We start from the raw sequence: 142867 nt of genomic DNA, 5'->3' as shown, positions 1-142867 counted from the left end.
TAGAATCTTAAATCTTGAGCGCTGCCTTCGCGCTGACCCCCCGTTAATCTCCTTCGAGTTAACCTCTGTGCTGCCGAGTCGCCCGCCGCTGCTGCAGCAGCTTCTAAGTGCTAGAGCTTGTAGCTTCAGCCCCCTCCAGCATATTAAAGTCTCGGGTCTATGTATGAGTGTATATTTGTCTTTTACTCTTTGCTTTCCTATAATTAGTTTCTAATTAGGGATAAAGAGGGAAGTGGGGAAAGCAGTGGGCCCTTGCGTGTGGCCCCGGCGCTGCATGCTGCATAATAATCTCTTAGTTTGCATGAGAAAGAAGTCTGAACGGGTGTGAATCATTAGGCTGATACTTAGCCATTTGTGGAAAGACATTTGGTGTTTATATATATATATATATATATAAATTCAGTGGTTATGAGCTGAATCCCACTGCAAATGTTTAAAATGTGAAATTATCTATTGTAAACTGGCTAAATGTTGTTTTTTGTAGATTTTCAAATGCATTTTTAAGTTCTTTAAATTACAAAGAATAGTCAAATGAGCAACTCTGTGCAGTAATGGTTGCATGTCTGTTTTCCTCGCTGCTCAGCAGGTATCCACAGTGCTGATTTGTAATCATTTTCAGAATGCGCTTGAGCTGATTTCCATACAGCCTGCTGATGCCGTCTCGGCTCCAGATGACTTTTTTTATAAGAAAAGCAAAAAAGAAACACAGAGGGAGGAATATTGGAAAAGGCTGAGGACCCTTTTCCCTTTAGAGTGGCCAGGCTAAATGCCGCTGCAATGAAAGGCTAAAATTCTGCACCTGTGGTTGTGTGAAAGAAAGAAAAGAAGTGGCCATAAAGGACTAATCTCTTTTTAATTAACATGTCCTGGAAAAAAAAAATTGCAGCTAAACTCGTAAATCCTCCTTGCTTTGTGAACATTTATTACAGTAGATTAAACCTGTTCACTGAAGAAAGAGGCACCTTAATATGCTTGAATTTGAAACGTGAACGATTTTATTTCAGTTTAATTTTAGCACCTGCTGCCGATTTGCTTTATTTCATTGACTTTTGTTGTTGCCTGCTTGCAGCTTTGTGATGAGTTTTTGGTTTGTGTTGCTTTCAGCCAAGCCCATCAGTCTGGTGGAGCGGTGCTGGTGTCGCACCACACTCAACACCGTTTCTCAGCGCTCCATCAAGGAGCTCAAGTTTCTCCACACCCCCAACTGCCCCTTCCAAGTCATGTAAGTAAATGATACGGAGCGCTTATCTCTGAGAAATGTCTTTCTAATTGTCTGATATTCTCACTAATTTGTACAGATTTCTATGTATTAATGCGTATTTGTCTGTCTGCTGACTTAAGCTTCAGGTAATCTGGTGGAAGTATAGAGTCAAACCATTTATGGATGGAGTTGAAATTGTTTTCTTTTCTCTGTGAAGAACTGTTAAAGCAGCTTATGCATTTAAGTAATAAATCATTCTAGAGGATTTTGATGCTTTAGTTTCATGCTGAGTCTCAAGAAAGGTGTAAAATATTCATCCAGCTTGGCACACGTCTGAGTTCTGGCCCATACAAAGTGTCTCAGTAGGATGTCAGAGTTTCATGGATTTGCATTATTTCTTATATTGAAAATATTATTTAAACCAGACGCACAACAATGTTCACTAAAGTTCAAGAAATTCAATTAAAGTTTTCCATGAAGGCAACGTTAAAGGCCAGCTTGTGCAATATACGCTACCGTCAGTCATATTTATCGTGGAAACCTTATTTTTGGACTTAGCAATGAGCCTCCTGCAGGCTATGCAAGGCATTGCAAGAAAATTTAAGATGGAAATAAATATAACTTCTCACCTAAATTTTATGGCCAATTTAAATCCAGATTATTAGTCAAAATGTCACATAGCTATTACTAGCTATTACTGTGTAATAGTATTACTAGCTATTACACAGCAATCCATTATTATTATCATTATTATTGTTCAGTGAAGCTAATAATAAAGTGTGGTAAAGTATCACAAAATGATGAGGCTGCTTCTCCTGTCCACCCCCAACAAACTTGGGCTTTAATTTTTAAGCCAATGCTAAAGTCGCAACAGTATAAACCCATCAGTGTAGGTAATAGGGTTTGCGAAGCGGTTTTTGTGTGTTTTCACTGTTTTTGATCCACATGTGTTGACGTGTGGGGTAAATGTGAGGCCTGGTGTTGATATCCTGTGGTAAAGTATCACAAAATGATGAGATTTAAAACAACACAATCCACTCAGACAAACTTGGGCCAATTTTTAAGGGACCATTTATGTTTGTAAAGGAAGCAATCATCAGGGGTCAAAGAGATTACCTTTGTATTACTGCTGACCCCTTGTGTCCCTTATCCTCTCTTTTTTTGTTATTTATTTCCCTCCTGAAACTGCTCAGCAACAATGATTGATGAAATGTCACCGGCCTGGGACGTATTAACTAGAAAGTCTCATCACTTCCTGGCTAGAGAAGAGTGGACAGCAGTCTGAAAGGCTTTGGGGATTCTGCCAAAAAAAGAGGGAGGAGGGGTTAAAAATAAATAAAAAATGAGGGATGACCAAATGGCAAAATGTCACAGAGGACAAGCTGGCCAGAGACGTCTCAAACCCACCGTCCAGGGTATCTCTATTGGACCAGATGTAGGAAAGCTGGAAACACTACACCTCCAAAAAACTAGAAAGTCCTCCCCCATGTTTCCCCCCATGTGCCATCATCCTCACGGACCTCAGCATGCTGTTGATATAGACATCCCTGAGGAAAAGCAAACAGAGATCCTGCATGTTGGATTGAGGGATTTGAGACTGATGCTCGGACTGACGCTCCTGGAGGGCACTGTAGGCGAAGGGGCAACGCGTTCCTCCTGCTAGTGTGTGTGTGTGTGTGTGTGTGGGTGTGGCGGCATCTGAACGGGTTGAAGGGATTGCAGGGTCGCAGTCTGGGGAATGGGTTGAATTTACAGTTGTGGGACAAGAGAGACGGAGGGAGGAGAAGAGAGGTGCTGCACCTCCGAGCTGTTAGCTCACACACACACACACACACAACCTTTTGGCACTGCGGTGTGAAATCAGCCACATGTTTTAAGAGGAGGTGAAACCTTACAGCCTGATGCCCCCCCATTGATGTCCACCCAGCGACCCAGAAGTCCAGAGGATAATTACTTACTTACACTTATTTAGCAACCCAGAACAGGGATTAGAACGTAAAACGCAGAAAAACAACTAAGTTTTAGCCTCCTATTCTTCCAAACCAGAAAAGGAATTAGACCAGCGGATACTAACTTGTACATCCCTGAATATGAGTATCTCGTTTATTTACTTTGGATCAAGATTATTAGCTTTTTCTTCTTTTGCTCTTTCTTTTGGTCTGTTATTTTGTTTGTATTTCCTTTTAAATGCTGTAAAGCACTTTGCAGTGCCTCGTTGCTGAAAATGTGCTAGATAAATAAAATTACTTTACCTCTACCAGTCAGATCTGAAACTCAACCGGACAAGAAAACTAATCCCTTCACCACCTTTTCACAGACAGACCAGCAACAGCAAGAAATTAGGATGAATAAACATAGAACTTAATTCCTTAAACTAAGTAATCTATGAGCAAAAGTGTCTCTGCATTAGTTTATTGTATATTAGAGCTTTTTGCTGTAAAAGTATTCAAGGAATAAAATTACAAAAGAAAGAAACCTCAAGTTACTAACTCCCCCCAAAACCTTAATTATTTCTCATCAAAATGGGAACGATAAGAGAAAGCGTTCCGGGAAGGCTGTGAGTAAATTCTCGTGAATCAGCAGACAAAAGTTTTAATGTTTAAAAAAACTTGCATTGTGAAATTCAAGGGCGGATGAAAGTGCACATTTAATTTACCTCCATGTTTGGAGCAAGATGGTGAGAAAAATGATTTTAAAAAACAAACTGTAGAGCTCCTGAAATAAGACGTTAGTGTGATATTTTGTTCCTTACACGACAGTCGTGTTGCGAAACAGTTTTCTGTTTTTATCTGCTTAAATTAACTTTAATGGTTACAGAAGAGATGCCTTCTATGCATCTAAATGAACAATTGTCAAAGCTGAAATTCATTGACAATAACATCCTGAGGAAACTGGAAGTACCGCAAGTGAAAACATGCATTAGAAAAGCTTCTCTACGACATCATATTTGATGGAAGGAGGAAACTAAATTTAAAAAAACAAAACAAAACAGAATCTGTTTGTCTGCCGGTGACAAAACGACGTCAACAAAATAAAAAGGGGCAACTTGCTTACAGTAAAACACGGCGGAGATCCGATTGTGTTTGACTGCGGGTCGGCTTTGATGCTTCGGTTATTGGAGGAAGTAAGGGGTTTAACAGATAACACAAAAGCATCTCTGCGTATTTTTGTGAACTTGGGTTCATAGTTAAATTGTTCCACAGACCGCCGGCGGTGAAAGCAGCAGATAAAAGAGCCTGGAAATGTGATTAAAGAGGAGGAGATGGAAGGTTTTAAACCTGGCCAGCAATGGTTCCCACTATAAATCCCAGTAGAAACTTTGGAGGCAAACTGAGATCTAACATTACAAGAAGACTTGTGTTTTGTTCTTTTTCCCTAAAGTACCTGAACTCACCACAGAAATGTGAGACATAAAAGTGTGCGAGAAGCATTTTGATGTCGTGAGGAATTGTGTATTAATGCCAAATTATGCAAACAAATGAGTCAACAGTTTGAGTTTTTGTGTCTGTTTCTCTATAAATGTTTAGTCGGTAAATATCAGAACTGTAGAAATGAACTTAAACGAGTTTAATTTGATTACATTTCAAGGGAATGTGTGCTTGAGCCGTATTCCTCTTATTAAATCAAATAATCTGGATTCAAGCCAGCAAAAATCAGAACGTCTACAAGTTGCAATATTTCATGCTAGAAATTCACGCCACGCCAAAACAGAAGAAAGTTTTAAATGAAACCGAGGCGATCCGTAGAAGATGTTTGATGCGCTTTGCAGAGACATCTTTACGTAGAGAGTTCAGTGTCATCACTGATGTGAGCGGAAACAGAAAGCTGCCATTTTTCTCCCTCGGCCCCAAACATACAGAAACCTGCTGTAATAATGTAATCCGTCGCGTTTAAACGGGCTGCAGGATGTGCCGAGATTCTTCAAAGACGAGGTGTTCTGGAGCAAAACCACGGGAGACATATTTATGGCACCTCACGTGCAATTTAGGATTAAAATCCCTTCGATTTATTCAGCTAAACTTGAACCCTGGACGGATCAGCTTTTAATCAGCTGATAAGGGAAGTTCTGTTTCCTGGTTCTTTGAATGAAACACTGATAAGGTTTAATTTAGTATTTCCCTTTCAACATCTTAGAACAACCAGTAATCCTATTTTTACAGGGGAGGTTTGAAGAATGATCAATCAACTGACAAGGCTCACTTCATCCTTCATTAAGGCTTTGTTTGTCACAGTTTCAGGTGTTTTAAAGTAGATATGGGCATGTTTATGCTTCTCACACGAACAAAGAAGCAGATTTCTGGAGCATTTTCCAGATTTTTGAAGAGCCTAAAATAAGTTTGCCTCAACAAAAATGACGTGTAACCAAGACAAATTGGTCTCACCACAACGGGAAAGTTTCCAGACTATCAGAGCAACTTCAGAACAGCAGAAATAATCAGTAATAAAACGTTTCTGTTGCATTTAATTCGGGTTGCTAGTGGGTTAAAATAGTTTGAGGGTTTGTTTGTTTTTTTTTAATTCTTGTAAAATTTTCTTTAGTTTACTCAAACTAAACATCTGACAACACAAATGTTTAATGGAACCATCGCCAAGATAAATTAATTTTAAGACTCATTAGGGTTTCCGTTACTCATCATATCTGTTTCATTTCAACAAGATCTAACTGAAGGTTTTGGTGACACACCCAGCAGAAAACATAAAGCGAGCGTCTTGAATTGATAAACCAGCCACGATTTCCTTTTTTTTTGTAAAGCTTTGATTAAACTAATCTTTTGTAGACACTACCTCTGTGCAGGACGGGGGTGGGAGGAGAAGTCCTGCAGCATAAATATCCCTCCATGATGTCCTTGAAGCTGATTTATGATACGCATGCTTGGATGAGACTCAACAACTTCCTCTCTATCTCTTTGTGTAAACTTATGTTTTAGCAGAGAAGCTGGAGAAGTAAATGTTCATCTGTGTGTCGAATGGTAATAATCACAGACAAATGGTATGTAATTTAGATTTTTTATTTTTTTTTTCTTCCGCAGTGCTAAACTGAAGAACAACCGGGAGGTTTGCATCAACCCCGAGACCAAGTGGTTGCAAGGATACCTGAAGAACGCCATCAACAAGTAAGAACAGAACAAACTCTGCTGTTGACGAATGATCCCTCACAAAGGAAGAAACTCTGCTCACACGAGTTTAGATGTCGCAGGAAAAGAAATAAACTTTTCCACATTCCCGCTCACAATTACTCTCTGAAACTGTTTACGTGCAGCAGACGGAGAAATAATTGCCACTAATTTATGAATAGACTTAAATCTTCCACTGCGATTCGTGCGCCTTTGTTTCCACAAACCTGCTAAACATTTAATCCAAAGTTCGCACAAGATGTGAACTTGAAAGCAGATGTTAAGTATTTACATTTGTCCTGCAAATTCCCACATTTATGTCTTCGCCAAGTGCGTGTTATCAGAAGCGCAGGAAATGCATCTTTGAAATGAGTGACAAAAAAAAAACCCGACTAAACCTCAAGTTATTGTCAAATTTCTGTTTTCTAAAACATTATAAAGCATTTCCAAAGGAATTCCCAACCAGCAAACAAAGGCAAATATGAAAGCTTTGAAATATATTATCATAACTTGAAATTCTTTTTGATCATAGATCACCATTTAAATTTAAACAAACAATTAATTGAAAACAAAAAGCATATTTACACTATCACAAAACCTTACCGAGTATTTTTGATCTAGTTTGTAGGTCAAATATGTTAGTACACCTGAAATAAGACACAACTCACTTGCAAGTAATGTTTATCAAAATATAGGATCCTGTTTTTAGTCATTAATTTCTTATAACTAATGAAAAGATAACTATATATATATATATATCATTACAACATTGGAATAATGTCTTGTTCTCAGTAAAATAATCTGCTAGTGGACCTAGTACTTTTTAAAATCAATATTAGACAATTATTGACTTTAAACAAGCTCTGGTATTTTGCTGAAAAGTTACTTGGAAGCTAGTTTTGTCTTATTTCAAGTGTGCTAAGAAAATACTTGTTAAGGTTTTGTGTTTTCACAGTGTGTGAAATTATATAACGGAGCTAAATAGCAGTTGTCGTTCCCAGAGGTCAGCATCTTCCTTCAGATGTAGCGAATCAGAAATGTCATTTGTTAAATTCGACTTAAGAATGGCAACGTCATCCCAGCTAGCCACATTCGGTTTCCACGGTAACCAGAAGCTGTATGTGGCTATTGGTGACGGCAGCTTCTACTGTCTCCGTTTCTGGTTCACGTTTTCCGGTTAAGCAGCAATCAGAATGTCTTCCTGCTTCTACGTCCTGCTGAATAAAAAGAGATCGTCTGCACACTGCCGTAACGTCACGAAACACTAACCCTTTTCACGCCTCTGCTCATCTCCCCAGGGTGAAAAAGTCCAAGAGACGCAACACCAAGAAAGTCTAAACTCCTGAGAAAGGGGCATGGAGCGCGCTGCCTCCGAATCTGAACTCCCCTCCCCCAGGTCAAACCTCTGTACCTCCCTGACACTGCTTTGGATGTATGCAAACACAACACGCTGTACGCTACCTACCTGTCCACCTCTGTGGACCGCTTGCAGAAGCAGCGCTTCACCTCCAAACCTGCACTGACCGCACCGCCGCCATTCCCCCTCCCCCCCCAAACCCCAACCCAACCGGGCGAGGAGTCGTCTTCTGAAATCCATCCGAGCTCCAGATGCAGTGATGAAACTTTGAAACAGCAGGGTGCAAACAGAAAGTGTCTCTGAGCGTGGATCAATTGAACTAAACGTGAATAGTCAGGGTTGTTTCGTTTTTTGTTTTGTTTTTTCTTACACGCCTGTAAAGAGAAACCTCAGGCTCTCCAGCTCACACAAAAGCTTTGTGACTTCACAACATCGTAACCTCTTGAACACTAACAATGTCTCCAAGAGGACGCTCACGCACTGACGCATCAGTTGCGCTTTGGTGAAATGAAGAAGTGCTTAATTTGCGGACACCAAAGGGAACTCATGCGAGGCAAAACATGTCTCCTCTTCTACTAAAACACACCACGCTTCAACCTCAACAAAGATTCCCAGGTCTCCATCTCCTCCCACTTCTCCTGTCTCCGAAATCCCCTGCATGTTCTCCATCACCACGTCCTATGAATTTCCTCTCTGGCCTCCATCTTCTCCTCCTTCGACACAGAATGTGGGATTTCCAGACATGACAGCTGAACTCCGCGGCTGATGATCAGCGGCGAGCCTGGCGTCCATGTTTGACGGAGAGCTCAACAGCCGGCCTCGCTTCATTTAGAGGAATCCTCCACTGTGTCGACACCAGCACCGGCCTCATGGTGCTGTATGTTCACAATTTATACGACTGGTTCATCGTTGTGTATTGTCGTTTTTTATTCTTTTATGTAAGAGGGAACATCTACTAACAAATGGGAGATAGGATAAAGTCTTACGCATTTACTGATAACGGGACGTTTGCCAGACGAAGTTGAAGCCATGCAAGGGAAAGAACGGATTTTTGTTGAAACAATTTAGCAATAGAAAACACATTTTCGAGTGCGTGGTGCTCTACGATCACAAGTTTAGAGTTTTATACCAACACCATTCCTTTCTTAGGAATCAAAAGCTAATAAATGGTCAAAATTAGTTGGGTCATGAATGTCACAGAGGGAACGTTAAGGTTGGCAAAAGGGAAGTTTTGGTTTATCCACTTTTTTATATATATATATATATTTGAGCCACTTTATTATCAGATGTGTCCTTTAGCGTATTTTTATTCTTTTTATATGTGGAATCTTACTAATTGTTTTTTATCATAAGTAGGTGAAAGCTACTAAATGAAGGTGGATTTTTCAGTATTAATCTTCTTTACCACAAATAAAGAGAATGTAATCCTGTATGCAAAGAAACACAACACCATCACTGTTTGACTGCTCATGTTAAATGTATTTTTTTTATTTTTATCTCTCTTAATGTTTCTTTACCAGTCAAAATGAGATGCTAACGTGTCAGAGCTGCTAAAGCTGACATATTTTTTCTTAAAGAAGGCTTTTGAAATTGCTTTGGAGCGCAAAGCTTCCTGAGCTCGAGTCAAACCAACTGAACAATTTTATTTCATTTTTTTTCTTTTATTGTTTTACTTTAGTCGATGTGTGACGCGTCACCAGCCGATGGGCCGCGACAGAACCAAAATGTCAGCTTAGATCAGAGCGACCAGCGTGTGCTTTCAATCTGCCAGCAGCTGAAAAGCCTTTCCTCACTTTTACTCAAACCTGCTCATTCAGAACCAGGTGGTTGTGATCATTTTTATGTTCTCGTGTTTCATTTTGTGCTGGTTTGTTTTGTTCTGTTGCTGTCTGTGATTTTCTTAGCAGTTCGGAGAAAACGGTGCAATAATCCTGTAATTAATCTCTCGTAAATGGACTAGAGCTGTTAATCCTGTGTGATTAAACTAAATTATATGAACGTATTTCTCAGAAAACAAAGTGTTTCAGTAAGGTATTCAAAGATAAATGGGGGGTTTTTTGGGGGGTTTTTTTTGTAGTTCATTACCAAACTGCTCCAACCATTGAAATTAGTAAATTGGTAAATAGCAACATTTTGTAACTTCTGATGTTTTCTCATGTTCAGTCTGTGGACTTGGAGAATGTACTGGGTCACCAGCACTGAAACTATGAATCTAGGGAAATCAAACACGGTGATAATGAGTTTCAGCAAAATGCCTCTGTGAGAAAATGTAACCTGATCAGCAAAAAGCCATTTTAAACGACGCTTTTTTCTCTTTCTTTCACTTTTAACATTTTTTAACATCTTTTAAGTTGGTTTGCCAAAACTGGCGTTCAGCTTAACTCTGAATGCTCTCTACTGTTGTATTTTTAAATCAATCAAAATGAGTTTTACTTCGGAGCCCAAGACAATGTGAAAATGTTTTTTCTCGTGGCAGCTTCTGACTTATTCCTTTGTAATGTTTTAGAAGATTACTTCCTGTTTTTTCACAGCTTGTAAGCCAAGAGGCTGTAACTTTATTTTTGTTGTTTTTATTTTTATATCTATGCCCATTTTTCAATAAAGCATAATAAGATAAAAAATAAGTGGACTACCTGTGTTTCATCCATCCCAGACGACTTTGGTTTGAATTTCTTGCTTATTTAAAGGTTAGTTTTTGTGACTTAACTAGAATCATTTCTCCTTTTATGGCAATTTGTTGAAGAAATCATACAGCTATGTAAAAGTGTTCATAATTGTTTAATCAAATTTTCTTGCACCATAACCTGTAATATCACTGTATTTAATTGGCCTTTTGTGGCTCTGATCTGGAAGAAAAAGAATAAGGGACAGAAATAATGGCACTTTTTTTTTATTATCCCCCTTTTAATTTGACACCCTTAAATGAAATCGGTCTTCTTCCACCATAAGTCAAATAATTAACAATAATGGCTGTTAATAACTAGGAACCGTGGCGCCCTCAGAAATGTTCACAGAGTGTAAAAACACATTAACCAATTTTATTTATTTGTTTATTTATTTGGGTTGCATGATTTTTCAGTGTAAACACAACAAAAAGATTTGTCTCGTGGCTCAGCTGAGCCCCACAGCTTCCAGTTTGACTTTATTTGAACCCGCAGGTAAAATGCTGCACTTTTACCTTCAGTTTATGATCGCATGTTGCAGCTCAAACATAGCATAATGGATGTATTAAATAAATGTAAAAATACCTGTTGGCGTCTAAATGCAATTCCTGTGAAATTCACTTTTAAGAGTGAAAAGCATGTTTTTATAAATAAAAGTCGAACAACCACATCCATGCACTTCCTGCCTCCACTGACTGTTTTTTTTTTGTTTTTTTTTTTTACTGTTTCCTAGCAACAAGGATTGGCGTTACTTACCCTTTGGCTCAACTTGTCTCCTCTATCGTACATAATGTGATGAGAGCTAACATGCTAGCATTGATTCTTTGTCAATTCAAAAATATATACAGTACAGACCAAAGGTTTGGACACACCTTCTCATTGAATTCAATTAGAAAGTGTGTCCAAACTTTTGGTCTGTACTGTATATTTTTAAAAATGTGCCCTGAGAGCAGCTTGATGCGGTTCTGGATTCTTTCTCTTACAATCAGGAGCTGTCACTCGGAATTACTCACTTTGATAAAAGCAAAAGTCAGGCAGCGGGACAAACTGAACGACAAACCATTCAACAAAGGAAAAATAAAAACTCTTGAGGCCCCGCTTCCTGCAACACAAAAACAAGCTCTGATTTTTTTAAAAAGCTAAAGCCAGCCAAAACTTGAAAAGGCCTTGCTACGAAGAATCACCTCCTGAAGGCTGAGTGAATAATTCATGAGGTACTGTCACTTTACATTATCCACCACAGGAACGAAACTTGTTTAACAATCACTTTTCCGCTAAAGAGTCAAGGAGTAAAAGGCAGACGTAAACCCAGCCTGAAATTTTAACACCGGAGGTTTCCGCGGCGTTCTTGTGTGCGCTCGTCCGCAGCACCGGGGAGCCCGAGCGGCTTCATGATGCTGTCACTTCCAATGACGGGGAACCAAGTGGAGCGGCTTAATTTTACGGCACCGCTTTCTCCTCTGACCTGTGTGCGGATGCGTACGAGGAACCAGAGACACGATCTGGACGTGGACCAAGTGCCTTACGGGGTCAGCGTTGCATGGTTTAGACCTTTGGGCTTCAGAAACGATTTCTTCTGTGCCATGCTTACTCAGCTGAGATCCAGACGTGCCGGAGGCGGCCGACGAGTAAGAAGTGTTTATTAAAATGTAGTTTCAGGGAGACATCCGAAGCGTTTTTACAACCTATAAAGGAAAGAAAGAAAGAAAGTCAAACCAAACACAGTAAGGCCTAGGGTAGGAGAATGAAATATGTTTCAATAAAGCTAAATTAAGTATTAGCGGGCAGTTGGGACATGCAAAATATTTCCAGAGGGCTTATTAGAGTCTGAATGGGAGGTATGCTGTCCAACCAAAAGCAATAAAGGCAACTGTTGATGAGGAGACATACCAACAGAGTCGCAGTGGAAAGTGGACCTCACAGTAGGCTGGAGAGGAACAGCTGTACTCCAGAAAACTACTCTGTTTTATTTTGTTTTGGGGTTTTTTGTGTCATTTCTTTGGTTTCATTTGGATTTCCTTTCAAGAGGTTAATTGTGCCTCTTGTCTCTCTCTCTCCTGCAGCCCTGTGTGATGTAGCTTTCATCCCACCTTCTGTTGCTATCACACGTTCAGCTAATTTGCTTCAAACAAGCTAACGGGACCCATTTTGGTCCACATACCGGAGGATAATCTAGGATGGATCTGTGGGCTGTACAAAACATGTTCATTAGCTATTTTGCACAAAATCATTCTTACAAAATGAGACTTTAGTCAGCTCAGTTCTGACCATGTTGATCTCCTTTCTGAATGAGTCGTTTTAGGGCCTCTTGTCACTTTAAATCCAAATAAGCTGCCCAACTCATTTACACTTGCAGGTGAGAAAAGCCCAAATATAAGAAAGCTCTATGGGACCTGTGCTGTTTTTTTTTCTTCCCCTGACTCTGCATTTGTGGTTTTATTCCATGCAGAAAGCTGCCTGGATTCAGAGTTATTACTGTAAGACAGATGCTCCCCGTGGGTTTTTATTCCTTCAGGTTACATTTCCCCCCCTCCTAAATATGATCGAATGGCATTTCCCACCCACCCCCAAAGTCTGTGATTTTCTGCGATGCAGATAGAAATAATAAAAAAAAAAAAAAACAGCACAGTCGTTCAAAGTTTTTCTCCAGCAGAAATTTTCATTTCTGGGCGCTCACTTCATGTAATAAATTACACATAAACACAACAATCGTTTTATTGTATTCTGCTAGATGATAGACGGTGTGGAGTTTTGTGCCATGGGATTTTGCTGCTTCTTCCTCTTCTCTACAATATTTTATATTTTGTGGATATGTGTGGGATTTCACATGGATCATCTTTGCTCTCTTCTTGATCTCTTTTCCCCCTCTGTCTGTTCTCTGGTTTGCTTCATTTTGTCCTCTTGTTCCATGTCGCCTGTTAGGTTTCCATTTGCCAGATCTTTTTTCGTTTGTAATACTTATTATGGCTTTGTTTTCCAAATCAGCTGTACTCCTGTTTGTTTCCAGAGGAAGGGCTATTTTATTTTTTGCCTTGATTCGTCTCTCAGAGACTTTGAGTGTTATCACACCCGACAGTCCAGTTCAATCGGGGGGGGCAAATTTCAACATCACCAATAAACAACAAATGTTTTTAAAAAGTTAGAATTATGTCATTATGAACTAATTTGGTCCGACTTGAAGTAGATGACCTATTTGTTATTTTGCTATATTGCACAATATTTACAGCAAAAACATTTTCTGTCGCCCGCCACCAAAGTTACTACAGAATTATTTATCATTTTTGCTAAAGTAAAATATCCACCTTTGTTTCGGTTTCAAGCTTGAATCTGAAATGAATGCATTTTTAAGCAATAACCTTTTCAAACATTCTTTTTACATGCTAATACAGAGTTTTCCATTCAACTTTGGGCCAAGTTGTAAAAGTGTCGTTCAATAAACACAAAATAAGAGAGGTGGAGGAAACGGCAGCCTTCAGCTAAATTCACTTTAAACCGAGAACATAACCACACAGGACAGCAAATTGCCCAGCTGATTTGAGCCTTGAGGTTGTGTGTAATCCTGTGATTTAAGGCTCTCATCTTTGAACAACCTAAAACCCGGCCTGCTTAATGGGAAACATGCTGGCTGCTGGTCCACATGGAGGTGTGTGGGTGTGCTGATGTGTGTCTGTCTTTTGTCTTAGTGGACAGCCAAGGGAAATGAAACTATGTGTGTTTTTGATTCCTGCCACTAACGGAACAAACCTGCATAAACATGACCGAGCAATTAACCGTCTGCAGATGCAGACAAACTCTACAATGAAGGCGAAAGCATGCGAAGGCGCGTCACTGAGGAGGTTTGCAATCATATTTTTGTTTTGGTTTTTTTTGGCCCATTCATACTCGTGTTTCCTTAAAAATAACAACTTTATCTTATAGACTTAACATATTTAAAGAGTGCCTTCTCTGTGTGGTTAGAAAGAACAAACTGCAGATAGATAAAAATCTTTGGAAATAAATAAATATGTAAATAATTACTGTGGATAACACCGGTATCGACATCGATATTGGTCATTTTTTTTATCATATCGGGGTCCGATCAGTTCATCTTGTCGTTTCTGTTTGTGTTTCTGGAGGCAGAGAGAAAAGGGTCGGCCATGACAGCGATAGTGATGCAGCAGAGGATTATGGGTGTTAAACCGGGGCAGAGAAACAATGTAGTTGGTGCGGTCGCTTTCACACAGTGTCAAAAGTCTAGGGTAATACATATAATATCACTAAATATTGATAAGTACTGCCACTGCAGCAGAATTCATATCACACATCAATATTGGCTCAAATTTTCAATCAGTGCTTCACTAATATTTGCTCTTCAATAACTTAGAAAAAAAAAATCTAAAGTCAGCTTGTTGGGGGGGAAAAAGACACAACATTAATAGCCCTCTCTGTTATTTACCGCAGCGTCTTCATTCTCCTCGGTCAATTTAATAAATAAAACGTCACTTTGCTCAGACTTTCCTTTTTGAGTGTTTGCGTCCAGGTGACCTACAGGATCTTCAGCACTTTGTCACATAAGGAAAGAAAACATTCATTTTTCTTTTGAAACTTTCTTGCATAATTTGTTCTATCTACAAGATCTGAACTAAACAAAATCCTCTCTTAGTGACAAGAAATTCAGGCAAAAATATTTACATTTCTTTGTAAGCAATGATTTATAATTCTATAGTAATTTTGGTAAGGAGCAGCAGAAAATAGTTTTTACATAGAATCTATTGTCATAAGAAGGATGAGGCAATTTGCAATTTCTAATGTCACACAAACTCCACATAACCCTCAATAATTCAGCGTCAAATTGACAGAAATTAGCTCCTGGGCCCTTTGGAATGTTGCTAAATCGATCACAACTGAGGCTTTCAGTGTTTCTGCAACCTAACATTAGAAAAAAGTAAATTAAATAAAATACATTGGCAAACATGTTGATTGTAGTTTCCGTTTGCAGACATCATTCATGTCTGACTCGGGGGGACAAAGCAGATCAGCAGAAGAAAAGAGACCAGAAAGACGGATATCATTACTTGTTTGCAAATACGAGCTCTGAAAAGAAAAAGTAAATGCTTTTTTTCCCCCCCCATTCGTGATCCATTTTGGAAGACATCCTGAACAAAAAAAGGTTTACAAGGATCCCTGTTTAAAGAGTAATTCCTCTGTGATGCAGGACCAGGCAGCCTGTGTCTCTGTTGCCTGGTTATCACAGACCTCTGCAGGCATTCAGCAGACCAGCACCACCTACTTACAGGAGAGCTGACGACTCTGCTACTTCCTCTTGTCAGACAGATGAAACCTGCAAGAAGTTGATATTGAGACAATATCATTACAAATTGAGCATTTCAGATGTAATCTAAAAGGTTGTGTAAACTGTGAGGTGACAATGAAAACACATTTGTTATGTTTGGTTTCATATTTTTTCTTACTCTCATCTTGCTTAGGCACAAATCTGTGGTAAAGACTTGGTGCATTTACTCATTTATTGCTTTCAAGGAGCCATACTTTGAAAGGATTTTCATCAATCATTATTATCTGGGCTTCAGAAGGTCTTTCAAATGTCTTTTTTTTATCTGCTGTTTGACTCAGCTTCAGTTCAGAAACTGGTCATTTCGAGGGGAAACATTTAACTCCAACCGATGAATCATTCACTCAGCACAGCAGCAGTTCATTTGTCGACAGCGGTTTTCTTTTTTCAATGCTTATAGAAGCAGCTGATTGTTAATCACCGCTGCAGAAATGGATGAGGTCCTGTAGCAAAATCAGTTTACTGACTGATTCATTTGCCCAGAGAAGCTGATTTTTTATATCAGCTGAAGTCTGCAGCTTCCCTTGTCTCTTCAGCTGACGAAAATTATGGAAAACCCCTGGAAGTTTTTGCAAAGAACATTAAACACACATTTTGCTCAGTGGACACGTCCTGTTGCTCCAATTGTTCCTCTACAACAGGGGTCTCAAACTCAATTTACCCAGGGGGCCGCTGGAGGTAGAGTCTGGGTGAGGCTGGGCCGCATCGGGTTTTCCACAAGAAAAGCTCTTACAAAAACATTCCAATGTTATCAAATGTCTTTATTTTTATTTTTTAAACACAAAATAAGATGAAAAAATAAATAAATAAACAATTCATAAGAAAAAAATTTAATCAGTAATAAATAAATAAAATATAATAATAACACAGCAGCTATAGAAGACTAGATAAATGTAATTATAATAATTCAGATTCAAATGGCTGTATTAACAGTTCTTTAACCTTTAACTTTCTGAACATGAATGGAACATTGAACATAAACTGTTATGAATATAACAGTTTATAAACTGTTTCTTCTGCCTACTTCTTACTGCTAGAGGTCTGGCAGGGCTTCCTCTCGCATAGCCGAGCCACATTTGGCTTAAGGGAGGAGGCAGTTGAGACCCTAAGTAGAGCTTGAAGATGCTCGTCAGTAAGTCTGGACCTGTACTTGGACTTATTGAAGTTCAAGGTAGAGAAGAGCTTTTCGCACAAGTATGTGCTCCCAAAAAGACACATGGTCCGCTTGAACATTCGGGAAAGCTCAGGGAAGCTGGGTGGCAATTCTCTCAAAAATTGCCCAAGCTTGTCTGTTTTTCCACTCACCTCCCTGAACTTGGCTTTGAGTTCAGAGTGGCACTGCGGGTCAATGAGCTCCATTTGAAGCACTGTGATTGGTAAGTTAGTTCAGCTCCGCACACAACACTGAAAAGTGCCAATCATATCAAACTTGCGGGCCACACTAACATTAAACTTTCATATTAAGTTGGGGGCCACAAACTATCATCCCGAGGGCCGCAGTTGGCCCACGGGCCGCGAGTTTGAGACCCCTGCGCTACAACAACTCAATCAACCGTTTTAATGTTAGACTGTCATATTGAAAACATTTTGTGCAATTCTTTCGGCAGCAAATCCAGAGAAAGTTTTCTTTGAAGCCTAACGGCCGATAGAAAGCAGAGTTTGGACGAATCTGCCAGCGTTTTCCTGAACGCACATCACAAGTCGCTACCGAGGTTCTGCTTTTTCTCATCTTCCTCTCTCTGTTTACCATTACTCCCTGTGTACCGTTAAATTTTCCATCCGCGGTGTCGTCTGTTGAATTTTCTCACACATCTGAAAGACTTTTAGGTCACAGAGACAAGAGCTTTATTTGTTTGTTTTGCCACCTTTGGTTCTTTAGGAGGTTCTTCATCACTTTGATGCTGACGAGCTGCTAAGATTTTGTCTGTGCCAACAATTGATCGATTCCCCAACGACCGCTCTTCCTTTCTCTAAAGTGCAATTTGAAAAGCCTGTCAATATTTCCATGGCATTCAAAAGTAAATATGCTCTATTTAGCTCTACTCTAAACAAACCATAAGATGTTTAGCAGTGAATCGATGTGGCTGGAAGCCAAGGTAAACGAAAGTTAATGTTTCCAACTGTGTCAGTCCCTATAAAACCAGCAATCTGAGCAGGTTAATGACAAGCCTGATTACTCACACGCCCTCCACAGTTGTGACCCTGTGCGGATTACAAACAAGCAGGCGAACGTTTTGCTTTCAGATCGGTGATTGGAGTGAGACGTCAGGCTATATTGGACTGGACTTCCTGGACCGACCCAGGAGAGGTTAGATTTTTCTCATAGCCGTTCTGAACTTGCTCTGTCGGGGTGGGAGTGAAGGAGGGGAGGCCAAAGTGAAGTCTCCGTATGTGTTTCATAAGCCTCTGTCTCTGAAGACCTCATTTTGCAGGTGTGATGTTAAATACACAGTGTGGACGCCGCAGGAAGTGACCAGATGTAAGCTCATGTAACCCAAATCCCCGGCGGTGACCGGTGCCAGGCGGCCGACAAATCCCAGTTATTTAATCACGTCAAATTAATGGGGCACGCGTGCCTGACTCTCAGCACAAGATGCAGCGCTGAATGCTTTCATGCTGTATACCTTGTAAAGCCATTTCCTTACCTTACAAGCGCAAACTTCAAAGTATTTAAATGAGATTTTACACTTATTATTAAGTATAAGAATGTATTCACCCCAACAGTAGGTAACATAGCAAGTATGAAGACAAAGTTTTGGTCAGATGAGTCCAAAAGGGAAACGTTTGTCCAAAACAGCCAAAATGATGATTTATATTGATCATCATAATAAACACATTGTCTCCTCTGTGAAAGCTGGTGGTGGCAGAATGATGCTGCGGGATATTTCACTTGAGCAGGATCAGAGAGGAAGATTAGAGTTGATGGACAGAGCTGAATTCAGGTCAGTTCTGGAAGAAAACCTGAGATTAGGCCAGAGATTCCCCGTCCAGCCAGAGCAACAATGGATCGGTTTAGATCCAAGCATGACCATGTGTTCAAAAGACCTAGTCAAAGTCTAGACGTGAATCCATCTGGGAATTTGTGGCAAGACTTAAAGCTGGGGTATGCAACCTTTCTTGAAAAGAAATACGCTTTTCAAATATTTGACAGTATAATATGAGACAGATAATTTGTAAAAAATAATAATAATAAATCAGTTTCTTCTGGCTTCTCCCATTGCTCCTAATGTGAGCTACAGAAGTACACAGGCTCTTAGCGCTGTCAATCGTGCTTGTGCACGCGCTGCTCACACTTCCTGTCTTTCGCCCTGCTATGCTACAGCTTCTTCCCATCAGCAGAGCCTGGCGAGAATGCTAAGGCTAGTTAGCATGGCCATGCATGACGGAAGGTAAATGATTCTCTTGGAATGGTGAGTCGTTTCTCCACAATAGACCCTTTTCACTTGACGTCAGACAACGGCCGCTATGCAGTGTATCTTTAGTTCCAGTTTGTGGACTCTAAAGCATCTGCCACAAGTACGATTTGAAGATATATCACCATTTGCAAACAAATTTTCTTCATCAACATAATCTAAACTGGACAAATTCTTCTCTGAATGATACCTGTTTGACTGTGAAGGTATGTGTTGAGTTTTTTTGTAGCTGTTAGTTGATATACTTAGATAGCACTAGTAATTTGTAAGGTCACTAAGTGGGTTTGCCAAGATCTCAGAGATACCGTCAACAGTAACAGCAACGTGTTACTTAGTCAACCGATTGTGCAGCTTTTGTCATCGTTCTTTTGTCAGCTGATTTTAACAAGATATTTAGAGATACAGGCTTGTTAACTGTGATGTCATCGGTTCAAATCCCCTTGGCTGCCTGAGAGTGTGAATGGAAACCATAACATTCTCAGTTTCACCATCTACATTGCTCCTAGTTCCCATCTGTTCCAGCCCAGCTGGTCTGTGGACAGCGTGTTTGTTGTGAACGCAGCTGCTTGGTGTGCGATAAGGCAACGGCATCAAAGGGAAGGTTGTCAGGGCTTGAAATCCCTTGTTTTTTTTATGTTGTCACAATCAACCTTGGTGATACATAAAGCAAAGATCCAATTCAGTAAAGATTTATCTTCAGATTGAGACCACTTTTATGGATTTTACTGGCCCTGGTCACTTTTATACAAAAGTTTAAAACAGCCATTATAGGTTTTATACACACTTGTAAAAATTTTCCTGTCACTTTCAACACTGGATGGAAAAAATTAAATAAGGTGGAGAGTTTTTTTGGGGGTTTTCTTGTTAATTTATTTAGGAATTTTCTGATTTGTGGTTGCCAGTCACAAAAGCCAAGAATAAAAAAAGCTTCAGATCCTGCAACTCAATCCCAAACACCATCCAGATATTTCTGCAACGATGGTGTTTCCTCACCAGTAATGTCGGGGAAAACATTTCACATAAAATGTCTGGGAAAAGGTCCGGTATCGCAGAAATCCTTTGCCATCACATAATAACTTTAACGGCTTTCCTGTGCTGTAGCTACATGTGATAAATGCCAAACGAAACGGAAACACAATGGCTCTTTCAGTTCTAACCGAGCAAAGAGTAACACAATCTAGAAGTCATGACCCACATCTGAATTACATGCAGCTGGATTGACGATATACTTAGGTGGCCTGTCCACAAACTTTAAAGGCCAAGAATCTTTAGCGATTTGACATTTTGATAGCTTACAAACTTCAGTTTTCATTTCTGGCGCCCTCAAATTATAATTTATTTTTCTTTGCTGTAGTCTTTTTTTTTTCTTTTAAATTGGTTTAATATTTCTCCAAATTCCCTTTAGAAATCTGAATCCTGCAATTTGATCCCAACGCTGACAGGACGCTGGTGTAATGTCGGCTTTTTACATTCGTTACTACAGGAAGACGTGTGCAGATCTCCGTGCACACACACTGAATCACAACAAAATCAAATGCAGGTGATTTGGGCTCCACTTGCGTGTGACCTCAAAATTATTCAAACCCCTGACATTTTTAGATGTGCTTTTATTCCCACTCAACCAGTAAGTTTGTATTTGATGGGAACTGAGGCAGGCGGCTCTTCAAAGGCAACAAAACCACATAAACACGTATCAAATAGTAACTTAAATTAGCTTTTGATTACTGTTTTCAAGTCGAATCACATAAAGTTAAATTTATTTCAATTTAAAGATCAGTTTAGTGCAACTTAAATAACTTTATAATAATTTTCCTTTAGCTCATTTTGACTGACCAGGGTTGCAGATACAGCTTCACTGCCTTCACTCTAAACGTATTACTGAATAAAAAACAACAATCAATTCCTTTGAAAGTGGATAATCTAGATAATATACTTCCAGGATGCACAAAAACACAAAATGTGTCATCTCATGTATTGTGCCATGCAAACAGCAAACCTTCCTGTGCAATTCTAGCCGTAAATAAGTACATTTAAGATTGAAGGGATTAAAGGATTTTCACATCAGTTTATCAGACTGGTGATAATTTGATTATGCCAACAAAAAGCTAATAATATCATGTCGTCCTCTTCTTGAAGTATAATATTCTAGGCATCCCATACAGCTCTAGATCACTTTAACTAAATATCTGATGTAGACTTTTCACTTTGCAGCAACAACACACAGGCGCACAACCTTTCATGGCAACCAAAGCCGGCTTTGAATTGAAAGACATTTTTGTCCAAAAGCCATCAGCCATGAGAAAAATTCTCAACTCTCAAAAGTAAATAGCACAAATCACACAGGAGCTCTTTTATTTATTTATTTTTAAGCCAGTGGACAGATTGTGTTGAGAACTCACCATGTTTGAGTTTGAAGGCATGGGCAATAAAACGCTGCGTTGAGAATAAGCTGAGCTGTAACTCCCTCCTGCGGTGAGACAGTTCACAAGGTCTGACGGAGACGGACGGGTGACACGAGGGGTCGGAGGTTGGGGAACTACCCTGGGTGGCATGGTTTGGCTTTCCTTTTGCGAAGCTGTCTCTTGGGAAGAATGAGTCGAGCAAAAGAATAGCCAAGGAGATTGAAACATGTGTGCGTCCATCTTTAAACGATCCCAGTGCGACTTCAAACTTTCCCCGACGTTTTGCTGCTGAACATCGGTGCGTTCTGGAAACGAGCTGCTGGGAAATCTGCCGGCACTCCTCCAAATGTGCACGTCGAGTCCCAATAACCATTCACACGTAAATGGTTTTTAGTTTGTTCTTTCATGTAACAAATCAAAATCAAATCCAAATTATTGCAATTACACTGACAATGTAATAGACAGTGTAATTGTCAATTATGTCTATGATAATAGTGTTCACTTTTAAGCAATATATACAATACTGAGCAATCAAAAAATACCTTAAGAAAAAAATTATAATGAAGCATTCTCTCAGGCATGAAAGACTAAATTAATTTGAACATTTTAAATAACGTAAAAATCTTATATTCTAAAATGGAAAAGTAAATACAATTAAGCATTACAACAGACTTACAACAATAGCCATTACAGTTGAAGGTGCACGTTGAATGAAGAAGTGTGAATATATGACTAAACTATGTGTCCTGTGGACATTTTACTCCCAGGTTTGGTGGAACAGACTTTGGGTTCCTAGTCTCCCTGGAGGAACTGGTTCAGTTTTCCACCTTGCCTCATATGGAAGCAGGAGTCTTGCGTCTGGCCAAAAGGGTCTGGAATGACCTGCTGGCTGTAGTCGACCTTCCAGATGAAGGTGAAGACAAAAGACGGTGTGAGGCTTTGGTCACAGAGTGGTCATCCCAAGCTGCTGTGTTTGGAAATCAGGGTCGCTGTCCTGATCCTTATGGTCAGTACAGGCAGGTTTCCCTCAGTGTATTATAAGCCTGGCGGGCCACCAGGCTTTACTTGTGCCCCCACCAGGTTGAGCATTGTTCATTTATTAGATGTTTTTTAATGATTGCCTTTTTTTTTTTTTTTTTTTTTAAAGACTTTATAGTTGGTGTTTAGGCATTAACCTCCCAGTTTTCCAAAAATGCATAACTATCAAATGATATTTTCAAATTTCCTGTCAAGTTTAAACATTTTTAAAATCAAAAACATGGCAACGGGCTGGATGACTGCCGTAACGTCCTGAGCACCGGGCTTAGCAAGTTTTCAGGGGGAAACCCTGACAGGGGATTATTTCCAAGGAGAAAAGAAGTCGCAGTCGTGTGCTTTTACAATTTCTAATGTTTTCTTTGTGTGAATAAAAATTTTACTTATTTTAATTATTTTTTCTACATTCCAGACCCTTTTGGCCAGACGCAAGACTCCTGCTTCCAGAATGTACGCTTCCATATGTGGTCACACTGAAATGCAACGAGGTGGCTGTTGCATTCAACGCTTCCTCTCCACCACAGAAGGCGTCATCTCTCTGCGTCTCTGACAGACACACCAGGATGGTTGGCTGGGGACAGGAAGTGGTGAGCACCTGAAAAATCAGGCCTGGAAACATTACTCCAACACTCGCTGCATCTGCTCCTAGTGATAGATAAAAATAATTGTTGAAGCTCAATGCACTACACAAAAACAAATGTAAATATAATTTATGCCCAGATTTTGACCATAGAAAGGGTAAAACATGGCCACCTAAAAAAAAATGGTATGCACAGGAACAGTTGGATCCAGATATTTACACACACCACGTAAAAAAAATAAAAACATCTTGCTCTCTGTATATATACAAATATATATATATATTTACATTTTTGTTTGCATTTCTCTTTTGGCTCGCGTTTGATGCATTTTCTTCCCCCCTCCAGGGGGTCTTTTGTGGGCTCTAGTGTCCTTATTTGAAGGTAGGCTGACAGGAAGGGGGAAGGAGAGGGGGGCAAGACATGCGGCAAACGTCGGCCGGGTCCGGGATCGAACCCGCAACCGCTGCGTCGAGGACTGAGGGCATCCAAATGTGGGTCGCGCTACCCCCTATGCTACCACAGCACGCCCTGCGTTTGATGCGTTTTAATTATAGTTGTACCCTTTTGGTTTGTATTTGTTTTGCTGATTGTTCGCTTCTATTTTCTGTTATTGCAGCATTTTGTTGTTGTTGTTTGCACCCATTTGGTTGTCATTTCTGATTGCAATCCTCTTCAGTTTTGCTGCGCCGTTCGCACCTGTGGGCCACCGTCAAATGGAAACTTCTTAAAGACGTCGATCTCATTTGGAACGTGCCCAGCGTGCCGCATGCGGTCTTACTGCGAATCGGTGTACGTGTGCAAACACAAACTCAGACGTGTCCGATGGTGTCCTTAACAATACAGGTACACAACAAAGACCTCTGCAGAGAACACCAAACATAAACAGAAAACTTATCAAACCATCTCCCCAGATAGCAAACAGACAAGCGGGGGAGGGCGCCTGCAGGCGGGGTGAAGCGGGTGTACGGGGATTTTTCTACAGGCCACAGGAGGCCACTAAACCGTACTGTTGGTGTTTTCCCCTACTGCCTTGGGCCTCGTCCAGTCTTCAATAGGTGGTCTGTCATTTGTAAACAGCTGCTGTGATCATAAGCCTGTTTCGGTGGCGCATTGGAGAAAGCTCTCTGATGAATTCAAGGGAGGTAGCCGATCAGGTTGGGACAAGAGAATGGAGATGTGTATCTAGATGCTAAATGGGATTATAGGTCACTGCTGAGACTGTTAGGGAACAATGCAGCCTTTGTTTCAGCAAAAATAGCGACTTTATGTCAGAAAGAGACGAGATCAATGCAATATCCTGAAAATGTTACAGAAGAAATGTAGAAGAAATGTAAAAATACCTTTGTGTGACTGGAATGTTTTTCACAAAAAAAAAAACACTGTTGTATTGCACTTTAGCAGCTCAAGACACGATGCATGTAAAAAGTCAGTTGTTTTAACAAGTAAGTGTTTAGTACTGCACTTTGTTATCAGGAAAACATGATGTGAACTCTATGGGAGTGTTTATACTGGCCCAATGTTAATCTGGAGTCTTAAAACTCCTCTTGTGTTGATGATTTAATGTTTGAGCTGGGAGACGTCTTTTTGTTTAATTTCACTGTTTTTGGAATAAACAAAACTCTTCGCACATAATAGCGCCGATTTCAAGTATGTCCGCTCCGCTTCGGTTCAGCCTCACTGTAAAAATCCACACATGACCAAAGTACCATAAATAATAAACAGAAAATGTGGAAAACAACCGATAAATATGTCAATTTTCTTTTCATCACAGAAGCATAATCAGTAAATGACTTTAAACAAGGAACTGAATCCTACAAAAAGAAATAAATTTTTATTACAAAACTCTAGTTCTTCCAAAACCTTATTAGGTTTCTTGGCTTCATAAACTCTTGGAAATACCAGGACATTTTCAGAAAAAAATGGATTGCCATTTTTTTTCTGTAGGACAATGATCAAAAACATATGGCCAAATCCACATAGAAATAATTTCCCAGAGACAAAATACAATTTATTTTATTGACAACTGCCCTCAGATCAAATCGCAGTTGGTTGTCTTTTATTATTATTATTATTATTATTATTAATGCTGGTAATCAATTTGTTCCAATCAAACTACCATGAAATGACTGTTTTTAGTCAGGGAAGCATAAACTAATTTTGTTTTCTAGTCATGAAGGAAACATAACATAAAAAATATAAAGCAACAAGACATGACCTTTCACCAATGTTTCTTTTCGTTTCACATCAGAGTGAACAGCAAAAAGTTTAAAAGTGCACGTCTTTGGAGGTGTCGTGTTTCCATCGGCGCTGGAGTTGATAAAAACCCGTCACTCCCTTTTAACCTGGGAAATAATGTCAATTGTACCTTTTGGACTCCAGAGACAAAAGCCAGATGTTGGTATAATTCACGTCTAGTAAGAAAAGAAAAGCAGAGGGTAATTCTTGGAAGTTGCGCGTTTTGCTCTGAGGGAAATGCGCTGGCAATGCTAACATGGAGATTATCATCAGGCATGATGTTGCTTAAGTGTTAGCAAGCCAGGATTGTTAAAGGGATTAAGCAGCAAGGAGCGACAAGGCCGATAGGAGCAACACTCGGTAAAGATATCTCCTTAGTTATATTCAAGCATATGGTTCGGGTTAGGGGACGGTGGTGGGACACCACAGAGTTACAACCCTTTTCCAGTTCCTGTTGAATCCAAACCAGTCTGTCCTTGCGACGTTGTTGTGTTGCCTTTTCGTTGCCACGGCTCCAAACAGGAAAACCGTGACACCGTGCTCCGCGTCTGCAGCTTCCCAGGCCAATTTACACGCTGATCCGTATCTTCGGTCGGCTCTCCACTGATTGTGTGCGTGTGAAGCCGGAGGGATGAGGATACACACCCGCGTCCCTGCGTGGCCGTCAGCATGACAGCGCTTTTAACCACAGGTTGAATGCCGAGGGTATCTGTCGACAGTCCAGACGCGCTCACACGCTTCATCAGAGGAGGGAGGATCCGAGAGAAAGCTAAACTGGAGTTAAAAAGTCATTAGTCTTGATTTGTTGTCTCTATCACTTGCAACTGTTGACCGCAGAGCAGAGCAGATAATACACAAGCTGTTTGAAGACACACTGCGACTGCACAGCCTGGTTACAGGAGAAAGGAGGAAATCTAATGAGAAGCAGTAAATAAAAGGAGACAGAAAAAAAAATAAAAACAAATTTGATTATCTAGCTGAAAGAGGAAAGGATAGGGCTAGCTTTATTCCTGAAGGAGACATTCTGGAAGCTTAATTATTTTTTTTTTCTCAAAAAACACTCTGTTGCATTCAGTGTAATGCAAGGAATGTAGGGCAAATGTGTTTTCACACTCTCCACAGGATAACAGCCCAAGAATGTCAAGATACCATGGAAAGAGGCTTAAAAAAACCTGAAAATTAGATTATCTAATACAATTGAGACTTTTCTAGATATACATAAATGAACTCTCTAGACATCAGTCTATGTCCTTTTCATTTTCTGATTCCTGAAATAGTAAACTTCAGTGCATTTTATAGGACATTTATGTTGTGGCCCAATATTTAGGGTGCCTAATTTATTCATCTATTTAATGAAAGTCTGAATGTGGTTTGCTTTTGCATCCCCTCCCTTTAACTGACTGACAAATAAAATGCCACAACCGTCTGTAGAGGTGGTCTAATCAGGGCCTTTGGTTGGAGGACCCTGTGAGTAGTTTCATGTCCACGTGGATTCAGCAGGTTTGTGAATTTCTCAGAGGTTTGCTGGAAAACATTAGGGAACAAACAGCATCCTGAAAAACAAAGAAAGCAGAGGAGAAGTTTAAAGTTCAAATCAGGGATGGGTTTTAAACCAACATTCTTAACAAAAGGCTGTTTGTGATTTATCACACGTTTTTAGATGTAAACATTTGAAAACGTTGTCTTTTTTATTTTCTTCCACTTCACAATTATAATAGGCCACTTGATGCTGGTCTATTGAATAACATCCCAGTAAAATTCACTGACGTCCGTTGCTTTAGGGTGTAATAATAATAATAATAATAATAATAATAATAATAATAATAATAATGCTGATGAAAATAATTCCTCCCCACCAGAATGTTGTTGTTTGTGTGTGGGAGCACTTGGCAACTAAAAGTGCCTTTCAAACAAACCACCCAGTTTGCTGAATGCTAATTTGTGCCAAAGTAAGTACGCCCTCTCCTTACAGCGCATTTCAACAGATAGTCATGATAAACTGCTTTATCGTTGCTAAACCAAACAAGATAAATGTTTACTCAAATTCCTTTACCGTACTGTTTTAAAAACGGCTACGCGATAACTGCAGAACAAACCTTTTTAATCTATGATAGAGTGATATTTTTCCTCCACAGGAGGTTCCTTAAATAGTTTTGTAAACCAGATCTGAGCAGATTCTCAGGGATCTGTATTGGTACACAGACAGACGTCTTTTCTCAGTCATTTATTCTGTTGCATAAATTATAAACTTCCTCCATCAACCAAGTCAGAATTACCTTTTAAAATGTGTCATGCTTTTTTTTTTATGCTGACAGATTTCTCCTCTTTTCGTTTTTTTTCAAACTTTAATGCATCATTATAATAAACAAATTTAATATGAGATAGACTAAATAAAAATTGGTTTTCGAAACATAATTTCAATTATCAACAATAAAATCTCATCCAATCCTTCCTGCTCCTTCGTCTTTCAGGTGAAGGATTGGCTCCTGACAGGAACATCCAGTCCCAGCGTTCCCAGTCTTTTTAGGTCCCAGCGTTCCCAGTCTTTTTTGGTCCCAGCGTTCCCAGTCTTTTTAGGTCCCAGCGTTCCCAGTCTTTTTTGGTCCCAGCGTTCCCAGTCTTTTTAGGTCCCAGCGTTCCCAGTCATTTTAGGTCCCAGCGTTCCCAGTCTTTTTTGGTCCCAGCGTTCCCAGTCATTTTAGGTCCCAGCGTTCCCAGTCATTTTAGGTCCCAGCGTTCCCAGTCATTTTAGGTCCCAGCGTTCCCAGTCTTTTTTGGTCCCAGCGTTCCCAGTCTTTTTAGCTGTATCCTCGCTCCCCTCACCGCGGACAGTCCTGGATTTTTGGAAATGTTTTGGCTTTTTAATGTGCTACCTAACAGACTTGCACTCTCACTCTTCCACAAACTGATTTGCTGATGCTGATTTCATGCGCCTTAATTATTCTTGTTTGATTATTTATTTTATTCTGATTCAAGTTAATGTAATAAAAAAAAACACTACATTTTTATTATCAGTTTATTCTTTATTGGAGGTTTTTTTGTGCAACCAGGTCACACAACAGCATCACAATTGGATTTAATGGAGAACGGAAATCAAATCTCACAATATTGAGTATTATTTGGTGAAATACTCACACAGGGACCCGTTTCGCTTCCCTAAGACTTTAACTTGTTTTTGTAGCTTTGGTGTCAATATATGCCAAAGTAGGATGATTTTTATGGGGGTGGGGAGTTATTGTCCTCTACATCCTTGGTGCTCGACTTGCCAGCCAGTAAAATGGCATTACTGTCCACCTGTTTATTAGTGGAAGTGATGGGGGGAGTCTTTTCTTTTAAATAAAGAAATGCAGGAAGACTTTATTGGAGTAAAAGTTAGAGAATCCAGTCAGCGTGAACCTGAACTAGCAGCTGGAGATCCAGAATCCAGTGAGAACGTCCTCAGATTTGATTTGGATTCAGACTGACTCAGGAACGAACATGGAATTGTGAGAACCATTTCTAGTGCACGGTTTCTGGACTTGGTGCATTAGTAGAAATTCCTGCTTTGGTAATTTTGTGCATCACATACCTGGATGACATGGGCGCCGTTCTGGCTCCAGATAAGTTTCGTCTCATCTGTGGCAACGTCCTCCTGTCCATGTGCTTTTCTTTTTTTTTTTTTCTTTCAATTAGTTTTGGATAGTCACTTACTCATCCAAGTCGGACACAGTTTTTACCTTTAGGGAAGCTGAAAATATAAACTCCAGCAGCATTTTCTGGCTGGCAGCCGTGTAGTACCCACGTTCCACCACCAGTTGTCACATATCGGGGCATAGGGGTCGCAAAACATTTCAAAAACAGCAGAGTGGTTTAAAAACAGTCTTCAGTTCTCCTTTAAGCTTATTTATTTTGTTTTAAATGTGCACGTGGAATCGCTGCTCTGGCTCAGATCTGTGTTGTCAGCTCTGAGCTTGAGCAGAAACTGATGGTCAGACATTCTTCTCCGGGATCTTCCGGTAAAAGAGACCCGCCTAGCATAAATAATCCACAAGGAAATGATTAAAACACAAGGACAAGAGAAAAACCAAAGTACAAAACACCCAAGGATCGTGACATAATCAGTATGAGATCAGTGCATTTGTCTTAATAAATGCCTTCCAATTCATATAAAGCCCAGGTTTTTCTTGGCTGTAGCATCATCGGTAATAGCTGTGGCGTCATCGTCATGTATGAACGTTTCCTAACTCGGTGTCCATTTCACTTACATTTTATGCAAGCTGGACCAGTGTAGGTTTCCAAAGCAAGCCAAAAACTACTAGAACTGCTGATAAGGAAGCAATTGATATTACTTTACAAATCATACTGACCTACAGATGTATCTGGTATCAAATACTGATACCAGATAACAGGAGGAGTGCTTTGGTTTGCTGAACTGGTCTTGAACTTTTGCTGGTTGTACAGGCGGATGGCTCGGCTACTAATTGAAAACAACAGGCTGTGAAACCGTTCTGCTTATTCATGAAAACAAACTCTTTTTTTCCTTCTTTCTTTTCTTTTCGCCAGAGCTGTGAAACAACTCGCTGTGATGCAACCCGTGAAAGTTAGCGCAGCTGTTGCTCAGTTTGACGGCTTTGCGTTTGGGAAGCCAAATTCACAACCAGTAGCGTTTTTTAACTCAGCTAAAGCTGATTTAGCTTTCAAATGACTGGAAAACCAAAGTGGGACTAACTTTTTGAGGTTTTCGAGAAATCTGGAGCAGTAAAATGTTTCAAATATCGCAAGCTGTTCTGTGCGCTGGACCTCAAACAGCGAGGTTCACATGAAAAGCTGAGCCACACAGCAGCTTTTGTTCCCATGCGTCCCTCAGGAGCGGCTGCACCCGGCTGTCGATGTAAAAACTCCACTTTAGTCAAACAAAGGCTAAAACCCACGGGCAGCAGAGACGTCACGTCCAGGACCCCATCACAGAGTCCAGTCTGCACACAGATCCGCTGCTAAAAATCGAGTCTGAGCTTTAATGTGGGATTGTTTTGCTCTGAATTGTGAAATATTGTCCTTATGAATAATGACTGCCTGGATTAGAGAGCCATCGTTTATTTAATATGCATTTTTCTCTAATTAAGCTGATCAGTGGTGGGTTATTATTTTAGTAATCCGATAATATAGTGATTATTCTAATATATTGATTATTCTTATTGCTTGATTATTCTAACAATTAATCAAGCAATTGAATAAGAAAACAATCCCCTTCTGTTGTAGCTACTTAAACTAGTAAAAGAAATAAATGACAGAGAAAATGCAAGTCAGCAATTCAGATCCTTTTTCTTAATAAAAGTGATTCAGTCTCAAGTTTAAAGTATGAAAAAAAGCTGATACTTCAAATCTATTTCTATTATTTTATTCACATAATTACTCTTCTTGGTAAGCAAGTAAAAGCTTCACTAATAAGCCTGCAGAGAGTAAAGTCAGAGGTCTGGAAGGGTTTTAAACAGGTACTTTAAGATGTTGTGTGAGTTTCACTTCGGCCTCCTGCCTCCAGAGTTGATTAGTTGGACTGGCTGTGCAATGTTTATGAGTTTGGTCGAGGTGGATTTTCTTTTTGAAGCCTGATCTGAACTCTGTTTTTCCTTTTTTTCCCGCTGAGCTGTAACAGCATCGAGTATGCGCTATTGTGAAACTCTGTTTAGCTCTCAGCTGAATCTATCTTTCTGTCAACAACTCATTGGCACAAAAAAATAAAATAAAAAGAAACCGTCTGGCTCAAACACAGCACGCTAAATTAGTAAAATATAATTTCTCGAAGCCTGAGGCGGAGACAGAAATCGAGCTACTCGAATTATTCGATGAATCGTTACAGTCCTGATGCAGTTTTCCAGAAACAGCAGCGATGTTTCTGGCCCCTTTCAATTATTCTAGCATGTAATAAAAGCTGTCAAACCCTCTAAACCTGTGTTTTTGTTTCACCTAAATTCCCATTCATTACCTCTTCATAAAGATGAGACACTGCAGCTCGTGTCTGCTTTGAGATTTTTAAACTCTTAGTGTCAACAGAGCTCTTTATCGTGGCTGGAATCTGTCGCAGACACTCTGCCTCTGTTTGGACGAACCAGCGCGGGCCGTGGACGGTGAAATCAGCGGCTTTACGCGAAAGGAAAGTGTTTCCTTTCTTCATCAGGACCAGATGACACGAGCCATTAGCTAAGAACTTGATCTGAGCCGGAAAATGTTGGATTTCACGGCCTGAGCCGAAGCCTCGCAGGTCTTTGCTACTTGTCGTTGACGAGAGCGAAGCGCAGACACTTTCTGCCAAATGGGCCTAGATTAAAAGTAGAAGGTGTCGGCATCCCATCCAGAGCTTTCTGTTGTGTTTTTAGCTTTTTTTGACCACTACGGTATAATACGTTTATGTAGGTGAAGGCTGGAAGCGTCTCTTCAGACGTAACGTATGAAGCCAGCAGGGACGCTGAAGGTTAACGCAGGTCGGAAAGTTCAGACTTCTGCTGCCAGCTGAGCAAATAATGCCACGGGAGAAAAGCTGGGTCACACAGCACATAAAGAAAAGGAGATGAGGAGCCAGATAAAGGATGCTTATACTCACTGTTTACTCTGAGGGTAATGTCAGGGAGAAAGGAAAGAGGACTGAGTGGGTATATAATTCCTCCAAAGTGAACATCTTGTTCACCTCTAAACTCTGCGGATTGCCCAACATTTCACGGCACATTCATCTGCCACCATTAACGCTTTGCACTTTCTGTGATAGTTCATCGTTGTATTTTGAAACTTGGCTGAACCCAAAGCTTTAGCTAAAGGAGTGCTGCTGGATCTAGAGGAACGGGGCTGATGTTGGACGATAGCGGCTCTCGCAGCTCAGAGGGGGTGAAATTAGAAATGTATGTGATTCAGTCTGGATTTTTACCATCAAAGTGGAAAAATATTATTATAACAGCGCTGAATAATGTTCAGGGAGATTACCATATGAAACCCTACTGGGGATTGCTCTATTTATGTGTCTTATAGATACTGGAAACAGTTCTTATCATTCATTTAGGTCTGATTAGAAGCTTGGATGCACACATTAGAACTGGATTTAAAAGGAGATGGGTCATTGTTGCCAGACTTTTTCTATCACAAGTGGTCAGTCTGTTCTGGTAATTTAATAATTTATCTTTGGCAGTGAGGACGGAGGGCCTCTTTACCATCACCCTAATATTTATCTCCCTCCACAGATTCCCCACCAGATTCAAGTCATGACTCTGATTGGGTCGCTCCGAACATTACCCAGAATCATTCTGATAAAATCGAATGATGACTGTGTACATTCATATTCAATAAATCAGAGTAATGTTTTCTGATTAGGCTCATTCCTCAAATTAAAATTATTTGAAAATAATAACTTTTAAGCATTTTATGAAGCAAACTTTTCATTAACCCCACATCTCTATATTATAAAATGTTTTATTATAATACTCTTTTTTTTATTTTTTGTTTTTGTTTTTTGGGGAGATGTTGGGCATATTGGTGTGATGCAATACTCTAATTTTAAATGTCACAATTCAGTCACTATGTAATTAATCTATACAATGTGTCGACTTTGTAAAAAAAAAGTAAAACTCTTCAATAATATTTTAATTTATTGAGTTGCATCACTCCTGCTCCAAAATGTGTGATAGAAAGATATTTTGATATTTTACACGCCTTTAGCAGCAAACAGAGCTGCACGTCAGAATGTTGGTCGCTCTCCACATCATGATTGCCTTGGGAAAACACAAATATTAATCCAAAAATATTAATCCAAAAGTTTCTGCAATCATGCGCATCTTTCACTGCAACAATACGCACAAGACATAAAGTTACGTACAGAATTCGCGGCAACAATTGTGGTCCTTTACGTACAGATTTCTTTCAGCATTATTGGATTTGTTTTGGACCCTCTGTAGATGAAAGACCAACTTTTAGAGGAAGACCTTTCCGGCTGAAAACGTTCAATAGAAAAGGAAACGTTTTGGAATCAGTGTCGTCTTTAATCTCTTACGACTCACAGTACGTGAGCATGTTCCTCTTGCTGTGGTAGTTGGCAGTAGGAAATATGACCGGTGCAACGATCGGCCGCAATAATTGATTCCTCTTAAAGAAAGAAGGAGAGGGGGAGGGGTGGTGAGTATGACGTGATCTTGGCAGCACTTCAGTCAGACTTTTGTTTCATTCTGGGTCTGGATGGACAGATTCATTTAAACCGTGCTGAGTGACGGAGGTTTTTTTTTTTCTTTAGAACCAGAGAGAATTAAGGTGGTTTTCAAAAAGAAAAAAAAAAAAAGCAGCTACAACCACCCCGGTTTCATCACTTCACATAACACAGAGGGATCTGCGGTTGCTCCCAGATGTGAGTCTAACAAGGTGCCAGAGAGCTAAACCTTAACAAAACGTGTACGGTGGAAAGTTGCTGGACAAACAAATGCTTAAAATAAAAGGTTTGACGTATTCTCTCACCAAGAGGTTTCAGTGCTACGTCTGTAATGAAGCTACGGAGCAAAGTAAGCTCAACAACATTGAGCTCTTAATGCACAATTAACACAGTTATGAGGATAATTACTTTCAAAACAGTAAGACATGACCTATCGGCTGCCACACAGGATCAGTTTATTTTGGGAAGGCGAGGAATGTTTCAGACTCATACGCCAGAGCAAATATCATGGTAATTTCATGTGTAAATTGTCCCCCAATTTCTGCAATACATATAAATTTGACGTTCTTAATCCAGCAAATCTGCCAAGATGCAGTGAATACGGAAATCTGTGCTTAATCAGAAATCTGAGCTGGATTTTACCCAAAAGCATTCATCTTGTTTTTGACGTAGCACTTTGAAGGCCCCAGATGCTGGCCTGTGTTTCGGGGCCCTGCTTGGTTAGGAAACCCTTTATTCTGCCTATTTTTGTGTATTCTTTATGTAAATGTCAAAAATGCATTTAGAGTAATTGAGTTTCATTGAGTCCCAATTGCTCGTTCCGTGTTTGGGAAATAACGACCCGTCTGGTCCCAACCATCCACCCTGCACTCATGTGGAGACACAGAAATATAAAAGTGTGTGTCTTCAGTAAATGCGATGTTTTGCCAAAGAAGCTACAGGTTCTCTTGTTTGCCTCTGCTTTGGGGCAAGGAGTTTAACATCCACGTACCTATTTCTGCTCATACCCAAGGGTTCAATGGAGGAAAAGCAAAGCAAAGCGTTCAGAAGAAAAAAGAAAAGAACAAAATGACCTGTCTCTAATCTCCATGTGCCAGACAGGGAGTCTGTTTACCTGCACAATGTTTACAAGAAGACCTGGAATCCCCCTCCAGTACAACAAAAGGTGGACGTGTGCATGTGTGAGGGAGCTGTGTGCATTACATGCACTACCAGAATCAACACCTCACCGCTCCATTCTCTGACTGCATCTCCAGTTTAGGCGTCGGCAGGCTTTCTTTGGAGCTTTGCCTTTCTGCTTTCTCCAGGCTCCCCTCCCTTGGCTGGGCCGTGTGGTCGGCAGAGAAACAGCCCCAGTGAGAGAGAGAGAGAGAGAGAGCGAGAAGCCCTGACCTCCAGCGTTCGCGCGGAAACAATGGCGACGCGCCTCGGTGTGACAGCGGGAGACAGGAACAGGCACAAACACAGGAACCTGCCTCTGAGACAGACCTGCCGAGGCCTGAGAATCTGGAGGAGGAACTGTCTCTGGCTCCCTTGCTGTCCTTTTCCAATATGCCCTGATGTGACAAAAAGGCAACACGCTTGTTGACTGTGTGCTGTTCTTAGTCAGGAGTCCCAGTGGGAGACGCTCCAAGCGCCACTCTGTCGTACAGAGTATGGCAGGGATATTTTTAGGATACAAAGATGGTATCTTCATCTAACGTTCAGCAACATAACACTTCTAAATAAGGTCTTTAAATACCTGACATCCTAACCCTTCCAACAAGTACTGTAAATGTTTCTGTAGCAACAAATTTGCTTAAATAATGGCTGTGGACCAATGCTGATGATGGGAAGATACAAGACTTGCAATTGTGAATCAATAGTCCATTGAAATGACAGAAAAGTTCCTTTAAAAAATGTACTTGGACTAGTTTCCCTACTGTCATTGATGCTCCTGAAGGGAAACTAAATTGTACTGTTATCATGTTTAATGATGGCTGGATAAAATTGTTTTTTTTTCCCCCCAATAATTATTTTAATGTTGAAAACAGCTGAATTTGAATGACCTTGAGATGTTGTCACTCCTGATAGTCCTGTAGACGTGCAACAATTGTTACATCTTCAGCTGCTATGGTTTGCTTTCTCACTGCACTGTGTCAAATGACCCTAAGGTGTTTGAGAAACCTGTTCCTCCTCCTCGCCTGTGGCGGCGCTGCACCAAGAACCACTGAAGGAAATGACACAAAAACCTCTGAAAAAGACATGAGCTCAACTTCCCTCGTCACAAGATGTAAACAAAAACGGAGTGGCATCAGATTTTAGCGCTTCTCTTTTGTCTCTGGTAAAAGACCACAAGCCATTTCTCCCTAGACTCTTGCATTTGTTTTGGTTGTATTTACCCAGAATGCTTTGTGCTGCAGTCTGCTTCCTGCTTTTAAAACGGCCCCCAGTATGCTTGGCATTCACAGATGCATTCAAGCAGCGACAGAGTTCACGTAGCTGAATTAAGACCTAGGTTTTTAGACGGTCCAGAGATAAATTTTTTTTCCCCGCATCAGAGTTCGATTTCACATTCACACCTCCACAAACGAACCGAACTTTCTAGGAAAACACACAAGAGTTTGATTAAAGTGGACTAAACAGGACTGGTGTTTAGTTTTTTTGCAGAAGGACTGTAACACACTTTATTAGAGACGTACATTAAAACCTTTTACCACTTTAACTGCAATGAAAGCTCATCTATAACGTAATGATTAGATATTTATTTGTAGAGAAATAATTAAAAACCATTAAACATATTTTTCATTCTTTCCACTGGTTAGCAACAAGCCACCTTGAGCTCGTCTTTTCAGTCTTCGGTATAACACAAAACACGAAATCACACCAGAGAGAGGCTGTTGTAGTAAAATAAACGACCGGTACCAGATGCTACTTAAAGCTGGGTGTTGTCTGTGTCAAGCAAATGGGTCTGACCTGAAACTCCCAAGATCTTATCTGAATTCCTCAAAAACACATCAGATTCCTCCAATCGGCTGAGTTAATATTGACTTGGACAAAAGAAAACCTTTTAGTCATCAAAACCGATGTTTAAGCCCAGTCGCTTAGGTTGCTTATATAACAATTTTACTGTAATTTCTGAAGCTATGAGTCATGAAAGCCAATAACGAGGTCCAACATCTGCTGAATGAAGGATGTATAAAGGTGCAGAATCAAAAAGAAAAGTTCGCAAGTGTTGAATCTTTTTAGCAACAAAGGTCTCAACCCACTAAAAACCACATTCCTCTGAATGCAATCACCTTATAATCTGATCACATAAAAACACTAATAATTAATGATCTGTAGAAAGTCTCTTTATAGCAGCTCTTGATTTTTATCAGGCCACTAAAAGCAAACATTAATCACTTCTTTGGAAGCTCTGTATAATCTTAGTGTTGTCATTCGTTAAGGGCAGAGCGTCAGAGACGATAACATTAATAGATCATATCACACTGAACTCGTTTTTATTATATAAAAATATAAAAGAATGTACACTCATCTTTTGAACATTGGGTGATTAAATTGGCCGTAGTCACCTAACAATGCATATTTAATGTATTTATGATTCACATTCACGTAGGCGGCTCAGTTCTGTGGTTGTGGTGGGAATAGCTTAGCAGTTGTTCTGAAATACACGCAGCATTAAGTTATGACTGAGGGAATCCCTTCACCCGTCAGCTGCAGAATGTCATCAGAGAAGTTGTTGGCAGTGGGGAGTTTGGGGAGAAAAATAACTCCATGCAGAGATTTAACTTTCTCTCAGAGGATGTTGGAAAAACAGTGAAAAACGTGTAAAGCAGCGCAGGCAGATTTCACAATTCAAGCCATGAGTTAGATAAACTTCATTGCCTTGCAAAAGCACAATGTAGAAAACAAAGGCAAGTATACTTTGCCTCTGTTTGCACAATTTGTTACAATACAGACTTATTATTTAATAGATTGAATATTTTTGTTTACCTCAAAGATGGACATGTGTGTCTCATAATTGAAAAGTTGAATATTCACACTTATACTTACCTTAGTTGGAAGAAATCACTTCCTTAGTTCTTCTTCAGTGTCACTATTGCTGTAACTTCACCCATTTTTCCTCTGGATTCTTCCAAGTTCAGTCAGGTTGAGTGTGTAGCTCTGGATGCATGCACTGATGTTTGCATTTATCATCTTAAAACTGTATATAAATGTACATTAAATTCCATTCAATGTCTGTTTAATGATTCCATGCTGTTGTTTTTACATTCCTCTCCTTTTGTGTATTTTTGTCTAGTTACATTTAGGCGTATAGTTGAGCATGTTGTACTTATAACCAAGCTATGCATGGAGAGTTTGTAGTTCTTGTTGTTACATCTTACCTGCAGTTTTGTTTGTTTTCTTTTGTAAATGTTGAGCTTCTGCGGTTTTCTTAAAGTGTGAAAACTCTCCGCTGTTAACTGAAACCAAACTTTGGCGGTTTTCCAGAAGAATCCCTTTGTATTTTTGGCTGCTGTCACATCAAATCTTATTGAAACGTATTGAAACCCAAAATATTTATCTTGGTTGTTACTCGACTTTGGAAAGGTGTCAATACGCCACAGAGAGCAACATTTCTTCACAGAAACCTGGCTTCGTTTAGACACTCTGGGCAAATCAGGGATTTTTCTAGCATAGACTTTAATGTGGCACACAGTTGTAAGCATCTGAACTTGGCAGAGAAAAACAATAGCTTTCATCCTGAGAGGAGTGATTGTAATTGCCTTTTTGAACTTCCAGAGGAAAACATACTCACTCAATGGCTTCCCAAACATTTCCCCCTTATTATTTATTTAAAAAGATTGGATAATGGGGTCCAGATTGGGAAAAACAAAACAAAAACAAAAAAACGTAATTTTTGGCACAATTACTCAGCAACAGAGGGCATTATTACGACAATTTAACTGTTGGTAAATTGTGGTTTTAAGAAACATACAAAAAAAAACAACTTAGATTTAAGTTACTCATGAACAGAATATGTGGCTTTATAATTAGGTAGCATATCTCTATTCCACGTACTGTGCTCCTAAGATTAGCCAGATGCTACGCTCATAACTATGAGGCTGTCATGATGCAGCTTAGATGGTTTTCAATACACATCCAACTAAATGATTTTTAAGTAAAGTTGTTTTTCTTCTCCTAAATGTTTGCTAAAACAAAAAACTTAGCAAACCTTGACTAGTTATTTAGAGCCTCAGACGGAAAGATATTCCAAAAGATGATTAAGTATTGATTGCCTTTTGATATGTTTGGGTTAAACAACCTCAATTCAGTTGGGGATATGGGTGGCTTCCCAGGGCGGCATTAGAAAAGGGCGGCACAAGCATCAGATAAAACCAATCTGTAAGTTGTGCCTTTAACAGTTCTTCTATTGCTTTTATTTATGTGCGATCGATAAGGAGTTGGCATCCAGCTGATGTAGCTGTGAACGGTGAGGCTAGCAAGATGTTTTGATTGATTTCACCTTAGTTCAAAGGAGATCAACAACGTTTGAGCTTTAAAGTGATCAGATGGTACCTGGGAGCCGGTTACAGCTCCAGATGGTTCATTGAGTTGCTGTCTTCCTTTCCAACATTTGAGCTGTTTTCTGGCATCATTACCTCTTTGCTTCCCAAACTTTCTTAAAGTGAGGACAAAAATCTCTTGTGCATAGAAACCGTACTCCACCTGCGTGTTTAAGTTTTTAATTCAAGTGGTGTGAGTCTTGTTTCCTTGCTTAACCTAAAATGGAAATATGCTAATGTGAATCATAAATAGATTGAATATGAATATTGTCAGTGACCACAACCAATATAATCACCCAATTTTCAATAGATGAGTGTATATTACTTTATATACTTTTGATAATAAAAATTATTATTAGACCTAATCTTTTGTGAGGTTTAAGCCTGCAGACAAGAACTTTATTACCTTTAGACAGAGGAGTTTTCACTGGAGACATTATAAAAACAAACCATTTTAACGAGATTATGAGTTTTGATACGTAAAACTAAGTAGCTTATCAATTAATACAGTTAAAATGTATCTGATTAAATTAATAAAACTTGATTGTTCACCTCAGATTAAACAGTGAAGGCATAGAATGAGGAGTAAATAAAGCTTTAGATATCCTTTTGGAAAATATTTGAGTGGCTCCCTGCCTTCTGGTCTGACATATTGCTTGACCTTTTCCTAGTGTATTACTGAATAAAAAGGAAGGTCATTCAGCGCATACAACAGCTATTCTTGCCATACATGAGGTCCATACTGTTAACAGCATCTCATAAACAGAGGTTTCCACAATAGAAGTGCTGATAAGGGCACAATTACGCTATAAACCTGCCAAACGCTGATAGACATCTAAACACGGACTTCCTCTCATGCACATTGTGCTCCATTCAAGGTAAGCAATTAAAGCCATGAGTGGCAGCGCTGTAATAACTGACCAGATCATATCAGTCAGCACCCAGCTGGCACCTACCGCTCCACCTCATCCCACCATCACGCCCTCCTGCTACCTGCTTCCCTCAGGCAGAAATGTGGTATTGTTCATTATTGATGAGATTAACTTTGAGGAAATCCCCCCGCTGCTCCGAAGTGGAGACCGTCAGTCTGACGGGTGCAGCCAAACCAAACACTTGTTAATCAGCCAATCGGTCGCCCCCAATGCCCACCTGACACCTTCTCCTCATGAGGATCCAGGCTGTTTTCGAACTCAATGCTAGACTGGGACTGCCACTGGGAACATTGACGGGTGGGTGGGGGGGATGCAATGTCGAGAGCAAAGCAGGCTTCCTTGATTTATCCTGTATTGGTCTCTGAGGCCAAGTTTGAGACGCTTTCCTCGGTTAAGCAGGAACCCCCCGCTGGGAGAGGCAGCGCTTTCAAAGAATCCAAACTGCACACGGCGGCCGAGTGTGTGAGAACAGGTCCGCCATGCTGGATCCGACATGTTGTTTTAGGGGAGGGAAGCGTACGACAAAGATTCAACAGAAGGAGGGAAAGTACCTACACGGCAAAAACACAAAATCTTACCAAGTATTTTTGGTCCAGTTTCAACTGCAAATAACTGAGTACACTGGAAATAAGACAAAAGCTAACTGAGAAGTAACTTTTCAGCAAGATGCTAGAGACCTGTTTTAAGTTAATAATTCCTTAATAATCTACTGGTTCACTTATTTACTTACAACAAGACATTATTCCCATGTTATAAGTAAAATAATCTGCCAGTGGAACTAGTACTTTTTTTTTGTCAATATAAAGGAAATATTGACTTAAAGCCAAGATCCTAAGTCTTGCTGAAAAGTTACTTCAAAGTTAGCTTTGTCATTTTTGGTTTAGGAGCTATACCAAAAATACTTGGTAAGCTTTTGTGTTTTTGCAGTGTGTGAACTTATTTAATGGAACTAAATTGTATGAAAGCAGCACAAATAGTTAACATTGTAGACACTAACCATTAACTTTCCTGGTGCACAGCTTTGTTTATCGTAGATCCTCTATTGCACAGTGCCCTGCAAACATAGTCTCTTTGCTCTTACTGACTTTTTGATGTTGCATCTACAATGTTCAATGTATTTTATCATGATTTAATGTGACAGAATGACAGTGCATTATTATACATGGTTTTCAAAAGTGTGGAGTGTATTTATGTCCTCCCCCATTCCCTGTTGTCACATTTGCTCATCTAGAGGCGGACATTAATACCCATCCTCCTTTTGCTGAGTAGCTCAAACTTAGCCAGATTGGATAAACAAAGTCTGTAAACAGCATTTTTTAAAAGTGTTGCCACAGATTCTCATTTGGTCAGATCTTTGACTGGGCCAAACACACACACACACACCCACACGCGCGCACACACTTTGCGGGGACTTTCCATTGACTTCCATTCATTTCTACAGCCTATGCCATATCCTTACCCTTATCCTAACCCTAACATTACATACCTAACCCGAACCAAAACTCAATTCACACTTTAGTCTTAAATCTGACCCGAAAACGGCGTTTCCCCTTGTGGGGACCAGGCTTCGGTCCCCACAAAGAGCAGTGGGTCCCCACAACGTAGTATGTCAGGAAAATGGTCCCCACAAGGTATTAGAAACAAACGCGCACACACACACACACACACACACACACACACACACACATGAATGTGCTTTGATGTAAACCCGATCCATTGTGACTCAGGCTGTGAGTCTGGAGGTTTTGTCTCGCCACTGGGATCTCAAGTGTTCTCATGGGTTTTTTTTGGGGGTTTTTTTTTTCCAGGATTTTGCTTAATTTATTTTCTCATTAACTCTGACCAGCTTCCCCATTCCTGCTGAAGAATTCCCAAAGCATAATGCTGCCCCTACCATGTTTCACCATGTGGATGACAGCGTGTTCGTTTTTCTGCTAAATATGCTGGTTTATTCTGTGCAGTGGCACTTGGGGAAACTAAATTCAAACAGTTGATGTTCTGGTCCAGTGTACATTCTTTTTTATTATTATTATTCTTCAAAATCATCAGATCTTGGGTCATTCCTCAAAGCTGGGTAAATGTCAAGACACAGAAATAGAAAGTTTTTGTTGTGGATTCCCGGGTGAAGGAATGCTACTCTGTTCAAGAAAACATGTGACTCTGGGTCAGATTCAGAGGTGGAAATATTTTGACTCCATGGATTAAACTGGGAGACGTTTTACTTGAGAACACAATGGATGTTGTGATGCACATTTCCCATTGTCCATTGTAAGAATCCCCCTGCCTCGCCCTGCGTTACCCTCCACAACACGCCTGTTTTACTGTTACAGGAGGAAACAAAGGGTGTACTCATTAATCTTTTTTTTTTTTTTGGTTTTTATACCCATCTTACAAAAGTACAAGACAGTATTATGTTTCTCCAAGAGCAGTTTCCCAAGCTAGGATAGAGACACAAAACCCCTGTCTGTCTATTGGAAGTTAAATTTACGTTCCATGATCTTACAGTCAAAAATATTTTAGGATTTCATTTTTTAAGTAAATTTGTGTCTGGGGGGGGGGGGGGTTGAATATTAAATATATTTCATAATATACAATTTACAAGAAAAAAGAAAGGTGTGGCATGTATTGATATTGAGGAATTTTGAAGTATAGAAAGTGTAGTTAGCATTCTTTCAGAACTACACGACGGTCCAAAATCTATTAGTTTCATCAGTTTTGAATTTGGGTTTTGCTCTATTTTCTGTTTATTTCAATCGGTTTTCGTTTTTTTTTACACCAAATTTCCACTGGTCTCCCTTCTGCCAAAGCAGAATTTCCTAAAGGTTATATATAGTCTTCAGGTTCATCTCAACTCCACGTGTTTCCGATTTGCTCTGAGACAAAGCGGCTCGTGACGGACAGGGGATCAGGGGATGTCAGGGGGTCACAAAACACAAACATGCAGCAGTGCAGATTCGGATTCTCTTGAGAAATAACTTTCACGGTCACCGTGAACTTCCATTCAGCAGCAGCAGATGCAGAAATGTAAGACAAAGATTAACTTTTGTAAAGAAAATTGTGATGTGGAAGGCTTATTTTATGGCCTTTCGGCATCCTAAATTGCTGCGACAGACGAGTGAGCACAGATTTTCCTAGAAAAAAAATATATAAGCGCTGGAAAGTTTACAGCTTATTGTTTCACTGATGAGTCATCCTTCAGCGGTCAGTCCATTGTGCACACTCATGGTTTATCAATGTCGGACTGAAACAAATAAGTGACTATTTGCTCAGCTTGCCTCATTGCCCTGTCTCGCGGCTCTCTCCATCCTGCCCTCCATCCACCTGCACATTCTAATGAGGTGATCGCAGCCCTCAAAAACCGCACTGTGATCACATCGCATGCCTGCCCCATGTATGCACTTTCCTCTCTTTGTCGATCCCGCAGCTTCCCGCTCACACACGGAGGCCCGGGCTGCTTCCTGCAGATGAATGCAGGGAGGTGTGCTTCAAATTATAAGCCTTCTCCCGGGTTAAACACACTCTCCGCTGGCCACCACAGCCACCAAGATTAATGGTACAAACGTTCACGCAGCCACCCCTGGATCCCGCCGGGGAAGAAAATGTTTCCACTTTTTGCGGCTGTAAATCAGAAAAGCATGGCTGCTGCTAGCTGGCTGCTGGGTCACTCACACACTTACTTCCCTGAGTCTGTCTGGGGGTTTGAAGAGAAATCTGTAGGAATCCATGAAAGGTGCATGTCATTTTGGCTTAATTATTAACATTATTGCTATTTTTGCTTTTGTTTTATTTAATTTTAAGTGCATTTTTACCTGTCAAAAACAGCAGCTGGCCATTCTGGTTAGTAAAAGAAGAAATAAAAAGCAGATTCTTTTCCCAGTAGAACTTATTTTTTATGTTATATTAATAGTAGCTTGCAAAAGTATCAATAACTTCCTGAACTTCTTTATATTATGTATTGCATTGCGGTGTGTAGGGCAAATGATGAATGGATTTTAAAATATTTTTCTTCCCCAAAATAAACCACAAAAGAGAATTGTGCTGCATTTACAGTCTTTTAATTTTGGAAAAACAACAACAAAACAGACAAGTTCATAGTCTGCGGGTATTTAGCTTGATGCCAGAAAACTGTGAAAAATAAAATGTAAAAAGATTAAACCTTGTACATAAGAACATTTTCTGGACCTTTGTTGTTTTTTCGACCAGCTTCAGAGCCTTAGCAACAGCTGCAACCTGCTCAGAAAATGTATTTTTGGAAAGCAACTCTGCACTTACAAAACTAATGTCTTAAGTTCTTGAAATCTTTCTGAGGACACTCAGTAATTCACTGGGGTGATGTTAACTGCTTCATTAGCGAACAGTTACAGAAAGACTGTGAACCTGCTCCCATGTTGGCACAAGTCAATGAAGATGTGTCAGTGTTATCGAGTGCAAATTGACTTCCCATTGGCAGTGTGCTAACTGGGAAGCACACTGAGCGTTACACAGTCCCTGCCACGGTGGTGTGGAAAAATTATTTGCCCCCTTCCTAATTTCCTTTTGTTTCTGAGTGGTTTTTCACATTTTGGTGCATCAGAACATCAAACCAATTCAAATATTAGACAAAGACAACACAAGTAAGCGCAAAATTCATTTTTCAAATGAATATGCTTATTCTTTTTGGAAGAGACAAAATCCAAACCCACATGCACCTTTCGTGGAAAAGGTGAAAAGAGATCCAAAGAAAATCGGGAACAAATGAGAAAGAAAGTAATGGAGATCTTGCTACAAAGTCTTTTCTAAAGGGACTCCACTGAAACACAGTGAGAGCATTTTGTGGTTTCCTTATGTTGCCTTTCATTCATATTTAAATGGGTCTGATGTTCTGAAACACTGAAATGTGGATGCAAAAACAGGAAATATCAGGAAGGGGGCAAACACTTTTTCCCACCACTGTAGTTTCTTCATGATCAAAGACGACATACGGTGACAAGTGAATGCTACAGAGTTCAAAGCACATTCTTTGCAGTGCACTGTGGAGGTGCTGCATTTAGTTTTACTATTTGCTTAAACGCCAAGCGAATGTCTGGGAGTATTGATTTCTTCATCTCACTTCTAGAAAGAAACCAAATGCTTCTACTGCCAAAAATCAAAGACTTAAATATCAACCCATTGTTTGACACAAATGGTGTTCTAAATAGATACTCAGTTGGCACACTTCATTACTTAACTACTGAACAATATTCACTGAGAAAACCATCTTTTTTATGTGCATGCCTGAATGTAGGGGCAGGAAAAGATAAAAAGAAATACATTGTTGAAAAAAATAACGATCAGAAGTTTTGCTTAAAGGTTTGTCAAAAGCTACACAAACGTGGAAGAAGGTTGCTCCAGTGCAGACTAAACCAAAATTTTTCTTCTTCACAAATCGGGACATTTATGGAAAACATATGATGTCAAAAAACTATCTTACAATCAATACACTTTCCCAGCTGTGAAACATGGTGGTAACAGCGTCATGATGTGGTGCTATTTCTCTACAGGAAGTATAGTGGCGAGTAGAAGGACAAATGGAGCTAAATAAAAGTCAATGCAGGAAGGAAAAACAGGTTAAGCAGCAAAAGACTTGACACCGTAGTGAAGGTTCACAAACGCAATTATCACAAACGGCATGCTTGCTTTAGAGTACCGTAGTCAAAGTCTACACCTAAATACTAAAGGTTTTTCTCCCTTCATGATCAGTGATCAGCCAGTTTTTACATTTGATGCAGATCTTATCCACCGATCTTATCTAGCTTGGCAAAGGTCTAAGAATCATCCACTGTCCTCTTTTGCTCGCTGGTGAGGAAGGTTTGACTGACTGACCAGCCCACCAGCTTATGTCTGCATGTTTACAATTAACAATAGTCACCCCACTTTTGCCAACTCTACAACTTTTTTGCTATATTGAGCAATATTTCAGACAAAAAAAAAAAACATTGGCATCGGTCAAAATCGGAGTCGGCAGGTTAAGCTTTTTAAAAGATCAATAATTGGCGATCGACCGGAAAACCGCAATCGATCCACCCCTACTGAATACCATTGAAAATTAATGGTCACTTGAGCGATGGATGAAGTCTGGGTGAGTTTGTGCTATTTTGCAAAGAAAATGTCCATGAAAATAAATAAAGAAATATGCTGGCAAAAAAAAATGGATTTCAATTAAATGTTGCCCTACAAAGTTTTCCTACTTTATTTAGTAAAAAGGAAAAAAAAAAAAAAAACGAATTCACAAAATATCACGGCTCCGTTCTGTGACTGTTGTTCTCCTCAACTTTTGAGTTAGGAACTGAAACCAGCTGCATCTTGTTCTGGATTAATTTAGTCTGAGCCCTCTTATTATTGAAAACAAGAGGAAATCCCGCACAGACAGGAGGGTTTCCCTTCTGTGTAATAATGTTTCAAAACACAGTGCCGGAATGAATCAGGAATGTGATAAACAACGGAAAGGAACTAGAAACCCGCATGATGCTAGTGTGATTAACAGGACTTGGCAAGGCCAAAGAGTTAAGTCACAGGAGCATAAACCCCAGGGTGCAATGATTTTAGCTCAACACACCATCTAGGTTGCACTGTTATAAATAACCACTTTTGCAAAACATGCTACTTAGGCCCGCTTTAGAATATTACGCATCGGCTCTAGAAGCTGCACGGACCTTCCTACATATTGTTGTTGACTAATGAATCAGAGAAAAGCAGCCAAGATATTCATAAACACAGGAAGCTGTATTGAATCCGAAGGCAAAATCAGTCATGCTGCTAAGGAGTCGAGGTCAATGTAATATTGTTGACCATAGGAAGGTTGTCTCAGCTATTAACAATGACAAAAACAAACAGAGGTGGGACGTTTGGAGATGAATGTTGTGGTGCAGGACATCGACAACCAAAAGGTTTTCCTCTGGACCGCAATGGGCTTCGAGACATGAAAGAAGTACTTGTAGCTGCCAAAATTCATTTCAATACACACAGGGGAAAAGTCCCAGCCCCACTACCTTTGTTCCTTTGTTTACCTTCTCAAATGTTTTTTAAAGACCCCCTGAGCAAATGGTGCAGGTTCTTCATCCAGGGTGCGACTGAAATTACATAATAACACAAAACACGTATCAAATGAAGATGTGTAGATTAACAAAGCAACAATAGTAGTAGCTAATAGTAGATGTTAAATATTGACTAATGCATGCGATTCCCTCTATGGTGTGGACATATGAGAAGTGAACCATAATTGAAGAAATTGATGCAGCGTTTTCGACTATAGACACAATCACGCGTAGATTTTATGCAATATAAAGTTAACTTTAAAGAAATAAAAACAGAACATTTCTAGATGGTTCGGTGTCGTCCTTGCGTTGCCTTACGTCATGGAGTTTGGTGACACCTGGTGGTCGAAACACGTAAAGGAAAACACTGGGAAGTTGGACAGATTTCATTAACACAAATATGAGCAAGCAGAGAACTGGATTGGATTTGAATCAACTCCTTGGCTTGATTTTTGACTCTATAATTTGATTTTTCAAAACCAGAAACCAGAACTGGGAGCACAAGGTTGGATTTGAAAAAAGTCCACTGTGAAATTCAATACTATAGACCCAGTTGTAATGTTTGAAAACGTTTGGTTGCTGTATAATCATTCTGCAGTTTGCATCTACTTATACAAGTCTAAAACTTGTTAAAATCAGACAGAAACCTGTCTGATTTTTATGTACAATTAAAAATGTGCTTGCTAAATAATCTTTTCTTGTCTCCCTAAGGCGAAAGCTTTGTAAAATACAAATATGGAGAAACTATCAAGGTATAAATTTTATTATCAATAATTCATAGTTCCATTCTGATATATCATTATCATGATATATCAGCCCTTACAAAAAAATCCCACGAAAATCACATGTGGTCACATGTGAATCACATGTGATTTTACCACGAAACGTTCCAAAATCACACGTATTCATGTGCTTTCACATGTGATTCACATGATTCACATAAAATTTGTGTGAATCACATGTGATTTTCGTGGGATTTTTTGTAAGGGTGGTGTAAATTCTTAATGCCTTAACTTAATGAGGCAATGAACCTTCAAACTGCTTCACCACATAGAGACCAAGCACCCTGTGCATAAGCAACACTTTGGGTGTCATTGTCTCTCATCGCTCCCAGATGGACCGTCTGGTTGCAGAGAAACAAGCTCACGGCTCCCATTAGTTGTTATAGTGGGTTAAAATTTTCATGAAAGTAAAATGTTCATTTCTGTGGCCCATCTGTATCTTATTTTGAAGGGATATGTAAACGTTACCATAGTGACCAGAGCCAGAGAGCGTTAGGGCAGTGGTTGAAACGAGATGAGAGAAGTAGAGCTGGTGAGTTCAAACTGCACGATTTAAGGATCGTCGGCCGATTTTCCAAACCTCTGTGACCACACAGGACACGGCAGGAGCAACACACCACACTCAAACCGATTCCACTCATGAACATCCCAATTCCTGAAGAAAATCCCGTAAAACCACCATACCATACATAAATTTACAGTAACAGTAACTGTCCGACAATGTAGAAAGAATAGTGATAGTTTGTGGACTCATTTTAAGTGATAAAAGACGTAACAAAAAGAAAAAAAACATTGGATAAAAGACTGCGGGAGCAGCTGCTCTATTTATTGTACTATGCACTAACCCGGACTCTCAGGTGCGACATGTCAGCTGTTTTGGATTCTCCTCCGTCCTTACATCACATAGCTTTCTGATTGGCCACCTGTCACATTCAACAGGTCGCGTTCTCGCTCCCAGTCAAGGAAAACCCCACAGGCTGCGATAATCGGGCCTAGACAATGTTGAATAAGCATCGATTTTAGATGGGAGCGGTCCGACGTAACACACCACACAGACAGGATAATTATACAATTTTCCCCTAATGACCGCCTAATGACCCAATGACCTTCTAAGATTGTCATTGGGGAAAATCGGGGCAAAAAATTTAAAATTGTGCCATGTGACCTCCTTTCCACCCGTCTCCCCGGCTGCGGTAAAATTGCACCAAGCCTTGACCTTTCCACGGTGATAAAAAGGTTGGGGACCACTGTCCTAGAATATTTGCGTCTGTATGCATTAGGGGTTCACTGATTGCAGCACTCTGGCCAATCGCCGATCTGCTGATACTGACTTTTGGTATCGGCAGGTCAGGCTGTTATATATATATATATATATATATATAAGTGCCTGGGCCAGGTGTTATAATGTCACAATACAATTTTCCAGATTTATTTTATTGTTAAACATTGACAATTACAAACTACTAAACTAACTGAATTAATTAAAACACATTGAGAACCAGGGGCTCCTCCAGTACTGGTAATGGACCACCAGTACTCAAACACTTAGGAAATACCAGTAATACCCATTGCCACAAAGGGTCACCAGCCAATGATCCCTCGTGGCATGCCGACCCTCCCCCAGACCCTCCCAATGGACCTCCAGTTCTCACTCTTAGAAAGTATCATCAATACCCATTAATACCTTCTTGATACCCAAGTGGCACACAATGCGGCAGGCTGTCTGATCTGACAGATTTATCATGGTTCAAATCGTAACACACAAGCTCCATCCAGTGGATATTGCATGTATTACGAGTACCCCGAATGGCACTGTATGATCCCAAATGGTCCATTCAAATTAATACCGAAGCGGCACTGCTTGAACTTGCAGCCACTTCGGATACATGCTACGTCGTGGCAGAGTCAAGTTGTATGGAAAACCTCTGCCACTTTGGACCATGGCCCTAATTACGTACATAACCCTAATCCTAACCAAAACTCAATTCACACCTTTGTCCTAAATCTGACCCTTGACCCAAAAACAGTGTTTCTCCTTGTGGGGACCGGAGCCTGGTCCCCACAAGGAGCAGTTGTTCCCCATAATGGATTATATGTCAGGAAAATGGTCCCCACAAGGTATTAGAAACAAACACACACACAGACTTTCCTTCCACACTCAAGGCAACAGTTGAAGTGTCCATTTAAAAAAATTACAACAAAGAAACATCTTAAAACTATACTCCTCTGACAGAAATTATTCTCACTCAATGCTGTCAAGCACGTAACCTATGTAAATTACTGCAACATTTTAAGAATTTACATACCTGTTGCTATTTGTGTTGACCTAGTTTGGGCTTCTCAGTAATATTCAAATTTATTGTCAAAGGCCAGAGCAAAGGTAGCTGAGAATGAATATCATGACTTGAAAATGGATGTTTGTATAAGTTTTTAGAGAAATTTGACTGAGTTTGAGCGATTTCACAAAAAAGTTTAGAGACATACATTAAAATACTGTAACTGGTAGAAAGGAAGGCTGAATACAAATCTAGATCACACTATTCAGATCTCCATTTGTTTGAAAATGTTTTTTCTACTTTACAATCGTGCACTTTTTCATCTTTGTGCCATAAAATCCCAACAATTAAAGGTTGCAGCAAAACAAAATGTGATCCAGGGACTCTGAAATGGCTCATCTGAAAAATGTCTCTATCTGGACCAATCTGGTAATAAAACTGGGACTGGATTAGTTCACCCACGCAAAAATAATATCCTTCACCTCAAACTGTAGTAATATGAAAGACCTACTTCAGCAAAGTGCCAGGCTGCGTTCGCACAAGAAAATCAACTCAGTCAACATTTAAATATGTTTCTTATTATAGCCTGAGCTTTGAATATTCCACTTTTACCTCCGGGTGAAATATGTTAACATAATGTGCCCCAAGAAACTAAATATGTGGTATTATAATTATTTTTGATCCAAAGATAAGTCGTACACTGTAGACATTGTTTTTGTCACATGAAGCAGGTGGAGGTTCACTCTGCATATGAATGAGGCTCCAGATTTCGCTTCTGCATTTCTTCTCCTTCTCACGTCGGAGGCAGATGCTCTTATAGATGACATGCAAATGCATCAAGTCCTGTAGAAGAAAGGAGAAGCTGAAACCATAATTTAAAAAAATAAAAGCAACAACAAAAAGAAACGATCACAGATCTGACTTCCTGAGGAGAAACTTTAGGCCAACATTAATTTCAGTTCAAGCAGTTTTGAACTCCACAATGAGGATATATTTTACAACTATTGTCTGGTTGCTGGCAGGTAAGAGCATTTTTTTACATTATAGAGTGATTTGGGACTTAAACTGGTTAAATGTGTGAAAATGAAATTACTTTTGATCAATTTTTTCATGACAGTCAGAGGAAGTTTACCTTCAGAAGTGAAGAATAATGGAGAATCCCTCAACACTCCATGTAAGTACTTTGGTTGTAAAACACACTTTGAAAAGTCTTTACAAATGGTATCAGGAGCAAAACAGAAATTAAGACGAAACAATGTACCTAAGAATACGACGGTGTTATTAACTATTAAATATGTGTTTTCTTCTCTTTACTGCTTTGTATTTCAGTAACAGTAGAAAAATGATGCGTTAGCGCGTACTTACAGTTACTGAAAAGAACTAAATACATGTAGAGAGATTTAAACGCAGTAATGCATTTTACTCAAACACATTAAGAATAATTAGCAATCACAGAAATGTCTTATTTTGAATCATAAATGGTTTCTAAATGCTAACAGTCAGCTTAAAACAAGCCAAAAAGTGCCTTTAATAAACATAAACTATCATTATTTAACTCTTTAATTCTCCCAAAGGCAAAAGTGCAACAGTGGACCAAACATCATATACTGGAGATTCTGTTTCCTTCACCTGCAAATATTCACAAGCCGATAAAAACAGCATCAGACACTTCTGCAGACTCGATGGAAACAACAGCTGCTCAAATATAATTTCAGCGCAGTTTTCAAACTACACAAAACTGGCAAAGTTTTCCCTCAGCGATGATAAGCAGCGAGGACTGTACCAGGTGAACATCTCCATGGTGACTCAGCAGGATTCGGGCAAATACTGGTGTGCCTTGAAAAAAGACGATTTCATCACTTGTTTACAGGAAGTCGTCCTCCATGTTCTGAGTGAGTAAATTAGTGAATCGCTGTTTAAGAAATTATCAATATGATGCGCCCTTATAAAAACAGTACAAAGGATTACTCTGAAGTTAAGAGATCTTAAAAATCTCCAAAAAACATTAGACCAATAATAATGCCTCAGGTTGAAATGGTGTTCAGCAGTTCATCCTCCAACACTTGGCCTAATGTGGTTGGAAAAGCTATAAAACCTTTCAAACAACAGGCCACCTAAAACACTCAAAGCTTCAATGTTGGCTGTAAAACATCCATCTGAAGTCTTGCTTTTTGCAGACATTTTTGTGCAGTGAAGCTTGTTGCCATGCCAACATCATATTGATATGTTCTCCCTGTGTTTGGATATAGCTTGTTGCTAGTTTGGTTGAGACATAATTTCAATGAGGGTCCAGTTGAAGTATGCATAGATCAAACTAAAAAAAATGTCCACTTCATAAACTTGGTGCAAGTCACACAACACAGTAGGTTGTTTGCAACCAGAGCCTCATTTTCACTGTTAATGTTATTGTAAAGGGTAAAAAATACTTAAAACCCCATGAGCTGTTTGTTTTAAAGCTGTTATATATTTCTTCACATATTTACTTCTATGAGTTAAGTTTATTTTTTAAGATGAATTTTATGTCAAGTAATTCTTCTTCTGCCTTTTGTCACTTATACTTTGTTGCTGTTCAGACCCGGTTACAGTCCAGACTTATCCTGAAAAGGGAGAGTCACCACCACCACCACCAATACCACCACCACTAGTGAAGACTAGGTCCGTCAAAGAATCTGAGTGTGGTTCTGGTTCTGATTGTGGTAAGAAACACCTGCTCTTTGTTTGCCTCCTCTATTAAAACACTAATGGTTCATGCAAACATCTTATAAATTAGAAAACTTGGATATTCAAGATAGTACTTTAATGGAGTGGTAATAATTTTACAACATTACAAAAATAAATAAGAGTATAAATTCGATTTTAGAAATTATATTTTTGAATACATTTAATCAATACTATAGCAAGAATATATATTTTCATTATTATACAGAATGAAACTGCAAACACCGTCTTTCATGTTGCACATTGACATAAAAACTTCAGTAATGACATGCACACATGAAAAATGTTTTTCCAACTTTTGACGAAGTTTCTGCCGTCGTCACTGTCTTGAGTTGGGTTCTCCTCAAATGGTGGAAAACTGTCACGCTTCCATGTTGTTTGTTGCAACTTAAAAGCTCACAATTAGTAAATTCAATTATGAGTTCTAAGTTGATGTTACAAGAATCACTGAAAGGTCCAACACTGAGAAAAATCCAACCAATCAGCAGCCAGAAAATGTGAATAAGATTAGTATTTTGTCCATTCTTCATAGTGTACATAATTTTTACGAGATATCCAACAACTGCATGCACTGCCACTGTACTGGTGTGTTTCAGATAAAAGTAGAATGAGTGGCAAACATATGAGCAAACCAACAAAATGAAACCATTTTAGAAAAACCTAAATTGATTAGTAGCAGATGAAATTCTAAAGATCATTTTTGTTTCTGTTTGTTTGTTTTTCATGGTTATCTTGTTTACATGGTCCAAATGGAACCCCAGGACCAACACCAGGTAAAGTAGGAGTTATTATCATCCTACAAAACATTTTTAAATGTCTTGTTTATTTGCATTGTAACTTTATGTCTGTTATTTGTGATTATTTCTTTAACCTTCCTGTTATGCTGCGGGTCAAATTGACCAGTTTTAAAGTAAAAAAAAAAAAATTGTTGTAAGTATTTTTATTTTTGCATGAAACTTTTTCTATTTGTCTTAATAGGTGCACTCTACATATAAATTGAAAATTTATTCATTTTACACATTTGCCCCCCCCGTGTCTACTTTTTACATAGATACTGTTTGGGTCAATTTGACCCGGCAGTCAAGTTGAAAAGTAAAAAAAAATTTAAAAATGTCCAATTCTATGTTTCCTTGCAGCTATGAATCATATTTCATCACACACACACACAACACACATACATGCACGACACACACAAGTCCACTTTCTCACTATTCTCTTTACTTCACAAGGAAACTGTGAGAAAGCAGGTGTTCATACAACTTTTGACAGGAATCTTTTCTGTTCCTGTGGACAAACTCCACCCACACTGAGTGACACTCAGTGGAAGTGAAGGAAAACATAAAATACTCTCTGCATGACTCATTTATCTTGATTTTAATCACCGGGTCAATTTGACCCTGAACCGTATGTTTGTCTCAAGTTCAATTATAAGGATCACTTCTTTAAAAAAAATTCAAAATGTAATATAATTTTTTAATTTATTTATTTATTTATTTTTTTTACAAAAGATCAATTTGAATAAATTATTGTTTGTTTGTGTCTAGGTTTTTTCAGTGGACATAAAAAAAATGTAAATTCCATGTTTTATGTCCAAATGAGTAAATGAGCAGGTTGTCATCATTGATCCTTTATTTGTGAGAAACAGAGAAACATAACTGCACAAATATTGATTGAAATGGTTAATATTGGAGTTAATTAGATACAAAAATATTTTGGAGGAATTTTTTGGTTTCTGACACCACTGCATGATTAAACACTCAATGGGTCAAATTGACCCAGGATCACTATTGCTGCACCTCAGAAACAAACATACCGGGAGGGTTAATATGGTGCACATGAAGGCCATGGAGCACCAGTAAAGAAGGATATCTTTCTACAAAAACATCTTTAAAATGTTTCTTTGCGCTCTAACTGTTATTTGTGGTTATATCTTTTGCATGGTGAAGAAGAAAACCAAAACCCACCAAGAGAACAGCTGTTGGTTGTTGTTATTATAACTGATGGGGTTGTTGCGTTTTATTTTATTGGTCGCACAGACCACGTGTGGCAAATTTCCAGAATAACAAAAACTGCACAAAAGAAAACACAAGACATAAAATAAAAAGAAATACGGCTGTGGTTTTTGGCTGCACAACCAAAATATAATACATACTAATTTAGAATGTGTGTAATTGTTACATGAATTATTATATCAGCACTCTCAACGAGGGAAATGACCGACCTGCGCCTCACATGCAGGTCTCCTGAACAATCCTTTTAGGAAATACACCATCTTATCAAAATACTGACATTTAAGTAGATTCACACTCAGATGTGAATCTATCAACAAGTTATGTCCATATTTACCAAATTTTTTTGCCAGAATTATCGCCGTATGATATATCACAGATCGCATCCATTGTAATACAGCACAACAGGAAGTCCCAAGATGCATTTCTTGTCCAGTCTGAGGGACCAGAAATCAATTTTAAGCGCTGCCATCTGGTGGCCAAAATGTGCAACACAGACCAACTACCTCAGCGAGGAAAAACTGTAAATATGCAAAACATGCAGATAAGAAATACAATTTTTCTCCATTGTTTACACACAAATCATAGTACTGAGACAAATAAAAACAACAACATGTAACTTATGCACCAACTCACTGAACCAGTTCTGCTAAACTAAAGGCACAATTCCTGCTTTACACTGAATTTGCTGTTCTAAATCACACTTTTTCAAAGTAACACAATTTTCTGTATTTGGCACAATTTTCATGAAGAAAATTAACTCACCGTTTTCACAATAAACACACTGTGTGTGTTTTTTTTATTTGTATGTATATATGTATGTGCCAGGCTTTCAAAAAATGTGTGCAAACAATTGAGAAAAACTGTAAAATAATATAAGCAAAACAAAATCACTCAGTAGCATTGCTGCTGTAACATAAAAATAAATCAACACTTTCAATGGGATAGATATTCAACCAAAGCTACAAGCTCAGCGACAAATGTTTTCTAAGGAACTAAAGCAGAGACTACAGTCCAGGTATAGCTACCAATATGAGTAAAATACATCTGGTGTGTGAATAATAATTAGTACAGCAAAATAAATGTTAACGAGATTAAAGTGAGAACATGTTTATTTATAAAAATCAGGAAAATGGGAGGTTTTCACATACAGTCAACGATCACAGCTTGTTTTGATCCCCTCACCATTTAGATAACATAGATGTTGTGCATAAATCTGTATATGTTAGTGGTAAAAGGTCAGAATTTTGTGAAAAAAAGTAAGAATTGTTTTTTTTTCAGCGACCCTAATCCTCTTCCATGAGAATGAGTTATGACTGCCCTATAAAAACATTTTTAAAATACTTGTTTGTTTACGGTGTAACATGGTGCACGTAAAAGAAATGGACTCAAGCCGTGTAAAATGGGATTGTCCTTTTTATTTTTTACAATGTAGCATGACGTCTTGAAAAGCCAAATTGTTAATTTACCCAAATTAATATTTTGTTCCTGGTGTTTCTTTTGTTTGCAGGAATGATTGGTGGTATTGTGTGTGGTGTCGTGATCGTGGTGGTGCTTGCAATTGTCTTAATACTTTGCAGGCGGAAACTCTGCAACAGACAAGGTGAGGGATGGCTGTGTAAAAAATACAAACACTAATCTAATTCAGTGGCAGTCATAAGCATGGTTTTTCATTTAGCAGTTTTGACGGGGGCTGCACAGTGGCGCAGTTGGTAGAGCTGTTGCCTTGCAGTAAGAAGGTCCTGGGTTCGATTCCCGGCCCGGGGTCTTTCTGCATGGAGTTTGCATGTTCTCCCTGTGCATGGTAGGTTCTCCCCGGGTTCTCTGGCTTCATCCCACAGTCCAAAAACATGACTGTCAGGTTAATTGGTCTCTCTAAATTCTCCCTAGGTGTGAGTGTGTGTGTGTGGTTGTTTGTCCTGTATATCTCTGTGTTGCCCTGCGACAGACTGGCGACCTGTCCAGGGTGAACCCACCTCTTGCCCAGAATGTAGCTAGAGATTGGCACCAGCAACCCTCCTGACCCCATTAGGGACAAAGGGTGAAAAGAAAATGGATGGATGGATGACTGTGTGACAAGTTATTTGCACAGATGTAAAATATCCCAAACAAAGGATAAGTATCCTGTAGTAATATTTAAATATTCACTATGTTTGCATGTTGTGCTTCAGGGGAAACATCGGAGCAGATGACAAACACAATACAAAGCCCAGAGGTCTGTATTTGTGTCTCATTTACATTTGAAAACAACAGGAGCATTGATCTCATCACTACTCTGGATCTCGTCCTAATTGTTGTTCTGTTTCCAGGGAAAAGATAGAGATCCCCAATATGAAGAGATACAGATCCAGAACCAACCAACAAACACAGTCAGCACTCTTTATTCTACAGTGAACCCACCTGCAGACCAGCTGCACTACGCCAGCGTCGATATCCAGGGCGGAGATCCCCCCACTGGTACTGAACAAAATGCCTCTGCAAATCCTCCAGCAGTGACCACTCTCTACTCTACCGTCAAAACACCTGGAGAATAGAGCAGCCAAACTTCCTGTTTTCTGAAACATGTTGTAGAGAATTTTATCTTTTTCTTGGTACGTAACAGTGGCGTCCCCAAAGGGGAGCAGAGAGAGGAACCATTGAAACATGCTGGCCACCACAATGGTGCCCCAGAGAAATTTAGTTCAAATCTTCTTCAGTGAAGACATAAATGTAAACAGGCAAAGTAAGTAAATAAATGAAATTCAATATTTTTTGTGTCTGTGACGCCCTAAAATGGGCACCCGATGAGAATTTTCAGGGGTGCCTCTGAGACTTGGAGAAAGGGTGGATCAAACCGCTGCAAGGATTTTAAAGAAGGAATGTCTTTGTTCAGGGAACCTTTTGATTTCTTTTACTCCTAACCCAATAGAGAAGCAGTGAGAAGGAGCATCAGATCCAGCCACTTGTTGGGGGTGGAGAATCGAGAGGAGGGCGAATCCAGAACTCTGTCCAGCTGAGCCTGAAACCTATTGTGTTACTGCTACTTCAAGAGGCTGCTGAACGTTTTGTCTGCAGACTTTATGGGATGGTGGACTTGAGGTGTTAGTGAACTATGGGAAATGTAGGCTGGAATGGACATGCTGATTCTTTGTTTTATTTGCCTGTGAATAAGTGGAACTCTGCAGCTCTGGAGTTGGAACTGCATCTGGAGTTTTTATTTTACTAATTTCATGCATTAATGTCTGTTCTTTGGCCTTTTTTGTCTTGATTTTAGATTTCTTGTTTGACTTCTATCAAATATTGTGTCAAAATTAAAAGCTAACTTCCCTTCAGAAATATTTTTTCCCTTATTTGACATGTATTCTGAACCTGAGCTTCATAAATCACAATGAATTGCAACTGGAAAAGAATCTTAGTATTTTATTTTTAAGAAAAAAATTATAATTTTATTACCCATGACATATATTCTTAACAAGACTGAAGTCACAACCTTCCATAATAAATTACACAAAATTTGCAACACAATATTAATGTGTGACACACACTAATATTATGAGTTGGATTATTTATTTATTTTTTTTTATTTTAGATTGTTTGGAATAATTTTTCTGGCCATTTTCAACATTTTATGTTATCTTTTACCCTGTATAAATTAGAAGATTTAATCACTTGTTTTCAATTTTTTATTTAATTTAATTTTTTTTAACCTAACATTCCAGGTTTTAGGCACTAATATTTTATGACAAATAACAAGTACTGTACCATTTTTCTGTGTTGTTGTTCCACAGCGCCATCTTGTGGATAGTTATGGAATTATTAACGACAGATTTTTCTCTGCCGTCCGTTCAGTCTGCCACTGTTAAGATAGACGAACAGCGCCACCAAGTGGAGATTATGTGTCTTACCCTGACATGTATAATTAGCCTTTTTAATTCTCCGGTATGTCAGAAATTAGAAAGATGAGAAAAGCCGATGTGAACAGTAATTTTTACCTCTTGAAGAAGCCAACATTTGGTTTTTCAGTGAATCTTTCCCAAAGAGAAGGACTAAATGAACTAAATGCTCCCTCTGAAAGAGGGGAGTTACGGTGATCCACTTTTCTGAATTTAGACTGGATCGTAGAGTTTAGTTTTGTGTTATAGAGACCAGAAGAGACATGGTTAAAATAATCTGTATACTGAAAATAAATGCATGAGTCTTTCAATGAGTTTTTATGTGGTGAGAAACTTTGAATTGCTTCTCGGCCATTTGGCTAAGACAGCGGTTCCCTCCAGTGGGTCCATCAGGTGATAGCTGTAGTCTTTGTGACGTGGCTGTTACTGATTTAGAGGTTCATCACATTTTGTCCCTGGTTGAGATATTGACCGCTGAATACTGGAAAATTTATCCTCCTCTTAGTTTTGTATGTACTTGTGTATTTGGTTTTAGTTATTTATTGGTTCTTAATGAAGGTTTTAGCCTTTAATTGATGGTGCCTCCACCATGGCGGCTACTCATGCCGGCATGCGGAGGCACCACAGTGTTTACTAACGAAACAAGGTAAGTCAACTGGAAAGTCGAGATTGGATTTCTCAAGAAAATTGATTCAGCAAACACTGATGACCTGAATCGTGTCCTCACCCTGCCTTTCAACACAGGATACAACATAAGTTTTTACTCCGGCACTTTATTGGAAGAATTTTGCCCTGGTGAAATATTAAGCATACTTTAAGTCAGACTAATCATGAGTATACTTCAAGTTCACTTAGGATTAGTTAACTTAAAGTGTGACATTTTGGAGCAACGGGGGAGAAACTTGGATAATATAACTTACAAAATGTCCTTCATGATCAGTAAAGTATTTCTGAATTAAATCATCATAAATTATGTAACATGCAGAGTTTTGTGTGCATACCGATATTTTAAGATTCTCAGAGGACACCTTGCTCTTAAATATTACAAACAATTTACCATGGTTGACTGGCTTTAGTTGTACATATAGTCGTGTTTCAGAAATCCAGAAAATTTGCAAAAAGAACGCTTTCACTGACATGTTTGAGATATTCTGCAGAAACCTGATCCGAGCTGCCAAATTTATTTACTGTGGTCCATGGTAGCAAATACTTCACTATGTCTGATAGACCCATCTTCAGGAAAAGTGTATTCAACGTCTTTATTTTTGCACAACTAATAAGATCAAAAGAATATTTTCTACACTTGTTACTCCATTTGTATTAGCTGATGGTGACATTTTACCATTATTCATTCCATTCATTCATTCTCAAAACTTACCTTGGTGGAATCGCCACTCACAATATGGCGGACACGCCGGCGAGGCGTCACGTCATCTAAACTTCTTCGCTGAAACTCATGATTGGTATAGCTTTTAACCAATCGTCTTCCATCTGCCTTTCCTTCTCCTCCAAAAGCAGGCTGCGCACTGAGAAGGTAAACAAAACTTCTCAATTTCATATTTTCTGCAAAACACGCTAGGGTGAATTTCACGTGTTGGGGAGCTAACGAATGAAAATTACTTTTTCCACAGTTTTCATGTAAACAGACTTATTAATGTGCTCTCAACATGACGTCCAGTGACAGTTTTGTAACTGTCCCCCAAATGTCAGGTGCTGCTCATGTAATGCCCACTACACTGCAACAGTTTAACACAATACTGAAGGAATGCCAGACAACGATATTATCACATATGTATTTCACAGGAACAACACAATAATTACCCACAGCTTGTGTAAACCTGAATAAAGTGCAGCCATGTAAAACGACACTCAGGAGTTCCTTTACCGTAATACACCACGAACAGCGGATCTAATTTTTAACCTAACGCAAGCTGGTTGTGTCTGCTCACTTGACTGCAGTAGCATGTAGTAGGTAGTAGTAAGATGTCCTGGAATTATTTGAGCACAATTTGACTGTTCTGTAATTCAAACTTTAGAGTTGTGAAATCACATATTTAAGTTTTATATTATTACATTCCTGTCTCAATAAGGTGGCAACTTTGAAAACCAGAAAAGATGGATAGCAATTCAATCTCTGAACCCAAATCCAATGGAGTGAAGAAAGCAGGAGCCAGGATCATTGTGGATGACAATGATGAGGGTCTTAGGTAAAGACCTAACAGGGCCTTTCATCTGAAATACCTACACTATGGCGAGATGTTTGAAGTGTTAATTATTTCTCTGTGTTTCAAGTCCAACCGACCTGTCTGAGATGTTAGCCGAGGGCACCAAGGACTCCCATGATCGAGCAGAGAACTGTCAGTTCGTCAAAGATTTCCTCAGGGGTCGCATCATCAAGGATGTGTTTAAGGTTGGCTTAAAAAGTACACATACTTGACATGTTCACAATACACAGGGCCCTGTGATACTTTCCTTTAGAACCTTATCCGGGTTTTTTACCACTTCTGCATATATAAATATTTGCATTTCAGATACAGAACTTATTAAAATTGTCGTTGCATACAGTTTTTCTGAGCTATGTGCAAGTTTAAATACCTCAAGCTCCATCAAACTGGTTTGCCAAACAAACATGGAGATCAGTTTTCAAACATCTGAGTTTTGGAAACGAAGCCGTTATGGTTCGTTTACGGCGGTGTGAATGCGCAATCAAACTCTGCTCCACCTTTCACAGCTAGGTCTCTGTTCCGTTGAAATGAACTGTGGTGCGGTTCAATAGCGGACTGGAGACTTTCTTTTGCTCTTGGAAGCATTGTGGGTAAATACAACCAAAATAATTGTGCAAGCCTCATGCTAGTAGGAGAAATTGGTTGTGGTCTTTTACCAAAGACGAAAGAGAAATCGTACAAGCGCTAAAATCTGATGCCACTCCATTTTTGCTTATGTTTTGTGAAGAATGAGGTTGTGCTCATGTCTTCTTCAGAGGTTTTTGTGTCATTTCCTTCAGTGTTTTTGGTACCACAGGCCACGGGGTGAACAAGTTTTTCAAGGGTTTGGATAATTTGTCACAATGCAGTGTGAAAGTGAACAATAACGCTTTCAAGGTAGTAATTATGGTCCCCAGTCAACCCTGATAGTCTGTTGGACAATCAGCTATGAAAACACACAGTTTAAAGCAATTGTGCGCTTCTTTTTTTTCTCTTTATATTCAACCAGAGAGGCACAGCAGCTTTGTACTTCGTCTATTCAGCGATGGAGGAGGAGATAGAGAAGAATAAGGATCACCCTCACATCGCTCCAATCTATTTTCCTGCGGAGTTGCACCGTCGCGAGGCACTGGCCCGGGACCTGGAGTATTTTTATGGAGCAGACTGGGAGAGCCAAGTGAGCACAAAGCACAGTTATAGTTCACTCTCTATGTAGTTTGTCGCATTGTTTTCATTAAAGGAACCTTAATTCTCTGCAACAAATTCTGTCGCTATCAGGAAGCTCTCACCAATAAAACGCAAACTTGTCACGGTGGCATTCTCTCCGGCAGATCAGCCTCTCTGCAGGCACCAAGCCTTACGTGAACCGGATCCACGAGGTGGGAGAGGCAGACCCGGTTCTGTTGGTGGCCCATTCCTACACCCGCTACATGGGGGATCTCTCAGGAGGACAGATCCTGAAGAAAGTGGCCCAAAGGGCTCTGAAGCTGCCTGCATCGGGAGAGGGTCTGAACTTCTACCAGTTTGAAGGAATCACCAGCCACAGGGGCTTCAAGCAGCTCTACCGCAGCAGGATGAATGAGCTGGAGCTGGACCTGGAGGCCAAACAGAGGATTGTAAATGAGTCCAACAGGGCGTTTGAATTCAACATGATGGTGGGTGAGCAAGATGGTTCCAATAAAGCTGTAACTAGAAGGCTGAAGTTAACGGGGGGGATTATTAATTCGTCAATCAGGTCTTCTCAGAGCTCGAGGAAATTGGAAACTCCATCAAAGAGGAAGTCCGAGAGGACGGCTTTGGGCATGGTCATGCAGAGCTCGTTCAAGAGGGTGATTTCAACAAGTGCCCGTACTATGCAGCGAAAATGGGTAAGGTGCCTTTGCTGTTCTTTAGTGTAAATTGATAAGACAGGCCAATAGAAATCACTACACCGTTATCGGCCTTGGATAAACATCACTTCAGTTGAAGCAGTTTGTTTCCTGCAATTTATTTTGAAGTGTAACTTTTCCGAAACGATTAGCTAGTCCTCATAGCTAAAGCCTTGTGAAAAATGATTAATCTATTTAGCCCCCTTTATTCTAAAACTTCTTTGAATAAAGGACACGATTGATTAGATTTCAGTCATTTTGGAGTTGTGGATAAATATGGAAAATCAAAATATGAGCCTTGAAAACAGTTGTATTTCCAAGCTGTACTTTCTATCCCATTGTCTTAAATGTTGACATTCGTTCATTTTTATCATACCTCTTATTGTTCGCTTTGTTTTTTATCTCCTTCTGTTCTAACTTTTTTTCTTCGTTTCTCATTTTCTTCATTCTTTTGTTTCTGTGTCCTCCCCTCTTCTTCATTTTTTCCTTCTTTTCTTTTTGTGCCCATATTTCTGGCCCTCCTAGTGTCATTTATTTATTCCCTTCTTCAGTCCTCCCACACTATGCCTTACATCCCTTTTTAACTTCTCTGTTTCATCTTCCCTTCCCTCCTCTTTTTTTACTTCCTTCCTCGTGTTCTACCATTCCTCCTGTCCTTGTTCCACACATACTTAAAACTTGACCCCCGTAAAAATATCTGTTATATTTTCAAATGGCTTCAATGTAACTCACAATTCTCAAAAGTGTCTAAAAATGTCTGCATGTTTTAAAGCAAATGTATAGGAACCCTGCTTTTATACATTCAAAAGTGGCAGCATCATGCTGTGGAGACAGAAAAGTTAAAGGGGGTCAATCAATCAATCAATCAAATTTTATTTGCATAGCACATTTCAGCAGCAAGGTATTTCAAAGTGCTTTACATCATATCAGACACAGAAACACAATGCAACATAGAATCAACAATAAAAACAACATCAAGTCAGGTTCCGTCATTAAATTTGTAATTGACCAAGTTTCAAATACAACTCTAAACAAGTGGGTTTTTAGTTGAGATTTAAAGGAAGTCAGTGTTTCGGCTGTTTTACAGTTTTCTGGAAGTTTGTTCCAGATTTTTGGTGCATAGATGCATAGATATTGAATGTTGACAAGATAGTTTAAAATACTAAAGAATGCAAGTGTCAATGTGGTTTATTCCTCCTCAGTGCAGATTAGATTTATTTTTCAACCCAACGTTGAAGTGATGTTGGATGACTAAAATGCTTGTTTCATTTACTGCTTGGTGGAAGAACTGTTATATAAACATTTCTTTATTTACTTGACATTCTTTAGCTGTTCTCCATGCCTAACCTTCCCCCTCTCCTCTGTACAGCTGCAAATGGGAATCCAACCTATGCCTTCCAGTTAGCCAAGACGCTTGTGGGTCATCTGCCCTGCCAGGTGGCGCTGGCTGCCTGGGTTGCCATCTTTGCTGGCTTTACAGCCTGGTACCTTCTGTAAGCTCAGACAACTTTCTTCAGCCTTTACAAAAAAGTTCAGGATAAAATAGCTGTTTAAACCATGTTAAATTTAGTTGTGTGAACTCAAGTTACTTTTTTGTTTTGAGCGACTTCACTTGTAGGACTGGAGATGGTCTAAAAAGATATCACACGTCGCATGACTGAGATCTTCCTCCATGGTGCATTGGTGGGTTTTTTTTTAGATCCTGTATTCTGTGGGCATACAGTTATGAGAAACTTTGTCATCTAGAGAAAAGCTAAAAGTTTAAACTTGTGACATATCATCCAAAATCATAAACTGTATTTAATGCAAACTAGTTGTAGAATAATGAAGAGTTGTTTTAAAAATGTTCTGTCCAAATGTGTGTGCATGTGTAAAAGTAAAAATCCTTAAATGCCAATACAGCAGCATACAAGCTATTTCTTAAAAATGGTGAGAGACTGATAGAATTTCTAAATCGCCAAGAATTTTCCTCTTTATACTATTTATTTTCAATAAGAGTCAGTGCAAACAATATCCGTGATTGTACATTCACTCCATTTTCATCAGTCCAGTCCTACTGTCCTATCGCTTATTCAAGCAACTATTGAAAACTTCCGAAAACTTTCTCAAAGCCTTGCTTATCCACGACCCGTCCAAAACGAGTGGAGAAATAAAATGTGTCTGGACTGCTGTATCTCTTCAGTTTCTGTATAGTCTCACTTGCAGAGTCTCCAGTATCCGCAATGGTCATAATGTCTGACACAGGAAGGTAGATGTCTTGACGCTTGCCCCAGAAAGTGAGGTGAGAAACTTTGAGCGTGGTTAGGGATGGGTCCAGGTACATCATTCCCACAACTCTTCTGAAGAAGTGACTGGCAATGTAGAGCATGCCACCAGCAAAAAGAGCAATCCCAGTTGAGTAGCTGACTAGAAATAGGGAGACAATTCCTTGGAAGTAGAGGAAGTACACCGGGGGCAAGAGGACCAATGTGACTGCAGTCTGAAACAGCTTGAGCCTGGACACAGTTCTCAGGAGCCTAATATGAGGCAGGGTGTAAATCATAGAGTATTTCTGTGTTGATAGGTCAGAGTATCTGACCAGGGTTGTGATATTTGGCGTGAGGGTTCCACGACAGCTCTGAAGGAACGGAGTGTGAGCTGAACGAGGCTGATAGCAGCCCGAGAGAAGAAATGATCTTCTGGTGCAGGTCAGGGCCTGAGAGGTGAACCTGGTCAGAAATGTTGGTCTGATCTGTGGGAAATAAACATTTATTAGAAGACAAAACAACAACTGCGTAGCCCAATTCTGAAAATGCCCGATTTAAAGCAAAACCTTCTCAAATGTACAGTAGTCCTTGATGAAACAGCTAATAGCGTGTAACCAAGGCTGATTTTTTTTAATTCTCTAAACCTTCAGGGGAAAATTACTTGTTTTACTTGACTGTCAACATATACTCATTTTGCGTTATGGTCAACAAACATTAAGACAAGAGCTAGAACAATTATGAAGTATTCGGTAGAAAGGCGAACTTTCATGCAAGCTGCACTTATAATTATGAATGAGATGCTAACCTGGTAGTTAGCTAATAAACTGGATTTTACTTTTTGTTGCTAATTAAATAAAATATTAAAATAATATCAATGTCTCACCATGATGCTCATCACGAATGACGAGTGTAGTTTTAAAAAGAGAAATGAAAACGAAAACGAAAGGAGAAGTGATCAAAGTCAACCTGAGTAAGCTAGGAGCATGCTAACATGAAGCTAACCTACTGACCGACCCGGAAGAGCTTAACAAAACCAGACGTCCTTGATTATCCAAATATTTTCCCCTTTATGGCCATGTGTAAAGACATAAAGTCAAAAATGTATTTGACTCCATCTGTTTTATTACTGCTGCCATTATTTCATATATATATAATAGCATAACAGTTCCGGGTAGCACGGAACTGCTGGGCGGCCATATCCGCTGGGAGGTGCAACCTCAAAGTGTTCCGCTTGTCCGTCCAACCGGGTTAAATGTCCCACCGGCTGTCTGCGGGCATTTCTATCGCTCTAAATCTTATAATGAACATTTCTGAAATGCTTTACCGTATGAATGGAGTATAGTCCTGCGTCAAGCCGCATTTTAGGAAAATGACCGCTGTAGGACAATAAATGTCACATTCAAGGGCGACTTTGCCTCTGCAGTTCGAAGGTAATTTCTGCTTTCCAACTCGAAACTCAGAGGACACGAAAAAGGGGAAAAAAGAGAACCACCATGCTTCAGCTGGGAGATGAAGTGACCCTCTACTCGCTGGTCTTCGTGTTGGTCCTGCTGGGAACCCGGAGCCCCCTGTGGTCCACCGCCCTCACGACCTCCCTCTATCTGTTTGTAGCCATGTTCAGGTTTCCGCAGTTGGCGACCAGCAGGGCACGGCAGGTGCTGAGCCCGGTAGCGGGAAAGGCATCCGCAATCGCTCACCGAGGCGGTGGACACGACGCCCCGGAGAACACGATAGCAGCCATTCGGGAGGTGAGTCATTGCCAACAAAAGACAGAATTCTCCACTTACCTCTAGTCTGTGAAGGAATTTGTTCGGGAAAACTCCGCTAATTAAAATTGTGGTCTTACTGAGTTTTATTTATGAGTATCAGAGTGAAGAGGGCTCACTGCGATTTTTTGTAATACAGTCATTCACTGCAGATTTGATATCTGTGGTATGGCACAATTTGATTCACATAAAGATTTTGAAATCTATAGTTATACAGTTCTTTCTAGATACAAACTTACTTCCCTTTTATTTATGACATAAACAAGGTTTTTCCCAAACTTCTCAGTTTTAACCATCTTGGTCAACAAAACTGGAAGTGAGCTGAACTTTTTTAAAATCCCAGATAAACATATAATTATATATATATATTGCATGTTCCTGAGTTTGCATGTTCCACTACGTTTGATGTTCTTCAAACTTGTTTTGCAAGTTTGACTTCAGAAAAAAACAGTCTATTCATTCTCTAGTTTGACTTTTCACCTCAAGTGAAATTTTTTGTAAAACTTTAACCTCAAATTCCAAGTTCAGGATATCTTTTATTGTGTTTGTAAACAAATTTAACAGCAGAACGATTAAATTTGCTGTTCATTTGGATATGGTTACCCAGCATTGAACCTCACATTTGAAGGGCCGATTGATCCCTAAATAAAAGTTCCTATATATTCTGACGCAACAGTGACACCTAGTGGCTCAACTCGTCTCCTACATGTAATTTAAAAGAGTTTTCAGAGAAATTGGATGTAGAGATCAGCCTTGTCAGCGCCGCCGCTGGTTCTTATAGCATCGCTCTTTCAAAGGATTTTGTAGCACCTAACTAACCTGTTAAATAAACTTAACCAAATAAAAAACCTTTTTTTTTTTAAAGAGCTTTGTCATGTTTTTTTGTTGTTATTTTTTTCTGAAAGATTATTACTTTTTGAATGTATGCATTTCTTCCTCTGCTTATAGGCGAGTAGGAATGGTGCGGCCGGTGTTGAGTTGGACTTGGGGTTCTCTGCAGACGGGATCCCCATCCTCATGCATGATGACACCGTGGATCGGACCACCAACGGTTCGGGCCCACTCAACAAGATGAGCTTCTCCGAGCTGCTCAAACTCGATGCATCTGCTAAACACCGATTCAGGTGAGAAACGGACAAAACAAAATGCGGACGAATCTAAACTCCCGTACACATGTCTGTCTGTCTGTCATGCTGTTGGGTAACAAAACGATCAGATGGTTGAATTGAATGTACTCCTGTTGCATCAGTGCAGACAGAATGTAGCAATTATTTTGTAGAATACACGTGTTATTGTGAGATGAATATAAAGGTATTGGTTTGGTCATTATCTAATTAGAATAGAAGTCCTTGTTTCTAAAGCCTGACTTATGAATGAGCTCTGCTTTTCTCACTAGGTCCAAGTTTGTCGGTGAGAAGATCCCAACTCTGGAAGAGGCCGTAAAGGAATGCATCAAGCTGAAACTCACCATCTACTTTGATGTCAAAGGTCATCCAGAAGAGGTGCAGCCAGCAAAACTAACAAACAAACAGAGTTGATGATGTGCAGCCGCTCAGCTGGTTTAATTGATTTGCATCCAGGTGAAAGTGCAAAAGGATGTTGGGCCTTTGCAGAAATATTCCTGGCTCTCTCGAACGCTTCCACGTTCGGTCACTGCGATTTATATTATTGGAATGTTTTGTGTAGCAGATTGAAGTAAAGTGGAAAGAATAGTTAAATACTTCTTTGTATCACTTTTGTAAGGCACTGTAACACGAGGTCCAGCAATGGAGACAATGACTGAAATGGAGTCTTTATTAAAATCTAGTACAGATCTAAAGGCTTCATCAGAACAACATAGAATAAGAGAATAATTAGTGATTAATGGGTGCAGATATGAACACAAATACAGCTTTTTCTTCAACAACATTTAAATATACTATGATTGCTTATATAGAGTAATAAAGATCAAATTAAAGAAGCTTATTGAATCTTGTCTCACTTGAGTTTTGAATTAATACTGTAGGTGTTAAATTTGTTTTTGGTTTTTTTTAAAAAACAAAAATCATTTGATGTGATTTTTCATTATTATTATTGTTATTGTTATTATTAAGTGTGAGAGAGATGCACATGTGTTCGGCCGGACGGCTCTGTGTTTCCAGTTTGTGTTCAGGATTTTAGGCACTTGATGCAGTGTTGAATGTTTTCAGTTTATTTATCTTTTTGGTTGTGACATTTTTTTAGTGGAGGGCCCACAGCGGTGCGTCTGTACTCGCACCATGTGGCTGTTTGGAAAGAGAACAAACAAAAACACCCACTGCAAAAAAAAAAATATATATATATATATATATATATATATATATATATATATATATATATAAAGAAACAAAAAACTGCCTGACCTTCTGCACCCCTCTGTTTTTCCTTCCCGTCCAGTCAGCTGCAGCGCTTAAAGACCTGTACAAGAAATATCCGGTTCTCTACAACAGCAGCATCGTCTGCTCCTTCCAACCCAAAGTCATCTACAGGGTAAGAGCGTGGTTTGAAGCACAAGGTTTAACGTTTCTGCAGGGTTACTCGGCACTATATGCTTTCAGTTAATTCTAACCAACCCCTCCATGGCCACACAGGTTCCCAAAAGATTAGATTTGTCGTTTTTGTGTTGCCTTAATCCGTTTTCCTTAGAGCGACGTTTGCTTTGCTGTGAAACGTTACAGTTCCACAATCGAGATCAAATCCATCCCTCAAAAAACAAGTCTCCACTCGCACTTGCCTGTGAAGGCATCGCAAAAAGCCGTAAATCTACTTGATCCGAGTTGTTTTAAGCATGTGTATTTGTATTTATTTTTCACTTTCTACTTTTGCGGGCTTTCTCGTTGGTAGCTGTTCACTTGTGTTGTCGGCGGCCGTAGCAGATGATTCTCACCGTGTCTGAGAACGCTGCTTCTGACCTGCACATACTTTCTATTCAGGATGAGCCGATATGAAAAGCCGATATTAAAATTGCTACGCTATATTGCTAGATTGCTTCTCCGTTTGAGCACCACTATTATATATTATATATATAATAGTGGTGCTCATATACTATTATATATGATTATATACTATTATATATACTGTAAAGGTTATTATTACTCAAATGCAACTTAAATGATTCATAATTTAAGAAAAATATCTGCTGATTAGCTTGATTGTTTTGCATGTTTTAGTGCCTTTGCACTTTGAGAAATCTTAAATTAACTTTTGTAAAAGTTAAAAGAAACATAGCTTTCTTTTAACTTTTAAAAGTTTATTTCTTCTTTTTTTTTTTTTTTTTACTGAAAAAAGAGATAAACTTTGGTTTCATATCGTTGATAAATAATTCACAGCAGTAAAATCTGTGGTTTCCTCTAGCAGATCATTCCCGTCACGTCTAACTGTCGTTGCTGCTGCAGTTCAGACTTTCAGACATTTTTGTTGTTGTTGTTGTTTCGTTTTGTCCAGATGAGACAGAGTGACCCTGAAGTGCTCACAGCGTTGACCCACAGGCCGTGGAGCTTGAGCTGTCTCGGCGATGGTACGCCACGTTTCTCATCACTATGGCAACATCACTGGATGAAGATGATGGACATCTTGTTGGACTGGGCACACCATCACCTGCTGTGGAAGCTGTGCGGCATCTCCGCCTTCCTGGTCCAGAAGAACGTCGTGTCGCAGTGAGTTTAAGCCAGTCGCTCCTTGTTTGAAAGTCAACACTTGCTCTGAAGTCGCGCTCCCAAGACAACACAGAAGGCTTACGTTTTTCCTACGTCGACGTGTTCTCCGTACGCTCCCTCATTTGTGTCTTTCTGTCTGCAGGGACTATGTCCAGTACTGGGAGCGGAGGGGAGTGGAAGTTGTAGCCTGGACCGTCAACACAAAATTGGAGAAAGATTATTTCCAGGAGGTGCTACACATCAATTACATCACAGACAGCCTCGTGGAAGATTGTGAACCTCATTACTGAGACACATGGTCAATAGCTGCCCACAACGTCTCGATATCAGATAACATCCTTCAAATGAATGGGGATGTTTTTTTACTAATTACTCCTCAGTTATCAGTGTCAACAGATAAGGCCCTCTTCTCACCAGAGTAAGACCATGTGACAACTCTAAAACTAAACAGGAATATCTACTGTGGTGCACCAAGAGCACAGTGTGATTGTCTTTGTTAGAGTTCCCCCACTGCTTTTAGAAAAGCACATACACCTCCATGCTGCACATGTGCAGCTTGTTGCTGTGGTTGAATGTGATGGTGGAGGTGCAGAAACCTATCGTATTTACAGAAATCTTTCTCACGTTGCGAGGAAACTTCATTGTGAAATGGTGATACATTTCAGACAAAATGGTAAAAAAAAAAAAAAAAAAAAGCAGTAACTTTCCACTCAACAACTTTTTTTTCTTTCCTCCCCCAAATTTGCTACAATCTAGCAAAATTGAAATGGTCTTGTAGATTATAGGGCGATCTCGATCTGTTGTGAAGAGGGTCGGATAAATCAAATGTTCCAGTACTGTAAATTTACGCTGAGTTTCACCTGTGGATTTTCAGACTTTTTAAACTTTATTTAAACTTCGTAATAAGAGGCCAAGTATCAGGTTTTATGTTCCTTTAGACACTTTATAAATATGATGAATTCAGTTGCACACGCGGTGCATACGGAGATTTTCAGACGGCGTGCTTGTACTTTTTGTCTCAAACGGACTCGTCTCAGACTATCTGTGCAAAAGTCTTTTACAGGTTTTTCTGGGCTCTTCAGTTGATCTTTTGTGTCTGCAAACGTTGACTTTTAAAAGAACTCCTGAATTTGTACCTTTGGTGCTGAACCTTGATTTGCTCCATTTTCGGTAACAGAGTACATATGAACACATACACAATACCACTCTAAGCTCTACCACTTGAGCTCTTTTACGAAGAACAATGAGCAGGAACAGAATAAAAAAAAGACAACAACGATCCCCACTGCACAAACCTGGCAGTGGCAGCTTCATCCTGAGGGGTTGCTTTCCTAGTCAGAGTTGGTGTCCTGTATTGAGTCAAATACAATACAATACAAATACAATCCTGCATTTTCAGTCTCTATTGAGTAAATATTCACCTTTTTGACACAATTTTAATCTGATTAAAATGTACCATGAAGAAAACAACCAATGTCAAAAAGATTAAAGAACCGCCAGAGAACTTCCACTTGAAACAAAATGGAGGAGAAAATGACAAATTAAGACTTGTGCACAGAAAGACTTATGTACTCAGGATTTTAATAAGTTGTTTTTTTTGTTTCCTGTCTTTATTTTGCTTATTGTTGATGCCTGCAACGTTTGTCCTTCCAGACTAAAAGGGAGAGTGTGGTGAACTACCTATAATATGTCTTGTGTATGAATGTTCAAGAATGACTGAGAGTCAATGCGCTGGTTTAATGCAGATCAGTCTTCCTCTACGCTCATGTATGAAAGGACTTGTGATTGTAAGCGGTCACATACTTAACTTTTTTTTTTTTTTTTGTCAAAGTAATTTATCTCCATTTATACAGAATGGTGGGAGTGGCACTGAAATACTGTGAAATATGAAAATAAATAACCAAATCTGGAAGCAACCAAGCAAGGGCATAGGCAGAAAAAAAACTTAGAAATGTTGAAAGAAACAAAGAGTTTGTGAGAAGTTAAAATCTCCAACGCAACAAATATCTTTGGAAATTATTTTTAAAACATCCGGCCATCCTTGTTCTCAGTTTTTCAGTTTGTCTTTGTTAATTATTAAATTACACACAAATTATCAGATAGTTACATTATGGATAAAGGAAATTAATTACTTTTGGTTCAATTTGGGTTTACTTTGGTAAAATAGATTTTATGGTAGACCTGCTTAGAGAAACGTAAAAGGAAATATAATGGATACATTAACATATTTATTCCCACTCATTTCTAAACTGCTTTTGATCTTTAATTGGCTGTTCCTTTTTATATATTGCGGATTGTTTCTGTTGAGTCCAGAAATGTCCATTCAGAGAATAAGACGCTGTCAAACAAACGTGTTTTTAGTGTTTTAGTGGTATTGTACAGATACGTAAGCAGGCAACTGGTCTCTGAAGATTGAGTAACCTGAAAAGAAGCTGGACTGTAAATAACGAACCGTGCCAATTACATGTGTGATATATGAAATCAGTAGAAGTGAGACATCATTGTAGACTGCAGCTGTAACCGATAATGTATACTTGAGTATTTCAGAGCAAATGATTATATTTCTGCTTGTGTTTTACTAGCTTCACGTCTTTTACACTCTGCACAGAAAGTAATTGTAAGCGGTCATAAAGTGGAATGCCTATTTCATTGTCTGTCCTAAGATAAAGCAATGTTTGAGTTCTTTTGATGGAATATGTCTGTGTTTATGTGTGGAAGGTGTATGTGGAGCAGAAACGGATTCGTGTTGGATCAGGTTTTTACGTTTTGTAGCATCTCGGTTGATCTGATTGTCAAGCAACCCAGCAGTTCCTCTACAAGAAGGAAGACAACTCTTAAAAAGGCAAAACTCTCTAAAGAACATGGGATAGTACAGATGCTACTTTGTAAAATAACTAAAGTCCAGTTTATTTGTGTTACACATTTCAGCAACAAGGCAATTCCAAGTGCCTTTTATCATAAAAACAATGTATTCACCAATTATTAAATAATTACATTTTGTCAAATACCATCATCAATCAAATCAAATATGTTGATCAATGTTTCATTTAGTAGGAATCAAAGGCAACTCTAAACCGGTGAGTTTTTTCAGCCTTCATTTAAAAGGAATTCAGTGTTTCAGCCTCTTTGCAGTTTTCTGGAAGTTTGTTCCAGATTAGTGGTGCACAGCTGCTGAATGCTGCAAAATAACTCATTTGTTCATGTCACAACCTCAAACTTTGATGTCTTTTATTGGATAGATGCTCCCAATTGAAACGGAAAATAAAATCTTAGGAGAGATTTTGGTTTTTAATTTTTATCTCCGTGTAAATAAAACTGTTCTGCGATGACCTCGGGTATCAAACAAACGGCATCACAAAGAACAGAGTGGGCATAAAACAATATCCTAAGCTCCAGTTTATGACCCGACAAGAAAGGCCGTTGCTAAAATACGTTAACATATGGAAGAAGTTGTCAAAGGTCGGCAAACAAGAATGCATAAAACCCTTTGGGCTACACCGAAAACACCATGTGTATCGGAAAACTAACACTGTACATCAGCCACATTGTGGAACATGGCAATAGCAGCATCGTTCAGGAGGGACTGTTATTTTTTCAGTAGAAAAAGAGAAGTTGGTCCATGTGGAGAAATGTAGAAAAACTTTAACTAGAGACTGGGAGGGGGAAAAAATGGCACAAATTCCACCTTCTAGCGGGACGAGCCGGAGCTACAATGTGATGGTTTAAGACGAAATCCAAATTTATTTTTGAATGTTCTAGTCAAAGTCCATTAATGTTAACACTATCCATCCTATCTGAGCTTGAGCAATTTGCAAAGAAGACTTTCTGACTTGGTTGGGCTAAATATAAGCTAAATAAAGCCTGTTGTTTCCAAATCAAAGTAACTTTGGTCACTTGGGTCACATAAGCTCTTCTTGAGCAAATCTGCGCGCAAATACCACATAATGGGAGCTGTGACACTAATATCCAGCTTTTATTCATTTTTAGATGCCAAAGCTTGGTGGCTCTTGGTGGACAGCTAGCAGAAATGAAGGGATTTTAAATGTGTCGAAGTCTTTGAGTTCTGATGTGATTGTTGGATCTGTTGAAGTTTAGTTTAAGGAGGTGTCATTCATTCATCTAGCAAAAGTTTTCATACTTCGCTGTTAATGTTAAGCCTGTGGCATTGTGGATGATTAACTCGCTGCTGTCTGACCCAGATAGTGCGGATGAATGGGGGAGGCGGAGGGTGAGTAGTATTGGATATCACCGCAGATAAGCCTGTCTGAGCCGCTTCTTGTGTCCGCTGATCTCCAGGAGCTAATCGTAGACAGTCGGGTGACACTCAGGTGGTTTTGTTCACCGGAACACCAGCTGCTACCTGTGCTTACGGCTCTTAGATCCCAGAGTGATACTATTAACGGATCCCGCTAGAAACAATTAAGCTACTGAAGAGCAAAGCAGCCATGGAAACCGGAGAGCATTTGTTAAACTATCACGAAATGCTGAGTCACTGTGTAGTGAAACTTTGTTAATTAACAACCGCACAGACTGGAAAACATTTGATCTCTGCTTGTAGTGGTTTATTAGGTGAAAGGTGAACACTTGGCTCCGCCTACGTAGATTAAAGAGAAACAAGGCGAGCGGAACCCCAGGGTTTTCAACTTCAAAATAAAAGCCTACGCTGTATACGCCAGCATGACAACCAAAAGGCATAGTGAAAAATGTTTTATGTTATCATTAAGGGTCATCTTGAAACAAGTGTTTCTATAAAACTTGTTTTATAGCGCTTTTATATTTCACTAACAATAACCTGGAAGACGTATAGTATTGCTAAGCAACCTCAAACAGTGAAGCAATGCATCTAAAATATAAACAGTGACGTGCGGTCATCATGGAAAAATAATATATAATGATAAAATAATTTATATTGCTATTTTCACCTTGTTGTTTGTACTATGAAGTATTTATTTTTCATTTAGCTTAGCCAATTTTGATTTTTCTTTTTCTTCAAAATCGCTGAATTTCCGCAATAACCCATTCAAATGCTCGGAAGCGAAGCCGGTGAGGCAGCAGCGAGCTGATCCTCACCTGGGATTGATCAACCACTAAGTACACTGGCTGCCATTCTTTGAGAGCACGATCCTCCTGTCTGTACATCGCCGATAAAATGGTTAAAATGCATGTAATATATAAACTGATTTTCCATAATCTAGTTTATGTATATAATCTACAGTGTTTTTTGTTACTAAAATAACATTTGTAAACAACTCACGATACATGTATCATTTGTTTATCGCTGATTTTATTTAATTAATTACATACTTTTACCTCAATATTTGATCAGCTACTGTTTAAAGAGAAAAGATCTGCATTTCAAATAACGTATTCAGATGTTTTACGTTGTTTATTGTTTCAATTGTGTTTTTTGTTTGTTTGTTTTTTTTTGTTTTTTAATATGATGATAAAATAAAGTTAATAAAAAAAAGACTATAAAGTGTCTTGTAAACAATTTCAGTGTATAATGACAATACTGATCCATTTAGTGACCCCTGTGGGACTCCAAAAATGTCTAGGCTCTCCTCTAAATGAGTGTATTAACGATGTACCTTCTGATGGCGCAACCTTTACTTGTAGCGTAAGGGTTTTATTTTGAAATTCGCCACCGGAAGCTTTAGAATTCTCAATGGGTAGCTTCATAATGTACGAGCTTGGTAGTTCCTAGTCCTTATGAAAGTAAAGTGCGCTTCGCCCTTGTAATCTGTCAGAGGAGCGGGCGTATTGCAGTCATCTTCGCAGCTGCAGCGGTGGCCAGCAGATACAGTGTCCGGCTCAGAGAGTCACAGTCCTCGGGCGACAGAAAGCGTTCATCCCGTGCACGGTCCCCGGCATCGTGGACCCGGGTTCTCCTTGAATGACCTACACACCACCCTAAAGAACACGCAGTGGTCCCATTGGCACCTGGACAGCAGCCGGTTCGGAGCGCACTGCTACAAAAACACAGCAGCAGACGGAGCCAAACTAAGCGAGTCCCATGCAGGCTTCTGGCCGACCTCAGAGCGGCTGACCCGGGCGACAAACCGCAAAGCAGGACGCGCTGCGTCAGGAGGAGCGAGCTGGAAGTTTACGGTGAAGAGTTTAAAGGTGGTCACCGGGGAAGAGGCACACTCTGAAGGGTTTATTACTGCTCCCTGACATCACATGATGTACACAATCACCAGGGGTCCCAGCAAACTTGTTACACAACGGAGGACAGGTGAGTGAGTGGCAGGCAGTGCGGGTTATCTAATGAAGCTTCACGGAGGAAAGTTTGCTGCTCGTTTGAGTTTATTTATTTAAAAAAGAAAAACTGCACAAGGTTAAACAGTTGGATTTCACCTCAGGTCCCACACAGCAGGTCGAGAGCAAGTTCAGCGACTTGAAGCTAAAGCCCACCTCTTGGCTCACCTCAAAGTGAGTACACTCCGTCTTTATTCTATCACTGTACCTGTAATTGTGGAGTTTTGTTTACGCAATTCGCGCTGGCAGCCGCGTGGGCCCAAAATACTTCTTCCCACGTGGACTAGCACTGAGATCATGTAACGCCTCGACGTGGCTCTTTTTTCTTTTTTTTTTTCTTTTCTTGTTTAAGACCCGCTCTAACCCCTTAGAGACTTTCTTAGATCAAACCTTTGTCTACATTTACCTTAGAGTCACATTTTGACGTGTTAAAATTTTTTGGGTGGTGCGTTCATGATCGGTTGTAAAATCTGGTTGTAACTGTAAATCCACCTTTTCTGGAGCCCTTTCATGTTAGCTATTTTCCGCCACTCAATAATAATAAATAATGTTGTGGGGGGGTTTGGGGGGAATGGACTTCCATAAAAAAGGTCCAACTTCTGATTGTACTTATTTTTATTATTATTATTCAGTAAAGATGGCTGCATATCTGGTTGGTATTTCTCATAATTATGTTATACTTTATCATAATAATGACTTAGCTATGTAATAATGAAATCCAAGTAAAAAAAATAATAATAAAATCATATGAGTGGCAGAAATGGGCTTCCATACTTTGTGTTTTTACACCATACAAATTAACAAAAAAAATTGCTTCTTTCTTGGATTTTATGAACAGATCAAGTGAATTGTCTTTAAATATAAAATTGAGATACAATATGTTTCTGGTTTTCTGTTGGACATAAACTTAAATTTGGCCTGATTATTATTATTTTTTTAAATAATAATAAGGAATTTATACTTCAATTCCAGCAGAGCCTAAACTTGTTGTGATTTTCCAATATTTCCTTGACCAGCAGTAGGACATGGGATACTGCTAGTCACAAAAAAATAAATAAATAACAAAAGCAACTGAGAAATTAGATAGCCATTGATCAACAGTTTTAAGATTAACTTTCATAAAATTAATATGTGAACCTACTTAAACAAGATTCGGTTGTGAACCTCATGTTTTACCTCAGTTTCCTAGCTGCTGGTTGCTCCCATTTGGTTAAAACCTCAGCCTCAACTCGCTTAACTTGCCCCAACAAATATGGCTTCTCTCATTTTCCGGCTAACGATCGGCGCGCCGTCCTCCCCTGCAGCTCTCCGCCTCCGAAGATCGTCTTCAATCGGCTCAACGGGAAGCGCCACAACGGGTCGGCCCCGCAGAAGAGCCGGAGCCCGGCCGCAGAGGGATTCACACCTGCACACGAGGAGAACGTCAGGTTCGTCTACGAAGGTGAGGATCACCGGATCAGTGGGCCGCGGGGGTCAGGCGTCCCGATCTAATCCCGAAGCCGACAGAGATCTTGTTGCGCAAAGTGTGTGAAAGTCAGAGGACGCAGGACGGTTTTGCTGCGAACTTGCGTAGGAATGAACGATTCCGTGGAAGCGGATATCGTCTGTTATTAAACATTTCAAATTTGATATCGTGTAAAAATAAGACACAGGCTGCCCATAAACCCACCTGACCTCAGGTTAAGAAAGTACAGCTTCCCTGCTTATTTAAACATGAATTCATGTTCAACTTAATACCAGACCCATAGAATATATATATAAATGTTTAAAAAAAAAACTCCACAAAGAGAGAGATGTATCACGCAGAACAGAAACAAAGTCATTGACGTGAATGTAAATAGCATGATAAAGTCAAGTTCAACTGACCGGAAACATTAGAAACACCCGTCTGATATTTGTCAAAAAACAAAAATGAGAGAAAAAAAAAAAACCTTCCATGGACCGAAGAGTGTAACTTTCTGGAAGCTTCCTGTTACATCTGACCTAAAACTAACGCAGCGCTTCAGAGAATTCACACACAATCTAACATGGTGCTGGCGGCATCGTGACTGAATTAAACCAAACATAAATTCTCAGCTAGCGCTTTAAAAAAAAATACACTGGCCAGTCACAATAACAAATTTTTTCCAGATGATGATTTGTCCCAGTAATTATTGTGATAAACGATAATATTATTTATTTATTATTTTTATTTTTTTTTTTATTAAATCTTTATTCATTTCATTCAATACAAAGAAAAAAAAAATTCAATACAAAGAAGAAAAAAAAAAATAATTTAAAAATGAAATGAAAGGTAGCAGAAAGAAGAAAATAATCTTATAATATCTGCCCCTTTTTCTCAACTATGGATCAAAACAACAAAAAACAAACAAAACAAAAAAAACTAAAATTTTTTTGATTTGTCTTATGTGACAAAAAAAGAAAACAAAGGAAGAACAAAGAAACAAGGTCAATCATCAATCTCAACTGAACAATACTATACTTTGACTTTATACTATTTCATACTTCTTCAAAAAAACAATCTTTAACATTCTTTTAAACATGTGTAATGATTTAACATTTTTAACATCGTTTTGCAGGTCGTTCCACAGTTTGACTCCTTGTATCGAAGTACATCGTTCTTTCAAACAAGTTCTGAATTTAGGTTTCTTAAAAATCTGTGTCCCCTTAAGGTTATAACCACTCTCTCTCTTTTCAAAATTTTTTTGGATGTTTAAGGGCAATGTTTTTAGGTGTGCCTTATACATAACCAACAAAATATTATAATCAACTAAATCATTGAATTTCAAAAACCTCAAATTACAAAATAATGTATTTGTTGGATATTTACCATGTTTTCGAGCAATAACTCTTATTGCCCTTTTTTGCAAAACAAAAACAGATTTTGTACTAGTATAACATGCCTTTCCCCATACCTCAACACAATAAACCAAGTGTGGAACAATTAGTGCATTATACAACATAAATAGTGCATGATCATTCAGAAAATCCCGTACTTTATAAAGCACTGCAATTGATTTTGCTAATTTTGTTCTTAAATAATTCAAATGGGATTTCCATGATAATTTCTCGTCAATTATCACACCCAAAAATTTCACCTCACTAACTCTACAAATCTCTACACCATCAACTTTAAATGGAGTGTTTACAGTTCTTTGTCTCCTTGTAAATAACATATAATTTGTTTTGTCCAAATTTAAAGATAATTTATTAAGTTTGAACCATTTATGTATTTGCATAAATTCTATTTTCATTTCTTTTAACATCCCTTTTATATCATTGCCCTGACAAAAAAAAGTGGTATCATCCGCAAATAGAATACATTTGAAAAACCCTGATACATTTACCAAATCATTTACATATAAGATGAACAATTTTGGTCCAAGTACTGAGCCCTGTGGAACTCCACATGTAATTTCACAAAATTCGGATCTAGTATCATGTACTTGTACAAACTGTTTTCTATTCTCCAGGTAGCTCGAAATCCACTGTAATGCCGGCCCTCTAATCCCGTATTTAATAAGTTTTTTGAGTAAAATGCTATGGTCAATCGTGTCAAATGCTTTCTTTAGATCGACATAAATGCTGGCACTATATTGTTTTTGATCAATAGCATTTGTTATATGTTCTGTCAGTTCCATAAGGGCCATTGATGTCGAATTTTTGGCTCTAAATCCATATTGACTACTACTTAATATATTATTTTTATCTATAAATGTATCTAATCTATTTACAAATAGTTTCTCCAAAATTTTTGAGAACTGTGGCAACAACGATATCGGTCTGTAATTACTAAACATACATTTCTCACCATTTTTGTAAATGGGAATTACCTTTGCTATTTTCATGGCGTCTGGAAATTTTCCTGATGAGAATGACAAATTACAGATATAGGTGAATGGTTTAATTACATAAGACATAATTTCCTTTACAAATTTCATATCCATATTTACCCAATCCTTTGATTTTTTATTCGCCATTTTGTTTACGATACTCAGTATTTCTTTCTCATCCGTTTCTCCAAGAAAGATGCTGTTTGGACAACTCCCAATTTTTTGGGTAACGTCGCTATCATCTTTTGGTATCTGAGCAGCAAGTCTTGGACCAACATTTACGTAATAATGATTGAATTCGTTTGCTATTTCATTCCGATCATAAATTTCAGTATTTTCTTTTAAAAAGTGTGTTGCAATACCAGATTTTATTGTATGCTTTGTAGAAACACTATGTATAACTGTCCATATTGCTTTTGTGTCACCGTTACTTTTTGTTAATAGGTCGGTATAATATTCTTTTTTATGTTTTCTTATAATCCATGTCAATTTATTTTTATATTTCTTATATCTATCCTCTGCTTCTTTCGTTTTTAACATCAAAAAGGATGAATACAAATTATTCTTTTTTTTACAAGCATTTCTCAACCCTTTTGTCATCCATGGCTTGTCAACAGCATCTTTCTTAACAAAATTAGTTGTCATACAATGTCTTTTATACAGAACTCCCAAAATATTCATAAACTCATCATATGCTCTGTGTACATCATCCACATATACATTAGTCCAATTTTGTTGACACAAATCATTTTTCAATTTATCCAAAATTTTTTTTGACATATTGAACACTTTTTTCGTTGGCACAGGTACAGTAATAATTTTCTGGTGATTTTTGTAAATAGCAAAAACTGGTAAATGATCACTTATATCGATTTTGAAGAGTCCACTCAGCACCTCTCCGTCCGTAATATTAGTAAAAATATTGTCAATTATTGTGGCAGAATGTGTCGTAATTCTTGTTGGTTTTGATATCAATGGAAAGAAACCCAAACTACACATTGTATCAACAAACATACTATTTAAATCAGTTTGTTAAATATTGTTGTTTTGAGAGCATTTTCAAGTAACATATTGATGATGGCACAATAATACCAGTTCACAGACATCAATAAACTGTAATTATGGTATTGAAACGTGTTATAATCCAAAATAAAGCACAGCCAAAAATAATAAAAAACTAAAATTGGGGAAAAAAAAAAAAAAAAAAAAAAAGCAAACGCACGTAAATCATAAATAAAATGGATTATGAAGGTGGAATAACTTTTTCCACATAGGTGTATTTTGTGTATTTCCTTCCAGAAAGTGTTACCAAAAACTAGAAATCAGCAAGTGTGTTTTTCAAGCTGGAGGAGGCTCGTCTCATTTTCGAGCCTCTTGTCTTGAATTTTCTCCTGCTTATGAGGGACTTTGGCAAACTTTTAATGTCCATTCAGAAAAAAAGTCCAGAGGAACTCTACTCTTCTCACTGTGAAGCCATGTTAGGATTTTCCATTAAATACATAGCGCAGTTAAATCGAACCCAGAACAGGTTTTCAAGTTAATCTCAATGTGTCCCGTTTACAATAATTAAGCACCGTTTTTAAACAGCGCTTCAGAAACTGAAGGTCGCTTCAAGTTACTTTAATGTGGGTCAGCGCCGACCCGGCGTCCCTCGGTGGGAAAATAACAGCTTGTGGTTGTGTAAATCAGCAACTTTCTGTTTCCTTTGGGCTTTCGCCAGGAAAGACGTGACTCTGGTGGTTGTTTGTTGCCACAAATTTCAGCTCTTTGTTGTTGCTGGATCTAAACGAAGAAGAAGAAGAAGAAATAAAAACCAGTCCGTTAACCAGCTTTCCAACATTAATGTCACTGGGATTTGGATTTTAGATACGACAGGTTGATTAAAGATGCAAAATACTGAAACCTTTTGTTCCATTTTGTCAAATTATTTCAACTAGGGCTCAAAGTAATGATTAATTTAGTTAGCGATTTATTCCATTGGTTATTCTGATGATTAATTGATTAATCGGATAAGAAAAATGTGCACATTCTGCTGATTTTTCATTGAAGTTGTTTACATACACATTTCTTGGATTACTTTTAACAACTGAAGAGCAATAGATGCTTAATTTTTTTTTTCCTGTTTTGTTTTTTTTACAGAATTTAAACCAAGTGATGCTAAATCTTTACCACGTGAGGAGCTTTTACAGACAAGTTATTATTCATCTTAAATGTGAATATTTTTTGTGCAGGTTCGGATTAATTATTGCTAAGTATGTTTTCCAGTATAACCAATTTCTAAATTAGTTGACGACCATTTCAATCATCAGCTAATCTCAATTAATCAGCCCAAATGTATTAATGTATTTTTTACTGTGATTTTAAAAGTAGTGCCCAGTTGTGAACTGAAAGAAAAAAAAAAAAAAAAAATCCAATCCATTGCAGTCGGTTGCATTAAGGAGAAGTCCAGCAGTGTGTGTGTGTGTGTGTGTGTCTTGGTCTCAGCATCTGACTTCCTGTGCGTGTCTTGACTGTGTGCAGTATGGCAGGAAGTGGAGCAGAAGCTGGAAGACCGAGGGGAGTCAGCTGACAGCAAGGGCCCGGTTCAGTACGCAGAGAAGACCCCCGGCACTGTGATGAAGAGTGAGTTACCTCCACTTCTCCGAGCCGATCATCTCACCGTCTGATTTGTATCGGGCGGCTGTTGTTCCTGCTCACTGACCTGCAGAACTTTGAACCAGTAATCTCACCTTGTGTTGATTTACTAGCTTGATTTCGGAAGTGCTGCTTTCATCACCCCGGTGGACTCAAACGCCACTGTGTTTGTGTGTTTATTCTTTTCTTTTTTTTTTCTTTTTTTTTGTCTTCCCTCCATCGCAGCCCGAGGACGGCTTTTTTAAAACGGCGCCTAAACGTTTCACTCACCGTTCAGTTTGAGAGGATCTGGCTGTTCCAGATAAACCGGCTCCAGTTTGTAGCTGCAGCATTTCTGATGGATTCTTTTTAACTCGAGCAGCTGGCACTCTTATATAAAACAGATGTTGACATCCATTTGCTTTATTTAAGCCTTTCAGTTTGATCAGAACTTTTGGAAGACGAATTCTCTCCTAAAAAAATCAGTACAATCCGAGTCTTAAATGTCCCAAAGATTGTGCTCAAATAATACGTGCCAAAAAAAAAAACAACAAAAGCTTCAGGGTGCACATAACACGCTTAAGTAATAATCCAATCATTTATTATTTAATATTGATAGACATCATTTTATCATCTTTGACCTATAAAGACAGGAAACACCCAAACTCTGAGACTTAATCCTGTTCATCTCCTCTGATTAGGTTGTGATTACTTAGTGGAAGTTCAAAATAAGCAAGAAAAAGTGAAATGGAGGGAGAAGAATGAAAAAAGAGGAATTAGAAGAAATTAAAGGGGAGAAAAATTCGGAATGAGGGAGAACTGAATGTAGAAATGAAGGATTTAGAAAATTCTGGAAATATAGACCTGGTTAAACTTTTGCAACATTTCAAACAGCTGCCCAGTAATTTTTTTATGGACTGACCACCTTCACACTGAGAATAATCTGCTGCTCTCTCTCTTTCACACACACACACACTTTCTGCTTGAAATGTGGTGCATTCACTGAAATCCTTTTATAAAGCCAGGGCTTTTTATGACTTCCAGTTTAAAACTGCTCTCTTGAAACAAAACGACAAACTCTTGACCAGAAGTTGACTCTCCTTTCTCTTCACTCCTCTGCCCAGACTTTGTGCCTATAGACCTGGAGGAGTGGTGGGGTCAGCGCTTCCTCGCCAACATCGCCAACCTGTCGTAACCGTGCGAGAGCGTGCACCGAAAACGAAGCAAGCCCGCAGCGGCGCCGACCGGAGGCGGGCCTGTCTCCCGGGGGCCGCGGTGCTGTGCGTTTTTTTTCGGAATCTGATTTTAAAGCACCGAGCTTTACGCTGCTGTAGAGATGTCTGGGTGTGCAATATAAACTCGTCCCCTCCAATCCCTGAGCGGAGCAGCGGCGACCGGAAAGTGGACTCCTGACAGAACCGACCTCATGTTGTGCTGCGTTGAGGGACACCTTTCTGTACTTGAACAATGTATGAGAAGCTGTGAGATTTTTTTCTTGTCTTTAAACACGCACAGCTCTGGGTACGTTTTGGGTGTTTGGATGTTAAGCTTGAAAAAGTAAAAAAAAACAACTTTCAAAACGTTTTGTGTGTGTGGTTTCTGTAGAAAAGTGTATAAATATTTTCAGCAGTAGTGGCTTTTACTAGATATTAATTGGACAGGAGGGATGGGTCACAACAGGGAACCTCCGAGAACGCTGCGCCACACGACGACCCGTATCCAATCAACTTGAATCTATGAAGATGTTAAACATTTCCGAACATCACATCCTGCACACAATATAACAAACACTGTTTTATTTTAACAAGACAATGCAACATATGAAAAGTGAGCTCCTAAAAACCCAAAACCTCTTTAAAAAAAAGAATCAAGTATTTACAAAGTTTAAATTGGTGTAAATGCCTCAGAATTTAAAAAACACAGTTTTCACCAGACATCAAGCTCCACAAGTAAAATCTACAGTTTTTTTTTCCTTCACATTTTCAACATCCAAATTCTCCGTTAGCGTTTTAAAGCTCTGCTCCTCCTGCCGCCTCCTCTCGCCCCCCGGCCCGTCCAGGCCCCCCGCCCGCGGCCGGCCGCCTGCTGGCCCGGCTTGGCCGTGGTGAAGGTGATGCACTGGGAGTCCAGGTAGTCCACCAGCTTGGCGGCGCCCAGGCGGACCCCCGCCGCCTTCAGCCGCTGCTGGAGCTGGGAGAGAACCAGAGGCTGGTACTGGAGGATCCGGCTGTACAGGTCGGAGTCGGACAGGATGAAGGAGCGCACCGCCTGGAGGCGGTCCTGGAGGCGCGAAGCGGCCTGAGAGGACGACGCGTCGCCGTCCGAGTCGCCGTCGGAGGAGAGAACCAGCTCAGGGTTGGACCTGCGGACGGGGAGGAGGTCAGAGGGAAAAACCTGAAAACCGTTCATCATTTCTCTTCCACTTATCCTATTAAACGCTGCTTTGTGTTTGTAAGAAATATATTTTGCAGTTGGAAAGCTACAACATTAACTAGAGGTGGGTAAAGTGCCCAAAAAAATTGTATTCAAGAAAGAGACGCACCACTTCCACATATTTTACTCAAGTTAAACTAATATTTGGTAACAAGGCTACATAACTACTGAGCGACTGATCAAAACATTAATCAACTAATATTTGAAAGCTGCAGTGTCCGACAGAGCAAAATATAAAATTAGGTGAAAATGTAGCCATTTTTAAAAGAGCAAAATGAAAATAATTCATATAAATAGCTTAATTACAACATCAGGCAAAATAAGCATTTTTCCAAATCACTTTCTCTCAATATTTTAAAAACTGCTCGTGAACGTTTGGTAAGAAAAAGTTTGTTCTTCATCCAGTGAAGTCACTCACAGTGGGTAGAGCATTCAGGAATTTTATTCAAGCCATACTAACTTAACTAAAAGTAAAAAGCACGGCGTAGCAGAAATGCTAATAAAAGGACATTTTTCCCCCCCAAGAAGTTACTGCAGTAAATGTAGCTGAGTAAATATAACTAGTTACCACCCGTCTCTATAAATAGATAACTAGTCCAAGGGAACACTGAACACTCCTCCGCTCCACGTGTTTTTCAGTCTGCAGAGACAGAAACGCTCTCATCCCTCCACACACCTTTCCGACTCGTCGCTGGCGGCGGTGGAGGAGGAGGAGGCGTTTGAGCCCTGGGAGGCAGAGAGCCGATCGCCGGCTTCCTCTCGGTCCGTTCTGGCGGGGGACGCGGCTGCAGCGGGCGCCGTCGGCTCTTTGAACCGGGCGCAGGAGGCCGCCCTGCCCAGGGGCCCCTCTTCCTCCTCCTCTTCCTCAGAGCTGGTCAGCTGGTGGGTGTACTGGTGGATCTCCTTCAGCTTCAGGACGCACGCCGAAGCTGCATGATGGGGGGAACATTAAAGGGCGAGCAGACAGACGGGAGAGAGAGAGGAGAAAAAAAAAAAGAAAAGCAGCCTGAGATCGACTTAGCCGAGAGTAATCTGAATGATTCATCACTTAATCACCTTGATCGGGATTGAGACGGGAGAAAAAAAAACAAAAAAAAACAACTTGACCTTTGTGTAAACTTTTCTCAGGGTGAAGATGATGAAGGAAGCGCGACTGACCTGCTGAGTTTGTTCTTGAGCTCCGGCGTGTCCATGTCAGAGTAGTGAGGCGTGGGGGTGATGGGCACCAGGGGGCGCCGCCGTTTCTCTTCCCTCGATTCTGACACAACAATAGTCCATAAGCAAGGAGGTTTTTTTTTTTCTGATGGTGCAGGATGTTGCAAGTATGGCAGAGGACCAGTGATGCTGCGGGCCTGTTAGTCTTTCCAAGACAAGGCGCATCGTAAACCGTCAAAAATACAGCTGCAGCTAAAAAAAACAAGCGCTCAATTCATTTGAGCAACTCACTTCAAAATTTTTTTTAATCAGATTCATTGTGATTTATTTTTATGGCTCAGTTTTTAAAAACTGAAATTCAATTCTTCAGAAAATCTAACTTAGAAACTTTGCCTCACAAACCTCTCCCAAGCTTTATTTCTGGGTGTTTTTATTTTCTTGCACGTTTTGCTTCCACTCAACTTTCCACTAACAAAAGCAGCTCCTTCCTTTCCGAGGGCCTCAGTGAAACCCACAGCTACACGTCTGCATCCAGAAACTCTGTTTAATGGCTTTTAAAGCTGCAGTCGGTAACTTTTATTAAAAATCGCAAACATGACTTTGCAGTTTCAAATATGAAAAACTGTAGTTGTTTTTTTTTTTTTTTTTTGGTAAAAGTTACCCGATGCAGCATTAAATAGTTTTTCCTGAAATAAAGTTGTTGAAGATCTTTGACTTTTGACACAGTTTGAGTAAACATGACTGATTTTACTGATTGAAAAATTTTAACACCCACTTGGAGTTTTGAGCCGAGCCGCCGGGTTCGCTCTCTGAGTCGGAGGAAGACCCTCCTCCTCTTCGTCTTTCTCCTCTCCTGCTCCTCCATCGCCCTCCCAGCTGCCCCATATTTTGGAGTCCAGCAGGTCGTTCTGGACCTCTGACGTGGTCAGCGGGCCTGGACCTGCAGCAGGGCTCTGGACGCTGCCTGTAGCTGTTGGACTGGACACTCCGGGTCTCCCTCCCTCTTCGGTGTCGTCCAGCTTCAGGCTGAAGCCGCCCGGGTCGCCGTCGCCGCAGGCGTCCAGCCCCCAGGAGTCGTTAAAAGCTATCGGAGGCTCGTCCATGAAACTTTGCTGGAAACTAGAGTCCGTCACATCTGGGACAGACGTTACTTGGTTCATGTCGCTGACGCCAGGCTGCAAACTGGACTCCGCGGACGAGGGCTGACCTGAAGGACTGGACACACGTGTCCTCGCTTTCATTTGGCCAGACGTGCTCTGCCTCTCTGGGTCCGCATGCAGCGGCGTGCTGCTGATGCTGCGCGGCTGCGGAGGAGCCTCGTGCTTTGAGGAATCTCTAAAGGAACGGTGGGCTGCAAACGCTTCGGTTCTCTTTCGTTTGTCAGGAGAGACTCTGCGTTCTGCGGAGGCTTTCAGAGGAGTGCTGGAGGTCGGGACTGTGTTCCTGGACGGCGAGGCGAGGGGGGACGGGTCCACTCTGGGGAAAAGCCGCGTCCTGCACATGCTGCTGTCGGTCTGCATGGAGGCGGTCTTCGTGTTTCTGACCGGAGACCTGAAAGGCGTGGAAGGGACGAGCCAGGAAAGCTCCGGCGAACACCCGGCGGGATCACCGGGACTGAACTGGGAACCACAGACCGATTCTCTGGGACTCGGGTTCTGGTCGGGTTTGATCCCCGTGAAGCTCCGATCGGCTTCCGCCTCTTCGCTGGAGTCGGACAGAACGATGAGCTCGGCCTCGTCTCTCCTCGCAGGCGAGGGGGGGGCGCTGCGACGAGCTTGGCTTTCTGCTGCGGCTTCTTCGCCTCTCCCGTGTCCGTCCCCCTGAGCCGGTCGCCCCGGAGACGGCCCGGGGACGGGAAGGTTGAGGGAGGGTTCATCGGCGACGCTTGCCGACGACTGAAGCAGAGTCCTGGCAGAGTGTTTGAGTGCCGCTTCATGAGGACGGAGAGGAGGCGAGGAGGAAGCCTCTCCATCCTGGTAGACGCCCCAGGACTGGGAGAAAAGCCGACTGTAGCTGCGGTCCGAGCCGGGTTCCGGTTCCGCATCTTCCTCCTCCTCCTTCTTCTCCTCTTCCTCCGTCACCCTCTGCCTCTGCGTGGCGGCAAACTCGTAAATCTCCTCCAGCTCCTCCTCGTTCACTCGCTCCTCGCCGATTTCTCCGTCGCCCGCGGCGACCTCGTCCTCCGACCGTCCCCCTCCGTCCGAGTCCCCGGCGTCTCCGTCCGAGTCCTCCTCGTTCCACATGGATCGAAGGAGCTCCACGAAGGTCTGGTCCGTTTGGTTGTGGACGTTTTCGTCCTGGTTTACGTCGAGCCCGTCGTCTCCCGCCGCCATGTTCTCCGGTTGGAAACGACACAGCCGCTGCAGCTCCTGCAGGTCAAACCTGGAGACGCAGACGTTGAGTGTGAACGCGACTAAAACTCGAATGGTTTAAACTTTGACTTTGACCGGGGGTCCACAACCTGAGGCTCTGGAGCTGTAAGTGGCTCTTAACTACGGCTGAAGAAAAAGTAAAGAGCCGACTGACGTTTTCAATGTCAATAAACATAGGCAGGTTTTAGGAGATGCCAAAAGTATCAATGAAATTTGTTTTGTTTTGGGTTTTTCCACATGTATCAACATTCCATTTGCATCCTCTTTTTGCTGATGATTTGTTTTTCTTTACTTTAAGCCCTAAAACTGGAAAGAAAATTGTAATATGAGAAATGTCCTAAATTATGATGTCTTTTTCTCAACAGAGAAACAAGTTCTACTCTAGTGGACTGATTGGGGAAAAAAAACCCCGACTCTTTGGATTTAGAAGTCACAGACCCTTGGACTAGGCCGACGTAAAACAGGAATATGGTTTGATTGAAATATTCCTATTGTATCTGTGAAGATCTAGAATACACTGGTCAAGACCAGAGCTCTTTCTTCTCCTCACCGACATTGACTATCGCTAACTTTAAAAACAGGAAAAAGCAGCTGGACTCCATATTTATTTATCTGAAAAACTGGTTGCTCTGGGTTTTATCATCGCATGTGTGATCACTGGGTTGAATTCAAACAAACATTACACTTTTGGATTTCCACTTTTGAAAAACGACGTTAGCGATTATAAATCACTGACTGTCATACAAGGTCTAAACTAAACACGCCACAGTTTGTGGTTTCAGGCGCGTGGAAAGCTGACCTGGACGCCAGCTCCAGCACGTGAGGCCGCAGCGACGCGGCGACGGAGCAGCGGGCGGTGTAGAGGTACCGCAGCACAGCCAGCACCGCCGGACCCGGCACGTCGCTTAGCAACACCCTTTGAGCTGCGGCCGTGCCCTCCTCCTGCACACCGAACCCACTTTCGTGCACCTGGAAGAGGAGTGACAGATCACAGGAAGTTAAACTCCGTCTTGATCTATCAGAGCTGAAGACGGTCACAAGTTTGCGAAGTTTCACCAGTTTTGGTCCAAATTTTCCACCCCGAAAAAGGAAAAACAGCTAAAGGATGCAGATTTATTTGAGCTATAATTAGTTATTGAGAAATCTGAGTCTGTATACATCCACTGGCTGGATTAAGGAAAATCCATAATAATCTAACATAAGATTAATAATTGAGAGATTGGTTCACACCAAGAAAAAGAGCAGTCAAAATCATGTTATTAAAAGACCAAAATTAAAATTAAAATGATACTTCTCAAGTAAAGAGTAATAATCATAACAAAGAGTTAAATATTAAAAACTTCACTTGCTTCCTGCTCGTTTATGCCACCTTAGATATGGGGTGTAAACGACATTATTTATTTAAAAACAAACTACTGAAGATAATAACAAAAAGGGTCTAAAAACGTTCATCATTTTACCATTTCAGCCAGCAGGGGGCAGCGAGCGTACACCATGAAGGAATGCGCAAAGTAGACCTCTCCACTGTCCACCTGGAGCTGCACGTCACTGAGCTGAGGGTTGTTAACCATGCTGCTCAGGTCTGAGGACAGCCTGGAGAGCGCCACCTACAGGGAAAACACCGTAACAACACATTAAGCTTACCACAAACATGACAGTTGTTTTCTTTTTTTTTTACTCTTCCTGGTTTGTAATTTACACAAGCAACATCAAAAAAATAAATTTCATTGACATGTTTTGACAAACATGTAGGTCAATTTAAGAAGCTGAAAACTTTCTGCTCACCGACTCCTGTCTGGCTGCGTTTCGGTCGGCCTCCGGCTGATCTGACCTCCTCACTGCCCGGCTGCTGCTGGCGGCGCCGTCCGACGCCTCGGCCTGATCCTCCAACTCTTCCTCCTGGATAAAGCCGCTGGGGTGCTTGGCTGCAGAAACGCACGCAATCAAGATTTGGTCAGATTTCACTCACAGCTTCCTTCTCATCTTTTGCGACCGTCATACAACTCAGTCAAACCTGCCATTTTTTTCTCCTAATAAAATTGCATGACAGGGTTTACCGTTGTCGGCGTATCCGTACTGGGTCAGAGTCATGCCGTCTTCAGCCAGCTCCATCAGGTCTCGGATGGCCTGGCTTCCCACGTGGAGCTCACCCGTCTCTGGAGTGGAGGGAGATGAGGACGCTGTCTGGGAGCAGGAGGGCAGGGCAGGTGGGTCAGAAGACTCCGGCTTGTTGCTGCTGCTTGATAAGACCGCATCTGGCTGAAAGTGGAACAGGAGGATGTTAATTAAAGAACTTACAGAAACAGATTGTGTCTGTGTATCATTAAAAAGTCTCCAATTCATCCATCCATCCATTTTCTGTTCACCCTTGTCGCTAATGGGGTCAGAAGAGTGTCTGGTGTTTATCTCCAGGTACGTTCCGGGCGAGAGGCGGGGTTCACCCTGGACAGGTCGCCAGTCTGTCGCAGGGCAACACAGAGACATACAAGACAAACAACCATTCACACACACACTCACACCTAGGGAGAATTTAGAGAGACCAATTAACCTGACAGTCATGTTTTTGGACTGTGGGAGGAAGCCGGAGAACCCGGAGAGAACCCACACATGCACAGGGAGAACATGCAAACTCCAGGCAGAAAGATCCCGGGCTGGGAATCGAACCCAGGACCTTCTTGCTGCAAGGCAACAGCTCTACCAACTGCACCACTGTGCAGACCACTGTCTCCAATTCATATATCTAAAATTAGGGCCATAAAATTTCTTACATTTATTTTAAAAAATTAAGTTGCCCTTTAATATTTTAATCACAGGTCTTAAATTTTGTGGTGGCAGCACAGTTAATCTCCTACATTCAGTGAATTAATTAATTTATTTTAATAGAAAAACAGCACTCCATTGTTAACTGTCTTTCTGAACATTTTTTTTTTTTACAAATATTTTAAATCACATAATATCCATCAAATGCAAATAAGAAACCTGCCACGACTTACCATAATACTACCAAGTCCTTGCAGTTTTAAACATGTCTAGCCGATGCCTGTTTGTTTTTGATACCGTTTTTTCTCTTTTTATTTACAAAAACTACACTCTTTACAATCTGTTCTGAAAACTGTTATATTGTCAAACTTACTTCCATGACTTGTTTTGTATATTATTAATGGCTTTTCTAACTGAGAATAAGTATAAAAAAAAAAAAAAAATCTTCACCGCCTTTTGTCACTCAGGCGGTTGAGGCTACCGCTAACTCACCGCTAACTCGCCGCTAACATACCATTACTAGCTAGCTAGTTAGTTTTCCTGCGTCTATTAAATTTGCCGCCAGTTGGCTGGATGAAGTTCGTACGTTTTTGTGGAAATATAGGTCATTCGTTATGGTCTTAAAATGTCTTAAATTTGAGTTGGTGAGGCCCGCAGAAATCTTGCATACATGCTGGATTTAGAGTTTATTGAGAACAAATTGAATCTTGTACTCCGATTTAAGGTGGTCTGTAAACCGAAACGCAAAGTAATATAATTTGTTTAAAGGTGGGACTTTAACTTTTAAGTCAATTCAAAACATGACAAAAAATAGCAATAAAGCATGAAAATGAGTCCTTTTCCCCCCTCTATTACCTTTGATAAATCCGCCGTGGTAAACAGGTGCCGGAGCTCCGCAGCATAGAACTGAGACAGACAGGTGGAGCCTCCACCCAGCAGTGCACTTTTCCGCCAGAGGGGGGCAGCACCTGTCCAGTCGGGCAGTTTGCTGGGGCATCGCGTCGGGGTGGGAGGAGACGGCGACCGGCGGCGTAGCAAGAGAGCAGAGACTCGTTCCTGCAGCCTCGCCAGGGCCGTCTCTGCGTCCTGAACTAGGAGGAGAGGCGGAGGACGAGGGACGGCTACTTTTTTCTTTTTAACACGTCCTTTAGCTGTACAAAACCAGAGAAGAAGAAATGATAGTTGAGTTGGGAGTTTATGAGATTCCCTAGACTGAGCTACCATATCACCAGATGTTTGAAAGGTCTTTAAATCTAACTAGTGTTTAAGTGAAGTACATCTGGAAATTTTTTCACCGGGGCTGTTTTTCCACGTTTTTCTATAATTAATTCTATAATGGATTTCTTTTTCTTTCTTTTTTTTATTTTTTATTTTTTTTACATTTTTGCAGATTTCTTTAAAAAGGTTAAAAAGATGCCATAATCATACCTTACATTTGAAAAGAACTTTCTTATAGACAACTGAACTCATTTTTAAAATTATGTAGAATCAACTAAATTCACCTTAAATAAGGTGGACTTTAGACGTAAAATGTTTTACCAAACGTTGAGCGCTTTCTGGCATACTATGCCTGTAAAAGGCATTCAACCCCTTGAATGTGTTACCCTTTTTATTGCTTTCACAAGTCATGAACAATAAAATATGGCTTTTTTGACAATTTTTTTTTTTTTTTTTTACAAAACCCCTTTCAAGACAAAGTGAAAATTGATTTCTATAAAATAATGGCAATTAAATAAAAAATATGTAACATAAAAAGACTTACGACTTATTTTATTGTCATTGCTCAAAGAAACAAAAGCAAAATTGGCAATGAAATGTCATCGCTTGGCCACCGGAGCACACACAGAAACACAAGTGCGCCTATAATAACATAATAAACAAATAAAATTGTACTGCTAAATATATATATAACTTAGTATTTTCAAGCAGTCTCAGACAGTTTTGGGGATGGGATTGTTGAGCAATCTGATGGCCAGTGGGAGACAGGTATTTCTGAGTCTGGCTGTTCTACAGCGGATGCTACAGAATCTCCTGCCAGATGCCAACCAGATGAACAGACCATGGAGAGGATGGGTGGAATCAGAGAGGATCTGGATTGCTCTGGCTAAGCAGCGTCTGTGTGCAATGGTATGGATGGGGGGGGAGTGGAGTCCCAATGGTCCTCTCCGCTGTCTTCACCACTCTTCGCAGAGACTTCCAATCTGAGGCCGTGCAGCTCCCAGACCAGATGGAGATACTGCTGGTATCTCCATGTAACGTGGTATAAAATAGGTGGTTTAACAAATATTCACACCCTTCAAGTCAGTACTTAGAAAATACAGCTTCAGCTACATCATCTGACAGTTTTACTCCATTCTTTCTTGCAAAGGTCCGACTGCGTGACAGAGGGTTTTTTTTCCCTTGTCAAAAAAGCCACATTTTGCTGATCATGATTGATTTGTAAAAGCAATTAAAAAAAGAATAAAACACCCAGGGGGAGACATATTGTACATGCAGACAGCGAAAAACTAGACCCATGAAAACGACAGCAGGGAAGCTGTTTTTAAACCTGCTTAGTACAGTAAAACCAAAAACTTCAACAAAACAGTGAGAAGTTGATTTTTTTTTTTCTCAACTCTTTTCATAACTACAACATTTTCCCGAATCTTGTCTTGATACAACCGCAGAGGAGTGATTAATTTCAGATCAAAACAAAGGGAACGTCAAAGGGAGGACATAAATATTAAAACGTCTCCAAGCCCAAGAACTTTACAGCCTATTCGTCCCAACAGGTCCCAGAAAATCTTAGTGGCGGTAACTGTACCAGCATCTGGCCTCCACGTCAGCAGTGGAGTCACGGAGCTGTGAGACGGACCCCTCTGAACCTGCTGCTCCTTCTGCTGCTCCAGCAGGGAGGAGGACAGAGCCAGAGCCACCATGGTGTCCTCGTCCAGCCGGTCGGCCTTCTTCCTGGGCTTCTTCCTTGCTGGAAGCTCCGACTGAGGCGGCCCTTTCCTTTTGATGCCGCCCGTCTCTAGGCTGGGAAGAGGGAAACAGGGACAGTTTCTTCAGCTTTATGCACAAAGGGGCTGCGGCGTTAAGGACGCGTCCTTCACCACGAGGCGCTCACTGTGCGTTGGCGCCGACGGCAGAACTGTGGCTCTCCTCGGCCTGTCTCTGCAGAGCCTGCAGCAGAACGGCCGTGGAGACGCCCATGTCTGCGGAGCAGCGCTTCAGGTGGGCCGAGCGGCTCTTCTGGCTCTTGAACTTCTTGCCGCAGATGGGACAGTCGGGGACAGCGGAGGGCGGGGGGAGAGACGGCGCGCTCTGTTCGTTCTGATCCAAACACCTGCAAGAGAAGCAAACACGTTTTTTTTTTTTTTTTAAACGCAGACCGTAAATTTGAAGCAGGGCCGAGGATTGAGCCTTTTCAGAAGCTCAGTTAGCAGTTCTGGTGTGTGTGTTTTTTTTTTTTACATTTGTTTGATAATTGTCCTGTTGGAAATTCTCATCAGGTTCAAGTTTCAACCATCTGACCTAAACCGTCAGCCTCAGACGATAGGAAATTAAACAGGATCAGGGCTGAAATGATTAACAGAGATGAATCGATTGTTGAAATAATTGTTAGTAATTATTGTTAACTGGAGTGTACAGACACAAAAGAAGGACCATTTGCAGAAAGAACAACAGACTCAGAGCAGTAATTAAGCCAAAATTTTACTAACCCTGTAAAAAAAAAAGAAAAAGTAATCAGTTAATAAAAACAATAAACGGATCATCATCTAGTCATGCAGGAAGGTCTGATCTTTTCATTTTGATGCTGCGAGTTATTTTTCAGCTGAGAATGTGTCCGTCACTACAAATGATTACGCATATGCTATAGGAATGCTTTCTATGCTGCATTTTAGGCAATAGAATGTTTATTTTTCTCATTTTTAAAACAGTAATTAAGTTGTTAATTTCTGTATTTTAATGTATTTATAATATTGTATAAAAAGGCTGAAGTTGCGAAATGAATTACGCAGGCTTTCTTTAACCCATTAACTGGACAAGATGGTGGCGACAGCACGGATCTGGAGACGACTACTTCAAAGTTGTAAAATGGTTTCAGAATTAATGAAGCAGCTTTGATTTGGAAAAATATGTCTTATGTCTGATTTTGTAATTATGTTTTTTATATGAATTCTTTTTGTTTTGGTCCTTAAAATAGGAAAATCTTCTTGTATTTTTATATTTTGGCTTGTCCGACGACGTCTTTTCTGAATATCAATCGACCGATTCTTTTGATCAGTCATTATGCCTTTTTTGTCCCCAAACACTTTTTTCACTGTCTCTTGAGTGATTTCTCAAACGGCTGCTTTTCACTTTTACTTGAGTGAAAAAATATGTCGAAGTAGTGCTACTCTTGGTTGAGTGCAATTTATTGGTACTCAATCCGCCTCTGCTTGCAACATGAAACACACAAAGAAAGAACATGTCCGGACCTGTTGAGGTGATGTGTGCGCCCGTCGGGGGTCATGTGTGACAAGTCCCGGTGGCAGATCTGACAGAAGAAAAGGCCTCCGTCCTCCAGGTCCACCATCTGGGCCTCTGCCGCCTCCCTGTCCAGCTCCCGCTGCAGCCGCAGGGCCAGCGCCTCGTCACTGTCTGGGAGCTCAGAGCAGGGCGCCGCCGCCTTATCTGAGGACGGACGTGGGTCAGAGTAAATTGCATTTTTAATCGTCCGCTTTACCATGGCACTCCTAAAAGGTTTGGTAGAGAAGTGGCTCTTTGGACTGTCCACAATCACTGTGAAATACTTTATAATGATAAAGAAACAACTGATGTTTTAGAAATAATGTTTTGGTTTTTTTGCTGTGAATAATTACATTGAATCTCAACAACAGAATGACACTACAAGTATTAGTCATTTATACTTAAATATATTTTTACTGTTAGGCTAGGAACTATTTGGAAATGTCAACTTCCCCATATAAGAAGAAAGTTTCATCCTTTTCTTATTTTAAAACAAAAATATTAACAGTTCAGATGTTCTTTTACAACAGGATTCCTGTCGTAGATTTTTTTATTTTTAATGTGTGCAGTATTTGTGCTTATAAGGCAGTTATATTTTAGCTGGACTGAGGGCAAAAATGGCTTTGGATGTCACTGAATAGTAAAGGGTGCAGACCCGTGTTCTAGCAGGACACAGTTTCTTAGATCAATGCACGTGTTAGAATGGCCCAGTCAAAGTCTAGGCCTAAATCTGAATAAAACTGCACACCACACACGGAGAAGAGCATTAAATAACCAGCACCAGGTCCATAACTTACATGGCGATGTTTGGGTCGGAATAATCGTTGCATTACCTGATTTCTGATGCTGTGCAGTCAGAGGATAGTCGTCGGTCTTTGCTGGCTCGACTCGGTTACTGTGGATCATCTTCTGTGGACTGGCTCTCTTAAACTCTTGCATCCTGAGGAGTACTTTGTCTTTTGCCCTCAGGTCTGCTTCAGCTGGAGGAAAAGCAGAAGACTGAACAGCATCCCCCGAGTCACGCCCAGTTCCTCCACAGACCACCTCCGACCCAGTGGCTGAAAACCCGGACAGAGAATCCTCATCCTGCTTATCAACCGTCCTCTTCTCCCCCCGGGTTGCTTGGCTGGAGCTCTGCTGTTCTCCCTTCCTCCTCGGTCTGCCTGGTTCTTTCTTGCGGACGCGCTTCAGCAATTTGGAGCAGAGGTCCACAAAATCCAGCTCGGAATCATCCATGGCGTTGTCATTAGTGTTACATTAGAGGTGCCAAAGCAGCTTGGTTCCAGCTGTCATCCCCAACTCGCAGAAACAGCCAGGTTAGGCAGGGAAAACGGAATAAAAACCAATTTCCTCACTTGGGAACGGAGGGGAAACAAGGTCCTTAAACGCAACACGACAGATCGCAGTTGGTGTGCTAGCTATTGGTGCTAATCAAAATCTTACTGAGATTTGTTGATAGGTGCCTCATTGCCTCAACGCTCTCTTGCTGATGTTAGGAATGTTTATTTCTACGTTAACATTGCTTGACAAACAACAGAAAGACCTGAAGAAATTGTTTATGTTTCAAAACGTTTTACCAAAACCGCTCCATTCCTGGCTTCCGGTCACGTGATAATTAACCAATAAACAGGGATTATTCAAACGATCTCTTCGCTGACGTCACTTACTGTCAAATAACATAACGTAATATTAAATATATTTTTAATAAAATAAATACCGAGTTTCCGACGAATGATTTTCTGACTTGAACAAGACCCTCAGATTCTGTCGCTACTCTGGCTTTTGTACTCGGCTGAATTAATGTTTCCAGCTTTATTTTGCGTTCATATGAAAAATATCTAATTCACTATGAATACAATAATTCCTCCACTGGAAAAGGAAGAAAAAATGAAATAAAATCTAGCCCTCCAACCGTGATCGAAACCTTCTCAGCATTGCTGTGTAAAATGACATATTGTGTTAGAAATGAAGGGGGTTCAGATATGGGTTCGGGGTTTTTGATATGGACCACATGGGTATTAACCGGGGGTAGCATTAGAAAGGATACACATTAGCAATGGATGAAAAAACCCCTCTGTTGAACATTTTATTTTATGCACGTATGTACAAAAAGTCGCCGTAGTATCCATTGAGTGTCGAGGCGGCGCCCCCTACTTACTGAAAAAATGGAGCCAAGTTTAGTTTATGCCCTTTGTCATTTGAAAATTGGTTCTTGAATATCCTCTGGTGAGTATTTTCTGATATAATTTGTTTAATCTGAAATATTCAAGTATGTCTACAATAATAAAACACCTATAAGGAGCACGTGCACGAACCTTAGCCAGATTGTTAAGCTAATTTTCAAAGAACAGAAAATTGCTCACAAATGAACAATTTTACAGAAAGAACATGTCCAAACCGCAAGCTGTTAACAATAAAATAACTGCGTTACTAATTAACTATTTTTATCGTTTAGTGCCATAAAGCCTTCGGCTGTTGGCTCTGTTCACCAATATTTAATAGCATGTTTATGATTCTCATAGTGATGGGAATTGCGGCCGTTTCTCGAGATCCAGATCATTTGGATAAGACACATAAGAACCGGGTCCTTCTTAGCTCCTAAACGGCTCTTCGTCATTAATGTTGCGGCAGTACCATGGCTAAACAAATTGATAATCGGTAGTTTATTAACCTCGAAAGGCAATTCCTCTAAAGAGTAGCGTGTACTTTATGCCAGTGGTCCCAAACTGCATTCCTCAAGGGCCAGTGTCCTGCAGCTAGATGTCTGTGCTTCAACACACCTGGCTCCAATATTAACTCGTTTATATACATGAATTTTTTTTTTTTTTTTGTCTGTACTTAATTTCGATTTGATTGCTGCTGTAAAATAGAACAAGTATGGGAAGACTTTTTTTGTAGCACAAATTGGTCAATCCTGACAAAGTGGGCTAACTGGTCTAAGATCAGTTTCCTCCTGTTGCTATTAGCAAGAAGATGGAAATAAAGGTGAAAGACATGAGGGTAGTGGCAGAGTTACAACATGGCTGCTGTTAAACTTGACATCTAATGCGACTGTGGGGGAAGAATCACAGACCTCCAGACTTGTCCTCCTGCAGATGTGGGCCCCTCAGTCTTTAGCCAACCTGAAATACTTGTACAACTTCATATTGATTGAAAGTTTAGTGGAAGGAAAAAGTGTGGGTGTGCAAGTTAACGTCTTCGTAATAGTTTAAATGCTAATGAAAAAAAAAATCCAGATAAACTGAATTAAAAACATTTGGAATACGACAACATATAGTAAACATGAGTTCACGTTTTGACGTCAAATGTTCCTACAAGTAAATTAAATATGGAGGAGTTGAGCATTTACACACTAGGCTAAACTCTGAAGGAAAGAAATATAAATGTCTATTTTTAAGTATACAGCTATGAAGAGGTTTAGGCTTGGAAAGGGGAAGATAGGCAATGCTTTAGGTACTAGAAGATTCAATATGGGGTATGTGGCCAAAGTTGATGCTAAAGGACAGAAAGGTTGTACTGAAATGAATGACACACACCAACAGTAAAAGTATTGCCTCATTCAGTCAACAGAGTACTGGCGTTCTTCTGTTGCACACAGTTTATTTAACAATATGGTATATAAGTAAGAAATGAATCTTTTACCAGTTTATACAGTGATTTCATTCTCTCTTCCTTATATTTATAGTATTTTTGCTTAATAGCTTGATTTACAATAGGAGAAAAAGGAAATCCCCCCAAATTCAAGTGTTTGTGAGAGGAACGAAGGTTGATGACAATTAAGCTTTCCTTGCGGTGAATCTCAAATGTTGCCCTTTCACCCGTTGATGGCTCACCACTTTAGTGTAAAACTCGGGGCTTTTGGGAATCATTTGAGATTGTTTTCTGCAAAACAACCTGTTATCATTCCACCTCAGCTTAGGGGGCTGGTCTCTTTCTCACGCTCTCTTTACACTTTACATTTGTATGACAAGGGAAAAAAAATAAAATAAAATAAAAAGGTATGATAATTTTCTTCTCTCTCTTTTTTTTTTGTCAAACCCAACAACTTTCTACACCAGCAGAATTTTTTATTTTTTTTCCAATTTGAGATTGAAGTCTGCAGTCCTCTGTGAAAACTCATTCAGAGCAGTGTTCCTATTAGTGACTGTGAGCGTCTGTGCATCAGTGTCTTCATGTGCGCCTGCATACATGCCAGCGAATACGCAGCCTGCCGCAGGCCAGCTCCTACTTTAATACGACCGAGTGCTCTTCATAAATGCGCACAACGAAAAGTCAAAAAAAAAAAAAAAGGGAGCCGTTCCCTGAATGCATCGTCTCGCAGTAATGGTACAATACTAGATTACAATTGCCAGGAATGACAGCTCGCAAAGAGAAAGAAAAAAAAAAAAAAAAAAAAACCTGTGCCGATTCCCAGACAAAAGATATTTTTACAGTTTTAACACAAAAACGCATTACTTTTTTTCCCAAAAAAAACAAAAAAAAAAAACGGTACAAAATAAAAGATATGAATGGTATAATGCAATTTTACATTTTCTTAAAAAGAAAAAGAAGGCATGAAATCATACTACAAACAAAAATAAACTCAGTACAGAACACATTTGGTCTCAACCAAAAATATATTCTTTGTGATTTAATTTTATTTTAAGAAGAAAACTTGCAAATTCCTCAAACATTTTAAGGAAAAAAAAGAAGAAAAAAACAAACCTGACGCCTGGGGTTTAGGAAACTATTACATTCCCAAGAACAGTTTGTTTCTTGACTGAGTTTTTCTTTTGTCACCTCCTGCCCTCCCCTTCCCCCAAAAAACAGCTGAAACTTTTTACATGTCAGTACAAAACAAAAACGTTCTCAATCTTAGAAAAAACGAACGAAGCCCTCTGATGGGGTAAAGAGTCCGAAACTGGGGAGTTGAGGTGAGGGGCACTGGGAGAGAAAAGAGTTCTTTTTTGCTCCCAGTTACAAAATGCTACAACCCCTCCACGAACCTCTCCAGCGTGTCCCCCGTGGCGTCCCCCACAAGCCCCAAGTCGCTGCTCAGTGCCCCCCTGTTGGGCGTGTTGAGCTGCGGCAGCATGGCGCTTTGCTCCGGTGTCCCCAGGTGTCCCTGCTCCAGCGACTGTAGCGGGCCGCCCAGCACCGGGTGGGGCGACCCCGAGTGCGGCAGGGCCGGGTGCTGCGGCGAGGGTTGCGGTTGGTTTTGGACTTGCCGCGAGGGGCTGGAATGTGGCGGCGGCTGTTGCTGCTGCGCAGGCGACTGGACTGGCGCCGGAGAGCGGACCTGGTTGCCGAGGGCGTTGGCCAGTCCCGGCTGGGCAGAGAGGTGGGCGGCGCCCTGAGCTTGGCCGGCCAGCAGGTGGGTCTGGGGGCTCATGGGGCTCGGGTGGGCCGGGGAGCCCATCTGCTGCTTGAGGACGGCCTGTTGCTGCTGCTGCTGCTGCTGGGGGAGCTGCGCCTGCTGTTGCTGTTGCTGCATGCGCTGATGCAGCAGGTTCTGAGCGGAGTCCATGCTCATCCCGGGCTGTGCCATCTGGGCCATTGGTGGGAGTTGACCCATAGTTATGCCCCCCGCCCCAGGAGCGCCCGCCTGCTGCATGGCTATCTGCTGCTGCTGCTGTTGCTGCTGCTGCATGCGGATGTGGGAGTACATCGCAGGAGTTCCCTGCGGCTGATTGGGAAACTGATTGAGGTGACCCTGCGGCATCACCCCTTGCTGCTGCGGCTGTTGCTGCTGCTGATGCTGCTGCTGTCGCAAAAGCTGCCGGCGGTAGAGCTCCTGGATCTGCGGGTTGGCGCTGTGAGCCGCGTTCATCAGCTGCCCTGCGCCCAGCTGGGCCATGCCCTGCACCGGAGCCTGCTGCGCCTGCTGAGGGGGCATCGCCGCCCTCTGCACCGGCCCACCTTGCATGGCCATGGTCTGCATCGCTGGCATGCCGGGTTGCTGCTGTTGCGGCTGCTGCGGCTGACCAGCCTGCGGCTGCTGCTGCGGCTGGCTCGCGTGGTACTTGGCTGTCCGCTGTTTGATGAAAGCTGCCATTAGCTGTGGGTTGGACTTCAGGATGTTGAGGACCTGCTGCTGCTGCTGCGGGGAGCTGGGGGACTTCAAGGTGCGCAGGAGGTCCTGAAGGGCGTTCGGGGGTATGGTGCCTGTTCTCTGGGGAGTTTGCGGCCGCGGCCCTGGTTGCTGCGGCATCAGCATCCTCTGCTGACCCTGTTGCCCGGGCGCCATCATGGCTCGCTGGATGCTCATGGCCTGCTGCGGCGTGTTCTGGTTCGGAACCACGCCTGGCTGTTGGTTCTGAGCTGGCATGGGGCCGGCGGCTGTGGGCCACTGCCCTAAAGTGGGCTGCTGCATGACCTGGGGGCCGCGGGGCCCCGCCACCATCTGCATGGTTTGAGCCATGCGCTGCTGCTGCGTCTGCTGGGGGGTCATGGGTACGCCGTTCATGTTGACCCGGTAGTTCTGCTGGTTCTGCTGTGCCTGCGCCATCATCTCTATGTGGTGCGCCATCTTGATGGCGGCAAGAGGAGCCTGCTGCTGGCGCTGCTGAGGCGGCTGAGGGAGAGGAGACTGCTGCTGGTGCAGGGGCGAGGCGTGGGGGCCCGGCTTGCCCTGCGACACGCTCGCCTGCGGCGGCCCCGCTCGCGGCACGCCGGAGAAAGCAGGGGACATGACGCCCGCCGAGTTGGGCGTCGGCGGCTGGTTGGACAGCGGCTGCTGCGGCGTCTGAGGAGTGCTGGGCTGGACGTGGGACGTGGGAGTGCTGGGCGCGGCGGCAGCGGGCGGGGACGGCAGCGGCATGGTGCGGCCCTGCATGGTGGCCATTCTCCTCCTCATCAACTGCGCCTGCTGCAGCCGATGTTGCAGCTGCTGCTGTCGGAGCTTGTGCTTGATGTTCAGGCAGAACGGGACCGGACACTTGTTCTCCTGGCAATGCTTGGCGTGGTAGCAGCATAACGCGATGAGCTGCTTGCACACCGGGCAGCCCCCGTTGGTTTTACGCTTGCAGCCCTTAGTGTGCTGCACCACCCTCTTCATCTTCTGGCAGGACGGCAGAGAGCAGTTGGCATTGCGGCACTGACATGCGTGGACCAGAGACTGGATGCAGCGCTGGATGCTCAGACGCCGGCTCTCCTGCGGGCTTTTGGAGGCTTCGCCGCTTTGGCTGTTGTTGTCGTCGTCCAGGCCGAGGCCCCACTTCACCATCTGGTGCTCGTGGCCCTTCGTGTTGTAGCAACTAATGCACAGATCAAAGTCCTGAAGCAGAGGAAAGAACAGGTGAGTCAAGTCAAGTTTATTTATACAGCACATTTCAGCAACAAGGCAGCTCAAAGTGCTTAACATCACAAAAATGTAATACAGTAACCAATCATAAAACAAGCAACAAGCATTATATTTTGTCAAATGCCATCATTAAAAGAATTATGAGTAATCATGAAATATATTTATCAATGTTCCAATTTGTTTTTAATCTATAGGAACTCTAAACTAGTGAGTTTTTAGCCTTAATCTGAAGGAACTCAGCGTTTCAGCAGTTTTGTAGTTTTCCAGAGGTTTGTTCCAGATTTGTGGTGCATAGAAGTTGAACGCATGTTTGGTTCCTGTGTATTCAGAACATTAAAAAGTTTCGTGTCTAAGCCATTTTGTGATTTATAAACTAACAGAAGCATACTAAAGTCTGTAAGTTAAGGGAGGCACATTAACCTCAGACAAAATTCTGCTTTCAGTGAACGCTTTTTGAAACGAGACGTAAAGAAACAAACAAAAGAGTAACCCACCTCACACACAGTGCAGTGCCAGCGTGTCTCCACGTGGTGTTTGCACTCGTTGCAGGTGTAGACGAAGCGATCTTGTCCCTGGTTGTGCAGCTCCACCAGCATGCACATGGTGCTCCACTTGCACCTCCTCAGGGAGCTGAACTCCCAGTGTTTGTCCCTCGCTAAGGTCAGGAAGGCGTCCCGGCCGTCCATCAGGTCGCAGGAGATCATGGGGTCCGGGTCGACGATGGGCGGCAGGGTGTTGGCCAGGGGGCCGGAGTGAAGATGGATCACAAAGAACACCTAAAAATAAAAATAAGAAACCCGTGAAGAAAAAGAAGGAAATCAATCCAACAGTACAGACTTTCCGTTTAAAGGCACAGCGCCGTCAGCTGGAGTCTTAACTTAGTTTTGCAATGAATTTGAGTTATATTAGGAAGTTTTTTCAGTAATTTAATTTAAAAAGGCAAATAAAATAAAAATGCTACAAATACTAAGGATTAATAAAAAAATTACAACACAATATCTAAAATTTTCTTTTCACTTAACTTTCTGTTTTATGCTTGGAGGAAGCTCTGTGAGCAGCCAGCCAGTTTACCTTTTTTTTCTTATACTAAACACTCCCGCTCTCCAAAAAGGAAATTTACAACAAGTTTACAAATGTTAAATAACAGAAAAAATATCAAGCTGAAATACCTACATCCAGTTCCATGAATTGTTTCAGAATGCACTTTTTTTTTCAGCAAAATGGCTCAAGTCCAGTCAGATTGGATAGAGAGCATTAGGCCTGTCGCGATAAACGATAAATTAATTCATCAATAAATTAAAACTATCTACGTCATTTTAATTATCGGCTTTATCGTCTCTTCCAGCCCTTTTCTCTTTTTGTTGATGACGCTAAATGAAAAAAGGCTCAACTCCGCTGCTCTCCACTGACCCTCCCTTCCTCGTTTCCTTAGTGTAACGTCCAGTTCACACTACACAATCTTAGAGCTGTCGGTCGATTGTCGGCCCATTTTCAAAACCCGAGAAACCACACATTAGCTGACAGAAATCCTGGGAATAACGGTTCGATCGGTTCCATCATACCATGTGGTGTCCAACAATGGGCACAAAATAATGGCTACAAGTTCAGTTAACTAATTTTAAAACCAGGCATTAATCAATGCTTTACTACAATCTACCTGCAACACATGTGGCTCTAGTGTCAGTGTCGTTAACGAAGAACAGCTGAAAAGTTACCGGGTTCATCAACGTAGCGATTTTGCTCCAACTCCTCCCCTCGTCATTTCTAGATTCTTTGCACGAAATGTTTTATAACCATTAATGTTGTTTCCACATATCATCTCCAATGTCCGGATGTCCATGTCAGCTGTTTGGGATTCCCCTCGGTAATTTCCCCTCAGAAAGCAGGAGGAGAATCCGCGCTTTCTGATTGGCTACCTGTCACATTCAACAGGCTGCCTTAAGGTGGCCAGTCGGGGAAAAACCCTGATTTAGATCGGAGGGGCCACAACGATCTAATATGGTAAACAGACTTCATAATCTGCACTCTTTTGGTTGAATGCAGTATTTATTTACACTTTGGCTTTATGTTATTTCGTTTTTATTCAAGTACATTTTTGTTAATGGAGACTGAGAACCAATTTTATTTTTATTTTTGGTTGTTTTGTTTATTTTGTTTATAAGTTCCAGTGTTGGGTGTTCTTTTTAAAATAAAGTGTATCCATCTTTGGCAGGAAATCGCATGCATTATTACGTCATTTCCATTAAATCAGTGTAAAAAGGTTTTCAAACAATACTATCGTCTATCGCAATAGTTTTTTGAGACAATTAATCGTTCAGCAAAATTTGTTATCGTGACAGGAGAGAAAGCATTTAAGCATCAATTTGGTAAGAAAACATTTTAAGAACAAGCTGACCTCTTTATGCTTCTCCATGGTGGCGTACAGCTTCTGGGACAGATCATTCGCTACGTTCGGCATCCCGGGCTTCTTCTTGTTGGCTCGGCTCACGCTGCTCTTGTTTTTATTTGTCTTCTTGTTGTTCTTCTTCTTGGCATTTTTGCTGTCACTCGGGGTGCCCTAAGGAACAACATTTAGACTTTAGAGGACAGACTTTGATCACAAAAACCTCTCCCAGCCACCATTACTCTGTTGATTACTGATATTCCTGGTTTGAGGCATAAACCATCACATTTTCTGGCATTTTAGGCAAAATTTTATTCTTTTTTAAAAGAAGAAATTTGTTTACTCCCATTTTATTAAAATGTTTCTAATATAGGCTTATGTGAAGTCTCTGCAAAACGTACACATTTTTTTAAATCCAATTAATTGTCAGAATAATCCATATCTCAATCGATAACTAAAATAATCGTTAGTTGTAGCCCTAATTTCATCAATTCAACAGAGAAATTTAAGTAACTAAGGTTCAAATATTTGTACGTGTCACACCAAGCGACGGTACCTCTGGAGTTTCCGTGGCCGCGGTGGTTTCCTCCTTCTTCCTCTCCTCTTCCTCCTGCTCCAGCTCCTTGATGCTCTCCTCCAACACGTTGGGCCAGAAGTCGCCTTCGAAGTACGGCAGCTCATTGGCGCTGGTCAGCCGGTCCTCAGTCGCCTGTTTGAAGATGTCCTGCGGAAAAGACGTAGGAAATTTTGATCAATAATCAAAAGTGATGACTTTTGACATCAAGTGTTGCCATTAACGTCGTCCTCTCCAAGAATCTTCACCTACCTTGTAGTCATGCAAGATCCTCTCAGCAAAAGCCTTGTCCAGCATTTTCCTGTACCACTCCTGCAGTCTCTTCGGTTTGGGGATCTTCTGCTCTGGAGGGTGGCAGTGGAAGATGTAGTCGTCTCCCTCGCTGGGCGGACACGCCCAGATGTGGCCCTGCGTGTAACTTCAGAACCACGCAGACCAAAGCTCACATCACTAAGCAGCTCCAGTAGGAAACTTTTTTTATTCATTCTATCAATTTTATCAAGTAAAAAAAAAAAAATCATTTAGGACTTACCCAAGTTTTTTGACATACTCAAGATAGCCAATGAGAATTTCATGGTACACTGCTGTTCGTAGGACTCTGGGTCGGAAGAAGTGAATACTGTCGAGGTATGATATGTAGACCCGTCTGCAAAGTCGGAAAGAACAAGTCAATTAGAGGTGAAGATCATTTAAGTACAAGATCTTTTAAAATTCACTTCCATAATTAAATTGAAAATGTATAACAATTTGTGCTGATGATTATGGCTGAGAGAGAATAAAAACCCAAACTTCAGTTTAGAAATATTTTGTATATTTGTCAGTTTGGACAGGTACCGGAGAATGAAAACAGGCTCTCCATAAAGCATAAAGTGCTTTACAACATCCTATTAAAATGCTGCATGGATTTTAGACTTGACGAACACAAAGTGGACATGATCACCATGGCGCCTCTCCACTCTTCTTCTAGTCTCTGGGACCTTGATGTCAAACAAAAAAGCCAAGTTTTCTTCTGAAAACAGGACTTGTGGATCACTAAGCAACAGTTCGGTCCTTTTTCCCCTCAAAGGAGATTCTGACAACAGTTGTATTTTTTTTTCATGTTTTGGTTAGGTCTGGGTGTTATACACCAGCTGCAGTTCACAAATACCACAAAATCAATTTTTCTACGAGGTGTCCGCCTTGTGGTTGTTTTTTTAAGCGTCAAAAGGGTAGCGAAATATTCAAGTAATACTGGTAAATATCCGTTTTCAGTCACAAAACCAATACTAATATTTGATATCAATTTTGGCCTAAATTTTCTAATAAATACATCACTGAAAATTCTGAAAGAAACTATTGAAATGTATAACCCTGGGTGTAACAAATCCATGTACCGTATATGTACTTTTTGAACTGAAACACATTAATTGTTAGTTAATTCGGATTCATCTATGTATGCGTAAAAACAAACCAACCTAGTGTTAGGAAATGGGCATTCGGAGCCGTACTCCTGCACGTGCATGCCGAAGAAGCAAACATCCACACCATCGATCTCCTCAAATGCAAAAAGTGCTTTGGTTCTGTAGGGAAAGGTGTCGGGCATCTCACCCGTGTCCACAAACCTGACATGAAAGGAACATAAAGAGATATTAAAAATGTACACAAATATGATGGAGATGGTGTATATTTTTCCCCTCTTGGAAAGTATAATTTCATACAGTGTAGCTGTCAAATGTAATGGGTGACTTCTAGTAAACAAAAAAGCTTTTTTTGAAGCTTTTGAATAATTGTTGATGAAATTAAGAAGCAATGTTCACCATTTTGAACCACATATCTTGTAAAATATATATATATCAAAAAGCACAGTGGCAAAGAAAGTGGTAAAAATAAACCCTTTTAAATTCTGAATGCATTTGTTTGATTGCTCGCTTACCAAAAAATAAATAAATAAATACATTTAATGGGAGAAAATCAAAGACAAAGGATGGCATTTAAAAATAAATCAAATATTTAAAAGTCTGTCTTTAAGAAAATCTAATTTGAATATTTTAGGTTATGGAAATGGAAGAAATCTGGACTCTTAATTTCATTCTTTATTATGACATAGAAAGCCTGTTATTATTCATACCTTTCAAGAATATATAGGAACTCCGTTAAACAGAAACACGGAAAGAGCTCCTCAAGAGGTTACAATGTCACTCAGCAGCACAAAGCAGAACCGAAAGGTCATGTGACTTAATCAGTAAGGAGCAAACATGATTGATTAGTAAACCTGATGATAACAAGCTGTTCAATCAGGGATTGTGTTCCTTTCAGGGGGGAATGAGCGAAGCAGACTTGCAGTGGCAGAGAGTCAAACCCATTTTGTGCAACATGTAGGTTGTGCGGTTAGTGTGTGGAGTCAGAGACAAACACAACCCGTTTCTTAAACCAGGGTGCTTTAGGTCGGCCGGCCTGTTCCGAGCTCACCTGGCTTTCATCCCGGGTTTAACTTCCACCGTTTTGTCGGAGCTTGCTACCACTCGCACAAACACTTCCCCGGCCTCCGGATGGTTCTGCCTCTTCAAGTATTTATTCACACGGTCCTCTATGTACATTCCCAGTCGGGTGGACTGTAACCCTGAAGAGAAGCAGCACATCAACATTTTAAAACCAACTCTGGCACTTATTCGGATTGGAAGGAAGGAAGGAATTTCATCCAACATTAGGTCGCCATTAAAAGTAGCACAGTCTTAAAGGTTAATGCAATAATCTTAATGAAAGTGTAGAAAAAAAAACAAAAAACCATCATGGCTAAGAATAGGGTGTGCTTACTTTTAGCAGTGAACTTGTTTTCTTTCCGTGATTTTGCACTTTTCTTCAAACAGTTGTCACAGATGAATCTGAACACATTAAGAGAAAAATGTCACTTTGTTTAGCTGAACGCAAATAAGAGATTTAAATACAGAAAAATACAGCCAAAAGATGCAAGAGAGAACTTCTCACCCTGATGGCCAAATAACCTCGTAGTGTAAAACACAGATCTGGTGCATTTTGCGTCCACAGTCTTTACATTCAACAAATCTGGATGGAAAAAAAAAAAAATAATAATTAAATTAAACATCTTTATTCTGAGGATTTTATGTTTTAGATAAAGGTTTTTGAGGTGGTCCTGGATAAATTTAGATTCATTTCATAAAAGGTGACAAATGACTTCAGAGTCCATTGAACAGATCGAAAATGAAAAGCCTTCAGGAACCCCTGGTCAATTTAAGACTGCTTTGGAAAAATATATAAAGACAACTTAATATCTTTGGTTTCAAATCGATGCTAGTAAAGTCACAAATAAAATCTGTGATAGATGCCAACATCGACAGCCCACATTAAGTTTTATAAATACCATATTGTTAGTTTTTTAAATGTAAAAAAAACCCCAACAAAAACAAAAAAAATCACCTGAATTCCTCAGCTGGAACTATAAAACTAAGAACAAATAAATGCTGCCAGAGTTTTACTAAAATAATAAAAGATGACATAACAGAGGACACACTCGGGGAGAACTTTGATCAATTAAAAACACTCGAGACAAAATGTTGAAAATGAACAAATATCTAAACGACAGGCAAAAACAACCTAAGGTTGACGTGTGTGAAGGGAAACTTTGATTTAAATGAATTTCTCGGGAAGAGGATGTGCAGGGAGACCTACTAAAACAGAATTTCATTTTAAAGACAGCAACTTTGGGAAAATAATGAGAGTTTTTGTTTTACTTACGGTTCAGGGTCGAGAACATCATTCTTCCTGCGTTCAAACTGGTCTTTTGATATCATTCTGAAGAGTTGAGAAAAACAAGGGCAAGCGAGCTTTATTACCATCATAACACAATGTCTCAAGTAAATATAAATCATTTCTTACATTTAGAGAAACTACATGACGAATAACACTTTGTATTAAAAGTTCTACGTCTAATTTAATTAAAATTGAATGAAAATACAACAAAAAAAACACAAATTTGAGCATTGCCGTGTTCGAAACAAACATGGCTGCTTCGGTGCCTGAATTAATTTAGCATTCACTCACGTCTGCGGCTGTGCGGGATCATCTCCTAACGTCACGCTGTCTCCCTGGATCTCATTGAAGCATTTTTCACAGAAATGATACCTGAAGGGGAATAAATAAAACACATCCATGCTCTCAATGCAACTCCAACCAAACAATAAGGTCGTCGCACGGTACGCACATCTTTGGAACCCCGATGATTTGATGTTTTGCTACTTGTTTGTGAGTGCCCGAGTGAGGTGTGCACCAACTACAGCGTGTTTTTATGTTTTCTGACAGACAGCGGGGAATCCCAGAGCTCCCATTGAGAGTGTAAATGAGCTGTGCTGCCAGAGTCTGATGCAGTCTCTCCAATGCTGCTGCTGCTGCTGCTCACTCTAAGTGAATTGTGTAAGTGAGAAGAAGGGGAACAAAAAAGAAAAAAAAAAAAAAGTTGTAGTTGCACTAATCATGCAGCAGGGGGAGGAAGAAATCCAAAATGTGAGCGATAATGTGCCACATCTCAGCTGCTAGGCAGCAGGTAATGATGGGCGAAGATGTTTCCAGCTTTAAACCAAGATTTTATTTTATTTTTTGATTGATACAAAAGAAACAGCTAGACGGACGAACAGAACCTGGCTGCAAAGTATGGATAAGACTGTTCGAATGCCTCAATTTAATATGAAGTAAACCTGCAGATACAAGTGGTGCTTGGATTTGAGACGCACTAAAACATTCTGGGGGAAAAAAAAAAACACGGTGCAGACGTACCTGTTTTGGTAGCTGTAGTAGGTGCCTCCGGTAGGTATGGTGCAGAGCTGCTTGCCATAGCAACAGAGAGTTTGAGGGGAGAACTCGTACTGCGGAAACAAAGAGCAGCTCATAAATTTATCAGCAAGAAAAACTGGTCTGATTGTTCGACTTCTTGGATGCAATTCTTTATCTGTTGGAGGAGCGGCGCAAAGAATTGCAAAGAAAAACTGTTCGCATCAAACCCTATTCATGCCGCTTTACTGATTCTCGAACAAAGTACAGAGAAAACAGAGCAGTACAAATGCTATCCACAATATGTACGCACATGTCGTACTGGAATAAGGCATTTTTAAACCCAACCACAAATCGGTATTTTTCCAAATTCTGTCATGTTTGGTTGTTTTTCTTTTCGCCGTTTTAAAACACTCACTCCAAAGAGACGGACGTCGATGGCTTTAATGCCACACGTCCATTTTTACCACAGTTTTGATGTAAGAACTGCTTTTATTAAATTTATAAAAAGAACAAATTTATCAACAAGTCGTATCAAAACAGAGCAAAAAAAAAAACCAGCAGTAGTTTGTGGAGAACTTCCACAAACTTGAATAATAAAAGATGTATAATGCTCTTTACATAAAAATCTCAAAGTGCTAAAAAGTAAACACTCATTTAAAGCATCAATCTTTATGATTGATATTTTATTAATAAAACATGAGTTCTATGTCTTAAGACTGCATTGAGTGATAAACATGTTTAAAGATCATTATTGCTGGAATGCCAGGTGGTTCTTTTTATAGTCAGAGAAAGAAGATTTGAATGTAAAAATTACTCTATTAAGTGTGGATGAAATAAATAAAAATAAAAAAAACATTGGAGAAGTCAAACGAACCACAGGATGAATGTCCATCTTACCTTCCTCCCGCAGCAGTATCCCAGACCCTGCATGACCGGGTCGATCTCGGACTCGAAAACCTCCGCCAGCTTAGAGCAGTACTTGTAGACGCGGGACGTCTTGCGGTTGTAAAGCCAGGCGTTGTTGAACATCAGCCACACGTCGTCCACATACTGCCAGGGCTCTTGGTACTGTCCCGTGTCAAGCTTGCGCTTTATCGTGGACAGATCTATGGGGTTCTTAACTATATCGAAGTAGTCCTAGAGTAACACGGGAAGGAAAAGAAGTCAAAACGGCGCCAAGTGTGTCCACTAATAGCGCCGGACACAGAAGGGGATTTTGTGATTCGTACCGGGATCCCGAGGAGCATGGGGTCTACAGGCTGTCTGAACGGCAACGACTCCGGGTCCTGCCTGTACAGAGACTCCAGAGTCGGCATCAGAGCCTGCCGCAACTCCTCAGGCTTGAATACTGAAATAAACAATACAATAAGTTAGGGTTTGGAAATACAAACATTTTCTGTCCCGTCCGACAGTAGAGCACTCAGAATTGGTTAAGGGTCACAAAAGAAGCCAAGCAGTTTAATTTTCACAGGTGGAGCATTACAGCTTTTGCTACAACGCTGCACCTGATATAAATTTTAAAAAGAAAACCATCAGAATTTGCTTTGGGTGTATTTTAATTGCAAGAAGAAGAAGAAAAAAAACAACAGAAGTTGATATAAAATATGTTTTGGGAATATGCTTCTACACCTCTTTTTTTTATCAAGACCTGGAAAATACTTGAATCAAATTCCATACTTTAAGACTTTACTACAATGTAGGATCTCTGCGTCCCCAAATCATTTTAAAGTCAGGGATTGTTTTGAAATGCACGTAGTCAAAATAAGCAGGTGGACCGTAACTACAAAGATGGAGAACAAAAAAATGAACGGCCCAGTTGGGAGTGAAAAGCCTTGAACATTTTCCTACATGCATCAGTCTTGGATGCACGAGACTCACTTTTCCGCCGCGACTGGGAGGGAGACGAGGAGGTCGTGCCGTTGGTTCCGTTCTCCTCCTCCTCTTTGGGTTCCGTCTTCATTTCCGGCTTTTTCTCCTCCACCTCCATTGGCTCTGGCTTTTCCTCAGACTCCTCCTTCTTCACTGAAGCTGAGGCAGAGTCGTTCTCAGCCTGTAGTCGAGAGAACAATCGTTAAGCCTGTTGCAATAAGTTAGAAAGCAATTAAATGCATGACAGCACAATTGTTTCCAGTTGCATGATTGCTTGTTTCTCGTGTCTCTGTTTTTCTACCAAAGACTGAGTGACAAAAAAAAAACGCTTTAGTCTGATGGATTGGTCTCAACTCCACCTTTTTATGACAGGAGAAGGATTTCATTATTAACTTTATTTGTAGTTTCGGCTGTTTTGTTTGTTTATTTTTGGATATTTAAAATGTCTTCCAGCTGCAGTTAGATTTCTGTTAAAAATTTAAGTTGATTTGATGGAGTGTGCTTGCTTTATTATGCCATTACTATAATATTACTTGAAAATGATCTCAAAATGATAATACCTTGATTTCTCAAGATATTATTGCAATCATTTCTGGGTGGGGTTAAAGCATAAAATTGAACAAATCGCAGAGAAAAATTTATTATTTAAATATAGCAAAAGTCTAAAAATGATATATATATATATATATATATATATATATATATATATATATATATATATATATAAAGTTATGAGTTACAGTCCTAACACTTTTAGTATTAGACACGCTACTCAAACTCACCTCTGTCTTGGGTTCAATTTTCCCACCAGCAGCTTCAAACTCCTGTTGGTCTGTTTGCGTTTCTGCTTTGAGCTCCTGGGCGGGCAGGTCGGCTCCGACGTGCTGCGAGTGCAGGTCAGCGCTGGCGGCAGAGGCAGGCGTGGGCACTCTGTTGTCCAAGCTGGCCCCCGGCTGAGAGAGCTGAGACGAGGAAAAGACGAAGGACACGATGAAGGACGGGAAAATATGAAGCTTTTCAAACCAGCGTCAAGCCCATCGATATACGTTACTGGATAGGACTGTGCCTATTAGCCGCTGTAGCTAGTGACCCACACCTGCAGGCGGCATCACTATGCATTGAGTCATGGTCGCAGCACCTTGCCGTTCCGATGCGGGATGAGCAGGAATCTGGTGAACAACAACTCAAAACCACTTGTATTCTTTTTATTCCCCCTTTGCTCCCCATGTCAGCTCTATCCCAAACATGGACTCGTTCCCATGGATACGGACTGACAACAGCCCCACTACCCGACAGAGCAGAGATTACGTTCAACTGTGTCAGGATACAACACCAAAAACCACGCAAACATGTCCCACACTAAAGAAAGGATGTAAAAAGCATAAACATTCAGACCGTCACAGTTTTAGTTTTCCAGCTTATTTATGTTTATTTTGGGATTATTAATAAATGGCCGAAACAAACCGAACTCTGCAGCACTGGTACATGTTAAGGTTGTCAAAGTCAAGCTAGCATAATTTACTTATTTCCTATTTTCTTTGTTTTTTTTTAACTGACCTGATAAATGAGATATTCTTGGACAGGGTTTGTCCAAGCTTCCCTAACACAAATTTAAGGCTTCTTGAGAACTTTTAAGACCACTGTGAGTGGAATTTAAAACAGTTAGAGACAGAAATGTACAAAGGAAATCCCAATTAAATTGCATGGGTTTGCGACAGACGTAAACCAATGACTAAGATGAACACCGGTCAGCCAACTGGTGATAAATTTGCACTTACCCTTGACGGACGTAAAAAAGCTGGTTAGGTTTATCCCAACAAGCTAGCTAACAAGAACAAAGCTAGCTATCAGTCGTACCAAGGGTAGCATCTAGTTAGCGGTAGCCAGCTCAAGTCAGAACGCAGTGAAGATGTCTGCGTATGACTCAGTTTTGCGTAGCAGTAAATTCCTGTGAGTAAAAAGGAAATTATCAAATATGTGAGATTAAATAGTCCTGCCACAACAAAATTTAGGACCTGCTCACTTGTTTTTTCCAATAAATTTAAGACATTTTAAGGACTTACTTTTAGATCCTTAAATTTAAGATTTTGCAAGACTGTGTGGACACTGTGCTTCAGCCTTGCTTTTTAATAGCAAAAGAATGGTTCCCTTTTTCCAGATCCTTTGCATGATTGTGTCATTTTCGCCAACACCCATATTCCCAACTCAATGCATAGCAATGATGTGATGTCCAATCCAGTAATCTATCTCAATGGTCAACCCCCCACCCCACCCGCTTTTCCTGCATGCAGGGTTGCATCTAATGACACAAACAAGGCTCCTGTGTTCACCATTGCTCCCTTAAGACAAAATGTGTGAAATTCCCTTGATGGTGGCTATAGACAGTGGTGAGGATGCAGTTATCAGAAAGGTGGACGTGAATGGGAAGGGTGGGTGGGTAGATGGCATTCAGAGGGATGGAAGGCGAGGGTCAAAAATTTGAGGGCACATGCGGAGGGACTCGGTCTCACCGGCGTGGTAGGGGGCTGAGGAGGGGGCTGCGTCTGTCCCGCCGCAGGGAGCTCCGCCTGGGGTTGGGGCTGAGAGGGGCAGGGCGGGACGGCCCCCTGTGCTGGGGCCGGGACGGGGCCGGGGAGGGTGGGAGTGGAGCTGCGGCTGGAGGACTGGGGGTGCGGCAGGTTAGTGGCCGCCCCAGCCGCGGAGGCCGAGGAAGCGGCGGGCGGAGGCGTGGAGTGCAAGGGGGTTTGGGAGGAGGCTAGCTGAGGGCCCAGTGGGGGGCCCAGTGTGTTCATGGGGAGGTTAGCGTTCGGTTGCTGCTGCTGCTGCTGGAGAAAGAGGACACACAGAGCGGGACGGACAAAAAGATAAGCGGACAAACGCACAACAACCGGTCAAACGGACAACACCGCGAACAACACAGGGTTTAGAGAGCGCACTGTGATGGTATGATCATTTGAAAACAGAAATTAGTTACTTTTATTTTAGTTTTTTTGGGAATAATCTGAAATTGACGCGACTTTATGACGCCTTTAGAAAAGGTTAAAATGTCAAATTAATCATGAGATCAGTTCACTACAACTCCACATCCTGCGTCTCACCTGAGTGACGGGAGCCTGCGCCGGAGGCTGGCCCATGCCCGGACCCACGGTAACATTCATGGCACTGGACACAGAAACGGCACCAGATCCGGTTGTGAAATGGGTCTGAGGCAGGAATTGTCCCTGACTGGGCGTCTGGCCCACCATGTTGCTATGTCCAGGCATAATGCCCTGTGCCTGGGGCATCCTAGAGGGAGACAACCCCACCTGCAGGGCCAGAGCACAAGATTACGACGGGCACAGGAACATTACAGGAGAAACATCAAGAGTTTCACCAGGACTAATTTAAAACCATAAACACCCATTTATAAGCTTTGACATGCCAAACATATTTTTAGAATTGGAATGGAATGCTTATCGAAATTTGGTGTCATAAGCCTTTGGAAAAATCATCAATATATACAACAAATCCTTTTTTTGTATTGCACTTTTTTTTTTTTTTTAAGAACAGGGATTTTTTTCTAATTCATTAGACAATAAAAAGTCATGTGGTTGACTGACTTAAACTGCAAGTCAAGTGATTTACAGACAAAATATCTAAAGAATTTAGAAAGACTTAAACGTCCAAAATAAAATTCAACTGCATTGAAAATTCATCGACAAGAAATAAGTAACCAAGGGTAGGCCTGTCATGGTAACAAATTTTGCTGGATGATAAATTGTTCCAGACGTTAATGTGATACACGATGATATTGTTGTTTTGAGACCTTTCCCCACCCCCCCCACCAGGGGGTCTTTTTATGGGCTCTAGTGTCCCTTATATCAGTGGTCTCCAACCTTTTTAGTACAGCGGACCGGGCCAAGCCTTCGTAAATTCCTGCGGACAGGGGGGGGGGTGTTCGTGCGCGCGTTGTGACCGGTACCGGTCCGCGGCCCGGTGGTTGGGGACCACTGCCTTATATGACAGTAGGCTGACAGGAAAGGGGGGAAGACATGCGGCAAACCTCAGCTGGGTCCGGGAATCGAACCCGCGACCGCCACGTCGACAACTGAAGGCCTCCAAATGTGGGTCGCGCCATCCCCTACGCCACCACAGCACGCCCGAGACCATTTTTAAATAAAATTACGGTAATGGAAAAATAATAATTCAGGAGCACATTCTAAAAGATCAGTAAACTAAATTCTAATGAACATTTAACACTGGAAGATATTTTAAATATCCAAATTAAATAAACAAATAAAATTAACCTTGAAGTATTTGTAAGCAAAATTGTCCTTCAAAATAAGGGCTAATAAAGATCAAAACATCAAACGTAACATCATCAAAAGCGATCATTATCAGTGTTCCAATTGTTTTGAATCAAGGGCAACTCTGAACAGGAGGGTTTGGAGTCTCGATATAAAAGAATTCTGTGTTTCGGCAGTTTTTCGGTTTTCTGAAGATTTGTTCCAGGTTATACGTGCATAAAATCGAAATGCTCCAAGACGATCTCCCTGCGTGATTCTTACCGATGGGACAGAGCTGATGTTCATTTGCTGTGGGTGGGTCATAGGAGAAGCTGCTCGGGGTCCCATCGACGTCTGGGCGTTGGATAGAGTCATGTGGTTGAACTGGTTCATACCTGTAACGAACAAACAGGCAAAATGTTCAGCAACAATCAAACATGCATAGAGGATTACAAGCGAAACAGACTGTTTCCCTTCAACTTCTGTGTACACGTAGTGCCACATTATGTAATAAAATCCAGTTTTAAAATGCAATAAAACGTTATTTAGGCTGAATAATGGACGCAAAACGTAATAAAGAACCCTGAAGACATTTTGAATTGCTTTACTTTAAATGGCAAGTAGATCAATACTGAGGGTTTTGCCAACGAGTTTGAAAAGGCAACTAAATGACCAAAAGTTCTGGATTTATTGGCCAAAGTTTCAATCTAGATGCATGGGATCCATAATATGATTGTTATTGGAAGCATAGTGATTAGAATGAACACACAGCGGTTTGTGACCATTTAATACATTATCACTTCTAAAAATAGAGCTACTTTCGCATTTTGTAACAATCAGTGCAAAATGTAATAGAGTTATTACAGATGCTGCAGAAAGTATTACAAAATGCATTTATTGCATTTGGAATCAATTATTACACAATGCGGTTTTGGTGATGTTTTATTACACGGTGAAGCCTGCTTTTGTTGCATCGTTACATAGTGTGAGATTAGATGCATCTTTAACATTGAATCTGTACCTTGAGGAACCTGAATGCGGTTCATGATCTGATTTGGCATGTTCGGGAGAGGAACGGGTCCATCTGTGCAACAAAAAGAACACGTATTAATCAAATTAACAAATTTATTGTTTTAATTCACACATTCAAAATATAAAAGCTATGCCTCTCAACTTTCAGACTAGGTAGGATTATGTACCACTGCACCCAGCCTCCTGCAGCTGTCATGATGTGGGACCAGTACTCACTCTGCTGCCTGGGGCCCAATGCGTTGGGCTGGGGAAGGCCAGGCTGCTGCGTCCCCTGGCCAGCTATGGGTGCCTGGCTGATGATCTGCTTCTGGAGCCTTGATCGTCTCTTCTCTTCCAGTTCCTTCTGGATTTTGTAAATTTTCTCAGCCAAGAAGTGATAATACTCGTCCTAAAAGCAAAAAAATAAATAAATAAATAAAATAAGGCATTGCTACGGTGTAAGATCTGAACACATTAACAGATATTGCAAAAATGATTTAAGTCGGCTACCGGTTTGGCCATCTTACCCGGCTGTTCGCCGACTCATACATGTCCCCCTCAACTTTTCTGGCATAGGCCACCAGATTTTCCATTCGTCTGTCCTTCAAAGCAGCCGGGTCAGGGGTGGGGAATATGGCTTGTACCCTGCAGAGCAAGAAGCACAACGTTAAAGCCATGGACGACCTCCGGCTCTGCTCTCTGAAGACAAGGGCGACACTTACAGTTTGTGTACGAGGTGATTGCGCAGGTCCTGAGTGACGTGCTCATGCCAGGCCTTCCTGGCGCCTGCGGAGGAGATGGGCGCAGCTGTGGGCAGGCTGCCCATCTGGCCCACGGCGGAGCCATCCGACAGCAGCTGACTGGAGGAGGGGGAAGAGAATAACGATAAAGAAAACCCGAGTAGAGTTTACAAATATGACTTCTTTTAATAGAGCGGGTAACAACAGCACATAAGCGCGAAGAGACACTGGAATGTGTTTTCTGGTTCTCTCGAAGGAGACAGAGACTGACTTGTTAGTGTTGAGCGTGTTGGAAAGGGAGTCCGTGTGCAGGTTTGTCTGTTCTGAAGTCGTCACGCCCATCGCTCCACCTCCAAGAGCCATCTGGTTACCTGCCCAGACCAAAAAAAAAATAATAATAATAATAATAATACGACAACAGCCTCAAATATAAACAGTTTAAACATATTTTAACACATTTTATTTAATATTTTAATTTTGAACAGCCTGCATTTTAAACATTTTAATAAGTAAATACAGTTGCATAGAAGAGACACTTAATTTTTTAATATTACTGGAACTACAGTCAATCATTATTGTTATATTTTATCCAAAGGAATGGAAAGAAAAGGTTGTAAGAAACGTTTGTTCAAAAGGTTTTGATTTTATTAAAATGACCCCGGACTTTCCATGAACGGTCAGAGATGCACCAGCAGGATACATCATAACTAAACCCCTTTGGTGTGGAAGTTGTTACTGAGGAAAAGAAGAGTCAAAAAAGAAGTCAAAGGAAGTGCAAAAACTGTCGGGTGCTTTAAGAAGATAAAAAGTACTTTCTATGAAAACTGTCCAACTTTTCATTCAGGCTCCAATTCTAACTTCAACAGAGGAAGAAGACGTTGGCAGGTAACAGGAAGGCTAAATCGGTACAGCAAATTTGTCCTTTTTAACATTTTCAGTTCTGTCATCCTGGATTAGGAAATGTTGGCAATCCTTTGTAAATCTGGCAGTAAGATTGTACTTACTTATTTGTATTTAAGATTAAAAGAAAAAAAAAAACCCATTGTAACTAGTTCTTCTCAGACCTCCTTATGTAGCAGTTTTAGCATTAGCTGATTCAAATTCTGTAAAGAAAAACAAAAATATTCTATTATGCACCTTTTAAACAAGTTATTAATCGGTTAATGTAAAAATGAATGAATCAATCTGCAAATGATCTTGATTACACTAAAATAACGCGGCGTTATTGCATTTTAGGTAAAATTTAAAAAGAAGCTCAATTATGTGTTTATTGACATTTTTAATGCTCTTAAGTAAAAAAAGCGACTTAGGTAATTGAATTAAAAAAATCCACAGAATGTGCCAATTTTTTATCTGACTAATCGTCCGAGTAATCGATGACCGCTTTTTTTTATTTATTTATTTATTTTTTTATTTAAAATATGCCAGGCTGTCATTACCGATGGTGTTGACGGGTCTCATCTGCTGAGGAAGCTGCTGTTGTTGCTGGGCCTGCGAGTTCTGGGCTCCGGCCGCTTGTCCTGGAGCCTGCTGAGACGCAGCTTGTCCAGCAGCCTGGCTGCTGTAGGGCAGGCCGAGCGCTGCGTAGGCTCTCTGCATGGAGCTGGGGTCAATGGGGGTTGAGGTATTGATAGTGGGAGCACTGGGCTGGCCCATGCCAACTGTAGACATGGGATTCTGAAGGCTTGTGTTTGGGGAACTCAGCAGAGCTGCGGAGAGGGATTAAGAAGTTAGTCTGAATGTTGTAAACATGCGCTTTGGGGGACAGCAGATGAGGATCGCAGATCGGATAAAAAGTTCCTCGACGAGAAAAGAGGAAGTAAGCAGAAAACATAAAGGACCTCTGTATGCAAGACGCACAAAATCATACATCATGTTCTCCACCGAGCAAGCCAGGGAGAGACAGATAAACACTGGAAAGATGCTGACTAAAGAGTGGAAAGAAAATGAGCAAAGTTTATGCAACTGCTCTCATTAGTCAGGGGCAGGGAAAATGATCATGGGTCATGAAATATTGCAGCGATATTTACAAGAGAGACCTAAAAATCAAAACAGAGCGGGGAGCAGCTCCAGGGAGAAACTGTGGAGCTGTAAACAACTACGGAGCTAAATCGCTCCGTCGGACCATTCCTCCTCCGTCATATCTGCAACTTTCCACTGTGACGGAATAAAATCTCCAAACGGACTCTAGTCTTACAGTAGACCAAAGACATCAACTATTTGCCAAACGTTTTCATGGCAATGCCCCCTAATTGTGGGGCTTCAGAGAGGGAATGCCAACATAATATTCCATAACCATAAAACCTTTAACAATTTTTATCTCAGTAATCCTTGCAAAGCCAAGCCAAATGCTTCTAGGTTTACCCAACTGGCTCTTTCAGACTGCAGCATCCATGGCTTTCTGTGTTTGGTGCCTATTGGTCATAATAATAAAAAAATTGAAAGAAAACACCGTGGCAACAGTCTGAGGGCAGTTCGACTCACGCTGCTGGGTTCGCTTGTCGCTCGCATTCTTCAGCGGGAGGCAGACCGGACAGTCGTGTCGTGTGCAGTTTTTCCAATGGGAGATGATCTGTCTGGACGACGCACAGTGAGCCACTGCACAGAAATAAGAGGTGCAACATTAGGCCCGAAACGATTAATCAGACTATTAAAACGATTGTGTCAACTTATTTAGCAATCGATTGATCGCCAACTGGAGCACACGGCCTCAAAAACAAACATTTGCTGAAAGAACACCGCAAAGTCAAAACTATACAAAAAAATATAAATTTTTTTTATTTCGGATAAAGTCAAAGAAAACTTTTGTCGGAAGGTGTACTCGACCAAAAAGCACCTAAAATGTCAACTTTTTTGCATCAATTGTTGAACCCTCCTCCCTCCCATTAAGCATCTTCGCTTATCCAACTATTAATTGGTTAATACAAAACACAAACTGATCAGCTCTCCGCTGTGTTACTGTTAAGTCAAGCAGAAAGGCCTGAGTCCTTCACGTTTGTGTTATTTTGTTCTTACTTCAGAATGCACGTTTTTTTCTCGTCCGACCCGTTATTATTCACTTTCTTTGATTTTAGAAAACTGTTTGAAATAAATACATTTTAGAAGCATTTCTTTTTGCGCCGCAGATGCATTCTGTCCTACAAACGAATTAGCGAGTAACACCACATTCACTAAAGGAGTGCCGGTTATTGCAATTTAGACCAACTGTTCATCTTCTTATTTAAAAAGAGGAGTTGAACTATTTGCTTATTTGCATCTTTTAGTGCAATACTGGATGAGAAGCCCCCGGCATAGATGAAAAATCTGCAGAATGTTCCAGGTTTTGTGTCCAATTAATCGTCAGAATAATCGTTAGTTGCAGCCCTATTGAGCATCTCTTTACCATTCACCAAATACACAAAAAATAAATACATAAAGACAAACGTAACCACCAGAAGGCAATGTGTTTGGCCCGTTAGTGGAGCAGGTGTTTGAATTAGCTAATCAACCGCCGCCCGTATTCAGGCGAACACTTGCTCATAATTGCAAAATAAACGCCAAGCCTGAAAGCATGAAACTGCGATGAACTGAATGTTCTGTTTTGGGTTTTATGTTCTGTTCTGCGTTTGGGAAATGTTTGCGTGCTTTTCGGTGTTGAATCCTGATACACTTGAGTGTAATTGTCAGCCAGTGGAGCTGTTGTCCGTCAGTAGCCACGGCAACGGGTGTGCGTGTGGAGAAAAGCAGACACACGGAGGGGGAAAAAAAAAAACAAGAAGATTTTGATTTCGAGTCGTTTTCACTTTACTGTGGCGCTCCGGAATTTCCGAAAGTTCAATAAACGACAAAAACTGGACTAACGTTTTTTGGTCTTCCATTGAACTTTGCACTGTTCGTAACAAATAGTACAAAATATTTTAGAAGTTATATAACACAATGTGTCCTACAGCGGCCAATGTGTAAAATTAAGTTAATTAAAAGAAATTCTAACAATCCTCTCTTGAATCTTGACGGAAACCAAACTTTTCAGAGATTTATGTCCAAGTTGAAAACATATCTTATGTATCAAAGCATCAGCAGTTTCCTCAGCTTTAATTGACATAAAATTTTACAGAAATCAGATAAGATACAAGAACGCTACAAACATTTTTCTGACTGATTCTTGCTCATCCCGCATCAGCACAGTATGGATTTATGGACATAACTCAGTGCACATTAACAGCGCCTCCAGGTGCGTGTCACTAGCTATTGCGGTTACTAGGTGCCATCCTACCCAGTAAATTGACTACATTTCCAATAAGTGTACCAGATTTTTCTTTTCTGGCTTTTATGAACTCTTCAGGGTTTGTACATTTTTTAAACAGTTAAATTCAAGGCCTTTTCAAGCATCTTCAAGATCCGTTTTTCAGGTTTTCCTACATCACGCTTTGGAAATAAAAACAATACAACTGAACCAAAGACCAGTTCTAATTCACTACTTTAATAATATCACTTATCACTGTTATTAATAATATCTCGTGATGGTGTTCTACAACAAGATATAATACGATTTGATATTTTGAAATGTCTCTTTTACACACCTGAAAAAAAATTACAAAATACATCTACGTTTTTTGGCATTAAGCAAACAGAAATAATTTTGGTAATTCTGACCAACTTAAAACAAGGTTAGTCTGGTTTAACTTCAGACAGAGAGGGAGGCGGGGAGCGTCTCCTCTTATTACAATTCAAATATCTGGTTTCAACTTTAGGCAAAGAAAACTAATTTTTGTGAAACCTGCAGCTTTCATAAAACAAAGCCGCATGTTCAAAAACATCAACCAGAAGTCAGACCTTGAAAACACCTGTTCAAAATTCAAGCATTTTCAAGGATTTCAAGCAACCCGTACAAACACCGACGCTTGACTTGTGACATGAAACTGGACTTAAACCCTCGGCTAGCAAAACGGTGCATTCAAGAAACATATGGCCGGTATGGATTTCACTTTGCCGCGTCTTCTCACCGCTGCAACCTACCTTGGCAGGACTTGCCGGCCTGGCAGTGGGTCATGTGGTTCAGGACGTTCTTCATGGTGCGGCAGTGGGGCAGGGCGCATTGTCTCACCTCGCCGTTAGCCTGCTCTCTTCTCTGGCACTTGTGTGCGTGAAGCAGCAGGACCAGCTGCTGCTGGATCAGCTTGCGCTTCTCGGGGTCAGCTGTTGGCCCCGCCGAAGACACCGCCACGCCTCCGCTGTTGGCCAGCGGGAGCATCCCTGCCTGCTGCTGTGGAGGCTGCTGGAGCTGCTGAGGGCACAGGAGAGCAAAACTGATGTCAAAGTTTTTTTTGGCGAATTACGGTAAAAATCCTTCGTCTTGACATGGTTTACGATGGTGCCGTTACCTAGGCTTCGGGTCGGTTACAGATAATCAGAGGGGACGACATTTTACCAGAAAAACCACACCATTTATCCACCGTGTTATTCCAAACATGATGGTCATTAACCATCACCTTTTAACACCTTTAATAATCTTTTAGAATTTTACAAGCACTAGGAATTATTCCTGCTTTTCAGTTTCAAACAAAAGGCTAAATTGCTTTGGTCATTTCTTTTTAGCACAATTGCGTAATCTTTGTTTTTAGCATAATTGCGAAATCTTTGTTTTATATTCGGAATGGTCAAAATTAATATGAAAAGTGTGGTGTGTCTTTATATTTGGCCTCTTTAGCACCAGGTGTCATTTCCAGCTTCTACAGCTTTCTGGTAACTGAACGTTCTGCTCATTTTCTTTGAAACATAGCTCAGGCTCAAATTGGAAGAAAGGCGACTTAACTCCATTTATTTTAGTTTCACGACAGATTATCAATTACATTTAGCTCTAAACTTTGACAGGGCCATCTCAACACAAGATTATAATCTAGTGTAAACCTCGCCATTATAGTTCACGCTGCTTTTTTTTTTTTAAAGGTAGGCTTGACATTTTTTTTCCCCCTTAGGAGAACCACCACAAAAGTTCGATGAACTCAAATTCTTAATCACACTTTTACAGGCTTACTTATTTTCTTACTTAATCACTCAAATATAAATAATAACATAAATGCTGTGTTTAAAAGTAAAAATATGCGAGTCTATTAAAAAAAAAAAAAAAAAGGACTAACCATATTTGGCCCGCTAGTGACTGCGGCTCCTTTGAGCTCATTGGGGAATGGTGGCAGGCTGCTGGCAAGGGCAGCTTTGTTCTGGAGCTGCTGCTGGGGATTTAGCTGCTGGCCCGGTCCAGCAGCACCCTGACCATAAGGCTGAGCCCCAAACGGACTTCCATTGCTACCCAGGCCCATCTAAAGACGACACGCAAGACACAGAAGACGATATTATTTAACATCGTTTACCTTCTGATATAAGCTACTTTTTATTTCTCTCTTTTAAAAAAAAAAAAAAACAACAAAAACGGCTAACTTCTTTCTGAGCAACAAATATTCACATTTATCAGTTTAAACACACACATTCACTCTGGCTCGGGCTCTTGGGGTAATAACTGTTTTCTGCTGCCCTACCAACCACCATTTGTCATTACAAGATGTCACACACGCCAGAACGAGCGCTACCGCAGCCGTGCCAAAGCAATTGTCCCCGATTAGGCCAAAATTAGTCCGGAGATGCTGGAGTGCCATGACAGCTCAGCGTGACTGAAGCTGTTGGCATGACTGGAATCGACTTTTCACAATTGAACCGCCACGCGTTGCTCTTCCTCCTCCTCCTCCTCAGCTTTCCCCTGTGCGTCAGGGAAGTTAGCAGACAAGTTTGGAGCGATTCCATCAGATGAAAACCATCAGCAGCGTGGCTGGAGTTTTTAAGATCTTTTTTTGTGTTGGAATTTTTCAATGTTTTTATTTATGCAATCATCTACAATTGCATCCCAAACTTAAATTCTATTTATTGAAAAAGTGAAACTTATAATATACAGATATATGTGCAGAATCTACAATTTACAAGAAAATTTATTTTTTTTAACAAACTAATAGGTAGAGATAAGTTTTTTTTTTAGAAACTGACGGACTCGGCCCCCAGGCGCCATTGTGCGCGGTTAACAACAAACACACCACTGTCTGCCAACTTAAACCCCGTCGCAATATTTGGCACCAAAAAAATTATCAAAACTTTTTTTAAAAGCCAGTATTGGCAGGTCCGATTTTTTTAAAGACCAGTGATCAGGGGTCCTGTGGTGGCACAGGGGTTAAGCACAACCCACATAAGGAGGCCTCAGCCCTCAACCAGGATGTCGCAGGGTCGATTCCCGGCTGCATGTCTTCCCTCTCTCTCTCTTTACCTACTTTCCAAAAAAAAAAACCTTAAAAAAATAAAATATGCTACCTATACATTTTGGCAAGTAAAATTTCAGAATTTAAAGACATTTTTAATACCACCTGAATCTAATTTAAGACAGAAAAAAAATGGAAATATAAAGGTTAGATATAACGCAGGGGGTGTAGAAGAAGGAGTGAAGACACTACAGTACTGCAGTCAAGAATAGCAAAATTTGTTTCTCTTCGCAGCAGATTTGTCCTTCTCACACGGCTCTCTACAGCCTTAACCTCCATAAACACAAACTTTAAGTGCTGAAAACGAACGTCACCCTGCCAACTGGCGATAAATTTGTGCTTATGCGACGTCGCTCCCTCTTCGTTCATTAACGGGACATTTTGTGACACGACACGTTGAAAAGTGTTCAGCTTTTATTGGCGCTACTCCGTCCCGTGTCTGGACTTTCAACTGTCACTGTCGTTCGTCACTCCCCGTGTGTTGAAACGATCATCCATAATAGGGTGAGACGCATAAAAAAAAAAAAAACTAGCTAGCTAGCAAGGGTTTATTAGCACCTCGTTAACGGCAGCCGCAGTCACCTCGAGTCCCAGAGAGCAACTGAGAATTTTGCCTTACAGAAAATAAACAAAACCGTACGAGATTAAATAGTCCTTTCATAACAAAAATTAAGGCCAACTTAACCGCTTTTACTGAATTTAAGACATGTTAAAGGCCTTAATATTAGATACACAAATTTAAGACAATTCAAGGATGTATGGATACTTTTTTTTTTTAAATGTCCTTGTAAAAACAATAAAATTAAGAAAATACCAGATTTTAAAGAAAAGACAAATTCTGAATTTGAAAAACAACAACAACAAAACCTTAAGGATAATTTTCCAGACTGCCTTGCTTCACACTCCCGATTAACTTGCTGCTGCTGTTCTCATCCATGAAGCTGGAGACCAGAGCAGAGTCTGCCATGCCGGGCCGTATCTCCTCAGGCTGTTGACACCGCTCCAACAGACCAGATAAAAAACACCCAGCTGAGACGACCAGACACTGGCAGCCTTTCAACACAGCTGAGCGGGAGGACACACACACACACACACACAAAAACACTCCCCTCCCCTCCATCAACTCTTCCCATTCAGACCCTACCCGCCCCCTTCAGACACACTCCACATGTTGGCAGACTGCACAGGAGCCTTCACCTCGGCGCTCTGCTGCCAGACCGGGTTTTCAGGAGGAGCTGGCCAACATCTTTTCATGAAAGTCATTTGTAGTCGTTAGCGATTCATTTTACAAGATCCGTCTCTCCCCACATCAGTGATGGGGCAAAGTACCCGGCCGATAAACAAGAGAGCGCTGGTGGGCATAACGGCATTACTTTCTCCTGTAGGAATACTTTAAAGAGGAGGAGGAAAAAAGGAGCATGTGAAGGGAAGGGGCGCCCGAAAGAGTTTTACAACATGCTGTTCAGGACCTGTGATGAGTGTTTTGTTTTTGTTTTTTAAAGCTCTGAGGAGACCATCTTGTAAACCACCTTATGCTACTGTGCTTTCTACTGCTCCTAAACTACAAGGTGTGTGATCGCATTAGAGAAAGACGTGAAAAGCAGTTTACATACACTCAGTCAAAATGATCGTCAATTCTCTTTTGATTAGACGGATTTGAACAATTTTGAGGCCAGAACTGTCATTTGAAAACAAAAATGTGATGCTACATGTCAAATATAGAGAGGATTTTGGTGTAGTTGTGGTGGGGCCCATTCCAGATTAGGTCTGGGCTGGTATGAAGTCATGACGGTATGACAACCTTAGGCAAAAATACTGCGGTGTGAATGTGAATGGATGGGAAATTCGCTTCTCGAATGCCTTAAAACTGCCACAGCTGTTCTAAAAGAACAATGAGGGCAGACGTGTGAATTTAACTGGAATTACGAATTAGCCTATCAACATGATCTCTATAGTCACGGTCAACTCTGATTGGTTTTGGAAGCTGTTTTTAGATCACAGGTGTGTGACGCTGAAGGTTCGTGTGAGTTCATACTTAAGATTTTTGGCACTTAACACAATTAAGCTAAACTGATGAAGCTAAGCTTCAATAGATGAACTGTGATTACCCTAATTCAATAGATAAGACAAATCAGGTTACATTGCGCAACTTTTTATTGGCGTAATGCATCACGTTTGCGAGTTTTTATCAAGTTTTAGAATCTGACGTAAAGCAGAGTATATATTTAAATTGGATGAACACAGAAACGACAGAAATCACGAATGCGAACGCTTGTACATAAGATACATGTTCTGTTAGAGAACATGTGTCTTGTGTACAGAGGAGCTCAATACTTTTGCCTTCACTTTAAATTAATCAAGTACACAACTCCTAAACACCCAGGCAGACAAGTTGTGACCAGCACAATTATTTCACAGGAACACGGTGATATTTGTTTCACGAATGCCAGACGCTAACGGCAGCTAGTTCATTTCAAGACGGCACAAACTTTACCAAATGGCGATGCGGTCCGTGAGCATGTTTTGCATGTAGAGCTACGTTCTTCCTCCATGTTGCCGTTTGTAGCCCAAGTATTCTATAACCTCCAACGATCCAAAGACACTTTGGATGTGTGCTTGTCGTCGTCGTCTAATTGGACCGCCCAACTGACCCAGGAAAGAAGCTCCTGCTCCACATTTAACACCTTCGAGCTCAACTGAAATTCGCAGCTAACTGCATGGAGACGTCTAATCAAATGCCCATCCAAAAATATAGCCGAGTTTAACAAAGCAAACACTCAACACTCTCCCCCATGGAATAAATACCACATAAATGATCAGGTTATAGCTGGGAGAAGTTGTTTAAGTCTAACTAACAGCCCCTCTGGTAATACAAATAGTAATGCAATCAAGTTTAGTTTAAATAAATGTTTAATTAACTGCAAAACTGAATCCAATATATTCTTCCATAAAGGATATTAATACAACTAAGTGTTACCTTATTTACTGTTTAGTTATACAGCAGAGCAGCACTTTAGAGTTATATGACTTTCTAAAGAGGTGCCAATCTCTCATATACTGATTGTTTTTGCCATAATGTAATTATATTTTTATTACTTTTCTTGGCAATACAACAGGAACACCATGATTTCAAAGGTCCAAATTTCAAAATAAAATCATGGAATATGTCTCATCGTGAGTTTATAAAACTTCCAGTAGCAATTAAGAGGATTTCAACTAATCATGATGTCATCCAGCACAAAATCATTACCAGGTGTCATTAAAGGTTTTTACCAAGAAGTGGTAAACCGAGTTCAGTTTTAAAACTTTCCACCCACACCCCACTGCGAATAACCTACGAATGACTAACAACTCTATTCAAATAAACCACAGAAGGAGACATATTGCAATGTTTGCCTAAATATGTAGCTGAAACATGAATGTGGAAACTTTGATTTTTTTTTTGGGGGGGGGGGGCCATCGGTAGCGTGACTCACCTTGTTCATATTGCCCGCCTGCTGGGCGGCACCGAGGGCGGCGTGCGCTCCCATCTGCTGTCCTCCCTGGGTAAGAGTTTCTACCAACGCACTCCCAGATGCTCCCGGTCCCGCAGAGCTTCCCGGTATAGTCTGTCCTTGATACTGCATCCCCGCCACGCCAGCGCCCCGTCCCCTTCCGCCACTGGGGACGAGGCCGCCGTTCATCACCTGAGGTTGCCCACCTTGACCCAGCAGTCCCGCGTGGCCCGGGCTGTTGTTGATTATCGCTTGGCTGAATCCTGTTGCGCTCAGACCCATAGCTGCGGCGTTGTTGTTGCTGTTCTGTCCCACTACTCCAGTCGGCGTTCCCGGTTTCTGGCCCTGAGGCGACGAGTGGCTGTTGGGAGAACCCTGGCCGAGGGGGCTCTTGCCTAGGGGGGTACCGAGCTGCGGGGCCATACTGCCAGGCTGGGGGCTTGCCGAGTTGAGCCCTGTGCCCGTGATGCTGGAGGTGCTGCCAGCTCGGAGAAGCTCCGAGAGCTGCTTGTGTTTGGAGGCTGCGTCCGGGACGACGGCGGCGCCCCCACCGAGAGCTCCAGCGGTGCCGCCAGGTCCGCCGCCTGGTGTTGCGCCGCCATTTGAAGGCAGCCCGCTTAACTGGCTCAACTCTCCTCCGTTTGGGATGAGCTCATCTGGAAGGTCGTTTTCCAAATCATCCCAGGGCAAAGACCCCAGATCTACGAGGATGCAAAAGGAAAGAAAAACAGAAAAGTCAGGCATGAACAATTTCTCTGCGTCTGCCGGAACAATAAGGTTTGAGTGGATGGGTAGAGCTAAAACCGAGGCAATACTGAAAAAAATAAGAATGGAACAAAGATTCACATTCCAAGTTTATGTATTATAAAGATCCAGACCAAAAAAACATTTAAGCTGAGGAGATTTATGTTTTGACAGATTGCTGCAAATTGTTGCTTTAATGCAAACATTTAATATACACCAAGAAAAACAGACCATAAAAGTGGGCATAATGTTAGCCTGAGGAGGTATAGTAACTCGTAGCCAGTGTTCAGACAGAACAGCTTTTCAATTAAAAATCAGTTTACTGATGTTTTGCCCAAATAGTGAAAGGCTATAGATTCCAAATTAAGCTGGATCAGGTAAGAGACGACGCGTCTCCCTTTACTGCATGTGAAGCAGAATTTATGCTACAATGTTGTCTCAGTTCAGCAGACAGGTTTTTAAAACTAGATAAGCAGATCCCTAAAAATAACAACAAAAACACATTCTTCTAGGAGATATGAAATCAGATTTTGACATCTTTATGAGATCCAGAGATGTCAAATGGTGTTTCAAGTAGTAAACAAAACACATCTGATAATACTCAAACAGATTCCTAAAGCAGAGCTTTTCTTTTATTTTCCACCTTCCTGTTTTCTGTCCTCTCATCTCCCGGATGTAAACTCATCCTGAGCTTTAAGCTCATCCTGTGCAATTAATTGAACAAATTTCAATGTTGGCTCAAAATGATCCCAAAAACAATATAACAATGTGCACAGCGCTAAGACCCTCCTCCTTGCTCTGATTGGTTGTTTCTGACTGGGAGCTGTGTATTTTCACAGACAGCAGTAGAACTTCGAGTGGGTGCTTGAGATTAATTTGTTTTTCATAGATTATCTGTCTTATACTATATTGTCATGCCATACTGACAGTTTAAACAAATGTGAAAAAAATATTTTTTCATAAAAGTTACATACTCCAGCTTTTGTTGACAGCATTGTATCAGAATAGCGATTAAATTGAATTGACTAACCGAGTCCACTTCCGTGCGATTATGGTATGAATCATTCAACTGATTATATATTTTATATACCTGGATATGATTGAGATTTGTTTGTCTTTTCAAAGTTTTTAGGCGAACTCAGTCGTGAATTGGGGCTAGGCAAACTGAACGGGACTTTTTTTTTTTAAGGACTCTATGGTTGTTTCCATCACGTCACCAAGATGAGTCAACAAGCAGCAACTAGAGGACAAACAGGACAGATAGCAAGAACAAATCACAGCAATCGCACCAACAAAAACAAGTCTTTATAAAGCACAGATCCTCCCCTCGCCTATGTGGCACCTCTCTATTACACTAAGGTCCATGTTCGACTCTGAAAACCTCTGATCCTGTAGTTAGACGCAGGACCCCAGAAAGGTTTCTCTGTCGCGCCCTGATTTGGGTCGTTTCAAACGGGTACTACTTGTACTGCTCAAAAGCCCTCAGAGCCTTAAAGCAGCAAATGTGATCAAGATGTCAGAACAGGTCATAACAGTAGCTCTAGATCAGATACTAAGTGTTATTCTTCCCAAATTGAAAAGAACTCAGGCTTTTAACAACAAGTTCTAGTCCTCTAAAACAGTGGTCCCCAACCTTTTTAGTCGAGCGGACCGGTCAACGCTTCGTAAATTTTCTGCGGGCGGACGGGGGGAGGGCCTGCGTAAGGATCGAGACCGATGCCTAGGCCTGTCACGATAGCAAATTTTGCTGAACGATTAATTGTCTCAAAAAACTATTGCGATAGACGATAGTATTGTTTGAAAACCTTTTTACACTGATTTAATGGAAATGACGTAATAATGCATGCGATTTCCTGCCAAAGATAGATACACTTTATTTTAAAAAGAACACCCAACACTGGAACTGATAAACAAAATAAACAAAACAACCAAAAATAAAAATAAAATTGATTCTCAGTCTCCATTAACAAAAATGTACTTGAATAAAAACAAAATAACATAAAGCCAAAGTGTAAATAAATACTGCATTCAACCAAAAGAGTTCAGATTATGAAGTCTGTTTACCATATTGCCCTTCAGTAATCATTAGATTTAAATAGAGAAGATGGAACATCGACTACCTGATGCAATAGTTCACACATACATTTTCCCCTTATGACAATCTTAGTACTTTGATCGTACTAAGTTTGTGGCTTGTGATCATCCTGTAGTGTGTGATGTGTTACGCTAGATTGTTGTGGCTCTCCGATCTAAATCAGGGGTTTTTCCCCCACTGGAATCGTTACCGCAGCCTGTTGAATGTGACAGGTAGCCAATCAGAAAGCCGGATTCTGATCCGCGCTTTCTGAGGGGAAATTACCGAGGGGAATCCCAAACAGCTGACACGGCGCAACCCGAAGTCCAGCGGACATTGGAGATGATATGTGGAAACAACATTGGTGCAAAGAATATAGAAATGACGAGGGGAGGAGTTGGAGCAAAATCGCTAATTGATGAACCCGGTAACTTTTCAGCTGTTCTTCGTTAACGTGACATAAATCGGTTCTAATGATTTTCATTCAGTCAGGACGTTACGCTGACACTAGAGCTGCATGCGTTGCAGATAGATTGTAGTAAAGCATTGATTAATGCCTGGTTTTAAAATTAGTTAACTAGACTTGTAGCCATTATGTTGTGCCCACTGTTGGACATCACACGGCACATCGAACCCGATGGAACCGTTATACCTAGGATTTCTGTCGGCTAATGTGTGGTCTCAGATTTTGAAAATGGGCCGACAATCGACCGACAGCACTAAGATGGTGTCGTGTGCGCTGGGCATTACACTCAGGAAATGAGGAAGGGAGGGTCAGTGGAGAGCACCGGAGTTGAGCCTTTTTTCATTTAGCGTCATCAACAGAAAGAGAAAAGGGCTGGAAGAGACGATAACGGCGATAATTAAAATGACGAAGATAGTTTTAATTTATCGTACGATTAATCGATTTCTCGTTTATCGCGACAGGCCTACCGATGCCGTTGTTTATTACTCATTCTGCTGCCTGATGCAAGACGTAACCGACAGCATCCGATTTAGGATTTTCAAAATAAAAGCTCCTCCAGACTCAACACATAGAACGGACATATTTAATTATTTCTTGCGCGGCTCAGTACCAATTGGTCCACGGACCGGCCCCGTGGTTGGGGACCACTGCTCTAAAGGACCACTCTTGATTTTAAAAAACTTCAAAGCGTTTTAAATAATACAAAAGTAGAACAAAAAAAACAAAAACAAAAAAAAACTGAAGTTGCACTGATGAATACTAAACTATTTCAGTGCAAACAAACATGCATAGCGACCTAAAACACATGTGACAAGGATTAGTGGATTTTATTTTGTCTGTGTCCCAAATCAAACTGCTAGTTTGGAATAAAGTGTAGGTTTGCTGAAGTAATCAACTGTTTTGTTGGGGTTTTTTTTTCTTTTTTCAAACTGTGCTTTTTCCTCTTGTATTATGGCCAAACAAAGCTCAATTTTAAAGTTGATCTGATCTGAGAATTTGGTTCTCAATGGGGAACCAGACTAGAAATATTCAGAATTATTATATTTCTTTTAGTTTTTTTGTGCCAGTGGTTTAGGAGAATTATATAAACAAGATTACAAAGGTCAGTTTGGTATTTAACAGGAAATTTCTGAACGATGTGAGTAATTCAAGCATGGCACACAGGTTGAAGAGAAGTTAAATTTTCTTGTTTTTGTTTCATTATGATTTCACATCTGCAATTCGTACCTTGGGAACTTTTCCACGTCACAGCCACAAACATTATGGTACCTTATTAAGGTTCCTTAGACAGACCAACACAAGTAGCAAGTTATCAATGGCGAAGGCTTTACATTTGTTACCAAATACATTTCAAATACCCTTAATAAAACAAGAGAAACCAAAAGGACGTCTAAATGTTTCAGTTTCTTTTCAATTCACAACTTTGCATAGCTTTGTGTTTGTCTATCACATAAAATCTCAAAATACAAAGTCTGCTGCTGTACAGTGAAATAGTTTCTCTCTCCCACAGACCAGCGGTTTACTGTCTGTTTCCTATTAACTTTGGCCAAAGTCGTATAAGGTGACCGTTTTTATAAATAAAAAATGTCCAAAAAGTTCTATTAGTCCATTGTTTCCCACAACAAAACGACACCAATGGAACAAGTCTTTTTTCTGCAAATGATGTGCATGATTTATATATTGACATATTTCATGTGTCATTGAGTTGGGAAAGATTGAGCAGGCGTTCTTCTACACGGTACATTTATCCCCCCCCCCTCATTGTAAGAGTTTTACTGAAACCCCACAAAAGATTTTATTTCTTAATGTCATCAAAGCAAGAGAAATTATTTTCATGAAGTATGATTTTTTTTAACGCTTGCAAAGTAATGGCATGTTTTGTTCTTGGGGTCATCGTGGGATTTTAGCTGAATACAAAAATGTGTCTTTGGAACAGAAAGGTTGCAGAATGTTGAACTCATTTCCTGTCTTTATTAATATTACCTTTATGCTGTAGTTCTGTCACTTTAACTAGAGCACTGGGGGAACATTTTTGGGAGTGATGTTGTTCCTTTACGGGATTGCTAAAACAACCAATAACGTTAGATATCTTAGGCGTGAAAAGACCATTGCGTCCTTGTGAACGTCAGGGTTTAGATTTTCCCAGAGGAACTTCTAAAGGGTTTGAACAATAAAAATAGTGTTACAGGCCTTTAACGTGTGTGGGGGAAAAAGGCTTTGATATTGATGTAGAAGTAGAAAATTAGAGGCCATTTCATGGTGCATTTATAGCCAATTTACACAAATATCGGTGGTGAGCACATCCCTCTCATCTCTTCCCGGTTCTTTTTCTCGCGGTTTTTCTAGTTGCCCTCATGCAGCGATATAAACGGCGTTTCTCCATGAGCGTACAGTTCATCTCTTATTTGGATTTGATGCGTGCGTCTCGGCAACAGAATATTTGGCCGTCTCATACAAGAATCAGTCTTTGGCTCTCAAAAACATATTTTTGTCATTGTGAATTATTGCACTGTGATGCAGTCTTGTTTAATGTAAAGTAAAAAGTGCGGCTCGGTGGCATCGTCTGGATTGTTTATACTCATTCATCAATTCATACATGCAAATTAAAACAGTAGATTGGGGCCACTTATATTACTGCTTTCAATTTATTTCAAGATTTGACAACGGTAAAAGATCTACAAACAGCTAAAATGTTCCCTTTAACCATTCATTCATAGCCTCTTAATGTGATACCAGAGAAAACAAATGGGCCTAAAGAAATGCAATGCAGCCCTTCCCCCACCTGTTGCTACAAACTGCTGTAAGCTGGCTGCTGATGTCCTGATTAACCAATCAATCAATATCAGCACGTCAGACTTGCTTTTAGGGGTGGTTTGCTTTTATCGTGTGGTTCATTGCTCATCATTTCTTAAGAATTTTTGACTTATTGTTGTCATGGCAAATCCCAATTAATTACGTTTGAAAACCCTCAAAACTGTCCGTGTTGTCGGAATTACTGTCTTTTGCCGTTTTCTCCAGTAAATAAATAGATTTGAAAATATTAAATGCAGTTACCGTATGCAGTTTATTTATGCGAGTGGTGTCTTAAAGAATCTCAGTACAAATGGGTAGTTTTTCAAGAGCAGTACTTGTGTTTGTAGGGGGATGATTGCTGTGCCCCTAAAAACGTAGTAATAGTTTTTCATCATCATCACAACAGCGCCATAAAATATTGTGATTAAACTTTAAGTCCATATTGCGATTTAATGCAAAAAAGTAAAAGTAAAAACAAAAAGGACCTTGTAGCTATATATATATATATATATATATATATATATATATATATATATATATATATATATATATATATATATATGCACACAATCAAATTCTGGCGAACTGCAAGAATGGATTTAAATGAATGCCTCCAATAGACCACTGCCTGTAAGAGAAAACTACAAACTACTTCTATACAAATCATAGAACAGAATTTAATGCTGCATTCCAAGAGAGGAGATGCCTGTTGCAGGAAAAAAAAGAGAGAAAAGTAGTGTGAGGCATTTTCAAGCAAAAAGAGGTTTAAAAAAAGAAGGCAGCTCACACTAATCTACACCAAATAGGAGATTATCAAACTCTGCTTCGATTTCTTTGAGTGTGTACATTTTGAAGATGTGCAAATGCAGGGACGACACTTGTGGACCGCATCTTTCTGGTTTGCCTGTGCACACAGACATGTCTAGTTTTTCAAAATCAGAGGCTACACAAAGCTGTGGCACTGAGCCCTTTTCTCATTCACAACACCTGTAACCTCGTCCTCCGACAAAGCGGTGGCACAAAATGTTTCAAACAACTTTCACGGCAAACATCCTCATCTGTCATCAGCGGAACTATTTCTGCTAGGCTGGGATGAAATTACAATGCTATTGCTGAAAATTGCAATGATGGTTTTATGACTGAAATGCATTTTTCTAACTTTTATTGCTTTACAATCACCAACATTACTCTCCAGGAGCTCCAGCATCTCAGCCAATAAACATAAAGATCAGTATTAAGGGCACTTAAGAGTTGATACAACTGGCAAATATATTGCAGAGAGTGAATGCCAGTCACTGGAAATGGAGTATTTTACCAGATATTGCCTCCAAGCAGTTATTTGCAATATTCTGTAAACTGACTTTGTGATGCTGATTGCAATTTGATATATTGTGCAGTTCTTGTATCCAGATGATTATTTCTCAGCAACATAGAAAGGGCTTACGGATAAGGTTTTTTTTATTTAAATTTACTTGGGGCAAGTAGACCTTTTTTTGTTCTTAAATTAACCAAATATTAAGTAAGGTCATGTTTTCAACTACTTCATCGCAGAAATCAAGTGATTTAATGAATGAGTAGACGTTTTTAATCAACATTTACATTCTTTATAGTCAACAAGTATGTAAGCTTTAGTATTGTTTTTTAAAAAAAAAAAAGTATATATTCTCTGTTATCGATTTCAATTCCAAAATATTCTACAAGAAGGAACGGGATGATTTCTGCTGGATAAAGCGATTATGACAAATCGCGTATGTCATCAAGTCTCACTACTGAGGCTGAACAGAACAGAACAGTGATCGTCCTTGGATTCATTCTTTCTCTGCTCTATTCAAAATTACAATCGGCTGCACATATTATTTTTTTTTTTCATACATTTATAGAACTTAGAGACAGATAGACCATCTGTATTCCTGGAAGGAACTGAAATCAGCATCAGTGTCAAGGCAAAATGTTAGAACTTAAACACTTGATCTTGGTGTCACTTGAGAGTTTGTGTATTGCTGTTTAGGAGAAAAATTCTTCTGAAAAGTTCCTACACTTCTAACATTGAATCTAAGCCTACACCTTTTAAGCACATCCTGAGAAAAACACATTAACACTGCAGTTAGAGAAGGGATGCTAATATCAGCCAGTTTGTTGCTTCTGTTTGCGCTCCTATTGTTTTATTAGTAATTACGCTACTGACTGCATTATCCCCTCTAAACTAGCTACCGCTTCTTAATTTCTGCACATTTCTGTATGTAGAATTTTCAAAAAGGCACAAATACCCAGAATATAATTTTTAAAATGTTAAAATTCTTGTTTTCCACATGGCTTTTTATTTTATTTTATTTGCATTTGTTATATTTCTTACAGATTTGGTCTAAAGTAGGATTGGACATAATAGAAAGTGGTATTTTGCAAGGAAATGCATAATGTAGCTTAATGTCTGGCAATAATAATAAAAAACTTTGTAAATTAATGGGTTTTTTTTAAAAATAAAAAATTAAAAATCAAGTTTTCAAAGGCTGCAATGCTAATTAAGGACATAAACTACCCTAGAATCACAGGTTTTCAAGTCAGGTTTTCACCCAACACAGTTGATTTAGCATCCTTTTAAAGTTGTTTTATGAATGTTTCAAATTAAATGGTTTTATTTTGACACAACACGTCTGTAGACATTTTGTTTAAGCACATATACCAGTACTTTTATAGGCATACGGGCATAACTATCGTTGGTTTATTGTCTTATTTTCTTGACACACGCACGAGCCGAACTGACAGTGAGGAACGGACCGAGCTAGCTAACAACACACAGGGAGCTTGCTATTGACTGCAGTTATGTTCAGGAGTGGAGTTGTGCAGGTCTACCAAACTGAATTAATGCCATGCTACCTAACAATGCGTCGACGTAAACAGGGATTGTACAGAGAGAACGAAACCATAACAGTACCGTAAACCAGCCAGCCCTCCAGTTTACCTAACTCACCTGTTATTAAATCTGAAAGTGTGCCCCTTGGTTGATACGGAGAAGTTAGCAAGCTATACCAGAGGGTCTAATAGTGAGTGCGAATCGTCAAAATAGATTTTTTTTATTATTTAGAAAGCGTGTTCAGGCCTTACCTTGTCCATCAGACGCTGATAGGGCAGGTGAATTTAGTTTCGGTCGCTTGGAGCTGGGAGGTCCAACATCCAGCAGGTTTTCAGCCATAGTTGTCTTCAGAGTCTGTCTGGCTTCTTTATTTTGCACTAACTTATGACAGGGAAGGGTTTTTATTCTATCAGCCGGAGCCTTCCCAGTTAGCACATTAGCAAGTTGGCAGCTTAGTTAGCTAACTGGCTAATTGCCTGCTACCAGCTCTGGTAACTGTTAGCTACTCCTCGCTGTTAAGAGTCAACGTCTTTCAAAAGAGATGCAATAGCGCCCCGCTCCGCCACCGCCATTCACCCCATGATAATCCAACACCCAACACCCACATTATTACCATTAAATAACCCAAAATAAAAGAGTCCCCATGTAAAAATCGAGCTTCAACGAGTCAATCCAGATAAATCAGGTGGATTGCTGCATACCGGGCAAAAAGTCGTAATTTCTAAATGTTTAAAGTACCCATTTTGCGTGACCTCAAATTTCTTCATGCAAAAATCGCGCGAAGCTCCGCAAAAATGCACATTTGCACAAAAATGCAATTTTTGAGAAATCCTCCTCGAAAGCCGCGACCTGGTCCTCCCCTTGCCGACGGTAAACAATGCTGCTCCCGAACGGGCGACAGGGGGCTCGAATCGCCGCACTCTGAAGGGGAAATCAGATATACGGAGCAATTCTGCCCGACGACCACCGTTCCGATTCCAGTTTTTTTGCACAAAATGTTCCGGGAGCGACGTTAAGGTTTCGTTTTCGACAGAAGGACGCTGTCATAGCCAGGTAATGATGCTGTATTTCTACGCGAAACCCAGTGTTGGATCGAAATCCCAATTCCGAGCCACGACAAGATGGCGGCTGTTGATTCCTTCGATACAAAAAAGTTTTTTTTTTCTTTTCCAGATCGACTGTGGAGGGGGAGGGGCCGCACAATCACGCCCTGCGTAAAAACACTGCCGCTGGGCTCCGCTAGGGGCGCTCAAGCACTATGAATTATAAAGCAATCCATTGCTCGTTAATTTTTTTTTCTACCGCTGTAAATTTAAATAAAGTGAATGACAATTTAAAATGAAATAACATAAAAAAAACACGGGAAAATGTTTATTTTGAAATATTGAACACGAACCTGTATGGCTCTCTGATGAACAGAATTAATATTTTAGAACATCACTCCTGTGATGTACTTACAACAAACTGCCTTTGTTTGTTTTTTTCCATTTCTATATGTACTGTTCTTTTGATCCTTCATGTTATTTTCTCTAATGTTCTCATAATTATACTTTTGTATGTACTTGTGCTTTTTTCCATTTTCACTTTGTGAAAATATTTTATTGAAAAGATTGTATATTATTTTTCTTATTTTTTTCATATTAATTTTCTAAAACCTAGAGTAATAGGCAATTATCTAATTTATTAGCTTAATTAATTTTATGTATATAAATAAATCAGGCAAAGAACTTCTCACCAAGAATTCTGTGATTACATTAATAAGTTCTTTTCTATTTACATTGTCATGAACAACAAATGAAATACTTTGATACTTTTTATAATGAACATTGCTTATGAACTAGACATAACTATCCAATAACATATCTTCCATTATATTTTACCATTACTGTCTTCTAGCTCACTAAGAGGCACAAATATATATAAAAAAAAACAACTAGATCAATTATTTTGTCTATTATTTATACTACTCATTCAGCAGCAAAATAACTCGGTTTTAATACTTAAACAATATGACATCATTCAATTTGTTTTCTAAATGTTAGTTTGGGTTCTATGCTAGTGCTTCTGGGGCACGATAATGGGAAATAAAACATTATCTTTCCATTCTGTATACTAAAGATCCATTGTAAGTTTCTTCAGTATTATGCTGCAGATGTTTTTGATTCCCTTAACCCCATAGGCCAACAAACAACGAGGTTTAGGAGGCTTCTGTTATATTAACAAGGCATCTTAAAACAATGCAGCAACACACGACAGCAGCAGGTTTTGATTAGATATCAGTGTGCATATTGTGGATCTCGAGTTCTGCATTTTGATCTGCAGTTTTCTACTTCAACATTTATTTCTTACATACTGGAAAAAAGAACTGGATTACATCACGACTCCCGCTTAAGCCAATACACACATTGAACTGTTTGCTAATAAATATCCCTTTCCTTTTTTCTGACACATGCACGTGTAAAAAAAAAAAAAAAAAAGTTTTTAATTAAATGGAACGGATTAAATGCATAGACGTACAAACTGAGTGCTTTTCAGGACCATGTGTTGATAAAAGATGCATGAGATAATGCACCCAAATAATACACTGTGAATCTCTGTTATGAAAATATAGCAAATGCATTCAAAATCAATCAACGCTATTCTGGAACATGTCAGAATATTTGTGGGAGCTGCTTTAATGTGATCACCTAAACGAACAATGAAGTCATGCTGTTTCACTGGTGCTTCCTTTAGTTTTCTTACACAACAAAATCTTATTTCTGATGCATGCTGAGGGCTTTCCAACACACAGTGATGAAATGAAATGAAAAATAAAAGGAAACTGAAAAAATTTCATCAGCCTTAAACCACATTTGAAGCTCAGTGGAGGCAGTGTCATGATATGGGATTAGCTCTTTACCTTTGAGCATTAAAAGTGAGTCTGTGACTGGATCGTCCGACTCCCTTTGAACAAACTCTTCATTCTTAGTGCAGAAACAGTTGCAGTGTGAGGACAGAGAAGAATCAAAAGAACTCGCATGCAGTCCAGATAAACTCTTCTCTCTGGTACATCACAAATCACAGACTCAGTAGTTTTCAATGTAATGTTTTATTTGTGGCTGTATACAGATGTGTGCTACTGGAAAGGTGGTGCACTTGTCAACTTGTGAAATCTCTTCTTTTTTTTCTTTTTTTTTTTTTGTATGCTGTGCTGCCATGGCCTAAAACTCACACAGGATTACTTAACAACATAAGGCATAAAGGTCGTCAAGAAAATGTGTGCGTACGTGTGTGAAACCTTCCTTCACAAAAGACCTGGTATTTCGTCCAACTTTTTTTTCTTGTGCTGAGGCTCATTGAAAGCAAGCGATCCGGGAATAGGAATCACAGGCGTACAAAAATAAAAAATAAAAAATTGAGAGCTTATGACTGAAGTCTAACATAAATATTTTTTGCCTCTAGCTACTGTGACGTCTGCTGAAGATGCTTCTTTGGATTCTCATGGTATCAATGCAACTAGGGTTAAATCGTTAGACACTATAACCACACCTCACACACACACACAACAATTTAAGAAAAAAAAAAGGCACTGATTGTGGATGCCCAGAGGCAGAGGTAACCAAACGTTTTTCTATGCTACAGATGAGGCAGACGGATACGGTGGTTTTCACAGCCTTTGAACTTGTTTAATTTTGTCACATTACAACCACACACTGTGATGTACTTTATCTGGATTTTATGCAACGTAGCACATAACTGTGAAGTGGGCAGAAAATGATACGTGGTCTTATTTTCTTTTGGTTTTAGGCAAGTCTTTAAAGTTGCAGTGTGTAACTTTTAAAAACAATATGTCTTACACATATTTATTAAAACTGTCACTATGCTTTGATGGTAATGTGAAAAAAATAGCATAAAATCAAACTCCACTGACTCCTGCTTGTGGTCCAACTGTCATCTGCAGGAAC

General features: G+C 40.4%; 8 protein-coding genes across 16 annotated transcripts in view; 5 read left to right on the top strand and 3 right to left on the bottom strand.

Annotated features, from left to right (window-relative positions):
• The window catches only part of cxcl12b (chemokine (C-X-C motif) ligand 12b (stromal cell-derived factor 1)), an 11013-nt gene extending 1087 nt beyond the window's left edge, over positions 1–9926 (top strand). The window contains exons 2-4 of the mRNA XM_044114522.1: positions 1105–1222; positions 6232–6315; positions 7614–9926. Coding sequence (XP_043970457.1) covers positions 1105–1222; positions 6232–6315; positions 7614–7653 — 242 coding nt within the window. The 3' untranslated portion in view covers positions 7654–9926. The remainder of the gene's footprint in view (positions 1–1104; positions 1223–6231; positions 6316–7613) is intronic.
• Positions 9927–50769: 40843 nt separating this feature from the next.
• LOC122829737 (CMRF35-like molecule 6) lies at positions 50770–58918 on the top strand. Its single transcript, XM_044114521.1, has 8 exons — positions 50770–51083; positions 51179–51235; positions 51636–51953; positions 52635–52757; positions 53541–53552; positions 56299–56391; positions 56960–57003; positions 57098–58918. Exons 1-8 carry the CDS (start codon positions 51044–51046, stop codon positions 57320–57322), a joined length of 912 nt encoding a protein of 303 aa, XP_043970456.1. The 5' UTR covers positions 50770–51043; the 3' UTR covers positions 57323–58918.
• A 1226-nt stretch (positions 58919–60144) lies between these two features.
• Positions 60145–64239, top strand: hmox2a (heme oxygenase 2a). The gene is made up of 7 exons (XM_044114517.1): positions 60145–60194; positions 60751–60867; positions 60953–61070; positions 61874–62041; positions 62196–62519; positions 62600–62732; positions 64102–64239. The coding sequence occupies exons 2-7, from the start codon at positions 60776–60778 to the stop codon at positions 64227–64229; spliced, it is 963 nt and encodes a 320-aa protein (XP_043970452.1). The 5' UTR covers positions 60145–60194; positions 60751–60775; the 3' UTR covers positions 64230–64239.
• tmem186 (transmembrane protein 186) lies at positions 63582–66596 on the bottom strand. 2 transcript variants are annotated; one of them, XM_044114519.1, is made up of 2 exons: positions 65862–66129; positions 63582–65463 (listed from the first exon to the last, which is right to left on the bottom strand). In XM_044114519.1, exons 1-2 carry the CDS (start codon positions 65871–65873, stop codon positions 64813–64815), a joined length of 663 nt encoding a protein of 220 aa, XP_043970454.1. In that variant the 5' UTR covers positions 65874–66129; the 3' UTR covers positions 63582–64812. The 2 variants fall into 2 exon arrangements, with proteins under 2 accessions (XP_043970454.1, XP_043970453.1); XM_044114518.1 differs by lacking the exon at positions 65862–66129 and adding an exon at positions 66303–66596 and having other exon boundaries at positions 63737–65463.
• gde1 (glycerophosphodiester phosphodiesterase 1) lies at positions 66155–73114 on the top strand. 2 transcript variants are annotated; one of them, XM_044114516.1, is made up of 7 exons: positions 66305–66408; positions 66590–66726; positions 67693–67868; positions 68141–68246; positions 69160–69252; positions 70207–70418; positions 70561–73114. In XM_044114516.1, exons 1-7 carry the CDS (start codon positions 66369–66371, stop codon positions 70706–70708), a joined length of 912 nt encoding a protein of 303 aa, XP_043970451.1. In that variant the 5' UTR covers positions 66305–66368; the 3' UTR covers positions 70709–73114. The 2 variants fall into 2 exon arrangements, with proteins under 2 accessions (XP_043970450.1, XP_043970451.1); XM_044114515.1 differs by having other exon boundaries at positions 66155–66726.
• Positions 73115–76025: 2911 nt separating this feature from the next.
• Positions 76026–84702, top strand: mcrip2 (MAPK regulated corepressor interacting protein 2). Its single transcript, XM_044114520.1, has 5 exons — positions 76026–76653; positions 76781–76850; positions 77981–78117; positions 83030–83131; positions 84247–84702. Exons 1-5 carry the CDS (start codon positions 76599–76601, stop codon positions 84315–84317), a joined length of 435 nt encoding a protein of 144 aa, XP_043970455.1. The 5' UTR covers positions 76026–76598; the 3' UTR covers positions 84318–84702.
• A 239-nt stretch (positions 84703–84941) lies between these two features.
• Positions 84942–97946, bottom strand: slx4 (SLX4 structure-specific endonuclease subunit homolog (S. cerevisiae)). Its single transcript, XM_044114513.1, is given in 15 exon segments — positions 84942–85484; positions 86232–86468; positions 86470–86484; positions 86714–86813; positions 87486–89092; positions 89882–90051; positions 90543–90689; positions 90868–91007; positions 91140–91341; positions 92698–92993; positions 94646–94860; positions 94952–95170; positions 96306–96501; positions 97170–97691; positions 97780–97946. Coding segments are annotated over 14 exon segments (4308 nt in total). The 5' UTR covers positions 97573–97691; positions 97780–97946; the 3' UTR covers positions 84942–85123.
• Positions 97947–99884: 1938 nt separating this feature from the next.
• On the bottom strand, positions 99885–140086 carry crebbpa (CREB binding protein a). Of its 7 annotated transcripts, none has more exons than XM_044114505.1 (31): positions 139175–140086; positions 129978–130696; positions 125341–125520; positions 124220–124487; positions 121709–121822; positions 120664–120933; positions 119496–119595; positions 119207–119344; positions 119012–119129; positions 118722–118893; positions 118495–118557; positions 117756–117868; positions 116307–116513; positions 115719–116033; positions 113991–114170; positions 113218–113389; positions 112569–112687; positions 112237–112476; positions 111343–111431; positions 110614–110694; positions 110308–110364; positions 109540–109617; positions 109369–109436; positions 109024–109174; positions 108030–108176; positions 107108–107221; positions 106828–106993; positions 106558–106725; positions 106014–106175; positions 104113–104394; positions 99885–103591 (listed from the first exon to the last, which is right to left on the bottom strand). In XM_044114505.1, exons 1-31 carry the CDS (start codon positions 139260–139262, stop codon positions 101303–101305), a joined length of 7428 nt encoding a protein of 2475 aa, XP_043970440.1. In that variant the 5' UTR covers positions 139263–140086; the 3' UTR covers positions 99885–101302. The 7 variants fall into 7 exon arrangements, with proteins under 7 accessions (XP_043970440.1, XP_043970441.1, XP_043970442.1 ...); XM_044114506.1 differs by having other exon boundaries at positions 115719–116030; XM_044114507.1 differs by having other exon boundaries at positions 124220–124484.
• Positions 140087–142867: the final 2781 nt, after the last annotated feature.

The sequence above is a fragment of the Gambusia affinis genome, linkage group LG04 (assembly GCF_019740435.1).
Source record: "Gambusia affinis linkage group LG04, SWU_Gaff_1.0, whole genome shotgun sequence".
In the NCBI taxonomy this organism is placed as follows: Eukaryota; Metazoa; Chordata; class Actinopteri; order Cyprinodontiformes; family Poeciliidae; genus Gambusia; species Gambusia affinis.
This window is presented reverse-complemented; position numbering and strand designations above follow the sequence as displayed.

Excerpts from the sequence above, each read along its gene's own strand:
- tmem186 (XM_044114518.1), bottom strand. The coding sequence starts at position 66,338 with ATGCGGCTTGACGCAGGACTATACTCCATTCATACG. Across the intron at positions 65,464-66,302 it reads GACTATACTCCATTCATACG|ATCAGACCAACATTTCTGAC; the intron begins GTAAAGCATTTC and ends TATTTCCCACAG.
- crebbpa (XM_044114505.1), bottom strand. The coding sequence starts at position 139,262 with ATGGCTGAAAACCTGCTGGATGTTGGACCTCCCAGCTCCAAGCGACCG. Across the intron at positions 119,130-119,206 it reads AATCACCTCGTACACAAACT|GGTACAAGCCATATTCCCCA; the intron begins GTAAGTGTCGCC and ends CTTGCTCTGCAG. Across the intron at positions 110,695-111,342 it reads TACTACAGCTACCAAAACAG|GTATCATTTCTGTGAAAAAT; the intron begins GTACGTCTGCAC and ends ATTCCCCTTCAG.
- LOC122829737 (XM_044114521.1), top strand. The coding sequence starts at position 51,044 with ATGAGGATATATTTTACAACTATTGTCTGGTTGCTGGCAG. Across the intron at positions 51,236-51,635 it reads AGAATCCCTCAACACTCCAT|GCAAAAGTGCAACAGTGGAC; the intron begins GTAAGTACTTTG and ends ATTCTCCCAAAG. Across the intron at positions 51,954-52,634 it reads AGTCGTCCTCCATGTTCTGA|ACCCGGTTACAGTCCAGACT; the intron begins GTGAGTAAATTA and ends GTTGCTGTTCAG.
- gde1 (XM_044114515.1), top strand. The coding sequence starts at position 66,472 with ATGCTTCAGCTGGGAGATGAAGTGACCCTCTACTCGCTGGTCTTCGTG. Across the intron at positions 69,253-70,206 it reads AACCCAAAGTCATCTACAGG|ATGAGACAGAGTGACCCTGA; the intron begins GTAAGAGCGTGG and ends CGTTTTGTCCAG. Across the intron at positions 70,419-70,560 it reads CAGAAGAACGTCGTGTCGCA|GGACTATGTCCAGTACTGGG; the intron begins GTGAGTTTAAGC and ends TTCTGTCTGCAG.
- hmox2a (XM_044114517.1), top strand. The coding sequence starts at position 60,776 with ATGGATAGCAATTCAATCTCTGAACCCAAATCCAATGGAGTGAAGAAA. Across the intron at positions 60,868-60,952 it reads GACAATGATGAGGGTCTTAG|TCCAACCGACCTGTCTGAGA; the intron begins GTAAAGACCTAA and ends CTGTGTTTCAAG. Across the intron at positions 62,042-62,195 it reads GAGCAGACTGGGAGAGCCAA|ATCAGCCTCTCTGCAGGCAC; the intron begins GTGAGCACAAAG and ends TCTCTCCGGCAG.
- mcrip2 (XM_044114520.1), top strand. The coding sequence starts at position 76,599 with ATGATGTACACAATCACCAGGGGTCCCAGCAAACTTGTTACACAACGG. Across the intron at positions 76,654-76,780 it reads TGTTACACAACGGAGGACAG|GTCCCACACAGCAGGTCGAG; the intron begins GTGAGTGAGTGG and ends ATTTCACCTCAG. Across the intron at positions 83,132-84,246 it reads CCCCGGCACTGTGATGAAGA|ACTTTGTGCCTATAGACCTG; the intron begins GTGAGTTACCTC and ends TCCTCTGCCCAG.